The 132,702-nt window shown below is 34.9% G+C and overlaps 3 protein-coding genes across 10 annotated transcripts in view; 1 reads left to right on the top strand and 2 right to left on the bottom strand.

Moving 5' to 3' along the window:
- The window catches only part of LOC144351328 (uncharacterized), a 24,113-nt gene extending 4,173 nt beyond the window's left edge, over positions 1-19,940 (bottom strand). Inside the window, exons 1-2 of one of the 4 annotated variants that reach the window (XM_085494960.1) lie at positions 19,864-19,940; positions 1,850-1,948 (exon numbers count right to left, since the gene is read on the bottom strand). In XM_085494960.1, the coding sequence (XP_085351086.1) occupies positions 1,850-1,945 (96 nt within the window). In that variant the 5' untranslated portion in view covers positions 1,946-1,948; positions 19,864-19,940. Of the gene's footprint in view, positions 1-1,849; positions 1,949-2,042; positions 2,065-6,162; positions 6,420-17,522; positions 17,785-19,863 lie in introns of those variants that run through there. The other 3 variants (XM_085494958.1, XM_085494959.1, XM_085494961.1) reach the window with 3 other exon arrangements.
- Positions 19,941-36,464: 16,524 nt separating this feature from the next.
- Positions 36,465-94,821, bottom strand: LOC102803255 (extended synaptotagmin-2-A-like). Of its 4 annotated transcripts, XM_085495271.1 has the most exons (25): positions 94,381-94,820; positions 82,509-82,550; positions 79,959-80,090; positions 79,171-79,247; positions 78,932-78,998; positions 72,056-72,145; positions 71,579-71,634; positions 71,272-71,392; positions 70,919-71,018; positions 70,081-70,151; positions 67,805-67,890; positions 66,992-67,040; positions 66,754-66,843; positions 61,616-61,711; positions 58,399-58,470; positions 58,065-58,151; positions 57,231-57,380; positions 56,702-56,755; positions 45,919-46,139; positions 45,046-45,135; positions 44,758-44,892; positions 44,487-44,592; positions 41,494-41,543; positions 40,559-40,578; positions 36,465-38,448 (listed from the first exon to the last, which is right to left on the bottom strand). In XM_085495271.1, exons 1-25 carry the CDS (start codon positions 94,663-94,665, stop codon positions 38,438-38,440), a joined length of 2,358 nt encoding a protein of 785 aa, XP_085351397.1. In that variant the 5' UTR covers positions 94,666-94,820; the 3' UTR covers positions 36,465-38,437. The 4 variants fall into 4 exon arrangements, with proteins under 4 accessions (XP_085351397.1, XP_085351396.1, XP_085351395.1 ...); XM_085495270.1 differs by lacking the exon at positions 40,559-40,578 and having other exon boundaries at positions 61,616-61,702; positions 94,381-94,821; XM_085495269.1 differs by lacking the exon at positions 40,559-40,578.
- Positions 94,822-95,034: 213 nt separating this feature from the next.
- Positions 95,035-130,435, top strand: LOC100373809 (cytoplasmic dynein 2 intermediate chain 1-like). 2 transcript variants are annotated; one of them, XM_006815804.3, is made up of 31 exons: positions 95,035-95,187; positions 99,485-99,541; positions 100,174-100,366; positions 101,322-101,479; positions 102,232-102,336; positions 103,317-103,421; positions 103,784-103,831; positions 104,100-104,254; positions 105,649-105,691; positions 108,556-108,621; positions 109,666-109,767; positions 111,231-111,296; positions 111,756-111,842; positions 112,173-112,194; positions 113,089-113,315; positions 116,415-116,526; positions 117,227-117,333; positions 117,507-117,633; positions 118,323-118,399; positions 118,520-118,596; positions 118,952-119,256; positions 121,041-121,105; positions 121,731-121,782; positions 122,228-122,294; positions 122,442-122,529; positions 123,194-123,260; positions 125,128-125,186; positions 125,338-125,383; positions 125,896-126,073; positions 127,096-127,168; positions 127,951-130,435. In XM_006815804.3, the coding sequence occupies exons 1-31, from the start codon at positions 95,173-95,175 to the stop codon at positions 128,062-128,064; spliced, it is 3,063 nt and encodes a 1,020-aa protein (XP_006815867.1). In that variant the 5' UTR covers positions 95,035-95,172; the 3' UTR covers positions 128,065-130,435. The 2 variants fall into 2 exon arrangements, with proteins under 2 accessions (XP_006815867.1, XP_085351483.1); XM_085495357.1 differs by lacking the exon at positions 108,556-108,621 and having other exon boundaries at positions 95,036-95,187.
- The last annotated feature ends 2,267 nt before the right edge of the window (positions 130,436-132,702 follow it).

Here is a 132,702-nt window from a genome sequence, read left to right as displayed (position 1 = left end):
TTATATATTAATTATTCATAAATAAATGAACTCGACGGATTCTATCGGATGTGTTGTTATTTTTAGCTCGAGTTTTATTACGCGTTCGTCAGTTAAATAATTGACAGTGTTTTCCCAGTATGGTGTACGTTGTGGTGATGGGATCAGACTAAGGGTCGACACCTGCTGAGAGATGGAAAATATCATGGAATGTATTGTGAGTCTAACGATCGCGGATATAGTTATTACGTTTTTACTCATTATTTATTTAGCCATCAGATCGCCGGATAGTGTATGTTACACCATAGTCAAATTCATGAAAGCCGATATCCGTTATTCCAAATTTTGGGATATATAAACAAAGATTCTTCATTTTTGTTCGTTTCATCTGACACGATTATTATTGTGACTCCCAAAGGTCGAGCTCAACCAGATATAGCACACTATTTTGTCACGTGCTTATACAATTAGTGAAAAGTAGTCGTAACAAGCACACGTCCACCTATAATAAGTTGGTACAGACTCGGGGTTGTAGTGATCTCCATTATACACGTACGAAAGCTGGCGTATACTGTTTTTGTCCTGCTTTTTTTTTTAATTATTAAGCTTGTTTGTTAGATTAATTTTGCATATTGAAGTGCGAACATGTATCTCCTAGGGAGTACTTGTTTGATAAAATAATTAACTCCTCCGAAATATGCTTGTGGTTTGTTTTTGTTGTACGTAAAGTTAAAGGGTGGCAGTCGTCGTGCCGCGTCCTGTTTGATATGTGACTAATAGCGACGTATACGACGCGTGTAAAATACATTGTTTGTTTACATGAAATTCGAACACGCGCTGCGCGACGACCACTGCCCTTTATATTAAGTTAGGTATGCCGATAACCTAGATGAAAACAACAATTTCAATGTACTACTCTTAGCGCAACAAAGGCATACCCTCTATCTTTGTAAATATCTATAAATATCACAATTCAAACAAAATCGGCTATTGGCCGATTGGATAACATTGGTACGTTTTCAAATGACGTCGCTGCGCGCTCTGCTCGTTAATTGGCTGGTTGGATTCAACTATCACTGAAATTAATAAATATCTATAAAAATGAGGGAATGCCTTCGTTGCATGAGAGTGCGATAAATAATTAGGTACGTACATCAACGTGTTATTTTAAAACGAATACACATTCATACTGCATACAACTGTAACTTTGGGTTTAAACTCATCTTTGAAATAATTATATATTTGACAGTTTTTTGTTTCGAATGCAATTTTAGCGAAAACCATCCGATTTTGAAATGGCGGACTGAGTATTTCCCCCCCCCCCCCAATAATTGCAAGTAACGGTAAAATAACCGTACTTTTAACATTGTCATCTACGGAGAATTTACTTTAAGTATAACACCTATAACCATTTTGTGTTAGTTTCTACACAAAAATGTAGAAAATAAACATAAAAATAGTACAAACTTTCAGTTCCGGAAAAAGTGTGGCCATCTTGTATATAGTCAATTGACATAGTCTACAGACAAAAAAAACTAAAATGCAATTCATTTGTCAGAATGTACCATACGTTTTAGGCATAACTATCTGTATCACTAATAGTAACTGTAGTCGTCATAAATCTATTTATAAGTCGAATTTAGGTTTCATCCAATATATGTTTATAAATGCATAGATTATAATCACCATGGGCACCATGGAAAAAAATCCGTGTGTGTGTGTCGAAGGAACTTAACGGTAGTTTAAACCGTGGGTAATCTCTCTGGGATGACGAGTATGAATATGCTTTGAGTCATGCTTTGGACAATAGTTGTAGGGGGGGGGGGGGGTAAATGCGCAACATAGGGAACAATTTAGTGCATATACTTACAACAGCGTGCATCTCAAGGTGCTTGGACTGGTTAAGTAACGCCGCAACACGACGTTGTTCATGGCGAACTTCATTCAGATTCAAGGGGTCGTGCATTTCCTAAAAAAAAAGTGAAAAAGCGAAAAGATTAAAATTGTTTATGTATAAGCTCCAAGCAACGCCGTATCTGATTAATTCTAAACATTGTGTATACCTTCTAGGAGGCCCAGCAATCCCGGCGCTGTCGATCGCAACCTGCCAAGTCAGTGTGTAGTTTCAGAAGAAAGAACACACAGATTACATATGCACCGGCTGCCAGGGAAAACAGCGTAATTTCATGGAGTATGGTCGCGCCGAGTACAAACAACTCTCTGCCCGATTGCTTTAAGTGTTTTTTGTGTTTCACTAAACACGGCGCCGCAACAAGCCTCGTCGCCTTAATCGAACTCTAAAAAAGCAATAAAATATCCCATTGTTCAGTGAAATCCTCTTCATATGAACAATTGTGCCTGAAAAGAAAAGTGGTGTAAAAAGGAATAGCAATTTCGTTATTCTGACTGAGCGAACGCGGGGTTCATTACAATGCTTTTGTTAACGTTACGAGCGCCGTCGTTCAGTGTTACTCCGTCGTGTGTACGCTGAAACGACTTCTAACAAGAGTTATGGCAGATAATAAAAGCTGTAGTACACTTGCTGTTAAAATTAAGTTTCCAAGCGGATGTGTTCTTATTGACGAGTACAATGAACATGAACCGATTCGATTACCTATGCATGGAGTGTACACAATTTGACATACTGGGTTAAACGCACTCGATGACCCCCGTCATCATACACTAGGGTTATATGTTAGGATGATGATACAGGAAGATGCAAAAAGGATGTACGTAGATTTGTGTGTTAAGTTCTTAACGAAAAAACTCCGTATTGAGGATTTATTTTCTTGAAAACTAAGAAAATATTTACAAGTATCGTCATATTGACGGGATTTTCTTAGTATGAAATGTGTTTGTGTTTATAGTCGCATAACTTTACAGGAGAGTACTCGTATTCTGATCATGATCAATAAACAAATTCGATACCTATTTAGAACAAAAAAGACGATGTGACTAGTGTCACGTTGCATTGCTTTCAGTTGAGTTGTGAGGCGTCCTGTCGAATTATGCTGTACTGTACCGTGTTGTGTTAAGGGGTAGACCATTCGAGGTAATGGGGGTGGCCGGAAGACTTGTTTAAAGAAAATGCAAGCTAGACACCGAGAGAAAACGTGTATGGAATCTAAAATTGTACAGATAAGACACCGCGAACAAAAACTACACTGGCCACTTTTTTTTCAGCCACCCCAATGGTTTCAAATGATTTGACCCTAAGTTGTTTGATTTGTGGTGTTTCGAGTTGTTGTGTAAGTTGCGTTGCGTTGTGTGTAGCCGGTGTTTAATATTGAACATCAGACATTTGAAATTACTAGTATTCTGACATGACCTCGTGCTAATGTATTGCCTACTTTGTATAAACAGGTCACATACAAACGAATATTTGTTCTCTCTGGTCTTCGTGCATTAACACAGTGATTGGTCATCCATGTGTGGTGATTTGGTACTAGTTGGCTAATCAAACGGTTCCGTCATTTTGGTCTGCGTGTCAAATTTCGAATTTACAAACTTAAACCCAAAACAACGGCAGAATGTATTATAAGAATTGTTAATTGTCTGTGATTTGGAGCTAATATTATCTAAAGTTCATAGAATTAAGATGCAGTACATGTTCTTGGCACAACCATTCATCATACCGAAGGGCTACTATCTCTCACACAAAGAACCGCAATGTATTCATCCGCGGCAAGAATGTAATACAACTCCCAAAGGAATTTTGTTCACGGTCCTTGCGTCCACTTGTAACCGACTAAGATTGCATAATAAATAAAACGACTCCGGTGAATTCAAGTGGAAACTTTTAAGCAAATCAAGCAAAAATAAAATATGCCATCACGGTGAGTAATGTAAAGTAAAACAAACAAAATTCTTATTTATTAGACGACAAATCATAAGGGATATATAGTTCTGCGTTTACCATGGATACGGTGCCACTGACGCATTCGGTTGCATATACGTTGTCGCACTTCTTTTAATTTAAGGTAGAAGCCTACTCATTGTTTTTGAGAAAGTTGGTCATAAATCGCATGACAATGTCCATTGGTTTATTATGTAAAATCGTGGAGCTATTGGCCCATGGCACCATAAAATAGCATTCCTGTGTGTGTTACAGTGACGTATTTTGAGAAACTTGTCCTAATATTTTTCAAAAATTTTTAGAACAATTTCATAGAGCGCAATGTTAAACAAAAATTGCAGATTTTTGAAAAAAAAACTACCCCTTCAGTATCAATATATTATTTTTACAGCCTATGTCACCAACCTACAATTTGAGATATGGCATAATATTTTTGCCATAGGAACCTATGGTAAAAGCACTACATTACTGCCAAAATGGCCGCTATCCACTAAAATACAACTATAATTTTCTCGAAAATTAACCTGGTGACCCCGGAACTTTTTCAGTCAATATTCTTATATTGCCCAGAAGTACGATTTAATAAAAAATGAATAAATTCTGGGTATTTGAAATCATGAGTAGGCCTCTACCTTAAGCACTGTGTTGAACATTTGACACCAGACTTTCCAAATTACATTGGGACAAACTATTGTTGATATTGGATCTCGATAAGTCACGCGAGATTAACAGAGAGATATGGGTAATGAAGTGTATTGATGACATATCTCAGTTACTAAGTAGCGCCATTATGTGGGCTCTGCCATTTCGAAAAACAGTCAATTTATATCACAAAGGCTTAAGATACCAGAGATGAGCAATGTTGTACATGGTCAATAATAAAATATCTATATCTGTTGATTTAAAATACCTGTTTATTGAATTTTATCTGAGCGACAAAATTGCTGAAGCTACGCCGGGTTACGAACGTCACATTCCAGGATCGTGCCTTATAAATGGAAATGGTTGGTTGAACAATAACGCCTCGATCAGTCACCATAAATGATCATTAAATATAGTAACCATGGATATATAACAGCCATGGGTGTTATTATTATTACAGAATTTTTGTTCAAGGAACATATGCCAGGCGAGTGTTATACGACTTGATTAATACACATCCTAAGGCTATATATAATATATTTTAATAAATATAGATTGTTTATTTTGCCACTGGAGTGTGTTATGAAAATTGCTAACATTAATCGAACATATTGCAGTTTATGTTACGTTTATTTATTTTTTATTAATTAGTGTTTGTGTGTGTTCTGCGCGTGTGTTTTATGTAGTGCCATATTCACTATGTAACTAGTTTATGAACTGACAAGTAGGAAACGTAAAATGAGACTAACATGGCGGCTACTTATGTTGCATTCGCGCTTGTATCTACTTTTCTTAGGAAAGAAGTATTTGTATAGTATCTACATCATTATAAACGCATTTGGGGACTATTGCTGGGTGTTTTGCTGTACTACTGTAAAACGAATAAAACATGAATATTTCATTATGACAATAATAATTTAAATACAAAGGTAGAAAGTTTAGACACATTAAGGGGACCAGTGAACTCCCTTCAGTCGATGACAACAATAACAGGCTTGTTTTCGTCGAGTCCGAGTTTCCGACTACGTCACGGTTTCAATGTATCGAGATAACCTTTGTACCGTATCAGTTGTAGCAATAATGGAATTTACAAATATATAATGTCGGCCCACAATAAATATGTTATTTGATTATAGTTTAAATCCGAGATGTACAAAGAATTTACTTCAAATATGCGAGCACTCTGCACCGTACAGCCAGGGTGAGATTACCGATTTACACGCATCCTGAAAATGCACCGCGACGATAATCACCTACCTGTAAATGGCCACGTTTCGTATATCCTAAACTTAATACTCTACTTAAAGTCCAGTAATGATCATCAATTTGAATATATTCTCCAATAAATGGGAACCCACCCTCCTTCGTGGATCTCTGTGACGCATGTTTTCTTCGACATGCGTCCATATTTACTAGGGGAGCTCGCTTAAAGTTTAACCAAGTATGATGTCCAACATCACCACGATGTGTTACTCGTTGTAAGCCTCACTGAAAAACAACTATATGGATTGCGATTTTGTCGCCCCGACGATCGCATTTTTCTTGCGGCATTCTACGGATTTCTTTGTAAATAGCGCGACCTTAATCAAGTCGCAATATGAAGACCTAATCCTGTCTATTGAAAACAGTTGAAAAGTCAGCAAAAATAGTGAAAGGCGCGAAACAATGCAAGAATAAGAACTTACACGATGGACAGCCTTTTGGACAACGGCCATTGTGGAACTCGAATTCCGTAGATTCGGGGATGAATTAACCGTTGTTAATGTGACTTCATTATATCATTGACATCGATTTGGCTGGCGTTCAGTCGTTTCCACAGTCAAGGGCACGTACTGAAGACCATGTTGATAAGTTCAATGAGGAACGGAAAAATGCTATCTTCCCGTGGTAGCTCGACAGGTGCACCACGACTAGACTCTCCTTCTGTAGTCAGTGCACGTACGATACTAATCTATCGTGGCGTTGTGCGACCCCTCAACCCCAACTATATATTTGGTCAAGAAAGACAATGTATGAGATCGGAACCATTAGCAACGGAGACATGGCATTACGCTCCTTCAAGATGTCACGCCCATATGATGGGGGTGGAGGGTCAATTGCACCCGACCGCGGAAAAAAATCTAAAATAAAAAAACGTTAACTTTACAATGCGGAACGCGACACCATGCAAACACGCCACCGTCCATTGAGATTCTTTTCAAAATCCTTGGTGTTTACATGCGGTGCCGCAATCGTGCTTCATGGTTCAATAGTCATCACTGTTACATTTGAAAAAATCCAGCTGCTTTAATGTCTGCTAGTGCTTTTATCGCAATCGCTGTAAGTGTTTACTGGAACGAGGGTCGTATGCGAGACGGGCAAAGTGAAACAAAGTTTTGTCTGAACCAAGAAAACGATACGTTGTGAACTCATAAAGAGGTTACTGTTACTGAGTTGTCGTACAGATCGCTTTAGCAACGATGATATATTAAGGGAATTCCATTTTTCGGTGTGGGTTCAAATGTTATTGTCAATTTCACCAAAGCATTACATCGATCAAATTAGTGCGCCCTCTAGCGATACAGCTCGTCCGTGACGTAATGTGTGACGCCGTTCACACGTTGATTTCTTTCTTGTTACGTTGGTTCGTCCGTCAATGAAAAAATACTATGCTAAATAACGAGCGACTTTGCAACCTTACAAAGTTGTCTATTTGAACGACGTTGCTTATATCCATTACGTCATGTTGACGTCACAGAAGCGTTTCATCGCTAGATGGCGCGACTACTAATTGGAATGATGTATTCAACTACCGGCCTTATAACTGCAGTTTGTTAATCACCCGCGGAGCGGATGGATGTTGGTTACTACTTCACTGGATAAATCATGCTGATAGGGACGTGCCACTCAGCGCCTTTCCATACTGTGAAAATACGAAAATGGAGGCCGAACTGCAGAACACGCAAAGAATTCATAACGTTTTGAGCCACGTTTTCCCACCAGAAATATTTGTTGTTGATTTTCCGGGTTCATTTTAGCAGCAGACGCCGAATATAAATCCTTTTCAACAGTGACTAAATGTTAAAGTAGACCACTTTATATACCATGTATAAAAACATCACATTTGGCGGCATAGGCAAACATAACCTTCCAGTGAAAGTACCTCCTGGAGGTATCGTGACACGTAGTGGATACTATAATGATTTACACATTGGAGGGGTGTGAGGAGGCGCTAACCTCAAGTTACATTACACACTTATTCCAAGTGCACCCCTCCCCAAACCAGAATTCTTTAAGCCAGTGTTTGTTTCTCAATAAATCGACCCAAGTCTGTATACAACTCCGTGAGGAGACAGCGTTTACAGGTGACGCGCTTTCACCATATTAATGTGTACACAGACTATCGATAATTCGCTACACTGTTGGTTACTGTTCTCATACCCGATAATGTAACATTGAATGGATGTAGTCCCTTATTGCTGAGTGACCGACAAATCGAACAAAATTCATATTTGATTCGGAATGCCTTATCAAAATCACAAGCAAAAATAGCGGTTCTATTTTCGTGTACGCGTTATACAGAAAACACCTGTTGAATGTTGTAATGCTACTGTCAAAATTGTGTGATTTCAGACTTTTTTTGCTCAATTATATTTCGTGCGTAGTATAGATGGATATATTAAGTAGACTAAAAGGGTCTCTCCTGGTTTCAAGTTTCCAATGACCTATTTCTTTAAAAGGTTCACAAATCGAATCCCGCCATGATATTCTCAACAAAGACGTTAATTTCCCGTTTATAGCAAATTGAACAGTAAATTTGCCGCACAGAAAGCGGATTTCAACAAATTGCCATGACAATTGATATGGACAATACTAATGGAAATTGACTCGTGGACACCTAATATAGAACGTCAATTTAGCGAACCGATCGTCTATGACAAGTGAGTTTATTTTTCAATGAAATTAGCTATCACTGGTGAAATGTACCGTGCACTAGCACGGGAGAAATTGATACAAGCCAATAAAGCAAGTTAGTGTGGAATTAAGACAATTCAAAACTTTGATATCATATTTGTTAGATTAGACACCATTCACCATATGTAGGTCGCATGGCTTCTAGATAACTAAATATAACTACTCTATCATGATTTATATTTCAGTCAGTTTGACAGTGGTCGTCATGACATATACTGATAAAGGTTAATGACAAGACCAGATGGCGAGCTGGTCGAAATCTACCAAAAACATCTTATGACTCTGCAGTTTTTAAGATACAAGACAGTAGCTGTAATTCTAAACCAATGTTGTTTGTGATTTTAACTAAGGTGGTATCTTTGTGGAATGTTAGTGCGAGATTATTACCCCATCAATATTAGTTAGCGTTGACAATGTATAGAAATGTTTTCTCTAGACAGCTTGACGAGTAATTAATTGATTATGATGTGTAAAACTTTCATGTGATTGGTTGTTTGTTGGAAGGAAAGGCCTTGGAGTCTCTTATACTGATTGTAATTGGTTAAGGGGTGACAAGAAATAAAGATGGATTTAATGCTGTCTCGGGTGAAAACCAGGGACTTGGCAGAGAATCGTTTTGGGAACATGAACGAAGCTTGTGTGTGTCTTTTGTTAGCCTAGCGTGGAAACGACCGAATCCCGGTTACCTAAGTGAAAGGTTTTTAACCATCAAAAATACCTATCACAACTCAGACAAATCACTGATTTTCAAACACGTTTTTTAATTTGATGTAGTAACACATAACACTCCCAGTCGGTAAATCCCATGAAGGAAAAACGGGAGATCATTTCACTTAGACTTGTCACCATTTGAATAGAACGCAACATTGCTGGTACAGGCTCAAAATATAACGCTATTTTCAACACTATACCGATACTACTTGCTTCGGGTTCTCCGTTTTTTTTTTCTTATATCAGTGTGCCGACGAAAGGAAGCTACAGTCTTGTTCGAGACAATGCTACTGATCTGCAGTCGCTCGGGCGGTCGGTTTTTGATTGACAGTGCGAATCCTACATCAGGTAAATTAAAGCCGAAAGGTACGTTCGCAACTTCATAGTCAATATTAGATATCAAACTATTCCAGTCCCCGTTCAATATACTGTACACATGTCGCTAAAATGCATCTTTGTACTGAAACTGAAAATAATGGATCCTTGCTGTTCAGTTTAAAGAAGATTGTCTGTACATACAAACATGACCGAACAAAGCGTCGACTTGCACGAGAAGCCCCCTTTAAAACAATTAGACTATGTTGCAATGATCAATAAAAGGAAGAGTAAGGGATATCGATTACTGCTGTCAATATTGACCATATAATCAATTCGTATTTCTTCGGCATGCAAACAAAATACAGAAATCCAGTGTTATTTTGCTAAATATGACTTTAAAATGAAAAGACCTAGTGTTCATTTGTGCATATCATGGTGCTTTGTGGTGCAGCCGTGAACACCTATATCACAATAACCACCAAACATTAAGCATAATGTTTTTAAGTCGAGGATTAATTTGCATAAAAAGATTTTGTTTTCACGCATTGAACATCTTACCTCGTGAATATCGTAGTGAGAGCTCGTACTGACCGCACGCCGTCAAACCAAACTTCTTGGCGCACTGTCACCAACCAGTCGGATTTCTGACAAATTTTAGACGAGACTCAATCGAAATGTATTACAATAAAAGCTCGACGATTCAATTTGTCAAAAATCCGACTCTGAATTTCGTTCCATCAACATGTTGATTTTGAGCGCCATTCTCAGTTTAACAGTTCACCTCAGGTGATTAGAGACTACCGAATGACGTCACCAGCTGTTGCCTAGCAGAATCGTGTCCGGCATCGCTCCGATGCGTGTGGGAGAGTTAATAAAACAAACCCTAATGTACAAAAGTAATTAAATCCGATTGCCCGAAATTTAATGGAAATGTCACTTTATCAGCAGCTTCCGGTTTCGTGTGATGTGCTTCAGAGCTCGTGTTTGCTTTTTTTACACTGAGAAGTTGTTTCAATTTGTGGCACGAGAGGTGCATTCCCACAATGCATCGTGATCTTACAGAGACAACAGAAGAATTTACACAGAAGAATTTAATGTTTTCGGTTGAAAGAGATGTTCAGTTCAGAGATGGGAAATACTAGTATACATGGAATATACATCATGTTTCTGATGCACATTCAACATTATTACTAAATTATGATAATTCCACCATGACACATTAATACATATTAAATGAGTAAGTATAGTGCGCCCTCTTGAGTCACAAAAATAGTGTATCGGTGTATTATAAATCATCGTTATTCACGTGACCATGCACTGTGACAATGTACAATGAAAGTCAATATTAAAGCGGGGGGGGGTCGTCACCTGCGTACGCGCGGGAATTGAGTCCTAAGCGCTAAAAACACACTAAAAACGCAAAGATTCATGGGTATACACTTGTTTGTAAACAATGACACGTTATAGCCATCTGACCGATTTTCCCACAATCCAATGCGCGTTTCTAATGAAATCACGAGTACGAGTTTTGCCCTAGGCGTCACTTGTACTAATTACCGCCGGCGACTCCATCGATATCTTTCAAACACCAAAAGAAAATTCCTAATTCAAGCTTGGTAATCTCTCAGTTTTGTACTAGTTGGTGTGGGCAACGGTCATGCGCCGCGCGACGACAACCGCCCTTCAACAAAGATATGATGGTTATTTTCTAATCGAAAATGGCGTACACCCAAAATAAGGACACAATGGTTTGCAATGTCGATAATCATTGCATCCCTCTCTGGCTTATTTTGGTTTCGGGTTACTAGGGTTAGTGTAAAGCAAAACAGCGGGGGTGATGAAAACCTGGTGGAATTGCCTGTTACTTGTTTACCGACGTCACGATAAATTATTCATGTATTGAGAGGACGTGATGACGTCCATGTGAGTACTAATATAGAGCAGAACAGGAACAATAATTATGATTCATGAGCTGACAATATTGCAACTGTCAAATCATAGAAGGATCGGAACCTGGGATCGGTAACTGGTACACTATAAATGCCATATGGTGTTCCAGCGACGGGAAATTATTCTGGGATTTCTATGGCAAGTTACAACTATAATAATTAGTGGTGTATATGTTACATACAAGATAATACGTCAAATGACAAACTAGTATCTATTATAATAAAACTATCACGTGTACTCTTTAAGTTTTCAGTATTACCTCAGACTAGTAAAAGTCTGAGGTATTACGAAGGATGCTGTCGTTGATTTACCTTTACGCTCTTGTCATCGTCTCAGTTGAAGGTGTCTATTTTAGGAAAATTATGTTGGTCGCGTTGGGTTCATTGCACTGTTGGTTGAAAGTCACATGTATATTTTCATTTTTGAGCAGGAACAGCTTTGCCAAATTGTTTTACGTCTGTCAGGTCATTTGATGCAGAATATTTATTAATAATGACGATTTTTTGTGTGTGGATTTTGTCTTCAAATATATAATTTACCCCGCCCCCAACAATAATAATAACCCACCGCTAATTCAGCTGTGCCCGTAACGAGCAGTTCGCAATGCTTTATTTACTCTCCACTCGGCATTCTGACATCAAAGGCTCAACTATCGGCTCTAGAAATACTAGTGTGGCAATGCATTACAGCGAGCATATTCGGGCAGATGTGAAAGTCCGTAATTCCAAAAGTCACGGTGTCTATACTGTTCTACGTGACTAACACAGCGACAAAGTCGGTGGGCGTTGCTAATTGTAAGCTGGGGGAACCTGAAGGGAGAGGGTGGCAACTTGTTGGAAGCGAGTCAGATAAGCAGAATAATTGTCAAATCGTCCGCTATCAGACTTGATTTTAAAAAACAAAACAAGAAATATCTCATGTTTAGGTCATAAAACAACCAAATGGTCCGAAAATCCCATCATGCCTAAAACGATAATCATCTGTTTTGCAATATTTCGGCACTATATTCGATTCACCCGTTGTAAGCCAGTAAGCGATTGCTTAACCAGTCTCGCCATGGTGATCTAAACAAGCACCGTCTCTGGCCTAGAATCCGGGAATTGTTACGAGGCCAGGGGAAAATATGCACAGACGATAAACTCGTTAGAGTTTCACAAGCCCTCGTAAAACCTTGTGTTATATGCATTGAAACGCGGTCGATACATGCACCAGAGTGTAACGTGGCGACCAAAAGGTCATGCAGGGAACATGCAGCGCAGTATCGATGTATACGGCAGCTCGACACAAAAACCATGTGATGTTGTGCGCACCTGTAGTACACCGTCAAATAATACACGTTGTGATAAATACAATTATGCTAGCAACTGTATTGTAATCCTGATTAAAAGAAGTATATACCACTATACATCGATGTCACTTTTAATTTTGCAATCGCCAGTCGTCGAAATGACTCAACATTTCCCAACTACCGAAGATGGGAAACGAACGTCGCCAGTTGCTATATTACGTAATAAAAGCCCAATTGTAAAGACGATTTTAGGTTTCCAATGGGAATCGTAATTTCACATTTCGTTATAGTATTGGAATGTGTTAGAATTTCTCTGTGAGGCGAAACCCGTAGTATTCATGGTGTTCTGAATGCTCGCGTAAATATTTTATTTTCGTTGGTCGGGTAACTTCCGGTACTGTATTTCTTTTTCCGGAGCATTCATATATTCCCCGATCTCATTTTTCAAGCCCACAAACGAAAATAAAACTTGAGTGTAAATGTGTTTAACCACTTTACGACGAACTAACGCAAATAGTGATCATCGTTTTTAAAAACGAGTATCAATCACCTAATTAAATTACTATTAAAGTTAATTAGTTGAAATACCTTTGGTTTTCTCTGCGTTTTACTTCCGTACCCATAGGGACGTATGGCAGCCAGCATGCTTTCATAGACCGCAGAAATCTCATCCGATGTACTCGACTTTTCTGTCTTTGGGTGCATTTTTTTGCGAAATCGCGAGATAATGGGCCCCCAGTTCACGTAGCCATTCTCGGCCGTTTTAGACGAACCATCAACCAGGTTTGTTGTGGCATGCTCGTCGATTGCGTGTGGGTCCATGTGAATTATTGCCGATGTCGTGTTCATCGTGCGGCATTGAAAACCGATGAAATACTTCGATCACCAGGTACAATAAGCGACGATGGGGGCGGGGTCACGGACTTTGATTGGCTTAATGTGTGACCTATAACCCGGCGGATTGTCTGTGGGCAATCTGTATCGATCCATCGATCGATAACACACAAATATTGCTGATCGACGAGATGTAATTTCAAATTAGTTTCGACATTATTGTTTGTTTACACGTTCAGGCAAGAACAGTCTACGTCTTGCTGTGGTAACGGCTCCAGTGTGCTCTGGACAGGCCTTCTTTGTTTATAAGTATAACACGCTCTATAAATCTTTGCTATATAAAGCGTCTATAAATCGGTTTATATCGGTCACTTGCACTACTAAATACACACTCCACATTGTACCACAACTCAATTTAATTATAGTGTTCTAACGACATTAGAGCAGCTTGTCGCACGATCACCAGCATAGTTACGCGGGTACAAGATGCATATTGCCATAACTTCAACTTGAAAGGAGATCTTTACAACGTGGACAATATTTACATGAACGCTCCAATATTTGTGAATTTAATTCTGTGTTTGGTAGATATTTTATATTAATATGCAAACTGAATTCATGATAATGCATACAAAAAAATCGTTGTTTCTTTATCGCACATTTTTTTAATTTTAATCTTGTGAATGCATACAATTATCAACTGAAATCGTATTATTTATACTGATTCGTTGTTTGTATCGATATTTCGGTGTGCAGCGCCCTCTCCTGCTACCAATACGAGATATCAACACAGGGCATGAATACGTAATTACTAATGGTATGTGACATCTTCGAGGCATCCCGAGAAACTTTTTATCTCAACAACATGAAATAAGGCAAACGTGTGAGTATTCAAACGATTTTAAACTTAAATAAGGTCGAATATATCATGAGCAGCTATGATTAGTTAGTGACGAGTCAATAACATAGTTACGACCAATCATGATCGTCGTATTATTCTAACAGCCAGGTTATTGAACGATGAGTCACTCCCTTGTTAAAGTAGGTTTGTAAAGTTTTACACGTACAATGTATTTTAACATGAGTTATATTTTCGATAGATTGTCTTGATATGTATAACACTAATTATCATATACATGGTTCAAGTTGTAGAAAGTTCCAGTAATAAAGAAAACACCCCCTTGTTTGAGTTATAGCGCCTCCTATCGCCCGTGTTTGCAAGAAACCCAAGTCCAAGCATTACTTCATTATTACAACACACACCATGGTTGTAAATATGACAATTTAGACCACCAGACCGAGGTTGGTCACGACAACGGTCTAGCAGTCACGTGGTATAGTGACGCCACGCGATACACGCTTTTTGATATTGCTTATTCCATCCGTCCTTTGACTTGCATGGCCAGAAGATAAATCACAACAAAGGATTTAACCATCCGATATCAGCCTTACTCCGAAGGACACAAGTGACATCGTCTGTTATTAAATATTAACAATATTGTAAAATCTAAAAATGAAAACAAATTTCCGAGATTCAATCTGCTCAAGTGAGTCTAAATCGATTTTGTGTAAATGTGTTTTCGCATTTTATTGTGTAATCTCGTCTGTTTGCCCCCCGAACTAACCGTATTCGTAAGCCCATTTATTCTGTCAGAAGGGACATCCTAAAATCTGTTACCGTGAATGCATGGCGTAACAACGAGAGGATAGGACTCATAAGCTTACTGTTAAATTTATTTTACAACTAATTTTACGAGAAGGTGCAGTAGATCACGTGTCTGTTTCTGACGCGTGTTATTCTGTCCGATTGCGTCAGTAAATTGTAGGCTCATTGGCAGACGGCTCGTGACGTACACTGTCACTAACTAGTTTATACCCACAACTGAGCTAAACAAATGCAACTTTTCTGGATTCCGAAGATATTTCAAATCAAATATTTACCTGACATAATATATATTTATATATGAGAACGATTTAGATTTTAGTAATTATTTTCGACTGGCTACGAACGAGACAGCAGATTGTATGACGTAGATATAACACGTGATACTGAAACCCGTAAATAGTGTGTTTTGTTGCTTATGGAAAAATAAAACATACATACACGAACACAATGAAGTTTATAAACTAAATCGAATAAAATACTGTGGAATAACGTATTGTAAATGTACAACAACGCATTCTGGAACAATCTATTCCCAGCTGGCAACATAAATGAATGATGTTGTGAACAGCAGGTCAAAACATATACCAACTATTACCTCAAATAAATACTAAATGTACGTATGCTACACAACTCTGTGGACGTAGCTTGGGGTCGCCTAACATCCAGAAAATGGCTAAATAATATAAAACGGTACACTGAAAAACAGTATTACACTGTGAATATTGGGAGGAAATGAGCGGAAAACGTTGCAACACGTGTTTAGAGACGACATGTTTAAGGCCGTGATCATAAATTGATACACAATATAACAACACAACAAGTTTCTATGCCTTATATGCTGTCACCCCGTTGTTTAAGAAAGATATCAAATTATAAATCATAATATATATCATATTATGTTTTAAAAGCCGTGATATTATGGTGGTTACTGCATTACAGAAATCGCTACACTGCACACATGGATCAGCTTTCAGCACTAGCTCGTGATTTGCTGTGACAGAGTTGTATATATACTAGTATATATATTATTAATAATAACACTTATTTGTTTATTTAGTGACAACAGCACTGAACATTGCCATTGTTTTATCTTTGGGTGTAACAACTGGTTCTAACCAATTCAGATACGAAATGTAAAAAAGTGCGCCCTCCAATGGCGAACGTATAAACGACAGTACTTAACAGTTTCTATGGAAACACTCTCAACATAAATATCATTATTTTGTTTTACAAGGACATGGGTGATTTTATAAACAACAATAACCAGTAAAGTAATAATTTTCCGTTACATACAATATGCAAATTGGCATGATTTGTGAAAATCTGGTCGATAATAACTCCGTGTTCGAATCAATTCACGTTATGCAGCGCCACCAGTGACCGCATGCAACGAACTACGGAAAGTACTGCTAATTTTCAAATAAAAAGACGCCCTAGAGGGCGATGTCGTTACAATTTGTTCTGTTCAGTTCTGTTACAAAGTTGCACTCTCATATTCATTTGTAAACTTTTATTGGGGACTGTGTCTAGTATGTGAAACATTTGATGAATTGAATGTGTACAAATTGGAAAATATCAAGGGCGATAAACGTTTTGTTTTTAAATTTCATTAATTAACACCTTGATTCACAAACATTCGCCTTGTTCCGAGTTATTGTGACCCGCAAAGCCATATCCTTATTTCCTCAGTCAATCTGCGCATAGTTCTAAATATGTCACCTAGATTCAAAACCCTAATAAAATTTTTAAAATGTACACAAGTCACACTGTAGCAATTTGATGTAACCATTTGTTTTAAGTTTAGTTCTGTTTTATCTCGACTCGCAGTTACGTGTTGCGATAGGTCAACATGTCGATTGACCTCGAGCCGTCACAATTAGTTCTAACCTGTCGGGTAAGTTACCCCATCATGGCGTACTGGGGTAAATCACAAAAGTCCTTGACCACCGGTTACCTTATACGATACCGATCTCTCAGCAACGCTACGCCAACACAGTTTCAATTTTCACGGCGTTTGTTCTTGAAACGGTTCATCCAATTATATCAAATTCGGCGTTTTTGTTAAAATAAGCAAAACACTATTATTATTTCATATTTCATTTCAGCCACCGATATCATATTAATCACCAATGCATCGTAGCTTTTTATATTTTGAAGGATTTTGCGTTAATGAAAAGAGTAATGTACTGAAAAAAACTTGATGTGGCCACCCCGGCGTTGTCAAGTAGTCGTGCGGACGACAAAACGAATTAGCGAGGTTATTCTCTTCGCCAAAGAAGATATTATACTATGAGAAAGGTAAAAATCGACAATATGTTACTTACAAATGTGAACAACTCTTTGTAAGCCGGCATTTGCAAGTACTGTTGAGGGTATGTTTCAAACTCCACGTCGTCCATCATGTCCTCCTGCCAGACTACCCATGACTCCTCCGTGTTACCGAAGACCGCATACAGCGCCATGTTGAACTTTCTGTTCACTATCACCTCCAATTCACTGTGATTGAACTCCAAACTCCTAAATATGGGGTATTGACGCTGTTTGTAATACCGCCATATTGTGGGTATGTATCTACAGTGGTTGTGTACAGTCTTTAGTAATTTGACGAGCCTCGGGTTTTATAGAACTGTACGTAGATTATGCTAATAAGGTATCGGTTTATTTCACAAACACCCGATCTGTTAAAGCATACAAAGAGTTGGACTGTAATGTAAACGACAGAGGATAAGGACGTCGTCGTTTACACAAGAATTTGATGAAACCGAAAACAAGTATTCTAAGTTCTGTCAAAACACAAAAAAGTCTCCAGTTTAGTGTTGAAACAGTTTTTGCTAAATAAATACGCATTGCTCTGACGAATCGGTCTCAACGTTGCGGTGTTGACTGTACGTAGCAGTTTAGCCCATGGTGAATTCCGATTTTGTTGTCACACTATTCCACTATCAAAGAATATCTGGAAGTTATTGGAACATTTCCTTTCACGAGTAAATACATATTGGATATGTGACAAAATGAAAGAATTTGACATAGTTTAATATATCTGTTGTCCATGTGACCCATCAATGAACCTATTATTTATGCGTCATCACAATATTAACTCTACATTTCACTAAGCGATTTTTTTGTGCGCGTGATTTTCTGTCTGGTTACGTGACTCGCAGACTCGTTCGCAGCTGATTACGCGCCATAGACACCGGAATCGTAATGCCCATTTCAACAAAATCATGACTACTGCTTCTTTCTAAGTTATGTAGTAATTCAAGTCAAAGATTGTCCCGCCAAGTCGTGGCGTTATCGAATTTAACGGCTGTTTTAAAGAGAGATAGTAATAGGATGAGCAAAAATGGCGGTTGGTTCGGTTTTAAGGCTACATCGTGTATAGCCCAAAGGCATTTGGCGTAATACTATATAGTAAAGAGACTATTACTGCTGTCATTACAATGACTCCTTTCATCTTCAATATACGATGGGTTAGCCTGAGGAATTCTTTGCACAAAGTAGTACGTACTCACATTTCCCCCGGTGGCGAAAAGTACGTATTTTATACTAAAGGTGACCCTCTCTTTCATTTCCCGAATTGTTAACTTAAGTAGCTTACTTAAACTTGTAGCTTCAATTTCGGTCGCGGCGTTTATTTATATCCGGCATTGTATCTCAGGTCCCAAAAGAATCTCCTGTGGTGGGATAAGAAACCAAGTTATACGTCACCCTCTGTTTGTCACATGACTTCACACCTATGTATGTTTATGCACATAACAGCAAATTACGAAAAGAGTCGTAATTTGAATAAATGTGTTTAAAATATCAAATTAGTTAAATTAACTGTCAATGGAAATAAGTGGTTTTATGATACTCATTGGCGAGGCAGATACACCTTCATCTATGAGACATTCGACTTTTTATAAAGTCAAATGTCACATGTTGCCATTTTGTTCAGACAATGATCACCTGGTCAGCCAGATGTATTAAACAAGTAGTAACACTATCAGGAAAAAAATCACACTTTGAAAGTTTGTCACAGAAATACTACAGAATTAAAAGAGAAACCGATGACCGGGTCAAAATGTATGAGTGTAAACAACATGGCATGACGTCACGGTGGGGGATCAGTCATAATCAATTATATGGGAGGAGATGCCACGCATGATTGACTGAGATATAATGTCACGTGACATAAGACGTGCATGGAAACACATATCCAATCCGTGTGTATACTGTACACATGGGACCGTGTACTATAAAATGAACGTGTATCGAGGCACGAGGTCACGTGTCATCTCCAGCATTTCAAACAATCGCAGGATGGCATGACCGTATTTCAAATAGTTTCATTGAATACAACACCCGAATAAACACGGCTTATTAAATGTGTGAGTAGACTAGATGTAGGAGTTAGCGAGAAAGAACTAGTTTTAAAATGACGAACTGCCACACAGCTGGGTATTTTTTTTTAATTGCCTATAGTAGATGACTGAGCGTCAAGATGTGATAATACTGTTTTACTAATTTATTTAAATAATACAACCCTCACAAGATCGCGCGCATTATCCTTTCTACTAAGACCACCTGAATGATATGAGTATCTTGCATTAGTTACGGTCATTCAATGGTTTTAATTAGAAATATACCTCGTGCTATTTGATGTGATTATCGTACATTTCTTACCGTTTATGAACGGAGCGTCTTCCACTGCGCAGAAATACCAAATTCTATAGTATAAACGTATTTTTGGACGTTCGCTCTTATACACAGGTATCCAAGGCATAAACTGCGCATTGAAATACCATCGCAGTTTGGTTGCTTTCGTAACGATGTGTCCTCGTTTTCCCTATACAACTATTAATCATTGGTCAGCTCCAGCTCCCTGGTAAAAAAATAACGTACTGGCAATAACAGACGTGTAGTTGGGTATAGCCCGGGGAATAGTGATTCCAGATTACACTGACGACGAGTTAGCTAACATCATACATACCGCCCTTAAATGTTGACGAAACAAGTGTTGAATACTCTCATTTTAGGCACGGAAGTTAACAACCGATAACTCGAAAAAGATCAACTTATAGTTCATAACACCCCGAAGGAAGACATCTTTGGACAGAGATCGAATCCGTGACAGACAATTCAAGTTGCGACTCGCGCTTCGCCTCGGGTCGTGACAACCTGAGCTGTGCGCATCGTGAAATGCATTACGATGTGATCTATGGGGTCAAGAGGACAGCTTGGGTAATTTCACAAGCCATCTCAACTAAATACTGTAAGTGTTAACCATTGTGTTTGGGTGCATTCTACCGTGTTGTTGCCAGTTTTCATCAAAGTGGTATTTTTACCTATCCCGAGTAGTGGTATTGTTTTGAATAATCTAATTTGTTACCAACGAGTTGAGTCATATGACTACCAACAGGAAGTCGCACCCCAGCAATGCAACGCTTCTGTGACGTCACGGAGATGAGCGTAAGAAATGTCATTTAAATATACAGTCCATGCACGTGGAGTCGTTCTTAATTTAGAATATTTAGTGACAAAAGACAAATATAGAATATTTAATGACAGACGACAGCATATCGATATAACAATATCGACGCTGTCAACGGCGTCCCTTACGCTGATTTACGTCATAGACGCGCTGCGTCGATAGAAGGCGGGGTGATAAGAAGGGTATATTGGCTGCATTCATTTCCTAAAATAAATCTGCACATGCGCTTTTAAGAAGAGAAATAACAAAGCACCATGGCATCGATATCATTTTAGCGAAAGATACCATAGACACTGTCGCCACTAGATATTTCACTTTTTTTTTTCTTTTAAAACATAGTTACAACTGGGACTTGATGTATTAGCAAAACAAAGTTTTACGACATTACGTCATAGTTATCAACTGGCTACGTCATGCACCTAGTTACGCTATCTCCATATTGAGCGTATCATTTTACGTGAAATCTTTTTAGTAACTGATGGTAAGACCCTGGAGCAATGTACGCTTTGAACTTGGTTTCGCGGCCATTGTTATTCATTCACTCGGTGATTCATAGTGGTAGAACACTCGATGGGAAAAATCTAGAGCTATAAAAAGTTTCGATTTGTGTTTACACTGCGAGTAGTTTTCGACTATTAATCAGGCATTTCAAGTATAATTGTCAACAATGACACCAGTTTCCACGGTTTATCGCTCATCGTTGTAAAGCCTTGAAGCTAAGTATTGTTGACTTGTACTGTGTTTAGACAGCCATCGTGAAAATAGACTAAATCAAGTTCATATTAAATTCCCTTTCAAATGCCACAATCAACAAGTGGTCGTGTACAACAATAACATTTAATAAACCTTCTCTCAATGAGCTCGCCTTGTTTGATCTGTTGTACTAATATCGTGCATCGCCGGATCACACAATACTTGGAGAATGACTGTTTATTTCTAATCTATCATCAAACCACCTATGTATTGTGTAGCTTCAATGACTGAATAGGAATAAACTTTGACTTTGAATTGTGTATCCCACGTACGGTACATGGAGAGATTAGTCAGAAGATTATGTTGTCTCGCATCCGGGACACAAAGCCTCTATTTGGAGATTCACTTGTGCAAGTCACGGTATTCGAGAGAACCTTTACTTTTATTATTGTGTTAATATAAACATGATTTCTTTAGCGGTTTGGGCTTAAATGTTGACACATGGGTCGGACGGTCAAAACGGTGGAATAACGTTTAGTTGGGTTCCATCTCAGAAAGACAACATTTTAATTTTGTATGATAATGTTGATAATTTTACACGAACAGTCACGGTGTGTTATGCGCTGCCTCCATCGCGAATCACAAACTGCAGGCATCGCAATACCTCGCAAAATTGAGTGTTTCTGGTCCGAAAATGGGGTGCTGAGGCTATGTAGATTCAATCAAATCGTCAACGGAGAGCTTTTCGTAGTGGCGAAAAATTAGTGGGGACACTGGTGGTGCGTACACTCACCAGAAATAAAAGTATGGACAATAACACCATAACCCTTGCTAAAAACAGTTGACCAGGAATTCGTTTGTGTTTTTGAGAGGGTGGAGTTAGTTTAAGCCATGAAATCGTAAAGCGGGCGTGGTCCTGGCTTCTTGGTGGTCAGCGTCAACGGAAGGTGGAAATAAAATATTGGTGTGTTGATGGGAGAATTACGTTGACTTTTCCAAGTACTTTAAATTAAAGCAGGCACGGGATAACACGCCCTCACTGTACCTCTTTGTCTCGTGCTGTTTCTTACACTGGAGGCAATCCGAATATAAAACACAAATGCGGCGCATACCAGATTAGTCTACTTCATGTGTAACTTCGCTGATCACATTCCATCAATGACTAGCCAATGAGAAATGGTGTCGATTGTAGAAAGGAACTGAAGTAAATGAATGCAGAAAATTGTTTTATTTTGAACTTTAGGTGGCGCTGTTTTCGTTGACTTGTTTAATGGCTGTGGATGTGATGAAACTAAGTTCGCAACATAAGACAGAATATATGGTGTGGATGGTTTGTTATATCGTATCCCCACCAGATACTTTGTGGTTAAATTATCTAAATGCTCCATTTATAATATTTGTATGTTTTTTTACTACTTTTAAAGCATAAAACTTACAGTTAAACACTCATGGGAAATACATGTAAATACAATACCCATAACGGCCGTACCAATAACGTGTACAGAACAGCTTCCACAAGCCAATGTGATGAAATAATTTATTTGTTGCGACAGAGGTTGTACGACTCAATCACGAACGCATGTCACGCACAGTGAAGTCGTCAGGTTCTCGAGGTGTACGTACAAAGTGTACATACAAAGTTACGCCCTCTGTCGGTATTTTTACAATGACAAACTTTTTTGTGTGCCCATCGACTGAGGGCGCACATTCAATACCAGTATTTTGTATAGCATTGCATATGATATTGGTAGCCAACACAACTCAATGGTGTAGCGAATACAAACCAACAAGATGTAATATTATTTACGTAATTCGTTGTTTCGTCCATGATTATGCAAGCAAAAGACAATCTATTCGATATATAAATAGCCATATCGTGACAAGTTCACCGTCACGTCAATATACGTCACAATTTCAACGTTCATATATAAGTGATTTTCGTGTTTGTTTTCTACAACATCACCCTCGTCACGACCACCATAGCTACGAAGATAGATCGGAGTATGAGTAAGTTACAAGAAGAGGGTTTCTATGGGCGAATGGAGGATATAAACATCGCTATTGTCGGGAAGCTTGGTAAACAAGTTTGCACACAATGACCCGATTTTGTTTTTCTGTGTTTTATATGGGGTTTATGGCATGTAAGCGATTTATTGACGTAATACAGACGTCATTAGTATGTATTCCCCTCAGTTGACACACTTGTTTCGGCAATAACGCATTTGTTTTGTAATAATAGATCAAAATCGGTGTTCTGTGTCACGTGATAAATTACTGACCATGTCATCATATCAAATCAGGATATTTAGTTCCACTAAATCGTAGTTATTAGTTTAATAATCATAAAAATAAACCATCAATTATCTATAAAACACACGTTAATGATGACAGATAAGTACCTGTCTAGAAGTAGTGCTCGAAACTGGTCGGTAACTATGCGCGTCGTAAACCAAGTACGAACAAGACTACAAGTTGTGACGTCACTGTCTGTCGTGGTTGAATCTGATTTCAGAAAAATACAGAATACGTAGGTCGATTGTTTATGGCATGAAAGCTGCATGAAGTGTGCGAAGGAAAATATTTGCGGGGAGCCGACAATAAATGGAAAAGCTAATTTCGCCTTAATAGCAATTCTTTTGTATCCGGCTTACTAAGTACCAGAAACACCTGCCTCTTGGCAAAACTTAAGTTGTGGCATTGTTTACTTATTTAGGCGTTATACGCGTGCAAGATGTTTACACTTGTATAACAATGATGTTAACAGATCTACTAAAATTGTTTTGCAATCATTTGCACAAAAACTAATCTCGGTAAACACAAATCAAGTCTTGATTGCCGAATGAATTGTGTGGAAATGTTATTATTTTATGAAGTTCACGAACGTACAAATAAATCTATATTACCCATGAACCTTTACGTCCGGTTTGACATGATTAATCGAGAAACAAGAGACAGACTTCCAATTTTAATATGAATATTAATAAGGAGGGTCTTCGCTATAATTGTATTTAGTAATCTGTGATACGGTGCTTTGGTTTAAGGTATAATTCCCCTCCATAAACATTCTTTGCGAAGAAGTAACTAGCCAACTAAATAAAAGGTAAAGAAATGGTAATTGAAATATTATTTATATACCTGATTTCTTGCGCTATGTTATTTGCTATTTCGGAGGATTACGTTATCTCTCTCTTTGAATTCACTGAGACTGCACCAATTGACTAGCACCAATGCCTCTAATTAATTCGAGAGCTTGGCTGAGAGGGCATCATATATATTACTAAATTAGTTTGGCTATTTGGCCAATAGAGCGCGTTTTAATTGTTTTAACTGTTAGTATTATTTTGAGACTGACCCTTATTATCGCGTATTCTTCCTTAAGGCAAGGATTTCTGCATGTAGATTATCCCTTTATAACAACCTCATAAGCCCGCCGTGTTTTCATTCACAAATTAGTCAAAATGGCGGATACCCAACCCTAGGCCATTTCCTTCATTTATTAAACATGTACCATGCAACACTACTTTGTCACAATAGCGCCCTCGTCGTTGCTATGCTACGTTAAACATATATTTTCAGCTGCGGGTTTAGTTGTGTGTTTTTCCAGTGTTAAATCGGACGTAGGTCGTGTATTTAGTATAGCAGATCGGCCAGACACTTCTATGCGATGACATCAGCATAGGTCGTGACTCTGGTATTGGAAACGCGGCGACACGGATACGTTCCCATGACAATGTATTGAAAACTTAGCCAGCTGACTTGAATTTTAATCAATTTGCGAACTCGGTCCAGAATTCATGGTCGACTAGGAAGCAACCCCGGTGATCAGACAATTATAGATTAATTATCGCCTTAGAGGGGTGGTGATAACGGACCAGCGTATTGGTGAGAATCATTCATCTGAACTGCTGAGATCGGTTGCTGAAGTTAGCGACGTTAGAGTGATTTTTGAACACCGTCTATATTCACATCCTGGCATGCAGGCAATCACACTGGTACCACAGATTACAGCTCCGCAGTTTTCGTTTATATTATCCGTTGTATTCCCGGAATATTAGCAAGAATATCAAAACTGTGATCGGATATATCTGTCTCGATTTTATTCCGTAACCACGGTAAGTCGCTTTCACGCAATACATTCTTGTTATATCATGCGTTTATGACTTCATAGCGATTATTACGGTCACGATTCTGTCCAGAATTCTAAGAACTGCGAATCTCTGGCACACGCTATCTACCGCTATACGACGATTGTAATTGGTTGAAAATCAAGAATGTTCATTTCTGCCATGTTGCCTTCAACTTGATGTTGTGTCATGTTTACAGTTGACGCGTGCCGAGGAGCACCACTCATACTGGTGACGACCCTAAATATACATCGTCCTATAATACGGTATTTGCCACATATGTTGTTTGTAATAGCTGTTCTAATCTGAGTTCGGATTACATAAGAGACTTGGTATTGTTAGCAATGTTTCAAATATTCTGTTTCATATTATATCTTGTTAAGACAATTGTGCATTATGTATCGTAGAGTAAAGACGTAGCAGTATGTTCATTGGAAGAGCATAATTATACAGCACTGTTTTAACACCGAGAACATGGTGGCTTCAAAAATGCCCGTGTGTGCTGGATTTACCGGTGCGCAAAGGTAATTTGAAACGCGTTGATGACAAATCCTGCTTTATTGCGCTCTTTAGCAAGATGTGCTATCAAAAAACAAAAACAAAATAAAACATGTATGAACATCATGAGATAAATACCCTTAGTTATACATGTGTCTCTTTAACGTCCATTCAAATATAATATATATATATATATCGTGATGAATTGCTCACGTGTTTTCAAGTTGTTATATTAGTTTAAAAAACCTGACGTCAAAAATCACATACTTTTTTTTAAATTGGTGACTGTTATTAACGCTATATGAAAAGTAACTTTTGTTAGAGGTCGTAGAAATCAACAGCATTATGAATTGTAAGTTTCCCACTCAGACTGTTGAGATCAGTTCCTACCAAGTGTTGTCGTCATTGTTACCAGCATTTGTCCAAAGGCCAGTTTTCTAAGGTTCTAAAATAAAGTAAAATGGCATTGAATGATTACAACAGTGAAAATTATGTTTGATTTGGTGTTGAACTTGAAGCACCACAACTTTTACCCTGACAAGGTCGCGTGAGTTGCGCCCTCCGCGGTGCTCCAAACCCAACGCAGTGGGGTCTGATGCCGTTCGGCCGACGAACGAGGGCGCCACTCACGCCTATATGTCAGGCTACACAACCTTTAGTGCAGACTTGGTCCAGTGTTCCAATATGTAAGGTTGTTTACCAAATAAAATTTTATTTTTTTCATGGTGATCTCAGTGGGAGATATTCAGTCTATATACGTTGCGGGAGTGTAACGTACACCATCGGATAGACCCGCAGAAAGAATCTGATATGAGCTACAATGACGCAGGGTGGCGATATAACTCAATAAACGTACATTACATGCACGATTAATTAAGTTCATCGCGGTACCCGTAGATTGATACGCTAGTTTAACTAATTGAATTTCAGTTCAAAAACACATTGTGAAAATAAGAAAAAAAAAACATTTTATGCTCTAAGAATACGAAACAATAGCCAATAATTAAGTTATAACAAGTGGCGTCATCGTCATGACGCAATACTGATTGAATTGCAACAAATGAGACTAATCACCTCAAATTGCTTATAGCAATGCTTTCCCATGTTTCGTGTCTTCTACGTCTGTTGGCTTCATAATCTAATTAGACTATACAGTATATATAAACAGAGAACAGTAGTAATACATAGTGCGTATGCACGGGAAACCTGACAATGGCTTGATTGCCTTGAATAGACATGTAGGAAATGAGACCCTAAATAATTAATGTGTTCCATATGAAATTATTAAGAAATTGTTCGTACGATTGTTATTAAGTAAAGCTTAATAATAAGTTTATTTGTATACAAAACTACCGGGTTAAATTTACTTTTGTAACGAACTTTGCAAAGAGGAATCATGTTTATATAATTGATACCAAGGCACGGGTATTTATTCCTTTATTTTAAAATTTTTAAAAAGGAAATCAAAAGAGTACACAATATTTATTGTATCCCACAATGCAACGGCAAAGCTTACTGAGTCTGAGTAAACATTATTAAAATTGTCGATGTTTTTTTTTTCGCATGAATGGATGGAATAACTAATTAAAAAGCCCGATAAAAATTAAACTAATAATCTGAAACATTCCTACACGACTTCATTCATTTGCTCGTGTTATCCATACCTAACTTATAAAATTACTCATCGTGGATGATTACGTAATCGTACCATTATTGGATATTTTTGTATCCACTATGTTTTTCCCCAATTATTTTATATTTATAATCTATTAGCCAAATTAAAAACAATGACGATAAACCACGTGACATATTTTTATGATAATAGAATGCAAATAGCTGGGAAAAAATTGTTGGTCGACAAGTAATTATTCAGCTGTCTAGGCGATATTTAGTGCGTGCAAACAACCAAATAATTATTATAATTTGTATATCTAAACAATAAATTAGCTTTATTTGGTTACAAATGTTCGCACTTCGTTATTATGAAGTATTTTGTTTAATTTAGCACCGCATATGATTCAATCGTCAACATTTCTTCGACGAAATAACCGTGACGAATTACACAAAATGCGCATGCGTTTCGAATTATCAATGCGTACCAGTAATTCAATGCGCATGTATTATTTCATCACACAAATAATTTGTGTTTAATCAAAACAAAGTTTTCAGTTTATATGATTACATCATAATAATTATATTCCAGGGTGCATTTCAACATATCAGCATTATTGACTATATACTACACTACCGTGACCCAAATATTCAAATATTTTAATACCGTGCACTGAAACGGCGCGTTCTCATTGGTCTACCGTAGCAGACGATAACTTGGCAATGATTGGTGACCACTGCACTAACACACGGACAAGACTACACGTCAATCAGCAACATTATATTTCCCCCATATTTGTAGGGATGGTTTGAACAACCCTATTTTGAATTTCGATAATAGCTGTGAGTTTGAACATTTTTTTGTTTAAACACAACAATGTAAAGATGACCAAATCCTACTGAAATATTGTTTTAGACACAAATACATGAGTAAAGTGGCCCTACTCAAGACTAAAGTCACACACAATGCGATGCGGAAATTATGGGTAGAGTTGTCGGTCACGTGATAGGGAACCGTAGAAAATAATGACACACGACGCAAACTATTATGGGAGGTGACAGAAAATCGTCAGTGAGACGCTTAGCTTCTCAAGAAGGCGACACATTTTACATTTCGCCAAGGGCCCTCGGTAAGTTGTATCGAAACCCCGAGATTTGCTTGGCTAAACTGGATTGCTTCCACTTGCAAGGAATTTAATGTACAGGGTGGGTGTTTTGGGGGATTGTTACAAATTGTTGCAGCTATTGCCGCTTTAAATGAAGGGTGGGTTCGACTGTTTCTTGCCCATAATTGCGCACATCCCCGTACTTACCAAGTTGTCATGCAAAAATTTGCAGCGTTGTCAATTATTTCTGTCTGTGGCAGTACGAAATATATTTAGTGTTTTTGCATGGTACATTAATAAAGTGATTATGTTTAACATATTTATTACGATATACAGTAATACGAATCAGGTATTTTTAATTTCATATTATATATGACGATTGCACAATTTAGTGACATTGCGATTCTGTGACGTAAGGGATATTGTTTTTAACGCAGAATTGTCGATGTGAACGACATTTCTCTAACCAATCTACGTCATCTTTACGTCACATGATCGCTTCTTCACTAGAGGGGCGACTGATAAAAACGCATTGTAAATTATTATGTATCTGAATACTGGTAGAACATCTTGTATTAGAATTAATTATTAATTGATTTTGTCTTATTTTATTTTATTCTATACAGTCATGTGACCTCTGGGTTTTGTGATACATTCCGTGGATATTGCATAAGCTATTATGCACATTTAATCACGAGACAAGATGAGTTTATCTGGAAAGAATGAAACGATGTTTGTACCTACAACCTCGTACGCGCCACCTACTACAAATACTAACTCAATTTCCGAGGCAGCCATAGAGGATTCACAGCAGTCGGCGGACGAGCCTGAGGAGGAAAAGAAATTTGATCCATTTTTGTCGAAAAAAGAAGAATTAGCACAGGGATTCGGTGAGATTTCCGACGAACTGCGGCAACTGAAAATACGAGAGGAAGAAGCAAAAAAACTCGAAGAAGAAGAAGAAAGAAGAAAGAAAAAAAAACACAGAAAGCGGCGCCGACGCAGACGACGAGCGAAGGACCACGATGACGACAAAACCAGACTCCCTAGATCAGTGCGAAAGTTTATTGAACGCATGTTGGCGCAATCTAAGAAAAAGAAGACAAGACATGGTGACAGTTCAGATACATCGGACGCAGAAAGTTCTGGGGATGACGATGACGGCAAACGATCGACGGTGCCGTTTCATTTAATGTCAGTTCCCAAGTCGAAAATGAGGTTACTGACCCCGACATTAGACATTGAATCGGGGGCTTTGAATGTTTTACAATCTTACCGGAACACAATGTTCGGGTCTGTGCGAACACCAGTGTACCGACAGTTTCCGAACAATCATTTCCAGACCGCCGGTCGGTTAAGAATGGCGTATTCGGATGCAAAGTTACCCGTTCATAGCGCCATGGAGAAACTGACGGAGACTATTTTTCAACCGGATGGTAAGCGATCCGGTGCGTCTGGCGAGAAAGTTTTCAATATATACACTGACCAAATGCTCTTGCAGTCCACGCGTGTCCAGTACACTCCAGTCAGTCCTGAAAACACCCAGCACCTCCACCTGCCGTTCGTGATCCAAATGGAGCGAGGTAAAGATCCTCCAAAAGCTCCGAGACCAAGCAGCTCTCCTGCAGGGTCACACAAAGCCAACGGCGGTGATGTAGCAACGCAAGCTATTTCCATAGCAACCGTGGATGTCGGTGAAGTTAAAAACAGCGACGCATGCGCAGCTACCGCTACGAACCACAACATTGACACTGGCAGATCACAAACATTAATGCAGATACAACAAAAGTTTGCGGTGCCGAGAATAATGGTAGCCAAACCAATTAAAAAATCTTTACGCGGAGCAGGAAGAAGAGAAAATATCGCCTCGGCTCGCTATGTTCAAAAACATCTTTTACATCCAGATCTAGGGGCAGAGAACCCCGGCAATTATCCGGACCAATCGATCCATGCATTTCTCCGTCCACAGAGAGTTGTCAATTCAAAAGAAGATTACATCATTAGAAAAGTCTTCTAAATTCGTTCCAAGATGAGGATGTTGAATTTGAAATGACTTTCTGTATTTTGATAATTATATATATTACGGATGCCACAGAATTCAAAGTAAAGTAAAACCAAGTTGACCTAGTAAATTCTGAAATTCGTCATGTGAACAGTTAACAAAAATCCGTTTCAATATTAAAAAATGAGGTTCTTGCTTACAAGCAAGAGCTTTTCTAAAGATGTTTACAAAATGACCGCGACTACTGGAATCATTGCTTCTATGGAAATAAGTCTGTGGCTGCATCTTCTTTATTCCGGAACTGAAAACAAGCTGTTTTAACTAAAACTATCAAAAATCAGGAACAGTTGAGTTTAGAAATGTTTTCTTGAGTTATAACGATATTATTACTTGATATTCGCCACCCCCCAATCACAATCAAATTTCCGTTAATGCGAGCTATTGTAACACTGTCAGTTTCTATGAGTTGCAGTGATCACTTTTATTTGATGACCAGTGATAAAATTACCGGACGCTCGCACTCTTGCAAAATTATCGCTCCACATATGGTCGCCTCACTGTCTGTCACGTACCATGACAGGGAATGTTTGGTTCTTGTACTATTACCCTGAAAACAAAATTAATAAATCAAATTAGCGCCGACTATAGTGAACTAATGGGAAATTATTTGAAATATATATGACCGCAAATGTTGTTAGAACATTATACAAAACACGGGATAATATTAACATATGAGAAAGTCCTGAACAAAAGTTTATTTTCACTTCTAAAATATCATAGAATATCACGCTTTATTTTGCAGCACATTGTATAGTATACTTTCGATGAAAATTGGAGGAAAAGAAAAATATATATTTGAATGCTGTTGATCGCATGTGTATTAGAAAATGTGATTATGGCTTTGAACAAACTTTCTTCATTGGATGTGAGCTTCAAGAAGAACGTTTTAACGCGCACTAAATCATACTCCAATGGATCCATCAACAACCGTTACGGTATTACAAATAACATGTTCTTTTTCACATTGTGTCTTTAAAATTGAGACGGATTAAAAGTCTCTCTTAATAATCATGATATATGCTATCATGTTTCGACAAATCAGAATATACCTTAGCCACATATACTACATATCAGTGGGATAGTAGACGCCATGATATGACGACATTTTCTCAAGGGTCTATTCGCACCAAGCGACTACAGTGACCTTTACCAGAATAGTAGTACAGTGTATTATAACAATACTAGTTACGAATTTCGAACGCACTATGTTCAGCAATATCACGTGACACCTGAACCTACAACTGGTCAGAATTCAAGGATTGATCTGCGTGAAATAGGCTCGACCTTGTCACAGAATATGGAGCTCAAAACGAAGGTGTGTTATGAAAAGTATAGTGCTGAACCTAATTTGTTTCCGACCATCTGATTTCATATATGAAATGACTCAATATACCTCGTCAAAGGGGATGGATACCATGGAAACGCTAACAAATGTATTCACTCTTAAAGACAAAACGGAGTGACACCGAATTTGATTTCAGAATCGATTGTATCTGTAGAACCGGGCGTTCAGTAATCGAGCATAAGACGTCACATGCCGGTGTTGTAAGTACGGCGAATTGTGAACTCGTCGACCGTCCTTAAATACAATGGAAAGTTGTTGCCGTGAGTGCGTTGTTTGTTTTCAAATTAATTACATGTGTTAGAGATGACCAAGGAATGCACTATGGCACCTTACTAATTTGTGTTGCTATGTGCATGGACCTCAGCTATGCGTTTGTCGTAACCATGTATCGTGGTAATTGCACCTGCACGATCGGCGAGGGCGCTACATTCTAAAGGCGCATACCTTTAATTTTCTTACAGAATATCACATTTATAACTTGGGTTGTAGTATCCTCGGGGGCGGAGCTACGTCACGGACGTTCTACGTTGCTACGACGCGCGCCACTGTACCACGTATTTCTATGGGCTTTGTGCGCGCTGCTGTGGAACGCCGGTGGAGCCGGTGAAAACTCGAGAAAACAACTCAAACTCAACTTTGAAGTAATCCTGAACAGCCAAATTTATATATGTTACACACGTAGGGCTAATCTTGTTACACTGTTCAGGGGAGTCTCAACAAACATCCCAAAGTACCGTTTTCTGCGTGTTTTTGGTCCTTGTTTTCACCGCGAGGGTTGCCAGGCGGTAGAAATTGCCCGGATGTCCGCCCCCGAGGATTCTCTGACATTTTTCTATGGATGCCCTGGAGGGCCGGACACCATCGTGACATGCGGAGTGTTAGTCTGTCATCATCAACACTAAAGACCACGTGACCAAACAATATTTTAGGGTGTTGGCAGAAGCGAACTAGATTTACGGTACCACTCTTCCTATCCCAAATATAATATGCTACTTTACATATTTAAATCCCTAACAAACTGGCCATCACTCATCCATCCCGACCATACCCAAAACACGTGTTTCCTAACATATAGCCGCTTACCTGCAACAACCACGAGCATTTCCGCAACTGGCTGACCTCATATACCGGAAACAGTTTAAATAAATTGGGATAAGACGTCATAGCTTTATATAATTTGTAAGTCACTTTTTAAGTATCGGATTTTTGATGTGAAATAAAGACAACGTATACTCTATACAGATATATTGGTCACGTGTTATTAATAGTCATAACCAGTTGAATTCAATTACGTTTTTACTTTCGCTATTCATGAAATGCAATTGCAATAATAATAATTATAACGTTTGAAACCGTCTAAGAGTTTTAATTAAAACAAAAAAAAACATATAACAAGAACAAATGGTGAAACAAAAAGTTAACCGACAAATAAAGTATTTTTTACTGAAGAAAGATAATAATTCAAAATTTCAGTGAAGATGGTTTGTTCATACATATAAATCACCATCGCAAGTACTGCAACTGGGAGTCCGTTTCTTCATTACCCAACGGTCCATTCAAGGCCAACTACAACAATGCGCCGGGTTGCTAGCCATTTTCATCGCAAGGTATTATTTAAGGTATTGCAACTGGGATTGAGTCCGTTTCTTTATTATCCCTTGGTCCATTCGAGGCCAACTACAACAATGCGCCGGGTTGCTAGCCATTTTCATCGCAAGCTATTATTTAAGGTATTATCAGGGTGGAAATCCGTCTCTCTCGGGGTTCTCCACACGTGTCAGGGTGGGGGGGGGGGAAACTCGTCTCGTCTCTATATCTCGTCCCCTTGAGGTACGGGATCGGAAAGTCACTTATACTTTACAGTCAAATAAGACACACACAACGAAATACGTTTCAGCTCTCGTCTTAGTCGGTCAATCGAGCACTCTATCAGACACAGCGCCCTGGGGAAAAATCCCCAAGACTATCGCAAGGCTGACCCAAGACTCTCTTAGACTACGTCAACACTCGCCCCCAGGCTCTCCAGGACTGCACTCTCGACTCGTCTATCGTGCTGTGCTCCCCAAGATCAACTCAACTCTCTTTATTCATTTTCAAAACTCTAACCAATTACAAAGCAGTAAAAAGACTCTAGGGCGTAACCTTCAATCATAAAGCCAATCACACTAAGTACTGAATACGTCATATCTTTGATTAATCGTTCACTACATTAATAACTATGAATATAAACTGTCAGAATGAGTAGTCTGAATAGCGACGGTTATCTCGTAATTAGTTCCAAATCACTGAGCCAAGTTCCGTCCAAAAATTCAAATAGGCCTGAACGATGACAGACATAACACAGCAATTCGCTAATAATCAGCTAATTAAGTCGATCAACACATACGCAAAAACAAATTCATGACAGTATTGCAACTGGGACTGAGTCCGTTTCTTTATTATCCGTTGGTCCATTCGAGGCCAACCACAGCAAAGCGTTGGGTTTCTAGCCCCGCAATCCTGCTGTGGGAATCACAAAATATACTACCATAGAGCATGGAGGTAAAAAGACAGATTTTTTTACCTCCATGCATAGAGCGACAGTATGCCGTAACATGGAGGTCTGTTTTTACCTCCATGACGAGAACAATCATACAAGTGATTAAATTGCAGCTAGCTGCTTTTTCAACAATGTTTTTTTTATTCTATTTAAAACTTCGACGGATGTAATACGTAATACACATAGAATAGATAAAAACACACAGGACTGTGATGTTACTAACCCCGACGCAGGGCCAGTGTGTACGTGTACATTTTAATGCCAACAAAACAATTTTCATTTGTCTAGGCGTTGTTTACATATATGTGTGTATGTATATATGTATCCTAACATTAACCCCGCATTGCCACGATTACCGTGGTATCACAGAAATCACTTCTTTGTATCACTATGATTGTCGTATGATCTTGTCCATCGTCGCTCGAATTGCGCCTGGACGACTGTTACAAGACCAGCTCATTTTCAGTTGGTTGCCGCATGCGGGCGCAAGTTTGTAAGCATTTTGGAGATAAGATCGCAACTCGTGCGTTCATGAACGGTTACTTATATAGTAACCGTGGTTCATGTCAGAATTAGCGAGTTTCTTTATGCTGCCAGTAATTTGATACGCAACAATTTATAGGCCGATCGTAGCCGGCTGATCAGTCGCTCACTTCCAATTCGACAGCACTGAAGTAATACTAATTTATAAACTAAACTAATCCCAGATTTCTGATTTTGTTGAAGATTGAATTAGATTATTTGTAGCAATATGGATTTCACATCACGAATTGGCTCAAGATTTCACCCAAAATGCATTGCACATACACTCAGTAATTGCAAAAATTGAAATGGTCATTGCTGAATTTTACGCCAATTTTCAAAAAAACAACTTGAATATTTTTAGAGAGTAAACCGGCTTCAAAAGTTTTGTCTAGTAGCGCGACGCACAGATAGGGTACCAACGCGCACCAACATTGGTTGCTACGTAACATGCGCGTTCGGTGGGACTCACCAAATGGTCTTACGCAGATATTACGATAACCTTTCACGGGCAAACTGTCAATCTACATATTATAACAGTTCTGCTGTGAACGAAAACAAAAATACTTATTTGGGCCTATCAAGCGAACATCCGTGCTATGTAGTTTTGTAGAGATTCTCTTAAAATGTCATGAGAGTTGATAGTCAATTTTTAGTTTTTTTTTATTGCGGCCAGTTCGGCCATCCCCATGTTTACAAGACAAGCCCACGTGTAGTTCATCGCCGTTTTACTTTTACTCCGCTAGATGTATTTGAAGGTAGCGCCCTCAGGGGCAACTTCATGAAAATGTTAAAGCTGCTATACACGTTCACATGTCGCCGAAATGGTAATAATTTCATTCATGATGCTCTCAAAACAAAAGTTAAAACCCACCTATTCGACCAATCAAAATTGCTCTACTGCATGAATAATAATTTTCCTGCATGGAGCAAAATTTTTGTAAACTGGTACATGCAAGTTGGGGTTCATTTTCCCCTGTTCTTGCAACAATAATTCATTACGCCAACCTCGAATTCAAAAAGGTGTAGCTCACATGTATTGCATTTACTCATTGTGTAATAATTTTTTTCAAAATTTTATAGCATATTCCATTTGAAAATAGGGGTATTGCAATCAGGGATTTTGTCAGAATTATTGACAAGACTAAATGCTTTCAAAAGCATATGATGACGATTTTAATAGAAATGCACTACCTCTAAATCCACTACCATGTACTTACTCACTTGAGTATTTTATTTAATCTTTATATTGGGCTGCCAGCTTACAAAGAATAAACACATAAATGCATCAAGTTGTGAAAAATTTCTTTAATCCCACACTACCTTGTTGTACCAAGAACTGTTCCCAAGTTTTAAAAATATCCACTATATCTAAAAAAAAATAATGGCTCAATACCATATACTTTATCCAGCCTCATGTAAATATGCTCAATAAAACAATACCTGTTTGTATGTACTGTATTTGCTCTATTACCATAGTAACGCATGCACTTATGTAATTGACATACATGGCTATGGTTTCTCTATTAATTTTTCGGTTGTCAAATATACTAATCATTTTAACAAGATTCACATAAGCAAGTGTGCTTCAAATAGAGCAAATACAACAAGTTGCCATTAGTCTGTTCCTTTGACAATTAACAAAAGGCACAATTAACTGTAGAAGAGACATACAGCTTTTTAGCTCTTAAAGTTCTACATTGTGTATTCAGTGTCAGAGTTGATTATTCATAGTCCTTGTAGAGGATTAGTGAATAAATCAGTAAAATATATTTAGTTTTGGTTCCAAGTCTTGAAAAAGAATTGCCACAAAGAAGTTTGAAGAATTTTGATTATCATCTTTCATATTTATATGAAATAATTTTTGAATAAATATGCTTACATGTTAACTGATACCCAGGTAGCAAAAGTTCGATTTTGGTTTAGTAGCAAGTATATATCATAATAGTATTGCATTATAATAAAATCATTTTTTCATGGCAAAAATAATTCTAGACTAATTAACCAGTGTTGATGGTAGCTTATATAATAGAAAATACACAAGAGTGCAGTTTGGTTGGTTCACACTTCTAGATATTGTGGTATATTTAAAATTAAATTTTTAATATGCAGCTTGGATTTGTTTTTGTTGGTACATAAAAAAGGAAAAATAAAAACATATCAAAAATTAATCATGGGAAATTAAATTACTTCATTTTGACAAAAACAATAGCATCTTTGATTTTGGAGGTCTTATTTTGTTGTACTATATATTAATGATTTAATGAGTTATGAAATTTCTGGTTTATGTGCACTTTTAATAAACATGAGCTCCTAATTATGGTATGCAAATCATTTTATGTATATCTCAATTTAGTAAAACTTTTCAGCAATTACTGCAAAATTTAAAGAATAAAAGCACACACTTATATTATTTCTTCAATCCCAAAGACTCTGATAAATGAATACTAAGGCTGTATTTGGTGATTTACCTGAAATAAACTCTCAGAAATACAGACACTCAAAACTATATTTGAGCTGACCAAGACTTATTTTTCTGACAGTCTTTTATATGATATGTTTTTTTTTTCATTTTAATTCATAATTATAAATATTAAAATATGTTAAATTTTCAAGGCATCAGTCAGAAATCAAGATACAATGATTGAAACCATGTATAGACACGAAACAGTTCTATTGTGTCAATCATATTTTTATGAGTGGACTAACACAATGAAATGCTTTTACTAGCAGAACTACCAAACTTACGATCTGACACCACATCATCAAAACCAAATCATCAGCCCTCACATTGTAGTAAATTTAATAAAACATAAAACTTCATTGATTAAATTAATTGATATTCCAAACCTACCCGTTAAATTTGATTTTCTTAAAAAAAAAATAGGTGTGTTAAAGCCTCATGTTTGACTATGTGGTAAATGTACTTTATCATGGATCGTAAAAACTGTCTACACTTTGGTTATAAAATATACCAAAATACAACATCCATTATTAAAATTAAGTCTCTGAACTAATAATACTTTTGTATTATTACCTCAAATGATTTGATTTCAGACATGTGTGAAGGCCTGACATCCAATCAGAAGTCACCTTACACATTGTCTTTTCAGAAGGCACTTTTATAACAATGTCAATGATTGGTTAAATAATCAGTGAGTAATTTCTCTTGTGCACAATCCAATCAAAAGTCTTGTCTCGAATTTAGACAGCGGTTCCCGAATTCCTTGATGATACAGACGATACATCCATTACTTCTTGACCTCTTAGCGTGTACCTAAATAAAACGGATAAACAACAATTATATGGTAGCTGTGAGTCTCGCCTTCCCAGCATACACTAAATATTTATATTATGAGGTTATTACGAGGATACCTCAAAATATGCATGAAGACAGTACAGCGGGAGTATCAATGGACGTGCAGCGGAGGTTGATGTGATGGCGTACTGTCTGAGTGCATACTTTGAGGTATCCTGGTAATAACCTTATTATTATGCATCTTTTCCTTCCAAGGATATGGTACATCATGGGAATGCCAAAATCCAAAAAGTTTAGAACAGAATCAGCAAACTTCTTTGTGTGGAGTCTGGTCTGGTGGCAGCCATGTTTGTTTTTATTATTAGAGAACGCATTTCCAAATATGGTAGGATGAAAATACCAGCAAAAGTACGGCATGCTGTAACTTGTGGCGTTATAGTGACAGATGTATAATAATATTAGTTATACCATTGGCCCATCTATTCCCTGGTTTGAATGATGAATACACAGTGTTTGTAAGTCTCTCTTTTGACTTCTACACAGATAAATGTTAGTGTTTTTTAAATAATGGTCTTCATGTGAAACTATAGTGTGCATATTTTGATCTGTGCTGTCATTTTATATTTATCGTTCCATTATACAATATTTATTCAAACCATGCCAAAACACTAAAATGCTAAATCTGAGATGTGCCATAGCTGTGATCAAAATCATTTAAAAAATACCCCCAGTACAAGTCACAAAATTTATGTATGATCAACTTTTCATCATCATCATCATCATCATCATTCATAGATATGTATGTTAGAGGAACAAAAAACCAAAAGGAACCTAGGAAGTATAAAACTTGTACGTTAAAATAAATGAGAATGTTCTGATTATGAGATATTTCAACAAGTACAGCGAAGTGACACTCAGGTCACATTGCTGAAAACTCGTACAAGTTGTCCTACTACCGGTACTCATAAAAGAAAAGAAGCTATTGCAGAAAAAAAAGGCAGTATCAAAATAATTCTATATAGTTATATGAACTTAATTTACTGTAACTTAGCATATTCTCCAAAATCCCAGCTTTTTGTGACAATTTGAATACCCAGACCTTACAGTAGGCACCAAAATAAACTGATCAAATTTCTCTTGCAACATTCTTAATGGGGTTTATTTCGACTTTGACAATTTCACAAGCCAACATTTTCTGTAAATGCTCAGCCAATTCACAAAGGATATTGGTAGGTAAAAACAATAATAGGAAAATTTTATACATTATAACTCAATTTTCCCACATTTTCAATTAATCCATTTTTTGTGTTATGTTGAGAAGGAAAATTCAATTGTGGCAGTAGATATGACTGAATATCAAAACATTGGAATGGTCCATATTAAAATTACAACTTTGAACGAGGCTTGTTTCCTGATATTTCTTTATCACATTGCAGATGGTGTTTTATGAGTGGTTAATTTTGTGGGTGATGTTACTCTGTGGTAGGCTACCTTTGTATTATTAGTTGTCTGGGTGATATACCCATATAGTTGTTGCTAAGACATCATAAGATTACAACTGCAGATAACTTTTGTATCTAATTTGCAAACAACATGTAACTAGAGTGCAGCTCAAATGAACATACAGTGAGCAGCAAAACAGATTTGGAGTGAAATTGCATGAAATGTTGAATACTTAATCATATATACATTCTTGAACACAAATATAGCAAGACTTTCGTAAATTTCCAATGATTGAAGGCAAAGGGATTGTTTCTAGAAATATTGCTTTGTCACCAGAGAAAATGATAGAAAGGTTTTTATGATCAGTTTATTTTGGCATCTGCTGTATTCCATGCAAAGAAAACCACACATTAATTAATATTTGTATCAAAAGTGATACTATCACCAAATGTAAGCGGTTGTGTCCAGAATAAACACTGATTACACTACGTAATACTTTAACAACCAACAAAGAATTAATGGGCAATCAATTCCTAATATTTGTAAGGTTAAGGACATATCACTAATGCACCCAGACAGGCAATCTCAAAGACTGAAAGCCTCAAAAACCCACACTTGCACCAACCGACTATACTTTTGACAGTCACATGCACAAGCCTACACTCCGACAAAAACAATACTCAACCTGAATTTCGAAAGCGAAGCCTGGAAATGAAAACGAAGATAGACATTGACAAAATTATTAAACAGATTTTCTTTTTTTTTAATTCAATCTAATAATTATAGTTGTGTTCTCTGCCAATGTTGACTTCTGTTATCTTCCTCTTAGTTACAAAACAAACATTCATCTAATGCAGTCATTTGTCGCCAATAGCAAATTTACATTCATAGAGCTAAATTCTTTGGAATATTATATGAAATATTTGGTGGTCTGAATTTGTGCGCATTGCTTGAAAAAAAACAAGGATTTATCAGGATTCTACCTTGTTTTGAATTACTGCCATTGGAACAGAAACGAATCTTTGTGAATACAGATGTTTTGGTACATGTATACACATTGAAATGGTAATAAACGATAATTAAATTATTTTTTTTTATAATTTACACAAATTCAGTCAATCAAATAATTAACATAATAGTCTTAAGGCTCCAATAAAGCTCTATCAATCATTTCAGAATTAAAGGGCAGTGGTTGTCATGCAGCATGTGTTGGAATTTCATGTATACAATGAAACAAAACGTGGCATGACAGCCACCTCCCTTTAATTTATAAATAGGTTACTTGCAGGCTACTGGTGCACTTAATCAGTTCGTAACATGCATGGTCACTACCTCATGCACACCATACCAACAATTGTTTTCGGATTTTGCAGGATATCAAATGTTTAGGTGTAAAGATATTTGGAATATATTTATTTGTGAGTCATACATAAAAAGCTACAAACTGGCATAAACAAAATGGTGGATTTGATGATGTACAATGTAAACTACAAATGATATTTTGTATGATTGGTTCAAAACAAATATGGGAGTAAAATGCAAAATATTTACAGAAAACGAGAAAATTTATTTTGACTCTGGTGTCCCCTGAACAGAGTGACATAAGCATGTACAACTCACCACACTGTAGTAGCTTTGGTAAGATCGAGTTCAGATAAGTTGATATATGTCTGTGAAGATAAAATAGTAGGATATTAAGTTTTTTATTAAAGAAACCAGTTAGTTGATATTTCATATAACCACAGATTTATACTGCAAAACAATGTAAATTAGGGAACTGATCATTACCACCCAGCCGGTTTCCTGTGAGTTTGACTCGGTTTACCGTACCGGTCGTTGCTTTACCGTACCGACCGTTGCGTTACCGTACCGACCGTTGCGTTACCGTACCGACCGTTGCGTTACCGTACCGGCCGGTGCTTTACTGTACCGGCTGGACAATTACCGTACTGATAGGACCAATACCGACTATTTATCACCTTCGATTAATGAATGCATGGTAAACAAAGCCCCGGTAACTGATCGGCGCCCTGTCGGTAACCGTGAGTCATGCATGAATTAATTGGGCATTTTGCAAACAATAAGAATTTTTTTTTAGGACTTGTACAACAGAGTGTTACGTCCCAGTCGACTAGAGGACTCGATGGTTTAATTATTTGTTTATATTTGTCAGTAGCTCACACAGTGGAAAGAAAGTCGGGCAACCGTCGAAATACAAATAAATAAATAAATTAAATAAAAAAGTCTTTCTGAAATTCTTCGCATGTGTTTTTTTCAATATATGTGTGTTATTCACATATTCATGATCGCCTGTAACGCTATAAACGACAGTCCTAAATCGTAGCTTACCCACAACGTTGAATAAAACGTCTCAACCTGTCGCATGAATTCGATGATACTTGCATAATCTGTCAGCGTGACTCGCTTGGCCGAGCTCACATGTATTTAAATTCGGGCTTGGGCGTTCGAAAATCTGTTTTGATACTTTGTCGACAATAACACGCGCAACGCGTGCACGTAGTCCAGATAAAATTCAAGTGCGTAAAACGGAATTTGACCTTGCTCTAGTTCAACATTTTTCCATTGCTTTTCGACCTCATTTTGTTATTTTGCTTATGGAATTGACCAAACATATTTACACATCCCTTCCAACAATCCCCAATGTAACTTTATTATAACAAAACAGAGTGTGCAAGTGTGCCGGTACATCTCTTTTTGGAACATGTGATTGGCCCTGAAAAGGGCTGTTTGGTTTGGGGCAGAATACGTTTTAGACTGGAAAGGTCGGGACTTTTTTTTGTTTTACAAAAAAAAAAAAAATAATTACAGCCAATACAAAGTCAGCTTGGACATTCAGTTGTGAGACATAACAAAATAAACGGTGCCAGCGATAGATTTTGCGAATGAAAGAACAAACTAAACGCAATCAAAGGCGCCGACCACTCGCGTTGGAAATAAACTAATAAAACGCGTTGCGACGAGAAATCTCGTCTGCATCTATCATTCGCGCACACGCACACACATGCTATTTTCGTATGTTGAATACGTTGGCAACGTCGTCAAATATTTAGCCCAATCACTGAATAAAAAAACATCCAAGCACACGTGCACTGGCGCCAGATAAAGTGAAAAAATGAAAACAAAATTACGTCTGCACTGTGCATTTGTAACAATAACCAAAACCATTAGGTTACATGCCAAAACTACCGACTCAGGATTCATCATACACAAATATAGCCACTTTCATGGAACTGTTATTTTTGTAATCCACTTTGTCGGCTCAGTTGATTTGGGAGCACTGATCCCGATTTAAAAAAAAAATCGTATAAAATAAAGACGCAGTTCCGTCTGCAGTCATATCCAACAGTTCACTTGGACGTACTGGGAGCTCCATGGTCTCACAAAAATCATGTGTAGCATTATCACGCGCAACTTGAATGTAAATATTATGCAATAATAATGGTAAAGTTTAATCTCTGACAAATAAAAAGACGCAACAAATTGCCCTGGTGGTGTATTTGACCTCGAAAGCTACCGCATAGCAAACATGAACAAAATGATTTATAAACAGACTATAACTACAAACTAAACAAATTCTACTCAAATTAATTCTACAGTTCTGCTTTCTCTGGCGATCCTGTGCATAAAACTGAAATTTAAACAGGTCGGCATTTTACCTGTAAACGGAAAATCAATGCATAAATTAACTTGTCAGAAGTGTGAATTGCCTCCTGCCAGTACGGTAACGGCCTTGCCGGTACGGCTAATGACCTTCGGGTACGGTAAAGCAGCGGCCGGTACGGTAAAGCAACGGCCGGTACGGTAAAGCAGCGGCCGGTACGGTAAAGCAACGACCGGTACGGTAAAGCAACGCATGCCGCAGGAGACTCACAGGAAACCGGCTTGGTGGTAATGATCAGTTCCCTTATTTAACATAGAAAATTAATATAAATTAACAAGACACAGGGACTGACAATGCCCTGAACCGAGCAACGAAAACCAAGTGGAAATTCAGAGTTCAGAGATCTGTAGTTAAGTTTTGTTCACGTAATCTGTGATCGATAATAATTCAAAATGTTCCTGAAAAGTTAATTCAAAATGTGGCACTAAGTATGGCCTAGGTTTGGGAATGTGTTTTCACATTTTGGGGGGCTGACAGTTATTGATCATGGCAAAAAAATCTTGATGAGGTATAAAAAAATAAACCTGATTTACAATTTGATGAACAATCAAATACATTTTCACACATTAAAACATAGAAGACATTTATACCAATAAACAATAACATTTTAATTCATGTCATTGACTTTTTGCAAAATTAATCACAACTTAGATACTTACAGTACAAGTATTTATCAATATTTCATTGTTCAAATTTAACGAACAAGGATTAACGCTTTTGATTTTGTATAATTCTGATGTGTGCAGTTTTGTTATTACATTTTTTATTTGTTGATTGTTCTGTTGTTGCTATGGATCTTTGGGTCTGAATTAACAGAATGTGATGTGAATGCTAAACAAACGTCATCACAAAAAGGATACTGAATACACATGCTATTAAAACTAGATCTAGAAAGATAAGACTACTTTATTTTACATAAGAGTATTTTTACCTGTCCCATAAATGTTTTACTCTGTGAGAAGACACCAACAGAGTTTTTAACGACAAGATCAATCACACGCTGCTGGATCTCATCAGCATTGCAGGCAAATTCAAATCTGAAAAAATAGAAGGGTACATGGTCTATAAGATATCTACCAAAAGCTATACTAACAAATAGATTATGTAAAATATAAAACAAACAAACATGAGTCTCACACTGAGGTAAAAGATAAGACACTTAGAGCTGAAGCAGATAAGCGAGTCTAGTTTATAAAACTTACGTTTCATCATAGATGGGATTCAGTTCATCTTTCATAACTTTAGTTTTTCTTCGTCCTGATTTTGATTTGTCAGGTAAGAGATATAGTCTAATATAAGGATCTGATGTGTGATCAGAATTCAATGCAATGAGATCTCTGAAATAAAATACAAAGTGTTATTTTGAGCAATATGTGGCTTTGAGAAGAAAACACCATTCTAACTTCAGGCCTATAACACTCACATTTGGACAACAATATTAAATATCATAACTTAGTATCTGATTTAAATGAACTAATTCTCATCCTTACACGGCCTTATGTATCACTACTATCAGTCGATTTCTTTGGGAACTATATCGTATTGTCGCCTGTACTTTACCACAACCATGATCTTCAGAACTGAAAATAAAATACAATAAGTTGAGTTTTAATTCAAAATGACCACCAGATCAACATAACACCTTTAGTTTAAAATAGCCATAACACCAAAACCACCTTTGGCACTTACTATATACTTTTGTATAGCTCACCTATAAATTTGATCAAGAACATGTGCATCCAACTTTATTAGGAATATTATTCACTTTATTATTCCAAAAATGAAAATTTTTTTGCAATATTTACAAGACTAAAGACAATTTCCACTAAAGTTCACCATCTTGCCCAGTTTTGTGCTTCACAAACCAAACAGTTGGGAACATAGATGCATAATAATGTTATTACATGGAAACTTCAAAAATATTCATCTTTATTCTAAAACCAATACGACATTTCCACTCAACGGACAGTTTAATTGTTGCATGCTGGGAATTATTCATAATCATGTGACCTACAGAAGAATAACAAAGGTATTTCCAATAACCCAATCAAATTTACAGTCAATAGCCAATGAGCATAGACGCTGTGTGTATTGTCTCAGACAATGGAACACCCGTAATTCATTCTGGGTGATTGCAGAAGTCTCAAACTTTGAAACTCTTACAAATTCTAGGCAAATTCTAAAGGTTTCAGACCATAGAACACCCATAAATTCTAGGCGATTATGGAGGTCTCAGGCCTTGGGAGGTCCCCATTGACTGAAGTTTAAAACCAAAACAATGTTACCAACTTTTCATTTTTGCTGAACAGACATACAATCTTGAGACCACCTACAGAAGGAAACAAAGAAAAGAAAACTCTCACCCTTTGTTGACGTTTCGTTTCCTGACTTGTGAATTATTAACACCATTGTGTTCAATTTCTTCACTGACTGCAGTACTACTAGTAATAGTATTGTCCATTATATCTTCACTGTCTTTACTCTCTATACTGTAATTATCAAGCTTCTCATCTTCTTCAGTTGAAGCACCAAGATCATCGGTTGGTTTCGTAGGCTCTGCGATGTTTTTAGAAGGCGATAAGATCTGAAATTTGACATATATGTAGTGTGATAGGATTGGCTGGCTTGGAAAATAATTTACAGATACATAAAGACATGCATAGTCATGGCTCCCCACCGATGAAAACACCTATAGGACAGTAGACTTACAACACCGAGAATACATGCAATATATATAATATCCAAAACCATATACGGCAACTTGAGAGCATTTTATCAATACCCCAACTGTACCAATAAAGATGCAAGAGTTTTTGAGGTCTGCGAGCATCCACATACCAGTTTGAGATCAACATACCAACCAGAGATAGGATGAAAGTGTCTCAGGATTGCATGGTTGTTTGTCATCATCATGATCAAGTCAAAGTTGTAAATATAGAGACACATACATTATATTACGTTTTTGTATCTCAGTCTCATGTTAAGAGCAATCTTGTATTGCATGTAAATCAACATCATAATATGACTACACATTTTGTTTATCAATGAATTGTTATATCAGGAATCAGAGGCTGGATGTCACTGCTGTATTTTACTGTATGTTGGAATATGCATACATGTACTACAAGTGACGAATAGTGAATGTACCTGTAGAGAACATTTTCCAACAAACTCATATTCTAAGCCTTAAACAAAATCATAATGGCATTATTCAAAGCTCTTACTCAATCATCCACCAGATTGAGATGAACACCAGTATACTGCACCTTAACCAAACTTTTCCCAATGACATACCTGAAACAAGTCATTGACAATGACACAGTCCCCGTTAAGTTCTCTTTGTGCTCGTCATATTAAAGCGGAGGGGTTGTCGCGAGCGTGTCCTTGAAACTTGAGTTCCAAGTGGCGTATACAACAGATTGTTTATTTACATCAAAACACGTGTTTCGTGTCATAGTAATATGGCCAAAATAAAAACAGCCGTTATTCAGCCATCTTTGATCTGATTATAAAACACACTGATATGTATGATGTATGTGCCAAATACGAATGAAAATGGTACATAAATTGTGGAAATATAGTAGTAAGGCCAAAAAGTCAGATGGCTGTCAATCGGCCATCCTTGACCAGATTTTGAAACAAATTGTCATGGATATGCATCCTAACATGTATAAAGTACATGTATGTGCCAAATTAGAATGAAAACTGACAGAGCACGTCCAAGATACCGCATAAAAAAATAAAAACAAGATGCCTGCCAGTCGACCATCTTTGATCCATCATGGACATGTATCCTAACATGTATAATCTATGTACCAAGTTTGAATGACAACTGACAAAGCATGTCCAAAATACAACATTTTCAAAAAACAAGATGGCTGCCAGTCGGCCATTTTGAATCGAATCGCACAACCACTGCATGTGCATATGTCCCACATAAGGTACTAGGCACATGCAAAGAATGAACGGAATCGGTCCACAGGATTCTGAAATATGACGTTGGATAGACTGACGCAGGGACAGACGGACAGACTCAGGAACTCATGGACGGTCAAGGACATGTATCCTAACATGTATGATCTATGTAGTAAATTTGAATGAAAACTGACAAAGCATGTCCAAAATACGACATTTTCAAAAAACAAGATGGCTGCCAGTCAGCCATCTTTGATCCAATTGTGAAATAAATCATCATGGACATGTATCCTAACATGTATAATCTATGTACCAAGTTTGAATAAAAACTGACAAAGCATGTCCAAAATACAACATTTTCAAAAAACAAGATGGCTGTCAGTCGGCCATTTTGAATCGAATCGCTAAACCACTGCATGTGCATATGTCCCACATAAGGTACTAGGCACATGCAAAGAATAAACGGAATCGGTCCACAGGATTCTGAAATATGACGTTGGATAGACTGACGCACGGACACACGGACGGTCGGGCGGACAGACTCAGGAACTCACGGACGGTCGGGGACATGTATCCTAACATGTATGATCTATGTACTAAATTTGAATGAAAACTGACAAAGCATGTCCAAAATACAACATTTTCAAAAAACAAGATGGCTGCCAGTCGGCCATCTTTGATCCAATTGTGAAATAAATCATCATGGACATGTATCCTAACATGTATAATCTATGTACCAAGTTTGAATGAAAACTGACAAAGCATGACCAAAATACAACATTTTCAAAAAACAAGATGGCTGCCAGTCGGCCATTTTGAATCGAATCGCTAAACCACTGCATGTGCATATGTCCCACATAAAGTACTAGGCACATGCAAAGAATGAACGGAATCGGTCCAAGGGACTCTGAGATATGACTCCGGACGGACGCACGGACACACGGAGACCGAATTATAAGTCCCCGTTTTCGGACTTCGTCCGAACGGGGACTAACAAGCAGCCTCTCGGCTGAGATAGCTCCGCTGTTAGAAATGCACATTTCAATTTACGAACTGAAGATATCATTAGAAAATGAACAATATGTATTGTATTCAAAGCAATCAGACTTGTTGTTTTCAGCAAGAAGTCAAAAATACAACTTTATATAAAAAATAACAAAATATTCATCAAAATTACATAATTGAAGATATCACGAAATGAAGAAATCTCAGAGAGGTCTAGCTGTAGTACCTATATGTATAGTATCAAAGCAATCAAACTTGCGATTTTCAAGAAGAAGTTGAAAATATCACTTTTGATCAAAAATTACAAAAATATTCACCAAAATTAGAGAATTGAAGATATCATCATGAAATGAACAAACCTAAGAGAGGTCCACCCAAGGTACATATATACCAAGTATCAAAGCAATAGGGATTATAGTTTTCAAGAAGAAGTAAAATCAAAGAAAGCTTAGAAAGAACTCCCATGTGCTGAGAGTATTGGAGACACATTAAATATAATTCGAAATTACTTAGCTGAAAACTAATTATGCAAATCAGAAAATTAATATGACCAGATTTGAGTGTAAAACTAATGAGGTCTGCGCAATGTAACAGAAAATCTATGTCTCCAAGTTTAATTGAAATGTGATTAGAACCAAAAAATTATGAATTATTATGCTTATTAGGGAATTAATATGAACAGATTTTTACCCCAAACTAATTAGGTTTGTACATTGTCCTAGAGCATCTTTGTACTAAGTTTCATTGAAATGGAATAATTAGCACCGTGAAAACTCCAAAATTTCGACCCCTCTAAAAATTTGACCGCCTATTTATTTGCCGGGTTTCGGTGTTTTATTCACCTCCAAATTTTCGACTCCACTAAAAATTGCCGACTCATTCTTATTCGAAAATTGCGACCAGTTTTAGTTTTCCCCCAAACGAAAAAAAAACGATGTGAGCGTTCAAACGGGACCTTCCTCAAAGGCATGAATCCGGGTTTCTGATTGACTGAGAGATTTTTATTTTATTGGTAACGAAAATATATTCTAAATAAACGAAGTTTCAAATAAAAACGAACACAAAAATCTCGGCATGCTGCGTTTCTGAATTGTTGATTATTACTGTACTCAGTAGTGATTATAATAATGTACACAAAATAAATTTGTTGAATGGTTATGAAATACAAATAAAAGTCAACTTAGTTTCATCGAAAGCGAATGATTCCGATCTCGTATAAACGTTTGATGCTGTAGGATATCCGCCATGTTCTCTTAGGTCAAATAGGTCAAATCGCTAATTAACCAATCAAAAAGCTGGATGATGCGAAAACGGCATGATTTTTTTTAAATAAAAAAATTAGTTGTTTTTAAAAAATAAACTGGTCATCTGAAGAATAATTTAACATTGTTCACAGTGATAACAGCTCATTCTCGAAAGGAAGCTTACCCGCTCACGCTAGTCACGATAAAAATCATACACGTGTACTCTTGAATAGACAGACGTCAATGACTACGATAAAACTTAGACTCTATTTTAGCCGGCAGGATTGATTGAAATGTCCGAAAAATGACGCCAAAATACACCTTAAAAGTCCCATTTTATTTTCTTAAATCCCATTATATTTTTTAATCCAAGGGCGAATTTACGGCAGAATTTGGTCCCTCAAATCACCGGTACGGTGCTCAAATAAGGGACACGTGAGCTTTGATTCTAACCGGATACATTGCACTGGGTCGGGGAGATCGTTTGCTAAACTTCCATGTATCTTTTGTCCAATGGGTACCTGTACTTCGAACATTCGCAAGTTTTCCTAGGTAGTGCGAGACAGCTTTGTCTTTTGACCTATTAGTTTTGTGCTGACCTCTTCTCCGCGTCTTGATGTTTTGTTTTGCTTGTCATAATACTCACTGATTGATGACTTTGTTTAGATTTTGAGTTACAACTCGGCCACGACCTTTGCTTTTACCGTGAAACATGAGGAAGTTTACGTCAATTGACGGACATTGCATTTTTTAAAAACTAATGAAGCACACTGTCTATCATCCCCATTTTTTTTTGCTGATTTCTATTCTGAAAAATTCGACCGTCCGAAAATGCACCTTAATTTTGACTCTAAAAACACGTCACATTTCTAACACAAATTATTTAAAACCAGTCGAAATTTTGGAGTTTTTACGGTACTTTAGATATCAGTGTGAAAGATTAAAATTGGTTAATTACGCAAATTAGGTAATTAATATGTACAGATTTTAACCCACAATTATTCAGGTCTGTCTATTGTCCTACAGCATCCATGTACATTCATTGATATGTGATGTATAGTACCTGAGATATCAGTGTGAAAGTTGGTTAATTATGCAAATTAGGTGATTAATATGCACAAATATTTACCGGAAACTAATTGGGTTTGCATAATTCTAGATTCATTGAAATATGATGATTAGTACTTTAGATATCAGTAGAAAAGCTGAAAATTAATTATGCAAATTAGGTAATTAATATGCACAATTATTTACCCTAAAACTAATCAGGTCTCTGCATAGTCCTAAAGGATCTATGTACCAAGTTTCATTGAAATGCGATGATTAGTACTTGAGATACATGTGGAAAAGCTGAAAATTAACTAATTATGCAAATTAGGTGATTAATATGCACAAATATTTATCGAAAACAATCAATCTCTGCATAGTCCTTGAGTATGTAAGTACCAAGTTTCATTGAAATGTAATGCTAACTACTTATATCAAATGCTGAAAATTAATTAATTATGCAAATTAGGTAATTAATATGTACTGATATTACCATAAAAACTATCAGGTCTGTGCAGTGTCGTATGACATCTATGTACCAAGTTTCATTGAAATGTGATGATTAGTACTTGAGATATCAGTGGAAAAACCGAAAATTGACTAATCATTATGCAAATTAGGTAATTAGTATCCACGGATTATTACCAAAAACTAATCAAAACCTAGCATTAGTTCAGAGCATCTATGTACCAAGTTTCATCAAAATCCAATGAGTGGTTGTTTAGATATCAGTGGAACAGTCATGGAACCACTAAAAAATAGCTAATTATCATGCAAATTAGGTAATTAATATGCACGGATTTTTACCAAAAATTAATCAAATCTGCGCATATGTTCAGAGCATCTATGTACCAAGTTTCATCAAAATCCAATGAGTGGTTCTTTAGATATCAGTGAAACAGTCATAGAACAGCTAAAAATTAGCTAATTATCATGCAAATTAGGTAATTAACGAGCATGGATTTTTACCAAAACCTAATCAAATCTGCGCATTGGCCCAGAGCATCTATGCACCAAGTTTCATCAAAAACCGATGTATGGTTCTTGAGATAGCAGTGGAACAGTCGGACACACATACACACATACACACATACACACATACACACATACACACATACACACATACAGACACACTAACTGCAAAGACTCCCATTTTGTGCTTCGCACATGGGAGTCAAAAAGTAAAAAGCTGACACGGACGACCATGGACGACGGACAATCACTCATATGATAAGATCCACTCGGCAATGTCGACAGCAGAGCTAAAAATAAGCTTGGGGCACACTCACCTAAAGTACAATGTACAGGTAATTTTTTTTTTCAGGTATATGATCAATCATAAGTCAACAACTATATACAGACCATTCCGATTTAAATATGACCAATAAAGTCAACTGCTATGTACAGGCCACTTTTTCAGGTATAATGAATCATGACATGCTATAAGACGATCTCTCAACGATAAATGAATATGGTATTTTCCATTTGTAAAACATAGAAGAGGTTCAAACATATTGGTGTTAGAATCCTGAATGTTGGTTCACATTCAACTGGACATGAAACACATGAACAACTGGTATATGTTCATAAATACCAGCACGAGCTAGCTTCAATGTCCCTGCTGTCAGAAACAAGGTTGAAAAAACATGTACATGTAGTCAGTATATTTTTACACTAACATGAACCAGATGAAATATTTATTCATAAAGTAATCAAAGATATTACGTAAGTAGACTCATCTGTAAATTCCAAGAACCTTATGCCCAATACATTTAATATTAAGTAATTATAACTGTGATCATTTTATTAAGTAGTTGAAACATTCATTTGGTAAATTATAACAATTAATGTGATACTCATAAATGTACACGCATATTATTGATATTCGTTCACTACGATTAAAACATTAGGCAAGATGTTAAAAGTTCCAAACATTAAGCAAATCCAACTACAGCTGTGTTGGCAGTATTAGAAATGTTAACCCAGTTGACTGCTTATTCTTAAATTATATCAGTTATTTCAAATGCAGTTGGTTTTTGCTGAAATTTTTACAACTAAGGATTTACATATTCTGGTATCATATCTTAAATAAAGCAGTATGATTAAATAATATGATCCCTTGCAAAAAGTTGTGGTCATTTTTTTCGAAACACATGACATCATTTCATATATACCATGAGGTCCATATATTTTTTACTTCTTATTTGACTATATTGTGTAATTACTTGATGTAATTTATTTGGTCTTTGATTGTTATCAGTCATTTGTTTTGTAATTTTGGACTTATAGTAAATTTCTATATATAAATTATTTTATATGATCTATGGTTTGGTATATGTGGCCTTGATACAAATTCTAATTGTGGTGTAAAACCTATACTTCAACATTAAGCAGATATGTTTTTGTATACTTTTGATTTGAAAAACAAATACAGGTACACAGTGGTTTACTATGAACAGGCGAGATTATAACATAAATAACAACAGCATGTTTGTGAACCAGTGACAATCAACCACTTCCACACATGATTGTTCATGTAATGAACAAAATATCCAAATAAATGATAAATATGAAATTAATATCTTTTGACAGACACCAATGAGCATGCATGTAGAATGATAAAAATAATGATAGTGATAAAATGAAAATGATAACAATATCAATGAGCCTAGACATTCTTCTTATCATCATCATCATCATCATGCGATGGTTGCTCAACATTTTCAGTGGGCATTGGTTGCATGGCAACATCCTCATTTTTCTCCTCATCCTGTTTTATCCATTTATGTTCTCCCTATGGCAATACAGGCAATGAGTCCATGTGAGTTTTACATCTAAATTAGCCAAGAATCTATGCCCAAAATAAGTGCCTAGGATTGATGGCTGGTTTATCTCATTAGCTATGCAAATGTATTCAAATCATATATAATGAGCCAGCTCCATCAAGTAAGCAAGGAAAGTAAACCATTCAGTATCTGTTCACTGACAGTTAAGATGGGCATGTGGGGAACTCCCACATATCATGTGATATGCAGATGAATGACATCATTTAGAATGAGAGTATTTTTTATTTCATTTTTATCTAAATTATGATCAATAGCTGACTATATACCCCATCATTTCTATGCACAATGCAAAGAACACAGATTCCAGGCCACAACTATTAAAGTTTCCAAGAGAGGAAGTTTGCACACTAATTAATTCGTACTTAACACATTCTTAGTCAGTTATAGTCAGAACATGTCATAAAAACATCAACAATTGTAAATAAATCAATGTTGAAATAATGGAATTCGAGACCAAATTTGACTAATTGGAGGCAATTTAATATTTTATCCAAAAATGAGATATTCTGCCCTTTATGAGACAACCCTTTGCTTTACAAGTCTACACTTTTATAAAACTGAATTACAATAATTATAACTTGGCATGATCAAATCAAAATATGAACCAACTTTTTGTGAACAGAGATAAATTTTACAACATTAAGGTAGATTTCTGTTATAAACTTTGAGGCAATGAAAATTGCCACATCTGACTTGAGGTGCTAGACTTGTAAGGATCTTTTCAGTGATAATTACAAATCAAGGAAAAAAAATTACACATTTTTCAGTGTGTTATCAGTGATGCACAGTCACCAAAGTTGCCTGCATTTGTTGCAAAATTGAACAATTCATAGTAAGTTCAAGAATGTTTTCATTACAAAATAATCAAATGTACAAAGTTCCTCTGCTGCTGGATGAAAATACATACACAGTACCAAGAATGAATTTCGTCATGACTACTGATGTACAAAAAAAAATTGGGAAAGCAATTGAATCTTTATATAAGTTTGAAGTGTCATCTCTTAGACATTAATATCGGTAATTACCTCATCAATGTTGCCATACCAATCAACCACTCTAAACAAAAGTCAAAATATTTTAAAATTTATGTGCATTTTGGGGTGTACACGTAATACATTTCAAAAGAAATGCCATTAATTATTTAATTAGTCAGAATTCATATTTTCAGAGTTAATTCATTCTTTTGATCTGTGTACATACAACTGGTTCATTTCTGAACCACTTTCAATAGACCTCAGACGCCACTGAGAGCCAAAAACCTTGTCTATGCCACCGATTAGTGCTCCATTCTCTCCAATCCTCTACTGATTCAGGTAACCATGGTAATTGTTCAGGTGATGACAGGAGAGAATGTAACAGTATTTAAGAGGCAACAACAATCCAGAAGCTATTTAAGTCTAGTGTCTACTGCAATAATGAAATATTAAATGATATGAGAACACCTATCCCAAAGAAGCATGGCATGCAGTAGCAATGAACATTATGTATTGACTTGTAATGTAATTTATTTTGTACCTAGAACTGATTTACTCTGAAAACAATACTTCAGTGCAGTGAATACACCAGGTATTTATTTTGATTGGTGTCCAATGAGTTTACACAAAATATGTGGTGATTGATTTGTCTTTTGATTTTACAGTGAATATGAAGAAATTCTGAATGAAATGAACTAGTCTACAGTACATGTCTGAATGTGTGGTTAATTTGTTATTTTCAAAAATTGATTCAAAGATCATATTTTTAAACTGTCATTAAAATTGGCCTTTATTTAGAAAAGACTGGTATGACCAAACCCAATCAACTGAGAAACACCAACAACTCTATGTTTGAGAAATAAGCTCTGAGGACAGACTATAACATGCATGTAGTCACACAAGCTTTCAAGTTGATAGTAACATATGAGCTTTCAAGGCTTCGAAGTTACTGACAATAAGGGTATAGAACTATCATATTATAAAGCATTAGGTCAATATATGTGTAAATAAATAAATTAATACAACTTTTTTGGGTAGTAAACTTGAAAAATTAAATGGTCAACAACAATTTTCATGGGTCTGAAATTAGTAGACTGGTGATAAAATCCTGGACCAGTGGTTTAAGAGATAAGGTTTACCATATTTTTCACCCTCTAAAGAACAATGTAAAAAGAAGTCTCATGGATTTCATTGTCATAAAAAAATTCATACATGTAAATCCATTAACACAAGGATAAATTAATGCAACTATTGCAAGTCGATGTGCTCTCAACTAAACTGTACACATGTTGTGCTCACCTACAGATAAATATAAATGTCTGAATCACGAATTTACAGCATTTGTGCATTAAAAATCCACTCAAATAAAACTCCCATTATCTTTAAACTAACTTAAACTTATTAGCCTAAAGCAGAATATTTTTTGGGGGGTTGAAAAAACCATGTCACATTCATATTTACTCAGCAAAACACATTTACCATCTTAATTTCATTTCATTCTCTCTGTAAAAATCACCCTTTTCAACTGGAAATCCATCCTTCTCTTCTTTTGTTGTCCTTTTTTGTAATTTTTTGTCATATCCTTGTCATTGCTAGGTAGCTTATGCATGCGCAAAGGAAAATAAATTGCGTCTGTCAATAATTCAGAAATCGGGAATAGCACAATGTACAAACAACCATTCATATACTTCTTATTTATAAGTAATATTAGACAAAACAAAATTTTTTAAAAGAGCATGAACAAACACAAAATTATATTCATTTTTTAAAGTAACACTAACTATTTTTAATTAATCTATGTCATCATAATTTGGACAGTAAAATAACACAAGTATGAACTGTCATCTGAAAGTGAATTCACACATAATATATCTACAATACAACCCAAATAGCCTCACAGTTGATTAAGTATAAAACATCAGAAAAAAGAGAGATCCAACAACCAAATAGTAAAATTATGCAGCTGAGATTTCAAATCATGCTTCTATATCCCATACACCATTGTAGTAAAAGTTTGTAAAACTTGCCGAGATTACAATGTACTTATAATGTAACTTGGCACATGCGAGCTGTATATACGTATGGGTCATGCACTGTTGCTAAGCAACAACTTACCGCATTTGAATCAGGTACTTTGCCATAATACTTGGAGTGAGGACTGACTATTGGCTACAATGATGCAATTGGGATGGAAAAATAACAACTCAACAACTTACCACATAAAGGAAGACATTTAAATATGCCAGTAATAAGTGTGTATAGATTGTATAAACAACAAAAGATATGTACTACCAAGCTTGTATGTTAACACTAGAGTTATTATAATAATAATGCATATTTCTCAAGTCTCTTTCAATTTGGAACCAGTGCGATTGTGAATGATTATGCAATAATTTTCATTAATTCATGCAAATTCAAACAATCAAATTAGTGGTCTCTTTCAATTTGGAACCAGTGCGATTGTGAACGATTATGCAATTATTTTCATCAATTCTCGCATATTCAAACCATCAAATTAGTGGCATAATAGTTAAGTGCAACTAAAAGTATGTAGTGGGATGTATACTTATAGTTATCACAACCTATGAAGAACACAACATGTTATGATTAAAGATACTGCCTAGACATCGTAGATGGCTCTTACCTTGAGACAGAGTCGGATTCTAACAGTACTGTTGGGACCAGAGTCATCCAACTGGAACGGTTGCTCCATTGTCATATCAGGTGCACTTAACAGTCGCTTTATTGATATCGATGTAGTACCAAGCACTTTAGATGATTTCTTATCTTTCACCTGAAATAATAACAAATCATTTTATCATCCAGACTTCAATGTTTTTTAAGCAGCTCAAAATAAACAATTATCAAAGCCCAGCGGGGCTACCAGTTTTGTGGATTAGATGTACCGGGTAGTCCACTATCGTGAGACTTTAGAAAAGTCTATGAAAAACAGACTACCAGTAGTGAATCAGCCTGAAGGACTGTGGGTGGGCCTTACGCATGGGACAGTCTGTGCATGCTAGTTCCCTTGGTAATAAAGGGCCCCTTTCCTGAAATCATGGAGATAACCAATCAGTGATGACACAGAATTCTGTAGTCTACGTACTTATGTTAAAATTCACCAAAACATTGTTGAGTGGAATGGGAATTTAAGGGCACTTTGAATGGCAGGACTCCAGGTCACCAGTTTTGAAAAATGATAAAATTGGGTAGTCCTTTGGTTTTGTTGGTACTGACAGCCATGCACAAAAATGTGATTATAATTATTACCATAAATATCAATGCTCTATTTTTGTATTTTTGACACCTTTAAGGCTTACTTTGAAGCCAAATTGTAAATCACAAACTATCAGTATTTTGAACATTTCTGGAGGTCCAGTTAGTCTACTCATTTTAAAAAATAGTATGCATAGAGGAATTGGTGTTGGTAATTAGTAAATTTGACAACCGGGGGTATTTATTAATTTAGAGATCTTACCTCAACATCCAAGTTTTGTAGCGTTGGATTCTGAACTAAGAAGTAATACACTTCTTCCCATACTGGATCATACGTCTCAGGATCAACCTGTAATTCATTAATATTGTATCACAACTTTTAGTACTCATCTTTCACACAATGAAATACAAGATTCAGGAAAAGGTATCTGATGCCCTGCAATGAACAGCAGTGTTGCAATTCATTTTTCAAAATTAATCTTTAAAGAAATTGAAAAAAACTTGTGATGCGAGCGCACATGTAGTTGCATCAGTTGATTGCCATAGCAACAAATGATCATGTAAATTACCAAATACAGGCATTTACACAAACTTACCTTACTCTTCTTAGTTTCTTGACCAACTGATACATTACAGTAGGCATGGGGTTCACCCATTGTTTTCCTAGACTGAAACAAACAAATACAACAAGATGAATGCTAAATGCAGCTCAGCTTCACTCAAGTTACACCAATGTCCAGTTTGTTGCTCATGTCTATGATGTGGTGCATTCATGTGTTTCAATAAGTTTAGTAAAAATGGGGTTTCTTTTAAATTTATTCTATGAGAAGTGAATATTTAAAGTATTAATTTTTATTTTAAACAAAAAGCTAAATGAACTTCAAAGACAGAAACATGGTACAATGTACTTGTAACAGAAAATGCTGGAATTCTGATTTGCCACTGTAGAAAGTAGAATCTATTTTACTATCTGAACTGAGGCTATGAATTTCAAAGTTTGGGTTTTTTTTTTATTTCATCCAACTATACATGTATAAGAATACGTACTCTGTGTTGTTTTATAGTAATGTATATTTTGTGCATACTGGTACTAATATCATGAGATTATTACGAGAATACTGCAAAATATGCACGAAGGCAGTACAGTGTTCATATCAACAGACATGTAGCAATGCAACCCAGAGTGCATATTTTGCAGTTTTCTCATGATAACCTCATTATTATAAATTCTTTCGTGCTTCTACTCATAATTTAACAAGATATAAAAGCCTGAAATTTATCATTTATGTTCAGTGATGTGACTATTTCAGTTACGCACTACAAAGTTATTGCTGTCGATGTAGGAAAGTGTTTGAATGTGACTTAAATATGGCACACATTTTCCAAATAAGGAAAACCTAAAGACATGTCTCAAACACGTCTGTATGACAATTAACAGAAAGATTATAAATGATATCATTTTTAATATCAGATGTATAATAATATATTTTGTCACAAATTATGAGTATAACTCAATACAAAAAATAAATTTCTAGTAAATAATTAATTCTATTTAAAAACAAAAAAAACTCGTAACCTAATTTATACCTTTCACCTCCATACAATGAAATGACCCATTATTTTTACAGGAAGGATTATTCCAATATATGAATATGAGGATGAGAGGTTATACAAGCAAGGAAATGGTGGGGCGGGGGTTCATATTTTGATCTTACCTTGTATTATAAACATTCAAATTAGAATTGTCAGTAACACGCAATGCAATATTACACTGTTAGTAAAGAGTGTTTTAGAAGTATTTAATAATTTATAAAATACACCCAGGAATATTAATAATACGATAAGAAAGAAAATAAAGAAAATAATAAGTATTAAACACACTGACTGTTTCACTCGAGGTATAAGTTTTTAACAAATCTTTATAGTTGTGATACTGAGTGTGCACTTGTGTTGATTCCATGATAGGAAGGGGAGATGTATGTGAAACACAAAATGTAGTGAAACTCTTTAGTTTTTTAGATGACATTGCTATTTTTGTTTTGTGGTGCATACTGTCTGTTTATTATTAAAATATTAAAACAATCAGTGGACATCTTTTTTACTGAAATACCCCTTCCACAAAAGTAAACAAAATTGTGTCAGTTTTTGAGCTGTTTGATCAAGAATTATAAAAAACAATATTTTGATAATAACAAATGTACCACATGACAAGGCTTGAAATCAACAAAATTTTTTGAAAGTCTGAAAGGCTACCAGTTTTAAAAGCTGGTAGTCCCATAGTAATATTTGATAGTCCATCTGGTTTTTAAAGTACTTAGAGCCAAGCAGAAAAGTGTGAATAGTTTCAAAGACTAATTGCTTTATTTAAAAAACAAGGTATTATTTTTTTTTGTAAATTATCGGTAGTCCAAGTGTGCTACTAATTTTGAAAAATGGTATCCCTAGGCTACTGCTAATTTGCAGCCCTGCATGACATGCAAAGAATGATTCAGGAATTATGGGTAATTTATCAACAACTCAGAAACAAACTACAATTTATTGATTTTTTTTTAGAATAAATAATGTTAGCTTGATTAAAAAAAAACATAAGAGGATTGAACAACTCTAATTTCTGAAAAACAAGAAGACAGTATCAGTAGAAAAAATAGAAGTTAGGTGCCAATTAAAGCAAACATAAACACAGCAAAAAGCAATACATGTAAAAGACATCAATGGGAGAGTACTGGACATGACAGACAAGTCAGTCACTCAGAAGGTTACCTTCTTTCGAGCCTAGAGATGAAAATAGGAGAAAAAAAAACAGGACATGTAATTGACATATGAAAATGTTTGCAGGGATAACATGCAAGCCGTACGGTTAGCACATTTAAATGCAGGGACTAGGACATAACATGCGGGATAAAGCTCTACATTACAATAACACACAGCAAAGAACAAAGCTTGGTGCACTCGCAATTTATTTCTGGTTAGTTTTATTAATATATTATTTTTTTATATCTCATTTCCTTGCCTCCATACTGCAATTCTCCATAGTCTCTGTAAGGTTCTACAATTTAAAGCCACTCACTTTGCTACCACAATTTGTATTTTTGCTATGCTAGGCATTCAAACTCTAAATTACCACAAAGTTAGAATTACAATATGTTTTAGTAATTATTACAGCACATCAAATCAGTTTAGTTGTATACCATTTGTGAGGCAACAGAAATTATTTAAATTTGCTCATTGCTTTAATTTTATGTATTTTTTTTTATAAATTCTTTATCAATTTTGAAACAAATGGACATAATTTTCAACTGGTTACAGTTCCTGATCACAATGTTTGAAAAAATATGGAAAAAATTATGATTATTTTAGAAAAAGTGACCAAAGTTGAATTTAGAGTTCAAAGGTCATTTTGGGATATGCATGAACCAACTGTTGTCCTTCAGCTCTTAATCAGGGTGGTGGTCTATTGTAATTTACATTATGACATAATCATAATCCACCATTGTTATGCATATTAGCAACCATATTTGGGCATAAAGCTTGGGAGATTGTGGCCCAATAGTAGCATGGGATGCAGCAGAATACATTGCAAATAATTTTAGACAAGTATCTCCCCTATTCAAATCTATGATAAAATTTGTTGTAGCAGTGAATATTACTTAAATTACTGGAATGTGATGCCATGTTCTTAGATGTAATCATGACTCAATTTTGATAGTAAGGGCATCAACTCATGAATGTATAGTCACAAAAAATTCTTGAATTTTTGTTTGTTTGTCTAACATGCTGAATCAAATAAATGATAATACACAGATGTAGACTTACTGGGAGTGCGCGAGCAGAGTCCAACTTAACACACAGTAGAGATGATGCCAACTGTTTGTCAACCAATGCCTTCAATCGTTTTGTTTCCTCCAATGCCTATCAAGATCAAGCAAGGTAGACTACCATGAAGTAAATGTCATTTATGATTATCTTTCACAGTTAGTGGCTTCTATGAAGCCATCATTGCAATTGACAAAGTTTTAATCCAGACTTTCTAACCCTACATTTGGGGGTGAATATCTCGGCCCGTAAAAACCTATTATTAAAGAAAAATGAGCTGCATGTTTCGATAATTTGTTTATTTTTTTCCATATAACAGCAATACTGAGTCAAGAAAGAAAAAAAGAAAATTAGTTTCCATGTCATTATTATTATATTTGGTACAACAATGATCATTTTGGATCACATATTCCATGGTCAAATAAAATTAAAAATCAAATTAGCAAAAAATACAGCTCATGACCTATTATATTAAAGCGTGGTGGTCACCGTGCAGCATGTGTTTCAAATTTCATGTAAATAAACAATGTATTTTATACGCGTTGTATACGCCGCTATGAGTCCCATATCAATTAGGACTTGGTGCGTCGACTGTCGCCCAGGCCTTTAATATAATATGAGCGACTCGGACATAAACTGGTTGATCAGTTTGGAAACCACAAGTTCGCTTGTTTGTGGTTCAAGACATTGACTGTCTGTGAAGCTCGAAACAGGAGATATTATATCTGTTTTGTTTTGATTAAAAGAAGCACTATTTGACTGATGTTTCTATGTTAGACTTGATTCATATGAAACAACGCAGAACATAGCTGTGTATACCCCTGGCTTTCAGTGATACATGCCTTATTGAGTCTGATATAAACTGCAAACTTTGGTATAAACTTTGTTGCATAGAACTATACTATACACATAATAATGTGCTAAATGCACAAAGAAATAGCATCTTAACACTTAATTTTTATGCAAATTGTCTATCATTGATTTACTGTAGAATACAATTTAATATGCTGAAGTTGAAGTTGTTGAAAAACTTAAATCAGAAATTCTTATTCAAGTGGTTCATTGTTGGCAGAAAGTCATCTCAGCATTCAGGGCTAACAATGATTTTTTCCTGGTCTGTGGGCAACATTTTTTATCATCTTAGGACCAGCAACAAATTTTTTAATATATATATATATATATATATATATGGCACCTTTATTTTTTTATTTTTTTTTACAAATGATCATATTATATAAAAGTACAACACTTAAAACTAAAGACGACTCAAGTTCATTGTTAACATTTGTTAATTATGAAGGTTAATATAATTAGAGGATCTATACAGCAATTACTAAAAGAAGAGACATGTTTTGAGTTCTCCAGTTGCTGGATTATTTAATGCAGAGGAGTAGCAATATTTCTAGTCATCAAAAAACAAAAAGTTGTTCGCAAAGTTTTGACTACACCAGCTTTAGACAAGGAAAATATATAAATCTGTCTCTTGTATCATTGGAATCTGGCGGCGAGGCAGTTTTTTAGATTTCTTTTAGACATGGCCTAATTGGGAGAGATGGGGAATCCAAAACAAAATAAAGAATGACTTTTTGGTTTTGAATTATCATCATTGTAAAATTATGCTCAACATTAGCGATGACCCAGAAACTGACACTTATAATTTGCATTTTTACCGTAAAAATACATCCAAGGTGAAAAAAACAAATAACAGAATTTGTATTCCCTCGCCTTAGTGTAGGAACTTGTGAAATACAAGAGCAGACAGTCTGGTTGTTGCGACTGGTTTTCAATACTAAATTTGATATACGGACAGTAGAGTAGAGTAGCAACTAGAAAACACAAAACCTGTCTAATAGTAATTTACTACCAGTTTGTGTGAGTATACTACATTTAAGGCAGAAAAGCATGCACCAGTACCCTCATTCGTAATCGAGCCTACAAAAGAAAAATAAAGAGTACAAGAATATAAAGATTATTTCATGCAGAGGTTAGAGATTAGTTTTTTTCAAGATATTAAAAAGAAGAGAGGAACAACAGCGCCCTCACATTCATAGATTTAATTTTTTGTTTTTATAAATGAGATACAGCTTGTTAAGTAAGTTTTATAAATGAGCTGATAGATGATGAAGAAGACATTTGACACATGTCATATTAAAGGAATTCAGAAAACTAAATTGAATATCATAAAAGTGGTTGTTTGTTATGATTTATGAAATGGGCTTGATTTCACCAATTTCTGATCAAAAATAAATTAAAAATCAGCCTGAAACTTGTTATCTTAATGGAAACATCAAAATCGAGATAAGTTTGTATTTGCTGTCTGTTCGATACCTCAATCACAACAACATTTTCTGATGTTCTAAATAAATTACATTGTTATGCGAGTCTTACTTTAAGTCCCACTATTATTATTTTCTGGTTAAAAAACTGAATTTAAAACTTTCAGATTTTGTAGTTTTCTTTGTCTTTTTTAATGCATATGGAAAAGTTTCTTGCAACCACCCAGCCAAATTTAAGGCAATACAATGCTTAAAAAATTCCTAAAATGACAATGCAATTTAATACTGTAAAAATCAAAACAAACCGTTTACCACAGCAGGTTAGCAATGAGTAATAAGAATGGCTGAAGATAAGACTTTGAGATGCAGGCTATAATTACACCACATAGCCACCCGTATACTTGATGATGGTAATGACAACTTACGCAACCCACATGGAATGACGAGTGATTGCCCAGTCAAGACAATAATGAGTAAAATGCAACAGTTAATGAGAAGAATGAAATAAAATTTTCACCACAATTAGAATTGATAACTAAAATAATGATAACAATCAAACATATAGCAAATCAAGAAATGCAAGTTTTAAGTTTTATCATCAGACTACTACTGGTATATTCTTTATTAAATGCCAATGGTTTTTTTTCAGAATATACTTAATTGTACTGTTATATTACAACTTTAATGGGAATTTGCGTACATCTATATGATATAACCACCAAGTATATTGGATAAACAGGTTTATTTATGAGTGTATTGACACAATTCATCAATGCTTCACTTACACCTCTGCTGATTACCCTATTTGCTCTATTCAAAGCAGAAATTGTATGTGCTATATGATTCATCATAATATGAATTATTTTTCCCATACACATATGTAATGTACATACATGTATGCTTCTAAATGAACAAATATGATTTCCACCATACATGTACTCATTGTGTGAAAGTCGTGGGTGATGTTAGCGGATAATGATGATGAAATGTAATCCATTTAGATGCTCCTGATACAACTGATATGAGTCAATTTAAAAATATACTGTAAACAGATTTGATTTTACAAGAGACAAATGTTTGCATCGGTACAATTTCACTTGGCTCCACAGTGACCTTCAGGAACATTTGTCCTTGCAAATCATATCATGGAAGATTTTAGCAGCAAAAATACAACTGATAGTTTTCACTGAATATGTGAAGTGGGTGTAAGCATGGCAGTTCAAACATACAAACAAGTATTGAACATGAAAGTAGATAATGTGCAGAATGTTATGAACAACAAAATATTCTTGCATGACCACAAATCTTGCATGTATTGGTATATACCAGAAGGAGGAAAAAAAGAGTTAGTTGCACATGCCAACTAAAACAAAATAACTAAATATTAATAAATAAATAAGTAATATATGGAGCCTGACTTGATGACTTTGGATTTCAAACTATTATGATAAACACGTTACAAAAAGATGAAATTTTACTGTAAGGTTTGTATAAAGCTTTGTTTCATGCTAAAAGACTGATCCCCGGGATTCCTTCACTAAGTATCCTTAAATTAATACAATTCTTAGTGACTGGCATCTGTACCAGTGCTTACTGTGATTTAGAGGTAAACCACTTTCCATGCCAACAAGGTTTGTATAATGCTTCGTTTCATGCTAAAAGACTGATCCCCGGGATTCCTTCACTAAGTATCCTTAAATTAATACAATTCTTAGTGACTGGCATCTGTACCAGTGCTTACTGTGATTTAGAGGTAAACCACTTTCCATGCCAACAAGGTTTGTATAATGCTTCGTTTCATGCTAAAAGACTGATCCCCGGGATTCCTTCACTAAGTATCCTTAAATTTATACAATTCTTAGTGACTGGCATCTGTACCAGTGCTTACTGTGGTTTAGAGGTAAACCACTTTCCATGCCAACATTGTATAATAAAATGTTGTGAATAGTTTCTTATTTCTATCATAGCATTTCAGTGACAACAAGTTAATTTTATTTGTCTGGAATTTTAAAAGCTATGACAGAAATATGTGAAGGAACCTCAAAATGAACAATGGGCACTATATATTTCCAGACAAATTAAAATTAAAAAAAAAAAATATATATAACATTCCATTACATTTACAACAAAACAAAGTACATATATTAAATGAAATTGACCTTCACCGAATGAGATGAACATCTTTTAAATTTTAAGTTTCTTTAAAATAAATATGACCATAGCAGGGTCCATAGCACCAAGAACCAAATGATTTCCAAGACTTTTGAAGACCATTTCCCAAACTTTCTAAAATGAATTAATAACTATGAAGAAATTTGAAGACATTTCAAAGATTTTTTTATTTATTCCTGTAATTTAAAGACAACTCAACGACTTTCCAGACCTCAAAAAATCCAAAGAATTTTCCCAACGCTACGGACCCTGCATAGTTATTCGTGTACACATAGTGAATCCTGCAATACACTGTATAGCCCATATGTTGGAGGAAAGTAAACCAGAACACACATACAGGTGGGCTCAGGATCACAATAGTCACAAAATTTCTTCAAAATTTTGATCAGTTTAAAGGATGTTTAGAAGATTTGGTCTTGAAATATGGCACCCACAGAATAGTGAAGCTTCAAGCTCTGTGTACACATGAACAGATATGGTAAAACTCTAACGGATGAACATTCATAATATTGAAGTGTGGCAGTGAATTATACCCAATAAAAAACCCATGTAGGACCACTGACACTTCAAAAGTCAATTACGTCATGATCACAGTTGTTACCATGTCAGGAAAGAGCAATGAAGATGGTCAGTGATCTGTATGCATGCAGATAACATAGGGATTTGCATATTTGAGAGATGCTTGCTTACCTCTTCTAATGCATCAACTTGGTCTGACAACGTCAACCATACCAATTTGAGATGGAGCTGACCTGACTTGGCATCATCCAATGGCAACCACTGTGGAAATAAGTTATGGTTAGTTATTTCAACTGAGTGTGGTATTGGGACCAGGAAAAAGTAGCTTAGAATTGACACAAACTCTTGCTTAGAAGCAGTTGTTCATAACTGTGCCAAGTCATCAAAGAATTGGTAAACATGTACTTACCGTGTCAATAAATCCTTTTTGTACAATAGTCTCAATATCAACAGTCAAACTGTAAACAAAAACAAATACAACATAAAATGTAACTTTTAAGTAGTCATGTTTTCAGCATCTTTTTTTTGGGAAAAGATTTTTTTTCAGTAGATCAATTGATACACACTATGGTTCTGTGTAAAAGTTAATTTGCAAAATTAGGCTCGTGTAGACACTGACATACAGTTATACACACAATGATTGCAAATAAAATATTCCCCCTTACAATGCATTTGCTTAGTGTTCCAAACGCATCAATAATCTTTTCAAGAATTCAATTTTACATTATGCACGTTAAATTTCCACAGTGTGACATAATAAAAGATATGCAAATAGTTTGACATCACATACTACCAAACATGTTTTCGCTATAAACCCTTATTCCGAAGATTGTGCTATGCAGTCTGATAACTGTAGAATATGGTAAAATATGGTTTATTGTTCCCTAATTATTATTTTGAATAAATTACTTAAAATTTGAAAATGTCCTTGCAAATTGGAGCAAAATATTAAATGTATGCAGGGTATTTGGCATGTTGAAAAATACTTTCACATGAACAAAATTATTGTACAAATTACATTTAGTATTCACTCTATTTTTCAGTCTTGGTATATATGCATGTAATAAGATACAAAGGTAATCTTGTGATATATTCTCTTAAGTTGATACTGAGTGATTACTGCTAGACTGGCATGAATCTAGCTGTATATAATTATTTCAACTTAAGTTCCAGTATGTCATTAGCAGTGGTTTCAAACTGAGAGGTTACTGAGGTGACTCACTTTCCCAAAGATTCATCTTTAGAACTGGTATCTTCATCCCATAGCTCCACTATAAGCTCTTGTCCCTGTGGCACATCAACAATTGCCTACAATAGAAACATAATTCCAGCATAATATTAAATTACAATGGCTCTGAAATATCTGTTACCAATTCAGACATATGTAACCTTTTCACCTCCAGACTTCTGGCCCAAGTTTTTCTGTACCTTTTTTTCATATTCTTCAATATTTCTGGGGTTGAACATTAATTTTGGACCCAACAGACATAATTCAAGTTGATTTTCAGTTTTTATTCAAAAAATTTAGCTATTTTTGCACCCCTCTTCTGAAGGAAAATGCAGACTATAAACGGGACTATTTTGTGATGAAAAGGGGGAATTGGCGGTGAAAAGGTTGGTGAGTCCAGCTATTTATTAATATGTTATTAATATAGCCAGTTATTAATATGCAAACTTAGATATTAGTAATCACAATTCAGCCAGGTTGCATCTCTAGTTGTAACCTTACCTCATAGTAATCATCCCACACAGTATTAATGGAGTCAATAAAATGATTATGCAAATTAGCTTATTAATATGCAAACTTTGATATTAGTAATCCCTATTCAGCCATATTGCATCTCTAGTTGTAACCTTACCTCATAGTAATCATCCCATACAGGATTAATAAAGTCAACAAAATTAATATGCAAATTAGCTTATTAATATGCAAACTTTGATATTAGTAATCCCTATTCAGCCATGTTGCATCTCTAGTTGTAACCTTACTTCATAGTAATCATCCCATACAGGATTAATGAAGTCAACAAAATTAATATGCAAATTAGCTTATTAATATGCAAACTTTGATATTAGTAATCCCTATTCAGCCATGTTGCATCTCTAGTTGTAACCTTACCTCATAGTAATCATCCCATACAGGATTAATGAAGTCAACAAAATTAATATGCAAATTAGCTTATTAATATGCAAACTTTGATATTAGTAATCCCTATTCAGCCATGTTGCATCTCTAGTTGTAACCTTACCTCATAGTAATCATCCCATACAGGATTAATGAAGTCAACAAAATTAATATGCAAATTAGCTTATTAATATGCAAACTTTGATATTAGTAATCCCTATTCAGCCATGTTGCATCTCTAGTTGTAACCTTACCTCATAGTAATCATCCAACACAGTATCAATGAAGTCAACAAAATTAATATGCAAATTAGCTTATTAATATGCAAACTTAGATATTAGTAATCCCTATTCAGCCATGTTGCATCTCTAGTTGTAACCTTACCTCATAGTAATCATCCCATACAGGATTAATGAAGTCAACAAAATTAATATGCAAATTAGCTTATTAATATGCAAGCTTTGATGTTAGTAATCCCTATTCAGTCATGTTGCATCTCTAGTTGTAACCTTACCTCATAGTAATCATCCCACACAGTATTAATGAAGTCAATAAAATGATTATGCAAATTAGCTTATTAATATGCAAACTTAGATATTAGTAATCCCTAATCAGCTATGTTGCATCTGTAGTTGTAATCTTACCTCATAGTAATCATCCCATACAGGATTAATGAAGTCAACAAAATTAATATGCAAATTAGCTTATTAATATGCAAACTTTGATATTAGTAATCCCTATTCAGCCATGTTGCATCTCTAGTTGTAACCTTACCTCATAGTAATCATCCCACACAGTATTAATGAAGTCAATAAAATGATTATGCAAATTAGCTTATTAATATGCAAACTTAGATATTAGTAATCCCTATTCAGCTATGTTGCATCTGTAGTTGTAATCTTACCTCATAGTAATCATCCCATACAGGATTAATGAAGTCAACAAAATTAATATGCAAATTAGCTTATTAATATGCAAACTTTGATATTAGTAATCCCTATTCAGCCATGTTGCATCTCTAGTTGTAACCTTACCTCATAGTAATCATCCCACACAGTATTAATGAAGTCAATAAAATGATTATGCAAATTAGCTTATTAATATGCAAACTTAGATACTGTAAAGGGGTTAATTATTCACTGGGTTTTAATTTGGCTTATTTCGCTGACTGGAAAATGCGCTAAATTAAAACCCAGTGAATATGTAAAATTTAGCATAGAACACATTATCTAAATGATAAAATCGTGAATTTAAAACCCACTGAATATGCCTGAAATGGCAAATCAGTGAAATTTAAACCCAGTGAAAATTAGTCATTTTACAGTATTAGTAATCCCTATTCAGCTATGTTGCATCTTTAGTTGTAACCTTACCTCATAGTAATCATCCCACACAGGATTAATGTTGGAACTGATTGTCTTCGTTCGGAATTTCTGGCCACCAACTGAAACAAACCAAAGCGAAACTGATGAAGCCATAACTAAGGAAATGAGAAATTTAAGTCTAGCCATTAAAACTGATGTATAATGACACTTTCAGCAAATTACTATCAAGTCAGTGATATGTGACTTATATTCTGAAGGCTTTTAAGGCATGTTCATCAGTGATGTGTCAGGTTGGATCAAGGGAAGACCATGTACTATATAACCAAACAAAAAATATGAAAATGAGATAAAATAGTCCCCAATAAAGTTGAGTTTTGTGTCATTTGATGCATCACTTGAATAACCTCATTGCATTTTGACAATGTTTATATTGTTTTATGTTATGGTATTTTAATATACATATTTGAATAATAAAACCTCCAGGGTAATTTTTTGCACAAACAATATTATCAAGAGCTGTGAAAGAATTATGCAAATTATTCATCTGGCCATGTAATATTTTCAGTATTTTCACAGCAAATTATGTCAAAATAATGTTGAAACCAATACTCTGCTAAAGCTTAATTTGATGTTGATGTTTAAGGTACAGTCACCCTGTGTCTCAAGAAATGTTCAAGAGTTATATTGAATTTGGTTCTGTTTGCTGCATTTATCAGTCGGCATTTGCATTGGTAACTCTAGGGCAAACAGAGCTACGAAAGTGGGTCTACCAACTTTTGCATATAAATAGAATAGAACACCAGATTAACCAATCATTGGGTCTCATCACACATGACACAAACTTCCATACCCAACAAAAGTCATGGTATTTTGTCATAGTATTTACCATGTAGAACGCAGTACGGATCTGATGAGCCTTTTGAAAACACAGCCATATCTTTTCTCATTAAATCTTTTGCCTCCTTAACACAGATACGCAATACACCCTGAAATAAAACAAATAGTTGACAGTTTGTATGGAAGATAAGGAAACATCAACAATGCACATAACTTTGATGGAATTCCTTATGCATTACTCGACTTGCTTACAAGTATTATTGTTTTTTTCTGGAAAATAAATAAAAATGGGCAACATCTGAAATAGAGTAGTGTCCACAGACATTGAATAGTGGTTGCAAAAACAATATTACTTTTCATGAGGTGACAAATTTGCAGTTTGGTTAGCTATCCCAGACCTACCTGTGGCATTGGGAATTTCAGTCTGATCACCTCCAAGTTTTTAATCATAGGTATTACCAGTCTGTTTGGTAAAACTAAGAAATTACTGAGCTGATCTTCAATGATGTTCCTCAATGAACCACTACAAAATATGAAATAAAAAGTCATTTATGTTATTATTCTAAATAACCGATTCTGAAAAATATTCTTTTACCACAATTTATAACATGGTAGATCATGAATGCATTGATGTGTGCATGCCATTTTGACAAATCATAATGGTGTATTTGAACACATGGTATCAAAATATAATATAATCTCAACTCACCTCACACCTGGGATATCCAGAATATTAGCCAGATTGGTCATATTGAAGTCAAATTCCTGATAAAAACAAAGACAAAACATAGATGATGCACGATATAATACTAATTGCCCTGACAGAGAAAATAACACAAATTACAACTTGTTGATCATGTTGGCTAATTTCAAATGATTTTGACCTGTTCTACACTGGCAACTATGAATGCTATAAACTTTTTTTATTTTAATCAATACCAGAACATTTACGAATTCTATAATTATCCAGTACAAGAGAAACTTCAAAAGGTTGTATTATCACATTGCCTGCTTAATCCTCATTGATTAACCAATATAAATAGTTTATGATGGCATCAGCAGACAATGTGTGCCTATTACAAAAATATCTGTTTGTTTTTAAACTTATATTTTGTTCAGAGTACTGTTAACTCACAAGTATGTTCATATCCGATAGGATGTCAGTAAGAATGTCCAAGTTACTTACCGGCATATTTAGAAAGTAAATAGTCATACCACCAATTAATGGGGTAACACTGACCAATGGATTCATCACAACACGTAGTGTACCATGTAACTAAAGTGAGATATAGATATAGTGACTATAGTGAGATAACAAAAAATAGTATTACAAAACCATACAGGTCTATTGTTCTGGGTATACAAAATCTACTGCACAATCATTTTTTCACTTGCACCTGTACACCAACGGCATACTTAATTCATAATGATTTTCGACTTCTTCTAGGGCATATTTATTACCTTTTACTATTGGACCATCGTCCAGTTTAGTATTATGAGGTTATCACCTGATATCTGATAGGGCTGATTGATATGAGTGAGTCACGGCGAGTATTATCCAAGAACAAAAGGTGATTGAATAATACAGTCAAAGACACCATGAGTATCAACCAGGTCTATGAATAAGTAATATCAGGTGATAACCTTTGCATATGATTTATCGTTTTTATATTATGACAACAAATTTCTGTCACATTAGGGTTGTTTAAACACTTATTATTCAGCAAAAAGTAGTATTTGTCACATTCATAGACCACTTTTGCATGCAACATCAGTAATCAGGCAGTGTAAACAAACTAAACAGTGTACATGTAATGTATTAAGGTATAGATGCAGGTTCGTGGGCACTTGGGAGTGAATTTTCTTTTTTTTTGCTTTTAATTTTCTAACAGTCTTGGCTATAGACTGTTAAAATTTCACAGCATTATGAATAGTGGAACATACTCAAAAGACGATTTTAAAATATAGAAAACTGGTACAAACATTCTCTCTTTTGAATGCTTAGCAAAATTTAGCAAGGCTGTACATAAATAATCAAAAAGAAACATGGTGAAAAAAAAGTAATGACGGAATCTCCATATTACCGGTATGCACTATATTTAACTTTTTACAAAACGATAATAGGTTTAAATTTGGAACTGTTACAGCCATTTTGATTATGAGCATTAGCAAACTTCTTACTGAGTGAATGGTTATGCAAATTAGCCATTATCTCCACTTGTGTTTTTCAGTTAACCATGGAAGTTCAAATCTAAATAGCTCGCACAATTCTTGTTTATTTTGAGTGAAACTTTCACACAACGTTTATCAGTTGTTTATTAACAAATGGGCGTCCAGGCGTATATTTACTATGTTTTGTTTTCATATTACAAAGTTGTCAAGTAGGATGTGTGCCGTATAGTCAATCCCGGTCAGTATTTCACACTTCGAATGTCATTGTCCGAGAATGCAAAGCTTTAAAAACAAGCCATGCATGGCACAGTCCCTGTTAGTTATCAAATTTAAGATGTATTGTTATGTTTATAGTAATATAGCTGGAATATAACCATGTCAGGAATATGATTAAAATGATTTACATTTGTATCGGATCGTCAAACAAGCACTTGTCCATATTGAGAGATATTGCTCTGGAACAGCATTCAAAATCAGCCATTTTGAATACATGTATATATATATATATATATATAACATGATGTATAATGAATATATAAAATTTGAATATAATCAGTCAAAGCATTTATTATATATATATGAGATATGGCTCTAGAAGCCCAATCATTAAAACAAAATGGCCGCCAGTCAGCCATTTTGAATCCAATCTGAAAAATAAAATTACATGCATCAGGAACCTGTAATGTCTAATGTGTGTTATAAGTTTGAACAAAATCCATCCATAAATGCAAGAAATGCTTGATATTCGAGGATTTTTTTAGCACAAAAATAGCACACTTTGAAAAGGATTGTCAAACCAATATATCCGTATATCTGTGACATGATGTATAATGAATATTAAAAATTTGAACATAATCAGTCAAAACAAGTCAGACATATGGGTCTGGAAACCCATTCATTAAAACAAAATGGCCACCAGACAGCCATTTTGAATCTGATCTGAAAAATAAAATGACGTGCATCAGGAACCCGTAATGTCTAATGTATGTACCAAGTTTGAACGAAATCCATCCATAAATGCCAGAAATGATATTTTTTAGTACAAAAATGACAACCATTCGGCCATTTTGAATAGGATCGTCAAACCAATATATCTGTCTATCTATGACATGATGTATAATGAATATTTAAAATTTGAACATAATCAGTCAAAACAAGTCGGAGATATGGCACGAGAACCACATTAATTAATACAAAATGGCCGCCTGTCGGCCATTTTGAACGTTATCTGAAAAACAAAATTATTTGCATCAAGGTCTCATAATGTCTAATGTATATACCAAGTTTGAACAAAATCCATCTGTAAACAGCCAAGAAAATGGTTGATTTTTATGATTTTTTAACACAGAAATGGCCACCATTCGGCCATCTTGAATCAGATCGTAAAACAAAATGATGTGCATCAAGGTCCTATAATGTCCAACGTATATACAAGCTTTGAACAAAATCCATCTGTAAACAGCCGGGGAAATGTTCGATTTTGAAGATGTTTAGCATAAAAATGGCCGCCATTCTACCATCTTGAATCAGATCATTAAACAAATTGACGTGCATATGTATGATATCATGTATGATGTATGTGTGAAGTTTGATTGTGATTGATCCAGGCATTTCTAAGATACAGGTCGGGACGCACGCACAGACGCACGCACGCACGCACACATGCACGCACACACGGACACACAGAGGTCAAAACAGAAGTCCCCGTTTTCGGACTGTGTCCGAACAGGGACTAATAAGCCCAGACGTCCTTTTGTTTGTAGAAACGTTTTCAAAATACTAGTAGTGTGAAAATGTCAAGACAAACTGACAAAAACTGTGGGAGCTAATTAATTTTCAATCTCTCTGACCAACCAGAAAACACGAACGGAGATAATGGCCGTTTTATGAAAGTGAGGTTAATCGTCCACAAAAATGGCTATTGCATCCCGACGACATGCCAAAATCCATGATACATCGACACTTGCTGATGTTCAATCATCAGATAAAAAAATAAAAAAACCACATTTACAATACTAGGGAAACAGACGTAAAATCGTCCGCGGAGTCAAAACCTTGCGTGAAAACTGTCATGGCGTCGTGTTATCTTTTCCACTTAGGGAGGGGCACAATGGATTACGTAAAGCCGATGAGATATTCATACAGTTATATAAACATGGCGATCCCCATTGGGTGGGTTGAGTCTAAATTTACCTTTCCTCAAACCTTTAAAAAATACTCTGTATAACGCAGTTTTTCACGATCTCCGGTGAAATGGACTGTACAAAGTTAGACGGCCAGGTTGAAATGGGTAGTAATATTTTGCTACACAACGGCTATTCACAGTTTTTGTACTCAATCGCTTAAACGCCGGTGAGAAAAAGTCGAAATGGAAGACAACTATTGTAAATCTAAACAGGTTTCATTCAACTACGAGCAGACGAGACGGGTCGATAAAAATTAAAACGAACTCTGACCTCTGGAAATACCTCATAGTGCCATAGTACCAGAGGTCGCCGAGCACGGTCGTACAACGTACTTTGCAACATCGCTACAGATGCATGCTAGCTGACAAGGGGGTTTTCGATTAAGGTAACCGAGATGGCATCGCAGAGTGCGTGATTTTTCAGTGTTGTTTAAAAACAGCATCTCGTTGCCGATGTTTCTGTAATTCTAGGGGTATTTTTTTTAATTTTTAATTAATCCCAGCATTTTACGTTTGTGTATTTTGCCACTGAAAAGTTAGTTATCGATGACAGCACAGCAATGGTCTGAATGGTGTTTATCCACTACTACATCACAATGCTATCAGCACAGTGATCGTTACAGTGAAACGACAAATGTATAATTAGTCAGTTTTATAATGCCTTCGGAGAAAAAAAATGCGCGATAAAAAATATTTAACAGTACTCCACTGGAAGCTGCCAGGCTAGAAGTTGTTGACATGTTGCGAGATAAGGGTGAAAAAGTTTACTTATCATTTACAACTATATGTTTTTTGTATTCCACTTGCATTCTGAAAGCGTCTAGATCTTGTCTTTTTTTTTGTAGTTTGCGAGACTAGTTGATGGTTGATTATTTGAGGTAAGTTAAACAGGGTCGCGGACAGGAAGTTACACATCGCTGCACCGTAACTGAGGCCAGCAACTCATTTGCATTTAACAATTCAACAGTGACTTGTCAATCAAAGAGCAACGTAAACAAACTTTCGGGACTTTTAATCACATACGCGTGTCTCGATTCCCTATATTTCAAAATCCATTTTTAGGCATGTTCCAGCATTGACAATGTTTCAAAATTTCAACACTATCTAGCCAAGACTGTCTGGGTGAGAATATGCAAAATCAAAGAAAGCTTAGAAAGAACTCCCGTGTGCTGAGAGTATTGAAGACACATTAAAAATTAATTCAAAATTACTTGTACATGAGATATTGATAGAAAAGCTGAAAACTAATTATGTACATCAGGTAACTAATATGAACAGAACAGAACAAAAAAATTATGAATTATTATGCTAATTAGAGAATTAATATGAACAAATTTTAACCCAAAATTAATCAGGCCTGTCTATTGTCCTAGAGCATTTATGTACCAAATTTTATTCAAATGTAATGATCAGTAATTGTAATTGAGATATCAGTGTTAATTAATTATGTTAATTAGGAGATTAATAAGCATAAATATTTACCAAAAACTAATTGGGTTTCTGCATAGTTCTCTTTAAAAGTTTCATTAAAATCCAATTTGTGGTTCTTTATATATCAGTGGAACATTATGCAAATTAGGTAATTAATATCCAATTAAAACTAATTAGGTCTCTGCATAATCCTAGAAGATCTATGTAGCAAGTCTCATTGAAATATGATAATTACTACTTGATATATCAAAAGCTGAAAATTAATTAATTATGCAAATTAGATAATTAATATGTACCCATATTACCCTAAAAACTATCAGGTTTGTGCAGTGTCCTATGACATCTATGTACCAAGTGTCATTGAAATGTGATGATTACTACTTGAAATATCAAAAGCTGAAAATTAATTAATTATGCGAATTAGCTAATTAATATATACTGATATTAGCCTAAAACTATCAGGTCTGTGCAGTGTCCTATGATGTCTATGTACCAAATTTCATTGAAATGTGATGATTACTACTTGAAATATCAGAAGCTGAAAATTAATTAATTATGCAAATTAGGTAATTAATATGTACTCGTATTACCTTAAAAACTATCAGGTCTGTGCAGTGTCCTATGACATCTATGTACCAAGTGTCATTGAAATGTGATGATTACTACTTGAAATATCAAAAGCTGAAAATTAATTAATTATGCAAATTACGTAATTAATATGTACTCATATTACCTTAAAAACTATCAGGTCTGTGCAGTGTCCTATGACATCAATGTACCAAGTTTCATTGAAATGTGATGATTACTACTTGAAATATCAAAAGCTGAAAATTAATTAATTATGCTAATTAGGTAATTAATATCTACTGATATTACCCAAAAAACTATCAGGTCTGTGCAGTGTCCTATGACATCTATGTACCAAATTTCATTGAAATGTGATGATTACTACTTGAAATATCAAAAGCTGAAATGTAATTAATTATGCTAATTAGGTAATTAATATGTACTCGTATTACCCTAAAAACTATCAGGTCTGTGCAGTGTCCTATGACATCTATGTACCAAGTGTCATTGAAATGTGATGATTAGTACTTGAAATATCAAAAGCTGAAAATTAATTAATTATGCAAATTAGGTAATTAATATGTACTCATATTACCCTAAAAACTATCAGGTCTGTGCAGTGTCCTATGACATCTATGTACCAAGTTTCATTGAAATGTGATGATTACTACTTGAAATATCAAAAGCTGAAAATTAATTAATTATGCTAATTAGGTAATTAATATCTACTGATATTACCCTAAAAACTTTCAGGTCTGTGCAGTGTCCTATGACATCTATGTACCAAATTTCATTGAAATGTGATGATTACTACTTGAAATATCAAAAGCTGAAATGTAATTAATTATGCTAATTAGGTAATTAATATGTACTCGTATTACCCTAAAAACTATCAGGTCTGTGCAGTGTCCTATGACATCTATGTACCAAGTGTCATTGAAATGTGATGATTAGTACTTGAAATATCAAAAGCTGAAAATTAATTAATTATGCAAATTAGGTAATTAATATGTACTCATATTACCCTAAAACTATCAGGTCTGTGCAGTGTCCTATGACATCTATGTACCAAGTTTCATTGAAATGTGACAATTACTACTTGAAATATCAAAAGCTGAAAATTAATTAATTATGCTAATTAGGTAATTAATATCTACTGATATTACCCTAAAAACTTTCAGGTTTGTGCAGTGTCCTATGACATCTATGTACCAAGTTTTATTGAAATGTGATGATTAGTACTTGAGTTATCAGTGGAAAAGCCGAAAATTGATTAATCATTATGCAAATTAGATAATTAATATTGCACAGATTTTTACCCAAAACTAATCAAATCTGCGCATTAGTTTGGAGCATCTGTGTGCCAAGTTTCATCAAAATCCAATGAGTGGTTCTTTAGATATCAGTGGAACAGTCATGAAACAGCCAAAAATCAGCTAATTATCATGCAAATTAGGTAATTAATATGCATGGATTTTTACCAAAACCTAATCAAATCTGCGCATTGGCCCAGAGCATCTATGCACCAAGTTTCATCAAAAACTGATGTATGGTTCTTGAGATATCAGTGGAACAGACGGACACACATACACACATACAGACACACTAACTGCAAAGACTCCCTTTTTGTGCTTCGCCCACGAACATGCATCTATACCTTAATTAGATTAAATGAACAAATAGAGAGAATGATAAAAATTGCAATACCTGTATATCTTCAATGCCAGCTTTGAATTTAGAAACAGACACCTCCATATCACAATCACCTGCATAACTACATGTAGTAGAAAACATAGGAATTTATCATTTGTCTTTTTGTCATATTTGTAAGGGTTTTCATCTAACCATGCAATTATATAATAGTTGTAGTGCTACCACTGATTTATTTGAGCAGAATTAACATAAATAAAATGTTCAAAAAGATAAGGATTGATTTGAATACTTACAAGATGTCAAGGTCCATAATAATTTCATCTCTTTTTGTGCGCTCAGTGTATACTTTCACACCTCCAATTCTTAAAGGCTAGCGAATAATATGGAATAATAAATATCAAATAAAATAAATGAAAAACATAAAAACAAATATCTTAATTTATAGTAAACAGGCCTTGTGTCTGTTGTCATCCGAATTCACAACATGCTTGGAATTTGGAATGTCCTAGAAATAGGCAAATAATGAAATATGTCAATACTAAGAATGATTTCATTAATACAAGAATGAATGATTACATTTTTAATAATAATATATAGAAATTGGCAGTTGCTAATTATCAAACCAAATACTTCAAGCAGTGGTCATCTGAATAGGTTAGTTAAAATAAAGTGCCACAACTTAATCAGTTTTTTTTTTTTGTATATGTGGTATACATTTGAGACTTGTGTCAACTGCCAATGCTTTAAGTTCTATGTATGTAGAACATTCAAACTACCAACATCTGACGGAAAACATGAAATTCAATTTAATAAAACATTATGTAATTAACATCTCAAAAAATGTAACTGGAAACATTGCATAGCTTTTGTTTTAATCAGCTAATCAAATACTAAAACAAACATCTTACATCTAGCAATGTAATATATTGCATTCTTATTTCTGAATTTAGTAACTAAAACAAAAAGATATTCTGCTATAATACGCTGAAGCCGAAAGCAGAAAAAGAAGTTCAAAATGAGGTGGCAAGAAACTGAATAAAAACAAAATATATTTCTATTGTTGACACTAGAGGGCACTTACCTTATTGCCAAGATCAATCTTTACAAACTTAAATGATAATGACGGCACTGATTCCCTGATGGATGGCTCCACTGTATTTTTCAAAATATTTTCCACATAATCATCGAGATATGGCCATATTCGTTTCACTATCTGTATTGAAAAAGAAAACACTCAATATTTCTTACTTGAATCTACGTTCACAAAAAATACAAGCTATATTTTATCGTACAACAGAAGCTTGTTTAAATCATGGCAAATGACTTCCTAAGATCAGACCTGCCCTAGGATGAGTGTTACCATGGATAGGGAAATTCTCTGGGCAAACCTACATCAGCTCATGGATGCCACATTGAGAGTAAATAACTTGGTAATTGCGAACACCTAAGTGAACTTTATTTGTCATCAGTGTAACAACAATTGTATTCATATCAATAACAATATATAACTTTTTCAGCTCAAATATGAAAGCAAAATTTTGAAATATGAAGAAATATAACAGAAGCCGAATTTAAAGATGAAATGTAATTTGCCGCCCAAAAATGTCAAAATTCATTTTCATTATTATAATATGAGGTTATTACAAGGATACTGCAAAGTATGCACAAAGACAGTACAAAGGGAGTATGTCTGAGTGCATACTTTGCAGTATCCTCATAATTACCTTATTATTATACATCTTTTCCTCCCAGGAATACATCATGGGAATGCCGAAATCCAAAACGTTCAGAACAGATTTAACTTCTTTGTGTGGAGTCCGGTCAAACCCTGGGGGCAGCCATGTTTGTTTTTTTATTATTAGAGGACGCTTATGCATGTAATCATTCCATATTTGGAATTCGCATTTCCTAATATAGCAGAATGAAAATACCCCCTAAAATACCGCAAAATTACGATACGCTGTAACTTAAGGTGTTATGGTGCCAGATGTATAATAATACATAGTATGAATGATCCAATCTATAGACTAAATAAAATATGGTTAATAAGACAAATGTTGTACGTGTATATAGTTTTCATATGCATTACAGTTCAGTGTATCTTACACACATTATGGGACCATACTGCAAAGACTATGACACTTAGACAGACAGAATTGTCAGATGGCACAGAAGTGTAATAAATACACAAAATCACCCATTCACTGAATGTAATGCAAGTGGCACCAGATGTGCTGTCTCATCTTTATGCCTTGTAAAATACTACTAGAGTTCATCACAGGGTCATAAAGTATATGTGAAATAAGATATTCAAGAATACATAAATTTTATACTATATTTAATGAAGTAATTACATACTTCATACATGTAATCCCCAACACAAATTAAAAAAATATGCATTCTGGAATTACATATAAATTACAATGTATCTTCTATATAGCTAATTGCCAATAACAGAAATCTTAATTGTTACTGTGTGTGTGTCGTTTTGTCTTAGATTTGTATATATTTGTAGAAGCCACGCCCATTCCTTTTTAACAAATGTGAATCAGAAATGCATCATTTCTCATATGCAGGAGTTTCACAAATGCATTTAATAGCAGGCCATCATCCTGTAACAACAGGCCAAAATAAATAAAAAGGCTCTCAGCAGTGCAAAGCGCTGCAGCGAGACCGGTGTAGGTGGGGGAGACCAGAGAGTAGACTGCTAATTTGGGCTTGTAGCCAGCCATATGGCCGGCTCGTAACGAAACCCTTGCATATGTGTAGATTCTCTAATAGAGGCCATATCCCCACTATTGCATTGTAGCATTTTAATAGAAACTGTGGCTTCTAATACAGATTTTACAGTAATATTTAAATGATATAGGTGTGTCTATAGTCAAAATAAGTCATACTGATCCAGTATAAAATACATACAATTTATCTGTGCTTCTTTTTGAAATGTGCTTGTAAACTAACAAATATGTAGTAATTGGAATACATAACATACACTGTTAAATCTAAGACAAACTGTGTTGTCAAACTATAGACCATTGTACTGTGACGCCATACGTTTACATTTTGCCAATGAGCATGCAAGTATCTTGATAACAAAAGTTGGATACCAAACAGCAATAGCTCGCAATCTGCTGTGACAATGTTGTCCACAAACTGTTTTATTAACAGGGACACATACATGTATATTTAATATCAACATGTGATCATGTGTGCATTACATGTATCTGTATATACTGGTACCAGAAATGAAGATGGACATGAAAGTCAACAAGACACTAGCATGTTATACTCTATGCACAAAAAATACATGGATACAAACAGAGATGCAGATTATACCCATTACTGAAGTGGACATACTGTGAAGACCATGTACATATTGTTTCATATCATGCCAACACACACTCTCTGCAGACATGTTAATTTGAACGCTCAAAGCAGGGGAGTCATCGCCCGCACATGCGTCATGATGACCATAGCGTGTCATTAATGTTTACAAACAAACGTCTACCCATGAGCCTGTGCATTTTTAGCGTGCGTTGTTATCGTCGCTTGGGACTCAATTCCCGCATGTGCACTGGTGAGAACCCTCTCGCTTTAAGTGTAATTTGTTTTTACTAAATCATATACATACCTTGTTCAACCATTCAGCTCTTTCTACATCAGGAAAATACACCTGTAATAAAAGACATAACAGATTATTCTTTTAATCACAGGTGATGTAAATTGTAAACAGTTCAATGACATCATTTGTTAATGTACTATAATTTGATAGATGTTGGCCTAGGTACAAACAAATAGACCATTTTCTGTTCACTGCGAGAATCACGCGTTATGCGTGAAATTGAACGTAAAAACAGGACAAACAAAGGTCATAGCGTCGTAGTGGTATCAAACATCGCGTGGGATTCGACAGACGCAAAAATATTTTGGGGGGCATTTCCATGCTTAATAATGTGCTGTACACATTTGATGATAGACAATTTTAATTAAGTGAGGGTATTCAAAAGCAATATTCCTCTGTCGAAGACCGACCAGTCGATGTGAGCTACGAAATAAAGAAATTAGAGTTCAAAATCAAATCGTTCGATTTTTGCAGCAGTCTTTCAGGCATCTCGCTAGATCTTGCAGTTGAACGGAAAATCACCTATTCAGTTGATGTCCACTTACTTACTGCATACATATAGATGCATGAACAATAGATTCATAACACAAAATCTCTCATCATTGATGACGCATGATTTATCTAAAGTAAAATATTACTGCATGAAAATAGGTGGTGCTTGTGCTGAATAATAATAATTTATTTTCATAACATCTGCTTTTATACAATACGATAGTATGACCTTTACATGCAAGAAGCCAGAATACTCTCTTTGTGCAAACAAATATAATCTCTATATTCAGATTTGACTATATGGCTTTTAGCTGAATTATTATTGAATTTAAATTACAGACTTCAACCACCAGAAACCTGGTGATGACCACCATTTGAAACAGCTGTTCACTGCATAGCAACGATGCACATTGCAATCAGCAGCACGAGTTACACTAAAAATACCCTGGATATTCCTATTGTAAACCAATATTGAATATGTGAGCGTAAAAGTGAAATACAACTGTGTTTGTACTACATACATGTATATAGTTCCATTGCTAGTTTGTCAGCTAAGTTGTTTAAATTTTTATAGCATATGTCAGTGTATTGTAGTACACTGTGCACAATTCGTTGTTGATTTAATTGACTATTGAGTGTATTTCATTTCGTGTTGAATAAAATATTTTATTTTATTCTGTATACATAAATGTTTTATGTACTGAGAAAAGAACAATACACTGTGTTTAATTTTAGCTTACCAGATGTTGCAGGCATATTTATTAGGTTTTAAATACAATGGTTTGTGATGGAATATTAGGTAAGTTTTTATTTAGGACATATTAGGAGACAATATGAAAGTGATTAGAACCTACTAAAATATGTAGTCTGTTGTTAGTACCAAGAATTGATCTAATTTGCATAATAGAAAATCATCACATCACTTAAGTACCATATGCTACATTGTCTAGTAAATATGATAATTAGTATCAAATAATAACATCTGGAATACTGTTGAATACTTTATTTTCGCTTGGAATTTATTTTCGCTATTTTCGCTGAAGGGATGTTTCCGTGAAAATAAAATCCAGCGAATATACTTTTTTTCCTATACTTCACATTAAACTCATAAAAAATCAGTAAAAATGAATTCCACACAAAACGCCCAAAAAGCCTTTTCAGTGAAAATTAATTCCAGCGAAAATAAAGTATTCCACAGTATATTATTATGCATTATGAAATTAGTAGTATAACACATTTTAATTTGTACAGATGAATATATACTAAGTAACAAGACAATTATTGACAATGTACATACAGTCCATATTTGGGTAAATCACTAAAAAATGTACATATTTGGGTAAATCACTAAAAAATGTACATATTTGGGTAAATCACTAAAAAATGTACATATTTGGGTAAATCACTAAAAAATGTACATATTTGGGTAAATCACTAAAAAAATGTACATATTTGGGTAAATCACTAAAAAAATGTACATATTTGGGTAAATCACTAAAAAAAATGTACGTATTTAGCTAAATCACTAAACAAATGTACATATTTGGGTAAATCACTAAAAAAATGTACATATTTGGGTAAATCACTAAAAAAATGTACATATTTGGGTAAATCACTAAAAAAATGTACATATTTGGGTAAATCAATAGGTGATTAATATGCAAAACGAATATAAATTGTCCCAGAGCATGTATGTTTCATCAAAATCCAATTAGTGGTTCTTTAAATATCAGTGGAAAGTCATGGAACAGTTAAAAATTAGCTAATTATCATGAAAATTAGGTAATTAATATGCATGGATTTAAACAAACACCTAATCAAATTTATGCATTAGCCTAGATACATGTATGGTCCTGGATATATCATTTGAACAGACGAATACACACACACACATACACATACATGTATAGACAGACTAACTGCAAAGACTCCAATTATGTGCTTCGCACACAACAATTGCCCTGGTCATTGTTGAAAAAAATGTAAAATTAATGATTTATTGCTTTCATCTCAAAATCGACTGGTGGTCGGCTATACATGTATATTGAATGAAATTACAAAAATGAAGGTGCTGATGTATCTCTTGATACACAACATATGTGCTGAAACATGTCGTGTTAAGCATTTGATCGTTATTATTGAAAACACTGATTATTGTATTATAGAAGTTTCTTAAATACTGTACTTTATATATTTGATTACATGTACCATTTTTGCTTTAAACCACGTCTATATAGACATGTTGGTGACACAAGTGCGAGCATGATAGAAAACACCACTTTATTACGCATTTCTATAATGTTAACTTTTGACCAAATGACCACACCAGCGAGTCAGTGAGTTTCAGGAACATAGAAACCTTGCCAATGTCACCAAATGACCACACAGGCGAGTCAGTAAGTTTCAAGAATACAGAAACATTGCCAATGTCACCAAATGACCACACAGGTGAGTCAGTGAGTTTCAAGAATACAGAAACATTGCCAATGTCACCAAATGACCACACAGGCAAGTCAGTAAGTTTCAAGAATACAGAAACATTGCCAATGTCACCAAATGACCACACAGGCAAGTCAGTAAGTTTCAAAAATACAGAAACATTGCCAATGTCACCAAATGACCACACAGGCAAGTCAGTAAGTTTCAAGAATACAGAAACATTGCCAATGTCACCAAATGACCACACAGGCAAGTCAGTAAGTTTCAAGAATACAGAAACATTGCCAATGTCACCAAATGACCACACAGGAGAGTCAGTAAGTTTCAAGAATACAGAAACATTGCCAATGTCACCAAATGACCACACAGGCGAGTCAGTGAGTTTCAAGAATACAGAAACATTGCCAATGTCACCAAATGACCACACAGGTGAGTCAGTAAGTTTCAAGAATACAGAAACATTGCCAATGTCACCAAATGACCACACAGGCGAGTCAGTGAGTTTCAAGAATACAGAAACATTGCCAATGTCACCAAATGACCACACAGGTGAGTCAGTGAGTTTCAAGAATACAGAAACATTGCCAATGTCACCAAATGACCACACAGGCAAGTCAGTAAGTTTCAAGAATACAGAAACATTGCCAATGTCACCAAATGACCACACAGGCAAGTCAGTAAGTTTCAAGAATACAGAAACATTGCCAATGTCACCAAATGACCACACAGGCAAGTCAGTAAGTTTCAAGAATACAGAAACATTGCCAATGTCACCAAATGACCACACAGGCAAGTCAGTAAGATTCAAGAATACAGAAACATTGCCAATGTCACCAAATGACCACACAGGCGAGTCAGTAAGTTTCAAGAATACAGAAACATTGCCAATGTCACCAAATGACCACACAGGCGAGTCAGTGAGTTTCAAGAATACAGAAACATTGCCAATGTCACCAAATGACCACACAGGCGAGTCAGTAAGTTTCAAGAATACAGAAACATTGCCAATGTCACCAAATGACCACACAGGCGAGTCAGTGAGTTTCAAGAATACAGAAACATTGCCAATGTCACCAAATGACCACACAGGCAAGTCAGTAAGTTTCAAGAATACAGAAACATTGCCAATGTCATCAAATGACCACACAGGCGAGTCAGTGAGTTTCAAGAATACAGAAACATTGCCAATGTCACCGAATGACCACACAGGCGAGTCAGTAAGTTTCAAGAATACAGAAACATTGCCAATGTCACCAAATGACCACACAGGTGAGTCAGTGAGTTTCAAGAATACAGAAACATTGCCAATGTCACCAAATGACCACACAGGTGAGTCAGTAAGTTTCAAGAATACAGAAACATTACCAATGTCATCAAATGAACATGAGTTTTAGCAATATAGAAACCTTGCCAATGTTGCCATATAACCACACAGATGGGTCAAAGAGTTTCAGGAATATAGAAACAGTTCCAATGCCATCAAATGTGCACAAAGATGAGCCGGTGAGTTTCAGGAATATAAATACCTTAAATTGCCAGTCATTAAAATAGTATTACCTGCATTTTCAGCAGCAACAATTTAAAATAGTTTTATAGTCAGTATTTTATGAATCCAGGCACTTCATAATTTTATTCAGTTCGCTTGGTTATCTTTGTACAATATTTGAGTGATGTATTTATGTTTCCATTCTATTAAAATCTGAATTTCTGTGTTTTAGTAAGAATTTATATATACATGCATAAGTAATAATAGAATGACTAAGAAAAGCAGCCCATATTAAGCAAGTTAGTGAAAGTCATCCAATTGCATAACCAATCTTAGACTAACTGATGTTTTGAATTGCATGTTTTGCAGGCATGTCTTTGGACTGGTTCTCAGTAACACTAAGTATTGCAAGTGATTAGGAGAGCTATGCTAGTAATAAAATATTTTTAATGGTTTCATTTGGGATTGATAATTAGCTCTTGTGGGTCTTGTATTGTGCGGGTGATTCCTTGTTACATATAGTTTGATTAGACAAAATAATTAACATACATGTATGGTATGTTTCATCACAGGTCATAAACCTTATAATCTTTTTCTGTTGCCATGGCAATAAAAGTTATCGTCTGGTTACAAATCTCAGAGTTCTATCTATGGAACTTATATACAATGCAATTGAGCTAGTAGTTTTCTAGAAGAAGTAAAAAATATCATTATTAATAACTACAAATGACAACAATATTTGGTAAAAATAGCGAACTTACGATATTCTCATTAAATATCGGAGATCCACCCATGGTATCTATATACCAAGTATCAAAGAAATTGGACTTATACATAGACTTACAATAAAATGTCTTCAATGACAAATACTTAATGACAATATTAAAATGGGCAAAATGTTGCACTGAAAGGCTAATTTGCAGGAAAAATTATGGCATTCAAAAAGTTAACATTACTTTACTATTAATAAAATATGTCCTGGTATATTTAGCTTTCATAATGTACAAAAGCATGGTAATTCAAACCACAAGATTTATTTATTTTAGCCCCATTACCAAGTGACAGTTGAAGAGGAAGGATATATCCATTAGTTATTTATGGCATGTCTGCTCAAGTAAAGGATCCCTTGCATGTTAGCCCCACAAACTTTATTTAATTATTTATACTTAGAAAGCTAAGTGTTATAAAATAATGCCTTTATTGAACTTAAACCATATAACACCACTTAACAGTATAGTAAGTGAGAACTGGAGCACAATGTAGTGAACACTTGTGTCCTTTCAGTAGAATATAATACATAATATACATGTTGATTAAAATTGAAGGTAAATTATTATGATTAGAATACTCAGGACAGGTAGTTTGGTACTCATGCAAAACCTTGTTAATTTCTCAAAGTTTATAGTTAAAGTTGCTTCTAAGATGATGAAATTCAATGTAACTGGTCAATTAAGTGAGATCACTAAGCAAGATTTACAAGTGGCTTGTCAGCTTATATGGGTCCGCTGTTAGGCAGTTGAAAATAGCATTTTTTTACCAAAAGTTACAAAAATATTCACTTAATTAAACTCATTGTTAAAAAATGAACAAACCTGTCAAAGGTCCACCAAAGATGTCTACCTATAACATATTTTAAGCAATTGGGCTAGCTATTTTCAAGAAGAAGTTGCAAATAGCCCTTTTTACCAAAATGACAAAAATATTTATCAAAATTAGAGATTTGAGATATTTTCAAGAAAGAAAGAAATCTGGGGAGTCAAAAATGTACAGTTGACATTGACAGTTCGGAACAATGCCAGACAATCAGTAATATGTACAGCTCCGCACTGTCAAGTAAGTCGATAATACAATATGAGCTAATATGAAAACAGACAGATACTGTTTAGAATGAAATGTTACTGATTAACTTCAAAGTGTGCATTTGTAGCTTATTTATGTAATAGACAAACTTCTCATAACAACATTTACAGTAAAAAGTTTTTAGAAAGGAATCCAGAGATACAACACAAACACAATTGAAATAGCTCATCAAATCTCAAATCTATTGAATCAAACCAGAAGGTTTGAAAAAGAGAGAGCAGTACCTTTGTTGACACACAAAGAAAACCAATAAAAAAGATAGTTCAAGGAGCATAGTACAGTTCAACATAACTGAACTTCCAAGCTGCCTATCAACTATCTCTGCCTTTCCATAAAAACTGATAATTTCCTTTTCACCACCAGATTTTCTTGCCCAAATTTGTCTGCACTTTTTTTCTTGTATTCGTCCATATTTTTGAAAATGAACCCTAATTTTGGAGCAAAATGACAAAATTTGAGTCAATTTCCAGTTATTACTCAAAAAAATTTATTACTTTTGTCCTAATCTTCTGAAAGAAAGTGCAGATTATAAACGGGACTGTTTTATGAATTTGTGATGAAAAGAGGAAACTGGTGATGAAAAGGTTAAATCAAGTATCATTGACATCAATAATTACAAATTATTCTTTGTAGTACTTACCTAGTATGTTAATCATACTAGAATATTTAGACAGAAAACTCGGCACAATTATAAATATGTAGCAGTTTTGAAAGCAAGTTAAATTAGCTTTAACCCAGCTTAAATCAGGCTGGATGTTAAGTTATGTTTGGATTGTACTGTACATGACATCATATACTGTCATGATCATCGATATACCAAGAAAAGAAAGAAGTCCACTCATGCACTGAGAAAATGAAGTTGGTTGACAAATGCAGTGATTTCAAACAAATCAAGGTAGGAACTAATAATGACAAAAAATTCCAATTATCAATATATGTGTACAATTTACACATTTTTCGTTTTTTTTTTCCTGTTGCTGCGACAATTTAACTTAACACTATACATCACCATAGCAATTAAAATACCGGTACATACACTCATTATCGCATGGTTAACATTTATAATAATCGTGCTTGGTGTACTATTGAAAACTGTCTTTACAAATTGTTCAATTTATTTTCAACAGACAGTAGATTGTTTAGAATATGTGGACAAATCAATTTTGTTAAATGACAGAATTAATAGAATTTGGCCTGCTATCAGCTACAAATGAACGGCATGGAATTATAAAATAACTAGAATCAATAATGAAAGTTTACTAAATGTGGCAGAGACTTTAATACAATTATTGGCCAAAAATATAAATCCATTGATTTGTGCATGTACATCAATTATCTTTAATTGACATTCCTTCTTAAATATCAACACTATCATATACAGAAATACCGGTACTATGCATTTTTTTTTTTTTTTTTTTTTTTTTTAGCTTTTAGTGATCTTACTGCTGTACTATTCACAGTGTTGTGTCAATAAATGTAAGTAAATACTTGTATAATTGAGATTCTAATATTATTTGGAATTAACTCTTTATGTGTAATATGGGTAACATTCTCTTTGCAGAACTCTGACAGGAACAACTGTCTCGTTGTGGCATATGAAAATGAGCTGTTACACCTACTGTGACACTACAGTGAAAGTGTCCTGACCCCAGTCTGTACACAACCGGGGCTTGAAATTAAAAAGAATTCTGAAGGCTACTATTTGGTAGTCTATCTGGAAAAGTGTAAATAGAAATAAAATACTGTAAAATACTTTATTTTCGCTTGGAATTCATTTTCACTATTTTCGCTGAAGGAATGATTCAGTGAAAATAAAATCCAGTGAATATACCTTTTTTTCCTATATTTTACATTCAACTCGTCAAAAATCAGGAAAGATAACTTCCATACAAAACACCCCAAAACTCTTTTCAGCAAAAATTAATTCCAGCTAAAATAAAGTATTTCACAGTATATGTCAGTTTGCTTAATTAGTTTGTGTAGGACATCCATAATTTTGGAGACTGATGGCTTTATTCCAAAGAAGTAAAAATATATTGTGTAAATTTTTAGTAGTCCAGATAGGCTACTAGTTCTGAAAAATGGTCGCCCTAGGACATCACACTAAAACACAACAGAACTTTCTGGGTGCATATACCATGAAGATATCCGACGAATACTGCAAAGTATGCATAGAGGCAGTATGGAGATCATATCGGCTGATGAGTAGCAAAGGATGATGTGTTCCTGTACTGTACAAGTGCATACTTTTGCGGTATTCTCAAAATGGCAACTGAAAAACATGGCATTTGGCAGTGTGCAAACATTAGCATTCAGTGTCAGGATTCTATTTTTGTGCTTCTGCATACGATGTGAACAACTGAAAGTGTTCAAGTCTGACATCAATATCAAGCGGGTCAATGTGGGCGACGCAGAGTATTCCAAATAAGGACAAATTTGAACATTCATCCAGTGCAGATTCGTTTTGCAGTTAACGCATATACAGTTTTTATGGAACGGTAAATTCAATTGTTTTCTGTGCAGGATATATAAAAACATCTATTATTGGGACCTAATATAAAGAATTTTGAAGGGCACTAAAACAAACTCATTGGGCTTCAATCGACTTGGATGTTCCTGTAAAGTTCAAGCTCTGCTTAGACCATATCACAATTCCGAATTATATTTGAATAAGTTGCACATGCAAGCATGCTTTGTGATTAGTGGAGTTGTGTTAAATTTAATCAAAACTATTCCACAATTCACTATGATTTGGAATTGCGATATGGTTTATGCTAATATGGCATAGATTTTTGGGAAATCCGCATTTGTTATGCCAAGATATCTTTTCCCCCTTTGAACGAACATTATCCAACCCATATTTGCTTCAATAATACACACCCTTCAGTGGTTTACCAAAACATGTTTGATTCATACCTGCAAGTATTAACAAAGTTAAATATTATTGGTACAGGTCATCTAATCTAGGTATGAAGTACAATTTTATATGATCTTTAACAGCACACCATAACTCAATATGGGACCAAAAAATATTTACTGATCTATTGAAAAAATGACCTTAGCAACAGCGATTATTATTCCGGTATTGCGAAGAACTAAATAATTCCCTGCTCAGCAGATATATAATTATTTAAAACACTTATTTTTTTCATCAAACTTCAGGTGCATCTTTTTCTGTATTTATTTAGAATGTACACTAATGACAGAAATACATCACAGCCACTGACCTCAGAAATCTTCTTCTATTATTGGAATACCAGTAGAATAGCAATGTATTATTAATATTTCCATAAAATAAAACTCACAATAGCATACCTAATGCATGAGTTTAATAACTGGTGGTATTGAAAATACAAATCCTGGTTCAAGGAAAAATATTGTTACAATTATAAAAAACAATCTCTTATTTTGTAAGCAACACAAATTATTCTAGAATTTTGTATCTATAATATACAGCCGACTGTATTGACCACTGCTGTGAATTTTATAAAAGCATTATTTTTTAGAAATTGGTGAAATATTTATGAAACATTAACCCCGGAAGATTCATTAAAATCTAAAAAAAAAAAAATGCTTCCATTGGCTACAGAATTCATTTGGTAATGCTATTGACCATGAGTCTTTGCAGGTTCAGTCAATGCTAGATTTACTATATAAATGCATTGTGATTGGCCTAATAGGCGATTTTCCATTCCATTCCGAGATCTCACAAGTTACGTGAAAGACGTGCACTGAACGTCTGATTTGATTTTAAACTTGAATTTCATCGCTCACATCCTTTTTTTACGTTCATTTCACAAATAACGTGGGATCTCGCGGAGAACGAAAAATAGTCTATTGTTTTCAACAATCATTTGAAATATATAAATACTGTAAAGAGGTCAATTATTCACTGGGTTTTAATTTTGCTTATTTGCTGACTGCAAAATGCGCTAAATTAAAACACAATGAATATGTAAAATTGAGCATAGAACACATTATCTAAATGACAAAACCGTGAATATAAAACCCACTGAATATGCCTGAAATGCTAAATCAGTGAAATTTAAACCCAGCGAAAATTCATCATTTTACCGTACTTTTTAATATATAAAACAACTTCATGATATTCACAGTATTCTCACTACAGTTTATTTTTGATAGTCATTTATGGCTATTACCTTATTGAAACATGGCATTTCTAAGGATTAAATGAAGTAATTAATATCATATTTTTATTGACCATATGATAAGTGCTTAAATATTTAACCTGCCTGGCAATGACCTTTAACAATGACCTTCTAAAGTTCAACTCGCCTAATCAAGAATGTTTTTGTTGTTTATTTTATGGTTTTACACTGACAGCCAACATATTTTATATTCATTTTAACAAAGACAGGAATGGCAGCAACTATTTGTCACTCTATGCATGGGTAAACAACGTACAGTATAGCTTTTATAGTGCCAATTGCATGCTGGGATTGTAAATCAGTCTTCAGGTACCCTAAATTTCAGCTATTTATGAACTTTATAGAGTTGTTGACAAAGTACACCACTGTAGATACATTTATGAAAAACAATAAAAAGAGACCAATAATTATTTATTGTATTCCATAATACACTTATCTAGTGAAGTATAAATAACTAAAGTATATCAATCATATGTGTCGTCTATTCTTTGCAATAAATTGCATGATAATTTGATGAAAGTCGCCTTGCTGGTAAAACAGGTCAGATGTTATCATTTCCATGCCAAACTGGTGACATAATGCATCAATAATATGCAACAATGAATAATGAAACAGCAAAAAAAAAAAGAATCAAACAACGTTATCACCAGCCTATGACTTTTAACCTTTACAATAATGCAAATAGACAAAATATGAATATTGCTGCATATGGAAACATGTCTGAGCCAGAACTGATGCAACCTATAATGACAGAAACAAGCTGTCATATTATAACACAACAGTAGCTACAAAAGAATTTTATTATTTGCCAAAACCACAAAATGGTTTTGTTAAGTCTTTTCTGCATTGAGTGAAATTTAAGCTAAAAATGTAGCTATATTTAGTTTTAGGTAATTCTGGCAAGATTAATTCACCATATCTGTTGTTGTATCCCATGATTCAATGGCTTCATTAACATTTTATTTTTAAACATGTTCATTAAAAAAAACTAACCTTATTCACAATGATTGCCCTGCCATGAAGCTATAGGTCGTATATAAACTTTGCAAACTAAATTCTTGACATTTTTTCAACCACATTGCCGATGCTGACAATTGTAATGCACAACAAAGTGTGTCTGATATTTGTAAACAATATAAATAATCATAAAAATATTTGTCATAATTAACAAAACATCCACAAGCTTTGCTTCATGCCCTATATTATAGAATTGGAAAACATTTCAATCAAGATATTGGGATAAGTTCAGACTTCAAAACAGAAGATATGAAATCATATTTAATTAAACCTTAAAGTAGATAGGTCGTAAACACTTTTACTTTCGTACTTGGGGGGGGGGGGGGTAATAAAATACCTGCAAGTTGCCCATCCCACTTTTACGCTTCACTTTAAAGGCCATACCAATTTTAGTAACTGATTATTGATAAATACTTACCCATGACGGCAGATCGTTCACATGAGCTTGGATGGCTTTTTTTTCATCATTGGTGATTTCGCTGCGTATTTTCATTTGTTGTTTTTTAGTTTTACCAGTTTGGTCTCTATAGACCCACACAGCGAAACCAATCACAATCCAAGTTATGCTGAAATCCCAGCTACCGAGCAGGTATATCAAGAATAGACCACCGAATATGATCGCATATCCCTTGGCAGTCGCCACCATCTCGTCATTTTTGCTCGGTTTACTCGCAGTCTGTGTGCTGTCGTCTTTATCTGCCATGGTTTGCGTTCTTTCGGCGGACTAAACTAAAAACTGTGTAGCATGAACAAGTTACCACAGTACCATGTTTACAATCTGACTGTCGTTGACGAATAGCTGGCTGCTGCTTTTGGAGTTAAGTGTCTAATATCCAACTCCGCGTGTGAACTACTTTCTTTGTGTTCAGTAACTGTCGGGATAATTAATATACAAAATTGCACATTTCACCGACGTGAATCACAACACATCTTTCTAATGCACATGTAAGGGTTCACGACCGACTGCTTTTTTAGTGATAAGAGATAACGTGTATTAATTTTTAGCCAAAAGGTTAGTAAAGGGGCATTGCTCTAAAAATAGGAAATTGCTCTGAAGGCAGACGATAAAATTTGCATATTGCAACGCATGCGTACAAATCCAAATATTTTCAACATGGCGGCGCAGTGCTTGTCAAAATACTCAATGTTGTGGATGAATTAATTGAGTTTAGTTAAATTACGAGAATTAACAGTTTCCTAAATAGGCATCATGCCTTCAGAAAAGGTAAGACAGTTCACCTGCAGCTTGATTTTGCTGAGCGACTGTTAGATTTGTAGTTTGTGATCAATACAAACTAGTTGCTATGTGAAGCTAAAATTGAAATCGGTGGGGGATATTCAAATAGTGTTGATGGGAGATGTAAACACTGCGAGCATGTCCGCATCTTGCTGCTTAATGTGAGGTTAAAATGTAACTGTGATAATAATACAGATGCTGGTGTAGAAAAATACCGGTTACCAAAATTCTTAATTGTTAGTTTTACGCTGGCACTCTAATTCATATTAAATATAATTTTAAATTATTAATATTATATGCCATCGATAGAAAATCAATGAAAAAATTTCTCTCATTGTAAACTTTCAAATCTCACGCACTAATGTCGTAGGTGAACATGTATTTTCCTAATATATATCATGTGTGTTTGTTCTTAGCTTTTTTGTTGTCATGCAAAATAAGACTTTTAAAACTGTGTACATTGAAAATGGACAATTTAGAAAATGACACACCATATTTTGGCTGGGTGCGTGATCACCCTAACTTTACAAAATCATAATATCAACACGTTGATGCAGATGTAGACTAGATGCAATCTATTATTGTGAAAAGAGCGCTATGAATGGCTGGATTCCAGGCTAATCCAGATGTGATAGATAATAGATATTCTACCACCTCAACTTGAATACAATCATGTATCAACAGATTTCTAGTGACCTTGGTCATATAACAGCATAATGCACCTTTATCCATTCCTTTACTTCATGCAACCAATGATCATGTTAAGATCATGGTGAGACAAGATGCATTCTTAGATGCCTCATGCGACCCTGGAATTGAAATCCGTGTTTCAACCAATCATCAGACTGGCTTGACGTAAAGGGGAAAGTGAGGGGAAAGTTGTACTGCAGTGTTTTATCATTATTTAAGTTGCCAAAAATCAGCTAATACCTGGTACATGTATGTTCACAATTTTGTGTGATTGTATCCAAGCTGAGTGGGTTTTTAAAGGGGAACTAAATAGAGCCTATGTCGGTGTTTGTATTTATCAAGTTATGTATATTGATTATAAATTTGAAAAAAAAAAATTTAAAAAAATGATTACCTTCAGAGTTATGATGATTTAAATATGAGAAACCATAAACCTGCGAAGGACTTCCGTTTGCGCCATCTTGCCATAAAAAAACGCGCTCATGTGGTATAAACAGGTAAGGTAACAAAGCATGATGACGAAATAGTATCTGATTAAATATAAGCAACTTAGGGAGCCATAGCTGGCTGGACTGGTGAATTGACTTCTAGTCTAGGTTGTTTTGACTTTTACGTTAATGTTATTTACAAGCATATCAACATACAAACATTATGGATGTTCGATTGATCGAGACAGGCATTTTGTTTTGTTTTTTGTCTAACTCTCTAATAAATGCTGTTTCCAGTACTGCACTGTGCGGCGTGCAAATTATTCAAAGTATGGATGCTGGAGTATGCAATCTTGAGTTCGTAGGGTGGTGGTGGAAACATTTTCGTCCATTTATTCACGGGGCTGCACTGGCAAATCATGGGACAAGTGTCACAGGAACACCAAGCAGATTGTTCACAGACTTCCGTGTAATTTGAAATAAAACTTTCATCCGAACAAGGGGCATCGTCGACGATATACTCTCATCACTCACACTGGACTGATCTGAATATTCACAGTATACCGTACTTCCCTGATCATAAGCCCGGGGACATGAACACATAAAGGAAAAGTAAGGGATGAGCTTGTACTCGAGGACCAACTCAGAAAATGATTTTGTTTTGGGGTTAAACACTGTAACCATCTTGCAAACAACGAAAAATTATCCAAAAAAAAAATATTCGTTCACCACGCCGGGCTCGGGAAAATAATACTTATTTTTGAAAAAAAATGCGTCATTGATTTGAATGATACTTACAATGAAGAAACAAACATGTTCATAAAAAACACACACATTTTATTACAATACGATTTACATACCGTCTGAATTTACGGTGAAATAATGGGTAGGGTCTGTGAGGAAACAGTGGAAGAAGGCATTTATCATTATCTTCGTTTTGGTATGTTTTCGATCGTACGCAAAACAATTTTCCACCATGAGGTTAATCAGCACGATTTGACCTGGAACAACTTCCTTTGACATAACAGGTCATGTCTTTCATTAACCAATCAAAATGATGTGTCGTAATGATGAAATTTTCCGATTATTGACGATGATTTTTTAGCGCAATGCGGAAGTGAATTACCGCAATGTTAAAATGCGATCTGTAGCACTGATTGCAACGAAAAAAAGATGATTTTTTCCCCTAAAAACTGGCGATTCGCAATTACCGAGATATAAACAACGGTTAATAGTAACCGTGGGTAAACTGATACCCCAGACCATTCGTCCCGGTGTTATCGCTATTCTCGTGTAGCGATAGCGATAACACCGGGACGAATGGTCTGGGGTAGTAAACTGAGTGTGGAGGAAGAATTTAAACACCTTTCTCGGTCGCCAACATGTCTCATCGTTCACCCTAGGCCTTTCATGATAGTCTCAAAGTAAACCATGCCCAATAACCAGGTACACGCCTTGACGATCACATTTTTGGCTTTTCGAAGGCTACTACTCAAAGAAATATGGATTACTCCAGAATTGCAACATCGATGTTTATTCTGAGTAAATGACAGAATAGAAACGATGCGAATCACGTTGTGTACGTTCGCCATGTATTCTGAACTTGAAATTAATGCGAGTTTTCTCATAAAACTAAAAGCATGAACCAAACTAACATGCCAATCACGATTATTATGAAATGAAACACACCTTTTACACGCATATTTTAAAGAATATCGTCGACGCCCAGTAAAAACCAATAAATAAATACCAAGTAAAAACATAGGGATGGGCTTCATACTCGGGAGGAACTTACGATCGGGGAAGTACGGTACTTTAACGCAATTGGGCTTTCACTCTCAGAATACTGTGTTTCAAACGCATAAGGCTCTAACCCAAGTTTTAAAAAGCACATTGTGCATATAAAAGTTGAGTTTATACTAATAGTACACAATGCTTGGCAGCATGAAGGGCTATGTACAATGGCATATACGAATGCGATCAGATACTAAAACGTCATAGCTTTGAAAAGTACCCGGATGTTAAATATGTTCGTTCGTTAATTATTCCCCTCCATGAATGGCCTCCATGGCAAGCACTTCAAATGCCTATCCAAGCTACAGTTATAATTAAAACAAAATTAAACCACTGCAATATTATTTCGAATACAGTTTAGAATATACACAACTATAAATTAAGGCCGCATTTAGGTTCGCTTTAAGGATTTCTATGATGTCACTAACACATCATATCTGCGCATATTTTTGGTGTTAAAGGGCCTCGTAGGGTTTATAGTAAACCCGCAGTGGAGATCTCTTTTTCACCAAGTCTACATGTAGCTGTTGTAAACAGTTCTCAAGTTGTGGTCAGATTGTTTTTCATCAACTTTAGATTAATACAGAGCTTCAGATTGGATATATGTGGTTATGAATATTGCAGCAGTGATTGTATGCCACAATTATGACTATATATGTATTGTTATTTCATCCACAAAAAGTCAAATAACCAGTAATATGCATGCACCACTAATAAATAAATATTATTAACCTTGTCGATTACAATTGGGTCCTTTAAAAACAGCCATTATATGTCATTTTCTAACTTGTCTATTCCCAATGTACACAAGGCCAGTAGAAGCTCTGAGTTTTTTTTATAAAAACTTTGTGTTACAAGTGACTGTAGTTGTATTACATTATATGCAACTTTGCATACTGAATCTTCTGACGATATGGCTATGTATCAATCAAGGTTTGTATCCAATATAATAATTCAGTTGCAGTGTCATCTGAAATTTAGTGTTTGGAACCTCCACATGCATGCTGTGAGTACTGACTGTTGGCAAACTGTTCTTCTCTTAGAATAGTAAAAAATATATATATACCTTGGCAGATTCTATTGAGTGAATGTGAAATGCGTCCTCTTTGGCACTTCATCATTCCACCATTTTGTTATATTTTCTTTGCTAGGAAAACTCTGACTGGACAAATGTTTTAATGGCACTTCCAATAATTTTTTTGTTTTTTAGTGATGTTTTGACAAAATTTCAGCGTATTTTTCTCTCGCTAAATTTTAAAATTAGTTTACTTCTGTTTCATGCCATTTATTTGTTGTTGTCAGAGTATTGAAAATCTAGGCAAAATACCTTCATTTTCTTTCTTATTATATAACAGTACATGTATATTTTCTAGAAACATCGGTCTAAAGAAGATACCTGGGGTGCTGAAGAACTTTCCAAGTCAATAAAGGTAGGTATTCCATCCACGCTGTAAATAGATGTAATGATCAACATGACCAAATCACATTTTTTTAATATCATACAACTGTATGAGTTATGTTTTTCTGTTTATCATTATCATTAATATTAATATTATTACAATCACTGTTCAGTTTTTCCCATAGACTTGCTTATTTTTTTTGCTAAACAGAAATGAGGTTGGCAGCCTAGTTTTCATATAATTTGCATATTACTATGTGAAAACCCTAAACCTAATAAAAATAAATTTGGTGTTTTCAGAAATGACCTAACAATTTTGAGTAGGTACAGTGTAGATAGGTTTTCTTATTATTTCATATACAAAATGTATTTTATTTTTACTCTTGAGTTATTGCTGGAAATATAATCATGCTTTTACTTCATACATGAAAAATAATTCATGAAGTACTTTCTTTATACAACTAAGTTCTAGTTAGTAATTCTCTACATTCAAGAAAATAAATGAAATAAAGAAATACAACATTAGTGGAATGACCATAGCTTATTTGCATAAAATAATTTCTAAAAATAATAAAAAATATCAGTAAGTAAGGTTTCCGGAAAACCAGATTTATTTTTGTTTAGTTTTGTTAATAATCACTGCATGAAATATCCTCCCTACAGGAAGTAAACTCAGACAGAAGGAAACACAGGGACAGAGATAAGGAAAAAGAACGTAGAAGTAGACACAGGGATGACGACAGAAATGATTCTGCTGAAAAGCGACACCGAGATAGAAGAAAAGATAAAGGAAGAGATGATGATAAAAATGATGATGATAGAAAACATAGAGATAGAAGACACAGAGAGGATGGAGGTGTGGATACAAGTTAGATTAGTTTGTGCTATTCTCTCTTTTTACTATTAAAAATGTATTTTTCTTTTAGTTGTTTACCACTGTATATTATGAAATTATTGAAACAATAATGAATCACCCATAGCACTATATTGAATGAGGAGTCTATGGGTAATTTGTGAGGAGAAACCAAACAACATCACATTGATGGGGAATTCATTATCGTTATTATATCTATCATCAGAATTAAACAAACATTTTGTTGAAATGAATTTATTTGCGGTTTATGTTATTATATGATAATGTAAAGCTGCAACGTCATAAAAACCTCTGATTCTGATAGTGCTGATTTATGACACCTCCTATCACTTGTTCATAGAGCTGGTTTATATGAGTGACGTCATGGGCGAGTATTATCCACAAACTAAACACGATAAGTGGTATTGGGTGATAACCTTTTTATCACATGACCAATTCTGTATGTCAAATAAAAGAGAGTAATCGTAAATCATATGCATTAATTTATGCTAATAAGTGGATGAACAGTTACGACTGCAAACTAGTATCGATAAACGGCAGAAACATGACCCTTTTATCAATATCTTTTCAAAATAAACTATAAGTTGATGATATTGTGAGTGAGTCTCATTGCACCATTCAGGCTGAAATTCTTGTATTGCTGGAATAGAAGTTAAAAGCAGCACTATCACATGATTTAGTTTTCCCTGCGTGCCTATAATATAATACTGATGTTTAACAAGAATATTGTGATGTTGTTTATTGTATCATATAATCAGCTAGTCATATTTCACACTAAACATTGGAATTTATGTATTTTTATGAAGTATCAAACCTGCTCATCAACGAATGCAGTACTGAAACTCCATTTATTAAAGAGGTAATGTCGTGAAGACAATACTAATTTTTTGGCATGCATTACAGCTTTCAATATTTATTGAAATATTTATTGTTTCAGAACCTAGAGACAGAGGTAAGGAAAAAGAACATAGAAAGGATAAAGAGAGAAGAGAACATCACCGTGATGATGATGACAGGCATAAAGATCGAGATAAGCATAGAGACAAGGACAGAGAAAAAGACAGGGACAGAGACAGAGAAAGAAAACATGCCGAGGTAAGTAGGTATCACTGTGAAATCAGACTAAAGTACTGTAAAATACTTTATTATCGCTTGGAATTAAATTTCGCTATTTTGGCTGAAGAAATGATTCAGTGAAAATAAAATCCAAGGAATATACATTTTTCCTATATTTTACATTCAGCTTGTTCAAACATCAGTGAAAATAATTTCCATACAAAACATCCAAATAGTCTTTTAAGCGAAAATTATTTAATTGCAGCTAAAATAAAGTATTTTACAGTATTCACGTCACATTCTCTGCAGATGCTTCATTTTATTTATGATGCTTCATTCTTCCATGTTATGTTTGGTTGCCTAGCAACATTGCTTTGTTACTTACTGCAATTTTATCACTTCAGCTAATACAATGTTTCCCTTAGATTGTATTTACAATTTTTTATAATACTAATTCACTATAAAGGTAATTGCATAAATACCATGGAGGAAATTGCCTTAATGCCATGGAAATGATTGCCTAGATGTCAAATTAAAGATGGTCAAATGTTTTGGCCAGGCACATTATGGGTTATTTTAAAGGCATCAGCATCAGCATCAGCGCTGTGAGCAAGGGAAGTGACTATTTTATGCTCACTAAATGCTAATTTACAAACATCTGAGCTGATTTTTCTAAAATGCCCATTATATATGGTAGTTGGATGTTTAAGGGTATGAATAGCCACATCTAACATAGTCTGTTGTGCAAATAATGGGTAGTATTAGTAACAGTTCTTTTGTTGCATCTGTAGGACGATGATAGACGGAGAAGAGATGAAAGGAGGCGGCGGAGGATTGAAGAAGAGGAACAAGAACAAGCAGAAAGACGGAGAAGAAAACAAAGGGAAGAAGGAGAGGTAAATCATGATTACCTAGTCTTCATTTACAAATACATGTGACTTGCATGAACGTGTATTAAAGCATATATTTGTCAATGAGCATTTTACATTTTGTACAGCATCAGTTATTGTCATTTCTCATTTTTCTGTGGAGGTTGTAACAAATTATGCATATGAGTGGAGTAAGCAAATAACACCGAATAAACGGCAAGGTAAATACTACGTCTAATTATAGTAAACACGTACTGCGTGCGTGACTCGAACCGGCGCTCGCGTACGACACCTAATCGCCTAGCTTCATGCCACTACACGTCTTCCCCTCGGCCACCGGGCATTCCCAAAAAAGGATGCTTAATAACCGAGCTTATTACGTGCAGAGAACATGAAACCCGTCCACGCGATCCACGCCACACAACTGCATATGAGTGGAGGTGGAGGTGCAAGTGTCTTATACGAACAACTAATATGTTTTATTATGTACCATTATCATAAGATGATGAACCTGTAACATTGCAATTAAAACAAGGTTTCTGTTCTGTTCTGGCAAGGTAAATACTACGTCTAATTATAGTAAACACGTACTGCGTGCGTGACTCGAACCGGCGCTCGCGTACGACACCTAATCGCCTAGCTTCATGCCACTACACGTCTTCCCCTCGGCCACCGGGCATTCCCAAAAAAGGATGCTTAATAACCGAGCTTATTACGTGCAGAGAATATGAAACCCGTCCACGCGATCCACGCCACACAACTGCATATGAGTGGAGGTGGAGGTTCAAGTGTCTTATACGAACAACTAATGTGTTTTATTATGTACCATTATCATAAGATGATGAACCTGTAACATTGCAATTAAAACAAGGTTTCTGTTCTGTTCTATTGTATAAAGCCATGACATGACTTCAGATACTGCCGCATTGTTCAGCTTGGCATGCATTCTGCAATATATAGTCATCGCTAATTAAAACTGATTTTGACCGTAATCTGATCTAATTCAGGATGAAGACAGGAGGAGTAAGGATGAAAGAAGGAGAAGAAAGATAGAAGAAGAAGAGCAAGCACAAGCTGAGAGACGAAGAAGAAAACGTAGAGAAGAAAAAGAAGTAAGACTAACTTTTTTAGTGAATTGGTGGTTTGTCAGCGGCTCAGTAGTGAAAAAACTGAGGACCACCTTCACTCTCACTGCATCTCTGATTTGAAATGTGTTGTTCTTTAGAGGTTGTTTTTAGACGAGATCTTCCTTTCAAGTGATTGGTCAACTGTCAACATACTGAATATGTGAATAGATAGTTGTTCTAAACATAAGCTTTTATGTTCCATTTGGAAATTTCAACTCTTGAGTAAATTTGATAAAATAGATACAAACAATGTTGACATTTAGTTTGTGATGTGAAATTGATGATGGCAAGATTAGGATTCTGAAATCTATATTGAAATTGTTATTTATGAATTAAATTAATTGTAGGATGAAGGTGAAAGGAAACCGGATAGAGAGAGAAGACACAGAGACAAGGTTTGTATATATATATATATACATTGTATTAAAATCAGTGAAAAGTATGAGTGGTGTAAGCATTTTCTAAATATGCCTGCCATAGGGCCTGGATTGTCCTGATGCAATTGGATTTTCTGTCTTCACATGGCCATGGTGTTGTTCATTGTTGAGAATCATGCTTAATCAGCACTTGACTGATTCCAACTATGAATAGACACCAAAATCAGACTTGAATGGAATGTCAACAACAGTTGTCATGGTGATATTGTCTATGATTTGCATACAGAATGATGATGACAGCAGGGATAGAAGTCATCGAGATCGAGACAGAGAGAGAAGACACAGAACAGATGAAGATGATGAAGAAAGAAGAAAACGACATGAAGAGAAGAAAAGAAGGAAGCAAGAGGAGGAAGAGCGACAAAGAAAGTCAGATGAAAGGTAGGGAAACCCAATTTCAAAGCCAAAATTGATAAATTTGCCTTAGCAGGGCTTACATGTATATTGCTAATTAGATCTCCATATATGACAATAATAGTGTTTTCTCTGAAAAAAACAGGTTACAAAAAACCAAAATACTGTTTTAATTTTCATGCTCACATGTTAGCGCTCATGCCCCGTCAAGCGCCCACCCCCCACTTTTGCGCAATTTTTGTATTCGGGGTCACATTCGGCAAAGCGCCCACCCCTTCAAAATGCCACTAATTTAAAACTTAGTCTTTGATCATTGCTTAACAAATACTGGTAATCGTTTTTGTATCATACAGCGTGGATATCGACCGCCGTGAATATGTCATGAATGCGTAGACAACGGTAACCGTGCATAAACTACGCTTTGACAATGACCTGTTAAAAGTAAAATGCAGTAAATATTTTATGCCGTATTCAGTTTACTGATAAAAATTGCTAGTTACCATTTTTAACAAAAAAACATGTCGCTGAAATCAATTCCAACCGATCGTACTTCGACATCGACAACTCACTTCCGCATTGTGTTACCCGAGTGTCTTCAGGAATTTCTGAAGAATTGCGTCGGTACCACACAGCATTTTGTTTGGATAATAACAGACTTGACCCATTAGGTCAAAGAACGTTGATGCAGGTCAAATGCAAATACATCATGGTGGAAAGTGCTTTTTATCGAGCGTTTGCGTATGATTCGACACATTCATCAGTGGTGTTATTGATGAAGAATTTGACTTTGACTGCACCTAATTTTGTAATTTTATTTTCCCTCAAACTTTCAAAGACGTAATATCCCCCTCAATCTGTCACACAGTGAATTAAAATTGTCAGTTGCACTCTTTTCCGAGGAGGGTGCTCGGGTAAGCCCCTAAATTTTATGAGTTGAGGACCCTGGGCACTAATGCGGTCGAGTATGGTAATAGAATTCTGGTCAAAAAAATCTCATGTTCACTGATCAAACTCCTCTAAATGGATGTAACAAAACACACAGATTTGTCAGTCTTCTACCTTCAATATTCTCAGAAACGCAAAATATATGAACACAAAATAAAAATGGATACCGGTAAAAAAAGATAAAAAAAGATGAACCCTGAGATTATGTAGTTTTGATAACCCACAGAGAAGTTTGTCACAATAAATGTTTATCATCTTGAACAGTACATGTATTTATCATTTTTACTGTCATCAAAAAACTAAAGCAGACTTAGACTTATCTGGCCAGCATGCTTGTGTCAGCCCATCTGTAAAGGTCTATGCTTCTGACCCAAGGATCTGCCTTAGTTTTAAACAGTAAAACTGTTTACAGTACACTTTTCCATTAATCTACAATGTATGTTCTCTCTAACATTCATGCTTATTTTTGTTTTTAGAAATGGTGATGAGAGGAATAGATCAAAAAGAGACAAAAACAAGGTGAGTTATTGAGACAGGTTTATATGATTTATATATTGTTGGTTACAATAATCAATTGAATTAATTATTGTAATGCTATATTTTATATTTTCTCTATTAGAATGAAATGCATTGCTAATTGAAACATACATAAATCTAATATTAGTATGACCTATTTTGACTCATCTCTGTCATTTATGTGGGCGCATGTACTATTAAATCAACTTTTGTTATATTTCACAAATAAACACACATAATTTGTTTCTATATTACCTTGAACATTTTAAATAAAACCTAGCTAATGAGAAGTTACACCCATTTGGTACATGTACAAATAATGTACAATATATTGCACCAAAACAAGGAGTTGGGGGGTAGGTGTTTTTTCTTGTGTTTATATAAAGTTGTATGTTTAATTAACAAAGCTGGTAGAGTGTTTCTCATATCAAGAGTTGCCAACAATCTGTGTTGTTTTCAGTACAGATTTTAACCTTTTCACCACCAATCTTTTGCACCCAAATTTTCATGCACATTTTTCTAATATTCTTCAATATTTCTGGAAATGAACTCTCATTTTGGAACCAACAGACAAAATTTTCAGTTTTTAATGAGAAGAATTGGCTATTTTTGTTTCAAACTTCTGAAGAGAAATAAACAGGACTATTTTGTGAATTTGTGATGAAAACAGGGAACTGGTGTAGAAAATGTTTAATTCTGGTCTGTGTGTTTTATTCAACTAAGAATGATTTTATATTATCTGTATTTTTAAATTATGTTGTACATTATTTATTCACATTTATTAATTCACATACTTTTTTGTAATATACTTTTTTTAAATACTATATGCTTTGTTATTTTGTCTAATATTCATTGGTATTAGCATAATGTTTCAGCATTGTATAACAATATAAAGTTGCATTTCCACTTCCTGAATCTGTGAGGTACATCATCCTATGTTGAGTTTGTGGATGGGTAATGGTTTAAGTAACTGCAGAATATTAATTTAAGAATCCTCTTATGTTAGATTTGTAAATCAAGTATACTCACTGTATTAAAAGACTTCGGTTGTCCAAGGAAAAGATCCTCCAGGACTCTCAAAATAAAATAAGTGAGAAAGTGAGGCAGGATATCTACATCAGTGTATAATATTTTTCGCTGAAACAGGGATATTTTTACACTTTTGATATTTTTAGCTTGTTCTAGGAGTGATGTTTTACAGAACTGGAAAGTGGGAATTCAAGTTTAGACCTTAACCTTAACCTAGAACAGATACACGTAGACAAACATATTCAGCTTACATTTAAAATGCAGAAATTTAGTTTCTTTTCATAATGATAATCAAGTATTTTAAATTATTATAAAAAAAATGATGATGTAATATCAAGAATACTTAACATTTCCCAGGGTACAATTCAACAACGTCAGGTCAAAGGTCAAACTTACATGTATAATGTGAAGAAGCAGGCAGTGAAGACAGTAACTATCTAAATGCTTATTCTCGGGGGCGGACATCCGGGCATTTTCTACCGCCTGGCAACCCTCGCGGTGAAAACAAAGACCAAAAACTGGCAGAAAACGGTACTTCGCGATGGTTGTTGAGAGTCCCCTGAACAGTGTAACAAGATTAGCCCTACGTGTGTAACATATATGAATTTGGTTGTTAAGGATTACTTCAAAGTTGAGTTTGTGTTGTTTTCTCGAGTTTTCACCGGCTCCACCGGCGTTCCACAGCAGCGCGCACAGAGCCCATAGAAATACGTGGTACAGTGGTGCACGTCTTAGCAACGTAGAACGTCCGTGACGTAGCTCCGCCCCCGAGGATTGCTTTTGTTGTTTTGTTATTGTGTTAAATGTTTTTGTTGTAGTTTTTGTAATATATTTTATATCCATAGTTAGGTATATATACAGTATGTTAATTCCACTCTACGTGTTCATCATAATCCATACTTATTAAAAGGAGATGTTTTGTTGAGAAATGATTTCAATATTAGTTACAAAATTGGCTTTAATATTATTATTCCTAATTTGCAATAACCTAGTCGTCCAGTCACTGGAAAACTTTTTCAGTTGACAGAAAAGTTGGTGAATGCGTTGACAATTTGTGTATTAACCCCCCCCCCCCCCCAGTGCCAAAGTCAATTTCATTCCATTTATATAGTCTGCTATTTTTCTCAGATAATGCTGACATAAAATTGCAAATCTTTTGATCAAAAACAGGAAACAATGCTCCATTTAGTTTGTTTTGTCTGAAATCAAGATTGAACTCGGTGAAAATTTCAAACAAATGTAGTGCTCAAATAGTTACAATGAATGATACATTTGACACACATGCATATACACATACATTGCTATGCATAGTAAACCATTAGTCCTACTTGTTGAATGCACACAGTCACAACCACCATCAATTTTTAACAGAATATATGCCTAATGTTTTTAAATATTTTGAATTTGATTCTTGTAATGTACTTGTTAAATTAAGTTATCTAATTGACAATGTTTTTTTTATTTAACATATAGTTATGCTAATCAATTTTGTTGCAAAGTAATTTTAAACATGCACATTAAATATCAGATCAACACTGTTTTTTTTATTTCAATGAATGTTTTTATTAGCGGTTTCCATTATTACAATAATTAATATTATAATAATTAAATGATATCGTATATGGATAAAATTTCAAATATTCAAATGTGATTTCAGCCATCTATCAATGCAAATGAATGATTCACACATGTGGAATTCTGAGAACACACTGAGTATGTCTTGTAGCTTACTTAAGTTGTTTGTAATTTGAAATTACTTCTTTATTTTCATCTATTAATTAAATTGACTATGATGAAGCTGTAGTAATGAGAAAGAGTTTTTACTTCCTTTCTCCCAGGGTGCAATTCAACGACATCAGGGCAAAGGTCAAAGTTTTAAAGTGAAACGACAGGCTGAAAACGCAGTAATTATTTATGCATTTTGCTTTTAGTGTTTGTGTTATGTTCGTTTTGTGTTTTTTTTTTTTGCTTTTTTTTGCAATACCCTTGTTTTTAATATCCCATACCATGTTTCAATGCCTTCAACACCAGGTGACAACAGTTCACATTTCCTATCCCTTTTATTGTTTAATTTTATCCACCTGATAACATAGCTTTTGTAATTTCAGTTGTCAAATTCAGTAACTGAAATATTAAATCCACTCAAAACAAAAGTTGGTTGTGGACATCTCACAAGTTCTATAAATTGTTTGGATCAGTTGTGCTTCCAATAGAGCACTTTCAGTAGGGTGATTTACTGTCTAGAAATTTTGTAATGTAACTAGTTGAGCTGCTAGCTACATAATATTATTGGTATAGATTGTTTATAAACACGTAATATGTGGCACCTCAAATACCAGTATTGCTAAATTTGTAGTTGTTATTGAGTCACCACTAAAGAGAAAATAAATAAATAAATTCCTTATCTGAAGTCTTAGTCTTAGTCTTAGCAACTGGTTTGACATGTCATGCTAGAAATTCACGTAGAACATGATTCGTTAGTTTCGTCAGCTGAATATAGAATATCTAAACAAGCCTAGCATGTATTGATGTGCAATCCAGCCTTCTAGAAGATAAAAAATCAATACAAAGGGGAAAATCTAAATAAATTATCCAAATAATATGATTAGTACGACCGGGTATTCATTATTATTTTTTCCTATGTTGCATCGCTGCACTATGCCACGATTACCTAACTGGACTGAATCATAATATTAAATATTCCTGCCTTCCTTCATTTCACCAACTTGGGTGTGATGCTCAGACAATGTATTTCTACAGACAGATCAAATAAATGTCAAACTATGGTGTTAGATTTACAGGTTCAAACCAAAGCCAAGTCACACACACACACACACACACACACACACACACACACACCCATCTGTTGATAATAACACTGTCTTCATGAAAATGAATGTTACCACCAACCAAACTGCAGTTATAATACTTTTTTCTCATTTTCATAGCCAACTGTAGATTATGAAGAACAACCTAGGAAAGAAGAGGAAGGGAAGCAGGTTGTCATGGGCAAGGAGGATGATTACAATTATGATGATGATGATTTTGAGGTAAGGAGTACATTTGTATATGCATTTTGGTTGTAGGTGTGTGTTTGTTGGGTGGGGGTGGGGGTCAGTTTATAGCTATACTAAACTACTATCAGAAATTTGAACACTGACGTCAACTATTGTCATCTTTTAGAAATTACAATTTATCATTTTCCTGTATTTTTATCAATAAATTAAAAAATTTATTAAACAATAATTTATTAAAAAATTACATTAAAATTTAGAACAAAAATGTTAACATGACCAATTATGATGCATAAACGGTTACAATAGGGATGTTAATTTAGCAAAAGTTGGTTGGTTGGTATTTTAATACAAATATCAGGATAATGAGAATGTTCTTGTGATGTTCATACATCATTCCTCCATTATTGCATGCTTTTGATAAATGCTCTTTAAATGTTGATGTCATGGCAACCAATGGTGCATGGTTTTATATAATCACAGAAAGTTCATGACGTATTAGTAGAGCATGTGCTTACATGAATGTCAAATGTGAGTTTATGGTCAAAATGAGTCGTAATGAGCTGTCCCACTATTACCATTGCAACACCTGGAATTTTTTTTTTTTTTTTTTTTTTTGAGTGAAGAGAATCGTCAATTAATCCACCGGCTTGTTTGTTTGTTTTGTTTTTTTGCTTTTATTTGCATCTTTGTGTCAGTAAATATTATTACCAGGAGGTAATAATTTATATTATTATTATTGAAGTTGCATTATAAAATCAATTCCCATAGCTTTAGTGGGGTCTTTGGATTATTATTTGAAATATTTGATGGTGTGTATATGTGCTATGGTTTTGCCTGCATTCACATTTTTTGCTGGTTGCAGTAATTCGGAATGAAAATGATTTTTTTTAATCTACATGCAGAGGAACACCAATTCAGCAGATGAAATTGAACAAACATTCAAAAGGAAATCAAAATGATCTTTGGAATTCATTCACATCTTTGAAATTTGAATGTTATATTTCCCATAATTTACAGCTATAAATTGTTCACATAATTGTTTCAAAAGCACGGCGCTTTGCATTATGAATGATCTCAAGTATACATGGTTGACATTTATTATTATACACCTGTCATCGTAACACCATGCGTTACAGTGTGCTGTAATTTTGCGGTATTGCACTGGGTATTTTCATTCTACCATATTAGGAAATGCGAATTCCAAATATGAAACTATTACGTGCGTAAGCGTCCTAATGAAAAACAAACATGGCTGCCCCATGTTTCTGTTCTAAACGTTTTGGATTTTGGCATTCCCATGATGTATTTCTTGGAGGAAAAGATGTATATAATAATAAGGTTAATACGAGGATACTGCAATGTATGCACTTAGACAGTACATGGTCGCATCAACCTTTGTTGCGTGTCGGTCGATTCCCTGTAATAACCTCATATTATTTTAAAAAAATATATATTCAGCTAAAAATAATTCATGTTCACTTTCATTAATTATGTAGGACTATGATGATGATTTTGAAGATGACGATGGAGATGATGGTGCACCAACTCGTATATTATCTGCCGTAAGTTACAAATATTACACACATCATTCTGTTAGGCTTCATCAAGATCTTCAGATCAGCTGAGTCAAAGGAGATTCATACGATTCATAGGCTATACATTGAAAATGGAAAGGGTGGAAAATATTGTTAGCTTGTGCTGCCCTACATACAAAGATTTGAGGACACTTTGAATTCTCTCCTGTATCACTACAGATTCCCATTATTATCCATATTCTGTACAGTTTACACAGACTTGTATCTAAACCACTAGTCTACAATACTGCATTGTAAACTGAATCACAATCACTGATCAGTGACACTCCTCTGTGTTCAAAGTACCATCTGTTTAAGACAACATGAAAAGTTTATTAATGTTGTTATGGATACCATATTATGAAGACGAAAAACAGAAAGATCTGCACTTGCTGTTGATTTGCGTGATGGAAACTTAATGGAAATGTATTGCTTGTCTTTACACAGCAAGAACGAGAGATGGAGGAGTTACGGAGAGCTTTGGCTGAAGAGAACACATCCTCTAAGCGCAGACAGTATGACAGAGATGATTATGTAAGTTAAATTGTGATAATACTGTATGGTTTCAGTGCCAGAATTTGTACAGCATTTCGATATCATGAATAACAAAAATATCACTACTGAAATTTGACACCATGCTTAATATTAAATTGTACTTTGAGTGTGCCATGTTATCACTTCCATAATGGCATAAATCAAGTCATTATAGTCACAAATCATGTGTAACTTGCAAAATTAAAAACGTTTCTTGTTGAATATTATTGAATAACTTTTTAACTATCATTCTATAATAAACTGAGAATTTGAAGTTAAAGTTAATTATAATATCTATTAGTAAATAATCATTGTTCTGTTTGTTTACAGGCTAGCCAATCACCGTCCAGTGGTATGTATGTGTGTTCTTCCATATATCTCTTTGTTGAATATCTCTATATGTTAAATTAATAATTCTATACCGTACTCATCCAACTTAGTGCCCAGATTACTCAGCTCATGTTTTTTAGAGGATGGGTAGTCAAGCATCTCTCCTCCCCCTTTGAGCAACTATCCAAATGACAATTTTAATTCATCATGTGCCAGATTAGGCGGAATGTTGCCTCTTGTGTCTTTTTTGCGAAAATTGCAAAATGACTTTTACAACAAAGAGAGAGAAATGTTCACCAAACCAAAAATAAGCACATTTTATTACAATATTGTTTTACATACCATCAGAATTTACGGTGTCAAAATTATTAGGGTCTGTGGAAAAACAGTCAAGATCTTTATCATTATTTTCATTGTTGAATGTTTTCAATTGTACGCAAAATTTTGCTGCAAAGTAATTCCCGCTATGATGTTTTTCTGCTTGATTTGAACTGCAACCCAGCCTTCTGATCTGTCAGGTCAAGTCTGTTTTAACCAATCAGAATGCTGTATTGAAATAACACAATTTTCTGATAATTTAAGAATATTGGCACTGCACATTTACTCTGTGACAAAGTTTATTTCGACTCGAACTTTCTTGAAGGATATGTACAAATCTGATAAGCTTATCTGATGTCTTAAGTTTCCTGAATACATTTGTACTTTTGAGAATAAAAGTACATGTATGTTTCAGAGTTTTAGTATTTTAACAAATTTTAAATATTTATTTGTACTTGTAGTTTAAGTGAAGGCTAAAATAATACTCAGGTTTGACTTTTAAACTGTTTTTTTTTTTTCAAATGTCAGATCTTTTTTGAAAAGTCGCTTCTGGCCTGAATGATGGGCAATATTTTTTTTACTGACTTTTTTCTACTAGATACATATCGTCCAAGAACTGGTAGAGGTGGCCGGTCATTCGTCAACTTTGTTGCCGCAACACAGCGAGTGATCAGTGACAAGGTGTCGTCTAAGACTAAAAAACGAGGCAAGGAGTTGATGAGACTGATAGATTTGGACATTGCTTCATTTGATATGTTTGATCTACCACCATTAAAAGAATATGAATTGTATATCAAGAATTTTGGCAGGTCAGACACAAGACAGGTTGGTACCATCTTAAATTTGAAAACTAATTGCAATTAGTGTTAGCTTTTCATGGGGTAATAAAATGGTAGTCTCAGACCCCGTGATTTTATTGCCAACCACTGATTTCAAAGCTACTTGTACTCCAGCATACCAGATGATGATTGTGCTCACGTAGCATGTTCTTCTTCATAACGTGACTGCAAAAACAAGCGTTTGCTGATGTAAGTTTCTAATTTAACTCAACAAATGAATACATTTCTGAGAAAAGAAACCTACTTCATTCAGAATCTCGGCTATAAGCATTGATTACTGTTTTGGTAATTTGTGTCACCCAGAGAATGGATTAGTTTTTGACGTTCTATGTTTGTTTGCATTGACCAGCATAGTGAACACATCTGGTAGACCACTATGCACGCTATTTTTGTTACAATGGAAGATTATTTTATTATCTAGTTGCGATAATAATAAATATTGGGTGTCACAGACCTGAATTTATCACAGGATCTAACTCAAACTTCAAATATAAAAAAAAAGTAAAATTATTTTTGAAACTTGGAATAAAGATAAGGTTTGTATGTAGAGTACAGCATTTATAACAAAGAAACAAAAAATGGGTCGCTTACCTATTTAAAATGGTGTTCATTTTTCAATACGGTAATTTGTGCCATACTAATACATGTGCGATGAAAGGTTTTCTCACATTAAGATGAGTTCCTGGCGTAGAAACTATAACGACCGTATTCAAGTGTTTTCGAGAGTTTCTTGAAAACATTTACATTTATTATCTTTTTGCACAGAGACTCATAGAGTTACACTCAATACAGAGAAGAAAATAAATCCTAAAAAAAATGAAACATTTTCTGGATTACTGCCAGCATAAGATCAATTTTATTCATTCTATCTCAGATTACCAAAGTTCAGTATGCAGTGAACCAAACAACGTTTTCAGTCGCCAAGGTGTAACAACGTGTTGAATTATCCTCAACACATAATTACTCATGTAACATGAATACACAATACAGAGATTGTTTAACTTCTTAAGAACAAACATGTCATGCGGATATTGACACCATCTGACCTCAATCTGACCCCTGTGTGTTATTCATTAACACCTTCAGTTTATCCATGGTTTGCTTAAAGTCTGATGTAATTGGGGTGTCAGCACTGTTTATTTATTCGTGTTTATCATATGCTACGTTCACACGACAGCATTTTATCGGAGCCCAACGGCTCGAGCCAAGTTCGGCTCCACTAAACCCTCGGGGTTGAACACCGAAAGGGTTGAGTCCCGACATGGCTTCGATCGTGTAAACGCATCGGGGCCCAACTATCGGAGCCGAAATCACGCTCTCAATTGTCTTCTTCGAGTAACCTCTCATTTCAATTATGGCGGAGACAACATCTTTCATAATTTCACACAATTTCCCGCTTGAATAAGAGGTACGCGTCCTAATGTATAGTAACGAATCATTGCGATAGGTTGATTGCTCAATGGGAAAAAAAAAATGGTGTACAAAATTATGCGACAAAAACTTGAAAGAACGACTGAACGGAAACTTTTTAAAGACACTAAAGATAAAAATTGTTGAAGTGTTCGCGGTACGGTGACGTGTTCCTGGTAGGTTTAGATTCTTCCATAGTCCCTCTATGGTAGATAGAGAGAATCTGTGATTCTTCCTCGTAGTTTAGATATCACTACAGTTGAATAGTTACAAAATGGTAATTTTGCATGACAATAACTTGAGCGAATAGGCTGTATTAAACGCATTTTAGTTGCCATGTTTCCTGTTTATTCAAGATACTAGTACCTAAATCATAATACCAGTCATTGTCTTTTCTACCTCCATGGTCAGGCTCTTTTTTCTCCTAGCTCAACAGCATCATGAAAAGAAAAAACACAAGCACAACACTAAAATCGTTTTCAGTCACTAATTATTCAAGGGCACTGTTCCGCTCGGCTCTGATCAAACTGAATCTAACTCTGGCAGATCTCGGCTCTCGTTCGGCTCCCGACCGTATGAACACATTATAGATAATCTCCTGTTAATCCGTGGGAGGAGCAGTAGTTCGGCTCGGATAGAATGCTGCCGTGTGAACATATAGCAATAGTCTTTCCCTTAGCTCGAACAACATTCATTTTCAAGGTAGTAAACAAATCGAGCAAGCTGCTAAAACAAATATGATTTCTATAACAAAAAAGAAAATAATGTTAAGGATACTATGATCATCATGGCATATCATTAATGTTTAAGGTTACGTCTAACTCTCTGGATTTAGAAGGAAATAAACTACTAGTACAATGGGTTAATTACCAAGGAAATAGCATTTGTAAGTTATGTAATGATGACATCTAATAAGATGTACATGTGTATATCATTTCCTATTTTTATGCAATGCAACTTTCCACTTAATAAATTTTACTCTAATTTGATCAAAATAGTTTCGAATATTGAGGAATGCCAGACACTAACAAATTGCCTTCTCTCAGAGGGGGGGGGGGTGAATTTCAAGTTTAAATTTGCTTTTTGGTGACATTCCATGGAATATGAATTGTGGGAGATTGTTTTAAGGAAATGAAAGTTGTATGAATTCATCATGAGATTTATTTTCAAATTTAAATTTTATTCAGTCTCAGTTATGTATGATTTTTTTCTTTTTTTTTTATCTCTTTTGTTTGCTCTTGTTTTCATTCCAAAGGATTCATAAATATTATTATTATTACATTTGTATTATTATTGCTAATGCGTGTACTCAATTTTGGCAAAGTTCACCGAAATACAAACGATGGGAAGGAACATACACTCCCTTCCTTTACATGAAAGAAAGATATTTTTGACAGACTGAAACTTACAAAAATAATAATTTTTTTTTACTACAAAAATTAAAAATCGGTGTTTGTCACTGTCTCTCCCCCAAACGAAATACCTTTCATTCTTTTGTAAGTTTTGACCCTAATAAATGCAATTTTAAACATGGGTTTTGAATGGTTGCAGTTTTGAACACTGTGTTTGTATGTAATATATTATTACTCATGCTTTATTTAGTAATGTACCCCCATTGGTATCAATTCCAGCCGCACTGGTTCTCTAATACTGTATCTATGTGTATTAATTGTAGGCATATGTGCAATGTAATGAAGACAATATTGACAGAGACATACAGACGGAGGATATAGAATACAGACAGAAATGGACTCAGTATCCAGCGGATGATATGATAGGATGTGGAGGTAAGAGCTCCCTCTAGTGCAAGTCCAGTGTAACATACAGTCAAGATTGAATATTTACACTCCTGCGTAGAGTTTGGCAATATACATCCTATAAACAGTGCCCTCTATTGTTGAAATGTTTGTTTGGTCGCATGGTGATTCGTAGCTAGTTCATAAAAAACTTAAATTATCGTACGCTGTGTAATGTGTTTTAATTCAAATACTAATGAGGTCATGGAAACTTCGGATAAACAGAAACCCTAATAATCATTAATAAATATATTCAGCTGCAATACATTAATTTTAAAATTTTAACTGATGAGTGAAGTTAGTGTAATTATGTCAATGGTTTTTTTAAATTGGTACATTAATTTTTAACACCAAACTTTATTAAAAACAATCATTGTACAGTACAGCACACTACAAGCTTTTATTTAGTTTTATGTGCTCTCTGTGATCCACATGTGGATCACAAGTATGTATGTTATGGTATGACCATATTTGGTATGGTATGACCATATTTGGTATGGTATGACCATATAAGGCTGGCATACATTTGTGCAATTGTATCTTTTCACAAGTTAGTGTGTGAAACTCTTCTTTTTAGATTTCAATTTACGTTAACAATACTTTCATTGATGAGTTAATCATGATTGCTATCTTATCCAATCATAGCTGGGTATTTGATCACATGATGTGTAACTCACCAATCATATTGCAGGTGGTGATGGTGATACCATAGATGATGAAGAGGAAGCTATTTACACTGCAAAAAAGAAAGATATAGACTCCGTTAGATTGGTCAACTTTTTACAAAACTCAGGGCAGGTAATATTAGAACTGAACAGTAATCTGGAAATGTCATGCATAATGTACCCTGATGTACCTGTGAATTATGGCTGTGAATTATCACTTTAATTTGCATACCAATCATAGCATGTTTATTATTGCATTTTTACTGCACAAATTCATATCTGATTCTCATTTATTTCTCTTTCCAGGTGGTATCTGTTCTCTTAGAAGAAAACTTAGCAGACAAAACTAGTGGTACATTAACGAACAATCAAAGGCAGATTGTGTTTAGTGAGGGCTATATTGAACTTAATTCAAAACTACCTTTCCTAAAACGTGAGTATTTACAGTTATAAAAAAGGAAAGGAAAACATATTCTACTTTTGTGTTATATTCTGACAAGATTATAATCTGGTTATTACTGATGTGGATAAATACTGTTTGAACTATTAGAAGCACATCTTTAATAGTATCACATATTAACCAAAAATGTCATTTAATGTATAATGGATCATTTAAGTATCATTTCACCTGTACTCATCTGTATCTCAGTTCTTGTTTTATCTTTAAAAAATGCAAATTGGCTTTTCATGCAGCAAAATCCATGCCAACTGATCGTAACTGATCATAATCAACTGATTGTAATTTCTAAGGATGCAATAAAACTTGATTATTATTATTATTAATATTATTATTAGTGCAACCTTGATAATAATAAATTTTATTCCACTGCATTCTGTAATCGCAAATAATCAGAAACTGTCTGTATTGACTTATTCAATAGGTACTATATGCTTGGAATCAAAAAAATATGGCGCTTGCTGAAGTGTTCTAAAGTATTTGTTCACAAAATTACAAACTTGAAGTTTACATATATTTAATAGCAAACCAAAGAAATGATGTTTTTGTATCAAACCATGATTGAATAATAAGCAACCTGTTTTTGTATTTGGTTGTCCTATAGAATACTAAATTGTCACATTGTAATGTCAACCTAATAAAACATATTATGTTTGTCTTCACAGATCGTCATGTTGTGTATCTACATTTCCATCCAGTACAAACGCATTTAATTCTCACTGCCTATAGTATGCCTCAAAAAGTAAGTATATGATCTGGAATAATTATCTCCATTTAGTCTAAAATTGACAATAAACTCATATTGCATCAAATGTAAAATATTATAATTTTTAAAGTATTAAATATTTGAATTATTTTCCAGGCATCATCTAAGAATAAATTATACAGTAAAGGTTTAATCTGTCTATGGAATGTTAATGAACCAACGCGACCTCAGAAGTGAGTAATCAAACAAGTAACTTAATTTGTAATTCTGCAAAAAAGCCATTCCAATCTGTTCTGTGTTAAACTGACCAATAGTATTGGTGGCACAGTTATTGCTCAGTGTATGATCAGCTGTATTTTACATACACTGTATACATCCCATGGGACCCATATTGAACTTATCGTTGTATCACAGATGATGATTATTAATATTTGGTATTTCCATCCAAAACTGGGACTTGTGGTTTGGGCTCCGTCCATGCAGATGTGCATGCTTATATCAAACCTTTTTTTCCACACACAATGTCTGTGCACAACAATTATTTTCTTATAGGTCATTGACTCTTTTACTTTGTCTTTTATCTTATAGGGTCTTATCATGTGAATCTGCTCCACTGTGTTGTTGTTTTAGTCCGTCCAAAGCCACGTTAGCGTTTGCAGGCACAGTCGATGGAACGGCTGTTGTATGGGATTTACGAGAGCCATCATCGATGCATCATACGCACAATATAGAAAGTGAAGAGTGGTTGATACGAATGCCAACATATAGCACTGATGGTATACAATGTGAAGACAACCATCATAGCCCTGTAGTGACAGTCCTACCAATCGTGTCACCCACGGATAGTTTTAAGGCATTGTTACCTAAAGGTGCTGGAGCTGGCAATGTCAGTGGTACGTGGTTTTATTACCTTGCCCGTACCATCAAAGATGGAAGGGAAAGGTATATTAAGGGAAAAATTTTGTCCGGCATTGTCGTTGTTGTTGTTGTTGTTGTCGTTGTCATCGTCGTTAATAATTGTTATTGTGTGCATAATAACTTTACTAATTCTATTCCAAACTTCATCAAACTTGGTCACCTTATTCATCAGTATAAAGTCTTCCCTGAGTTTGAACAACAGATGTCCTGTATGAAAATATCATGCAAAAATTGAGAAAATCTGATAAAATATTTTGACTGTTTCTACTTGACTGATCACTGGTGATACACATCAAAGGTCACTGATTTCAGTGGAAATATGCATTGTTGTATGCGTTCAATGAAGCAAATGATTTATCTTGTAATAATATCCTTGGTAATGTATCTCAGAATCCCATACTGGGTTTCAAAACCAACTCATGGAGAGATTGCACAGTCTGATACACATTTGCAAACCTACCAATAAAATCTTTACAGAAAACAAGATGTCAGAAAATCAATATAAGCACTCCTATGAACTGGGTGCCAAACTTTAATCAAGATCTGAAGCTAATAGAAAATCTGTTTAGTTCAAAGTTATCAAATCAAAAACAATACATAAAAAATACATAAAAAGCAAAACATTTCATCCACATTTTAAAAAGAAAATTGTTCTAAAATATATGTATTCTGTATTTGACAAACAGTTCATTCGACAAATGAAAACTCACAGGAATATGTTTCAGCTATTAGAACAGAATGATAGAGTTTTTATAATACTGGTTTAAAAACGCACTTCAAAGATTGCAGTGTTTGAAGATGTAGATTTTCAGGAGGCAACAGTACTGTTGACTTCTCCCTCCACTGGACACCAACTAACTATTTAAGTTGATTTGCATACAAAGCAGAGCTTGCAACATGATAGCTATTCATAAAGGGTGTTTTTTTTTTACTTTTCATATAATACAGTAGTAGTCACACAATGAGGCAGTTCATATTTGTCTCAGTGAATCATTAATTTTTGACAGACACCTGTACAAAATACTTGGATAAAAGCCAGCTAAGATTTTCTGTTATCTTGCATGTTTTATGAATCTATTCACGTCTAAATGCAGCACTTTTTTTTTGCGATGAGGCATTTGTTTTTATACTAAAATATCTGAATTACTTTGAATAAAGCTGGAAATTATGTCCCTTAAAATACATGTAATTAAACAAATAAGGCACCAATGTTTTTGTAAGATATTTACATCTTTAAAGGACATTCGGTAGACTGATTCCCCACTGTTGGTTCAACCCCAAAACTTGTTTGTACTCAAAATTAATTATGACAATGCATATTTATATTGAAACAAAATATGTTAAAGGGAATTATATTATATAACAAAGGGCAAGGTCACCAGAGTTCAACTATGTTTAGCTGTGTATCCCTCAAAATACAATCATATATTGCTATTAATACTAATAACAAATGATGCAGACATTAATTTAGAGGTGTCTTAGTTATATAACTACGGTTTCCAGGCCATACTATCACCACTGTAACATTGTGTTCATGTCAAACTTTTCTGGAGGTGAGATCCGTTCTTCAAATCTACACACCATACTTTTCATACATGCAAATTATCGTGAAACTTACTTTATAACATCATTATAAATGGTACTTGATGCAATTAGTTGAAAATTCTGCATATTTTCAAGATATGTACATGTTCTCTTCAACATGTCTTGAAAAATATACGAGTACTAATTCATACTGTTTGTATTTGTTTATTTCAAGATGAGACAGCGGGTTTATCATTCCAATTAGCAACAGTAGAACAACAAGCAATAATTAATTTCTGGGTAAGTAGTCATATTCAAACCAATGGGGGTGGGTGTTAGCAAAATGTCCTGTGAAACAGGATAAGGGCACACACTTTAAAACAGATTTGGGTAAGTGATATCAGTCATATTAAAACCTTTGGGCTTAGCATGAGGAGGAAGGGGTGGTAGGAGAAAAATATCCTGTGAAACAGGTAAGGGTACTACTCGCTTTGAAATAGATTTGAGTAAGTACGATAGTCCGCTTCTCTTCATGTAAATCTGTGCTGTGTATTGCATTTTTGAATTTCTGGTATGGTGTACAATAAGTACTGCTATACTGGTAGAAGAAAATATGAACATAAGGTTTCTAACTGACAACCTCTGCATGGGGTGATCTCTTAATCTGCTTTAAGATTCTGTTTACCATTTGCAAGGATTCCTTATTCTCAAATTTATTCAACTTCTCGTTTTTTGATTATTACAGCACACATTATTGAGGAGTTTTACATGTATGATTTGAAAGTGGGTTGAGGAGTCTTACATGTATGATTTGAAAGTGGGTTGAGGAGTCTTACATGTATGATTTGAAAGTGGGTTGAGGAGTCTTACATGTATGATTTGAAATAATTGCATAATATTGATTCAAATTATTATCTATTTTTAGACAGTAGTTGAAATATCCAAACCAGACAAAGCAGGTTCTGAGTCCGATTTAGGTAAGATACATTAACACTACTGATTACTACCAATGATAGAAACTACACTAACCTGTTTACTGTCTTTCAGTGTTGTCTTTATCTCAAAGAAGACTTTTATCTTGGCTTACTGTTAGTACAAATGGATGACAGAATAGTGTGACCATTTTTATAGGTTATAGCACTTGTTGTCATGCACACGTGCCATCAGTGATCTCATGTTGTTGATATATTTCATGGTAATTCAACATAAAGTTAGAAATGCTGCCACCAAAATGAGCCATGGCAGTAAATAATAAAACACAAAGTCAGTTTTGATAATTTGTACATTATGCACATCTCCAGACTCTCACCAGACATGCTGTCCTGGCACATCAGAAATGTGAATAAGACTAATTTAAGCTGAAAATGGTATTATGCATTTTGTGATCTTGAATCTTTCTTCTCATTCTTTTATTCTATTCAGGTCTCATTCCCGGCGGCAAAGTTAAACTTATAAAAAGTTCCAATGTGAAATTAATATCTCCAGTCCGGTGAGTAATGGTTATTAACACGTTCACAGTTTTTTATAAAATATCTTTGATTTCAAGCATTTTTAACACAGGGCCATGCTGTGAATCTAATCAATGTTTGTACAAAATGGTGCTGGTCTCAATAATAATTTTTTATATTATTTACAGAGATGTGAAGGTTAACACAGCGATACAAGCATTTCAAATGCAGCTACTACCCAAAGATCCTAATCATCTATATGTAGGAACTGATCTGGTAAGTTTGTTAGTTCATTTCATTTCAAGTTGTCATGTAAGTGTAGTGCGTTTACAAATTACAAACCACACTGTTGTAGGTAGAATCTTGTAAACCGTCACAATACCTAATCTCCATATGAATGCAACCATAACGGTTTACAATCTGCTTAACAACAAAGATATCAGAGTGGATTCATAGGAGTAAACATACAGCTTGACTAATAGTGGTGTGATACCTTTAACCAATATGGTAGTATTCATATGGAGAACCATGGAGTTTGTATGGAAATTGTACATTTTCTTTATGTTGATTTATTTATTTAAACACTCAAAATTCCACTGGGGTATTAAAATGATTACACTGAACATAAAGACCAAATACAGGACGACATACAAGTACATCATAAACTACTGCTACAATACAGTGATATACATCACTACAGAAATGTGAGCAGGCACATAACCTTAAAACTAGAACACCTATAAAAAATGTAATTCTGCTGGTTGTAAGAAAAACAAACATAATATGCTGATTATGCTATGCAGACATGAGGTGTTACTGTCTCATGATCAAGTTGATTGTAAATTGACCACATTTGTAACCTAACCAAGATAGGGAGAGTGTACAATAACTTGAACTGCTGGTAATCTAGGGAAGATTCATTCTCTGACTTCTCTTATAGGGCTATGTATTACATGCAGTGAGGTATGGTGGTAAAGCTCCTCCGAATGCATTCAAATCTGAAATAGGTGAGTTGGAATTTGTATCTTGTGAGGAAGACAATGAAATATTGTTTAGCCAGTGTTTGTGGCTCTTCTTTAGTCTGCATAAATTCTACAAATCCACGTCTATGACCTACAAACACAAATGCTGTTGTCTTCCCCCCTGTAAAGTTTTCCTTGCACATGTAAAGCTCATCAACCCACTTTCAAATCATACATGTAAGACTTCTCAACCCACTTTCAAATCATACATGTAAGACTCTTCAGCCTGCTTTCAAATCATACATGTAAGACTTCTCAGCCCGCTTTCAAATCATACATGTAAGACTTCTCAGCCTGCTTTCAAATCATACATGTAAGACTCCTCAGCCCGCTTTCAAATCATACATGTAAGACTCTTCAGCCCGCTTTCAAATCATACATGTAAGACTTCTCAGCCTGCTTTCAAATCATACATGTAAGACTCCTCAGCCCGCTTTCAAATCATACATGTAAGACTCTTCAGCCCGCTTTCAAATCATACATGTAAGACTTCTCAGCCTGCTTTCAAATCATACATGTAAGACTCCTCAGCCCGCTTTCAAATCATACATGTAAGACTTCTCAGCCCGCTTTCAAATCATACATGTAAGACTTCTCAGCCTGCTTTCAAATCATACATGTAAGACTCCTCAGCCCGCTTTCAAATCATACATGTAAGACTCCTCAGCCCGCTTTCAAATCATACATGTAAGACTTCTCAGCCTGCTTTCAAATCATACATGTAAGACTCCTCAGCCCGCTTTCAAATCATACATGTAAGACTCCTCAGCCCGCTTTCAAATCATACATGTAAGACTTCTCAGCCCGCTTTCAAATCATACATGTAAGACTTCTCAGCCTGCTTTCAAATCATACATGTAAGACTTCTCAGCCCGCTTTCAAATCATACATGTAAGACTCCTCAGCCCGCTTTCAAATCATACATGTAAGACTTCTCAGCCTGCTTTCAAATCATACATGTAAGACTCTTCAACCCACTTTCAAATCATACATGTAAGACTCCTCAACCCACTTTCAAATCATACATGTAAGACTCCTCAACCCACTTTCAAATCATACATGTAAGACTCCTCAACCCACTTTCAAATCATACATGTAAGACTCCTCAACCCACTTTCAAATCATACATGTAAGACTCCTCAACCCACTTTCAAATCATACATGTAAGACTCCTCAACCCACTTTCAAATCATACATGTAAGACTCCTCAACCCACTTTCAAATCATACATGTAAGACTCCTCAACCCACTTTCAAATCATACATGTAAGACTCCTCAACCCACTTTCAAATCATACATGTAAGACTCCTCAACCCACTTTCAAATCATACATGTAAGACTCCTCAACCCACTTTCAAATCATACATGTAAGACTCCTCAACCCACTTTCAAATGATATATGTAAGACTCCTCAATCCACTTTCAAATCAAATATGTAAGACTCCTCAACCCACTTTCAAATGATATATGTAACACTCCTCAACCCACTTTCAAATCATACATGTAAGACTCCTCAACCCACTTTCAAATGATATATGTAAGACTCCTCAACCCACTTTCAAATTATACATGTAATACTCCTCAGCCCACTTTCAAATCATACATGTAAGACTCCTCAGCCCACTTTCAAATCTTACTTGTAGTCATAATTTCAGCTCGCTTTCAAACTATACATAAAAGGCTTTATTCAAATCATGCATATCAGGCTCTTTCTTGATTTTTTAATTATTTGTAAGTAAGGAAATATAAAAAGTAATGTTAAGTGCAGATATTTTGTTCTTCCACGAAATGTGAAAGATCAACTTTCAATGAGTTACTTTCCATGAAATACTGATATATCTTTCTTTCTTAGATGTTCCTGTTGATGTTGTAGCAGTCGATTTCTCACCATTTGGCCTGCCATGTTTCTTAGTAAGTTCAGTTAAATTTGTTTTTATTTTTGGGAATGCAAAGAATGCAACCAGAGAACCAAATCTGAACATTAAACAAAAGTTTTGTTTGTTAATAAATAGAGGTTGCTCTACTCAAATCTGTACTTATGTTGCTTGTTATGTTTTTACAGGCTGGTTGTGTGGATGGTTCTCTCAGATTACACAGCACCACAGCAGGTATGTTAATATTATTAATGCTAATTGCCATAGTAACCACTATTTATATTTAACAGGGTTGGGGGGCGTGGCACTTCTTGTATATGCATATTATCAGATATGATGTTTCATAGAAACTGCCATTAGAACTTCTAGATAGAACACCAAACAGTTAAGGACTGATAACAAATGATGAGAGAGAATACAGAGAAGGATCACACAATGAATGGTTACGTATATATTTGCCAGTTTTTAGAGATCTGCTAAAAGCCAGTTGTGCTTTTACTGGCAAGCTCTCATGACAGTAAAACTATAGTTACAACGATATTATTGTTTTGAACTGCATATAGTATGTATATGTGTTAAAGTTAAACCAGAGAAGAAAATAACAGAACAGTCATATGCACACTTGCACATGCCAATGATGTTGGTTGTCGTGACAAATTAGAAATCTATTTTATTACTTGATAGAGTGGTGGTAGATTGTGCAATCCTTCAATTTACACATCCATTTATTTGTATTCTACATACAGAACAGCCACTAGTTACATGGCCAAACTCCACCTCTGGGATGGCTGTAGTCAATGTGAAATGGTCACAGAGTAGACCAGCTGTGTTTTTTGTCATAGATGAGACAGCAAAGGTGTATGTATGGGATTTATTACATAGTGATGGTATACCGATCAAAATTGAACAGTTCAATGGTGGAAGGTATGTTTACTTAGAATACACTTGTATCTCAAGAATAACAGAAGAATTACTGGTTATTTGTCAATGTGTTTATGCTAATACTATTATACTTAATTGTATGAATATGACCATTGGAAATACATTATTCTGGTATTAGCACATCACCTGATGAAAGCTAAAATAAATGGGAAAAAATGGGTCATCAAGGAGTGTGTTAACTTTCCATCTCATCCTCAAAGCTAAACAAGTGAATCCATGGCACATTGATACGTGGTATAGACCGTCTTAATCTGATATTGGAAAATCTTTTTTTTTTAAAACTAAATGGTTCGTATCAGAAAAGGTTGACAGGAATGAATTTGGGCCAGTCATTTTGCCTCTGTTTCAGTCACCCATCTACTCAGATTAGAGAGCAGTTTATTTTGTAACTACTAGTACCAGTATACATGTATGCAGTTGCTCTTGTTTTCATTATGCGCATATGTAGCAACTGATGTGCATTTGAAGATAAAATAAAATATTGCAACAAATCACAAGCCTGTGTTGATCAGTGAGCAAAAATGTAAACATTTGACTGCATGTACCCAATTGTCATGAGATATGAGTTTATCACAAGAATACAGCTAAGTTTGTGCAAAGGCGGTATGGCAGACATATCGATGAGACATATCGTTGATGAGATACCATACTGCCCGAGTACACACTTTTGCAGTTAACTCGTGATAATATTTTTAATCTTTTTTCATCCTTGTGGAAATAATTTAGAGTCATGGCAACAAACATTTTTTACAAGATTTGTGTCTGCACTGGACGTTCGTGATCTGTACAGTAACAGTATTCTATTTCTACAATGTGCTATATTGCTATCTTGTCAGATGTAAACAAGGGAAACTGTTAGAATGGGATATCAATAAACTGGAATGCGTTTTTGAATTTGAATCTCACTGAATGCAAATACAGCTTTCTATGGAACAGTAAATTCTATTTTTATTGGTGCTAACTAGATGTATTACATGTGTTCGTATGTTGTGTTTTTATTTCAGATTAACAGCATGTAGTCTATCTAATGACCATGCAGCTACAGGGTTTGGATTACAGGGCAGAAGACCTGAAATAGTGAGTACACCATGCTTTAGCCTGACGAGGTCGTGTAAGTTGCGCCCTCCGCGGTGCTCTTTTTTTCAGTACAAATCAAATTGCAGGAACGCAGATAGTGACAGCCATCAAAGAGTAACCATTCACAGCAGAGTTTATTTGTTGACATAATTTGTGATAAGGTGCTGGCAAATTTCCGCTCAATGTTATCACGATGTTACCATGACCACCAAAATGAATATTCAATGAACTCATTGCAAGAAGGCGTGAACTTTGCGATTTTGCAGTAATGATCTTGCCAATGAGAGGTATACTTTTCTGTCACGCATGAGTGAGGTCTGATGCCCTTCGGCCAGCAAGGGTCTACTCACGCCTACTCATGTCAGGATAACCATGCCTCTACAACATACTATGAGCAATTTTATGTTTTCATCACGGTGTTCATGAGAATGAAATTTCACTGTGACTATCCTGTCTTGAATCGCTATGTAAATACGTAGACAGGAACAAATTTGGTTTATCTCATGATTAGCTATCTCTATGACTTCTGTACATTACCATGAGAAATCACATGCGCAGCCTGTCCTGTACCTACAGCCTTTCAGATTGATTCACTTGTCTATTATTCATTTATTTTTCAAAGTCTCGCGTTAATAGACGGCATCTGGTCCAATAAGACATAGACTCATTTTTGGACAGTATGGATTCCATTACTGTTTTCAATTCTTCTGCATTTTCTTGTGCTAGCTCTTCCAAGCCTAGGTCAGTCTCATTTAAACAATCTGTTTTCACCTTAAATACAGGCTATTGGTGTTGGTAATGGTGATGTTGAGATCCACAGACTCAATCAACAGTTCTACCAAGCGTCACCGGATGAACTTGATAAAGTCACTAATTTCCTTGAGAGAATCATGTGAAGTAATAATCAATCCAGTGTAGATCAGATCAGACATTATTTATTTAGTTCACACAATGCACTGTACATTTTTTCCTGCTATCAACTTTTTCGATTTTATTACTGTCAAACCATTTATTTTGATATTTTTTACTGGGTTTTTAAGTTCACACATTTGGCAGGGAAACAATAAGTTCCATTGTTATTTTATATGTCCACATAGATTTAATTTAATGTGTTTTTTTCTTATCAGCGAAAATAGTGAAATAAAACCCAGTGAATACTTAATGCATTTACAGTATTTGAGGGAATTGACGGAATTGACATGGATGAATATGTCTATTATGTAATCATACTTTCTGTATAGAGATGTAGATACTGAATTCATCTAAGGAATTCATGCATGCTTCAAAAAACTGTCACCTCCCATTTTCTATCAAATCGCCAACACCCAATATTAGTATTAATAATATTATTAAATTATTAATTATGAATATATATTATAACTTTTTGTCTTGTCGAAGGATTGTTTTGACTGCGGTGGGTCTTTCTTAGTTTATGGTTCGGCATGATTTATTTGTCTTCCCTAAGATGGTGAAACTAAATGATATTTTTTTATTTGTTCAGCTTCATTATTATTACTTACTGTATGTGACACAATATTCTCATTGTCTGTAGTTTTGGTACGTTCTGAGAGGTTAGCTTGGCCAAGTATATTATTTCTCAGATTTTGGTAAACTTGTACTCATGTTTGTGTTTTATTATTATTCCTTTGTTACCCTTGATGCACATGTCACAATGTTCATCCACTTAGGGGGACCTTGGTGCGTCTCATGTGCCTCATTCCCTTAGAGGAGCTTGATTCTGGTGTTCCTAGTTTCCACAGTAACCCCACAACTCTAATCTTTCATTTGGACAATATAGCTGAGAAATCAGGCAAATTGCATGCATAAAAATGAAAAGAGGGCAGTCTTATAATAAAATCCATGGTGTAACATGATGTGGTTGGTATTGTGTGATTTTTATCCCACACAATGAACGACTACAATAGTCAATAAAGGCACGCCTTGTTGTACAACCAATCAAATTCAGGCTTATAAAATAACATCTGGGACTGATTTATGTAGTAAGACTTATTTATTTTCAGACCACCCTGCTTCTGTCAAATCAACTATGGATATAAAAGATATTAATTGAGGATCTTGTCATCCATCTACTGCATAGATGTTGGTAGGAATGTGGAAAATAAAAATTAATTACAGTCTCGCTGTAACCTAAAATATGATTTGGACCTGATTATGAGCTTATCACCTTGCAAATTGTAATAAAAAATAATACTAGTACTAATAAATTTATTTTAGTTACAGGCAATATATGTTAAACTTTGTGTTTTCTGATATCAATTTTTTTTGGACACGAACAATATTTAGAGCTTTAAATTTGTCCTAGGAAATGTACTTCTATGAACAATTATTTTTTAAATAATTCATTTACAAGTAGTATCATTGTCACTGAGGTGCAAACAGCTGCATGTAGAACACAGTCAGATTTTGTTTCAAAAGCATGTAATTTTTGTGTGAGTTAACTTAAATATATCACTACGTATATTACTTGTGCTTTTAGACTGATGCACCACAAAGAATTTCCCAAATATCAGAAAATTTTTGTTTCCCCTTTTTGTTAAGTATATATCTGTATTATAAATTGTTTACTCACACGTAAATGTAAACAAAATGGACATGATTATGAACTTGAATGTTTTAAAATGTAGTTATTTTATGTAATGCCAACAGAGGGCAGTGTACCTTACAGTTTATGATATCCTCGTGGGCGGAGTTATGTCACAGGAAGTTCCACGTTGCTAAATCGCGCACCAATGTACCATGTATTTCTATGGGCTCTGTGCGAGCTGGTGTAGAACGGTGGTTTGAGAATACGGCACAAAATTAACTTTGAAGCAATCCCGGACAACAAAATTTATATATGTTGGATATGCAGGGGTGACCTTGTTACACTGTTCAGAAGAGTCTCACCAACCAGCCGAAAGTACCGTTTTCTGAAAGTTTTCGGTCTTCATTCAAGTTTTTCACTGTGATGGTTGCCAGGCGGTGAAAATGCCCGAATGTCCTCCCCAAGAATATGATTTGATCAGCCCTGAGACTAAGTCATATACAATCCCGTGTTATATATAGTGTGTATAGTTTAAATGATACATGTATTTTGCAAAGAATTTTTTTGTAAATATTGAATGGAAAGAATGTCTACAATTTGCAATTCCCAATATTACTTTATTGTGTACAATTCAGAAAGTAAATATGGATATCTTCTTGATATCTGAATTTGTGTATATTTTGTGAACAACAAAAATAAATTTACAGTTTTCTCTTCTGAAATATTTGTAGTTTACATTCTCCATATGCAAATGAAATGTATGATTTACAGTCTCCATATGAGTGATTTACAATCTCCATATGAATGAAAATGTGATTCTCAATATGAATGATTTACAATCTCCATATGAATGAAAATGTTTTCACAATCTCAACATGAGTGATTTACAATCTCAATATGAATGCAAATGTGTTCCACATCTCGATATAAATTATTTACAATTTCCATATGAATGCAAATGTGTTTCACAATCTCAATATGAATGATTTACAAATCAATATGAATGCGAATGTGTTTCACAATCTCAATATGAATGATTTACAAATCAATATGAATGATTTACAATCTCCATATGATGCGAATGTGTTTCACAATCTCAATATGAATGATTTACAATCTCCATATGAATGCAAATGTGTTTCACAATCTCAATATAAATGATTTACAATTTCCATATGAATGCAAATTTGTTTCACAATCTCAATATGAATTATTTACAATTTCTATATGAATGCGAATGTGTTTCACAATCTCATTATGAATGATTTACAATCTCCATATGAATGCAAATTTGTTTCACAATCTCAATATGAATGATTTACAATTTCCATATGAATACGAATGTGTTTCACAATCTCATTATGAATAATTTACAATCTCCATATGAATGCAAGTGTGTTTCACAATCTCAATATGAATGTGAATGTGTTTCACAATCTCAATATGAATAATTTACAATCTACATATGAATGCAAGTGTGTTTCACAATCTCAATATAAATGATTTACAATCTCAATATGAATGATTTACAATCTCCATATAAATGCAAGTGTGTTTCACATCTCAATATAAATGATTTACAATCTCCATATGAATAAAAGTTTGGTTTACACAACATATGAATGCAGTGTGAAGTTTACAATTCGTATGAATGGAAGTGCATGGTTTACAATTTATGAATACAAATGTGTGGTTTACAATCTACATATAAATACAATTGTGTAGCTCATTATCTGCATTTGAATAAAAGTGTGGAGTTTACAGTATGTGAATGCAAATGTGTGGTTTACAATCTACATATGAATATAAGTGTGGTGTGCTATATTCATATGGATGAAAGTGTGGTTTACACTGAATGCAGTGTGAAGTTTGCAAATCATATGAATTGAAGCACATGGTTTACAATATGTGTATGAATACCTGTATGTGGTTCACAATTTTCTTATGAATGCAAGTTGTTTACAATTAACCTATGAATACAAATGTGTGGTTTACTATCTCCATTCAAATAAAGTGTGGGGTTCTTAAATTAAATTCTACAGATGAATACAACTACTTGTTCAAATCCTCCAGGAATTAGAACTGAATTCCTCAAATTTATTATAGTTTTCTCTTGCACAATCTTTCTCTATTACTGCATCTTAGACACATTCATTCTCCATCAGCAAACTTTACTCTTCTCATTTCCATCTGATCCAAGGTCATTCACACAAGCTATAACAGCATTGCATACAAGTTCAGGCATATCATCATTTCCACTCTCACGCTGAGTTTCATCCTGGTCAAGATCGTGTGAATTCCTATACATTATGTCAGCTATACCCACTCTAATCAGTTGATATAAGCACTAACAAAATAGTTATACTTGCATTCAAAGTGTCGCCACAATTTATCAGAAAAGTTGCCATTAAAATCTAAGCAAAATATCCACCAATAATATACTCCAAGATCAAAAGCTGCCTGTCATTTATCAACGCTTCTAAAATACCGCCCCTCTCGCCACTAATTTGGAACGACTGAAGTCTAATAAGGCAAAACATTTCGAAATAGTACTAGGATTCGTGAAGCTGGATGGAATGATTCAGACAACACAAAGATAAATACTTTTAAATACTAATATGTTTTAATCACAGATAAACTCGCGAAAGAAAAGAATAATAACTTTAGCTGAATTAAGACCAAGCAATAAGAGCAAAGTAGTGATCACGTGCAGTCTTCATAGAGCTGGCAAGGTTTCCCGTGTGTTACGATTTAGAAAGGTAGTACCATACAGCAACAAACGGGTGTCTTTGCTTACAGAACACAAATTCATAACATCCGACATGCACAGGTAGGCTACAGAAAGGACTCTCATTAATTATAATATATAATATTATAATAGAGACGTGATAAGTTTGACGTGAATCACAGTATACATTTTTACATGAAACCTTGCACCTTGGCTATGACTGAACAGCTAGCCCGGCAGAGGGGGGGGTCTCTGAATAAA

Source organism: Saccoglossus kowalevskii, chromosome 21 (genome assembly GCF_978046115.1).
Source record: "Saccoglossus kowalevskii chromosome 21, keSacKowa6.1, whole genome shotgun sequence".
Lineage (NCBI taxonomy): Eukaryota > Metazoa > Hemichordata > Enteropneusta > Harrimaniidae > Saccoglossus > Saccoglossus kowalevskii.
This window is presented reverse-complemented; position numbering and strand designations above follow the sequence as displayed.

Bases quoted from the DNA above. Each gene is read 5' to 3' on its own strand.
- LOC102803255 (XM_085495269.1), bottom strand. From the start codon at position 94,665: ATGGCAGATAAAGACGACAGCACACAGACTGCGAGTAAACCGAGCAAA. The intron at 61,712-66,753 runs GTAAGCAAGCAT...TGATCTTGATAG, and splicing joins AAGTTGATGCATTAGAAGAG to GCATTGGAGGAAACAAAACG. The intron at 57,381-58,064 runs GTAAGATCTCTA...TTATTATTTCAG, and splicing joins TACAAAACTTGGATGTTGAG to GTGAAAGATAAGAAATCATC.
- LOC100373809 (XM_006815804.3), top strand. The intron at 116,527-117,226 runs GTAAGAGCTCCC...ATCATATTGCAG, and splicing joins TGATATGATAGGATGTGGAG to GTGGTGATGGTGATACCATA. The intron at 122,295-122,441 runs GTGAGTAATGGT...TATTATTTACAG, and splicing joins AAATTAATATCTCCAGTCCG to AGATGTGAAGGTTAACACAG.